A 144,179-nucleotide genomic window follows, 5' to 3' on the forward strand; every position below is an offset into this window, starting at 1 on the left:
ACAGCCCGCTTTGTGGCAGCGTTTGGGTGTAAATCGTGTACGATATACGTATATATACGCACACTTTCTTTTTCTATGTAGCCGCCGGGTTCATAATAATTGCAATAGGAATGTGCGCGGAAAATAGTTTGATTTGAAAATACGGGTACATGGAACTAAAGCGCTATCATCTCAGGCATTGTAATGGCGGACGGATGTGTACGTTTATTCTAAACGTTTAGTTATTCCATGGACGTATAATCTAGTTTATACGTCCATGGTTATTCCGTATAGTGTGTATGCATTTAATTTCAAGGGTCTAGAACAGTCTTAGTCCAAGGCTTTTCAGATAATACCAAGCATAGCAGTAGATTTAGACATGGATTTGATTTTGCAGGATGCGAACCCTCTTTTTGCTGAGAAAATTTGCTCTGGATGATTTCGTAGATGGTTTGTAGACGACTCTATATCATTTGGCATCTTGATCATGAAACATAGGGATTCTCAATCAGTAGCGCTGACTTGCGATTTCGTGTCAATCGTCAGTAATGGGTCCTTCAGGACCGCGTGTTTGTATCCATTACTGCATCAAAACCGCTATAATTGTCAGGTGAGGGAAACATTATCAGAATTGTCATTATCGAAAAAAGAATCCGGCTGTCATGTCAATAGTAGAATATATGCGTGGAACGTAACGCGGAGCGTAATTACTGAATAGTATTTGTATCAATTCTACGTCAATATGCTTCTACGTGGTACGGTTGGAACTTCTGCAGATAAAGTAGAAACCTCTGCAGGTATGCAGATACAGGAGAAACTTCTGCAGGTACAGCAAGAAATCTAGTATCATTCTTCGGAGGTAGACCAGGCGCGTTGGAAGCAATTTTTGATTGCTGCGGCCAAATACCGATTTTGGACAGGTTCTATTGCCGCGGCGAATTTACTTAATTTCTTCAAAAATGTGGTATTCAAAGAAAGAAAATGTCATTCAGTAAATTAATGCCGCGGCTTCCTCGATACGGACTGAACCGATACCATGATAAGTATCGATATGAAACGATACGAAATTGATATCTAAAAACCCAAAGATTTTCTGAACGAAAACAACTAATTGCTTTCAGCGATTTAGGGAAATTGCCCGAGGGAAAAGCACCTGCAAGAATCAAAGGTGTATTTGATATTTCAATCATAATTGACTTCATTCATGAAATCATCTGAAATTGATTTAGAACATTTTCTTGAAACTTTTGAAAGCCAAAATAGATATAAACATAAACTTCACTTTCGAATGATTTTTTTTTTGAAAAGCTTTATCCATCCTTATGCATCGTCATATCCATGATTTCCGTGAAAACTGAAGGCAGGGACGAGGTAGGGCTGTACACTTGCGTTTCTCAATGGTACAAGGGCTTACGATTCGTTATGAAATAAAGCATTAACCAATGCGCACAAATCGTGCAGGAGCGCCCCCAGAAACATGATCTCGGCGACGTATTGAGTGGTCAGTAAACAACGGAAAAGTCCCGCCAGACGAATAACGCACTTTAGGTGGATTGGTCGGGAAATCACAACTTTCACTAATGGTGCATTCAGTATATAATCTTAGCTTTACTCACGACCAACATTTTGCCATAAAATGAATTGAATGCAATAACAAAAGGAATGGTCTGCTTTATGAGGAATACACGTGAATACGCTATTAATAATAATAAATGAACTTAATAAGAAAATAAATAAATTGGAAAATCCCAAAATGAAACTCATTGGCCTAAAATCCCAAAATGAACTCATTGGCCTAAATTTGATATAGATTACAAAAGATGTCTATCCAGGGCCCCAGTTTCACAAAAGAGTTGAACTCAAATTTTTGGTGTAATTGCTATTGGTTACTTCATGTTTTCAATGAGGACAACAAACTTAACCGTTTTAAGCTTTAACTTTTTTGTGAAACTGGGCCCAGAATGCAGAATAAATGGGCTTCATGTATTTTACTCCAGAAATATCCCCATCCCCTTAATTGCATTCTGACATACGTGAAAGATATCGGAACTTTATCTTTTCTTCGTAGGTCAAATGTGTTCGTCCAAATCGACCCAAATGGACGTAGTAGTCCGACATCACTCATAGGCCTACAAGGATAACAGGATAACGGAGTGCTACATGAAGTGTCGCCATTTTTCCATAATGAATAGATATAGAACTCGATATCGGAATTTGCTACGAGAATCCATCTCGACACCAATCGACGAAGGTCTACTGAACGTGTCGTGTAAAAAAAGAATCAGCGACGAATCAAACGGACATCTCGATGCACTTACTGATGTCATCGTGTATAGAGTCTTTATAGAATGTACCTGAGTGAACTTGATGATGAAATTATTTTACTTTTCTCTAAAAAAAGATTGATAATAGAAATTACCCATTAGTTTACTGATCGTGTATAATATATAGGATTTAAATACAAAATAATTAAGTTCGTTTACAACCATTCGAAACCTAGACATTTTAAATCGTTCAAAAAGTATACATTATATACTAAGAGGCTCTAGCGGCCTATACCGAGAGGGGAGTTTTAAAATGGGGATTTTAGGATCTTCGGGAATGGATAAGAGAGCATTGGGGCATTTGGATTTTTTGGTTCTGTGTTCGTTAGTAACGATAAGGTGGGCAAGTAAAGCACTACACGAGGATAATATCATGTAAAAGGGGACAGATGATATTTACCCATAAGTCCCCATTACGCGGATTAGATTTGTCATTTGTTTATGAAATATTACATTTCATTGACCAGTCCAGCGTGTCTAACGTGGTCATTTTGTAAATAGTTTACAATTCTGTTTTCAATTTATCATTTTGTAAATAGTTTACAATTCTGTTTTCAATTTATCGTTCAACAAAATAATAAACGCTTATTCGATTCACTAGAAACATAAACTAAAACAATTTACTTGACAAAGCTCGCCTTTTTGCCGAAGTCAGATTTTACGCAACAATGGCATACTACCGGTTTAGCTAGGCTAATTAGCGCGTTTTAACGGATGGAGCGTTTTCAGAAAAACATGTAACATACACCGGCTTATCTACAGCTAAACCGACTAAATTCAAACCCCCGGTCTAACTGCGGAAATAGGCGTTAACAAAGTAGGACGAGAATTCCATTAGTCTGAGTTCCCAGTGGAACCCTTCATATCCGCCGTGTTCCCCTTCACACAGCCAGGTACAAATCACACGGGCAACGAATGACGCAAATGTATCATTTCATCTTCGTCATGCAATCATAATACGCATTATTCACCAGCAGTTGCGCTGCGATGCCACCGCCGTTGTAAGCGGTAAGTTTGTAAAATCGAACTAAAGATGCCGCGCATTCATTAAAACGCACGTTGACGACTAACGCTGAAGAGGGTATAGACCCTGCGGAGAGCGAACAGATTCAAATCAATTATGTACAGATGAGGAGAAAATATGGTGTATATGATGACAATTCCAATCGAAGGGAAAGGACAGGCTCCACCTCAGACTTATCAGATAGTCGATACAACTTATCGATAAAATGTGTAACTTATCAGGCGTATATACAGAACGCCGCTAACATTCAATTCTCTTTTCGACAATAAGCGTCGCGTAATCATTAGAAAATGGTTGAGGCTAAATCGCGGTGACTATCAGAATGAAAGAACTCGAAGAGAGGCACACACGGAGAAATTGATTTACAATTGCCTTTAATGACTGCGCCAGAAGTCGAGAATAAAGGACGTTTTAACTTTCAAATTGCGAGGGATTCGACACTGGAATCGGATACTGGCATTCGAATAACAGCGTCGAGTAGCGTGTATGAACATAACTCCGCATTTGTTATTCCAGTGCTTCTTGTTTTATGAAACGGTTCCAGTAAACCAAAAAATACCATCAATTATTCTTTTATCCTAGAATAGGAATTTTCTCTCCTATGCTTGATTTGGTCTGACTTTTACTTTCATTTGGTGTCCCTTACAAACCCACCATCCCTCGGAATTCCAAGTGGTGGTCGAATTTACAGGGGCCAGTTGCTCAAAAGTTGGTTAAAGATATACCGGTGGATAAATACCATAGCAACAATGATATTTCAATTGTCACTATGTCAACTATCCACTGGTAAACTGTAACTAACTTTTGAGCAACTGGCCCCAGAATGTTTGTTTAAATCGAAGTACGTAATGGAAATTTCAGTTCATTCGGTTCATTCAGACAATTTCCTAACCAGCCCGAACCGGCAAGACCACGCGGAAGTAGTAGAACATGGAGGATCTGAGTGCATGATAACCCTTGTTTAAAAACAAATTTTGAAAACAGAATGAGATAGGAATTTCGTTAAATATGATTATTTTAATAAAGTAAAAAATCAGAATGATTCGACGAACCGCATTCTCAGTAGAGACCATCGTTAATGTCGATACGTCGTGTCATTTCATTTCTTTGACTTTATTCATATTTGATAGAATTTTTTTTCATAATTCTGTTTTTAGAATTTGTTTGAATAGGGGGATTTATGCATTAAAATTCACGATGTTCTGCTATTGAACCGTGCTTTTACATTGATAAATTGAATGTTGTTTGTGCATTTTAATTCTTTGATTTTAATCATTGATAAATTCAAACTCTCAATTTCCTGTGTGTTTTGGTCCCAAAGGACTTGAACGACTTCCGCAAATTGAAAATATCATGTTATAAGCCAAGTGTTAATCTATCAATTAAGATTCATTATTTTTTCTATTCGATGTGTTAAATTAATGATTCTTCAAAAAATCAACTGGAATCAAAATGTGTGTAAAATTTGCTCACGTCAGTACGAGATATCATATATGTTTTACATATAAACACGTCTACTCATTGACATTTGAGATCATTTAATTGAAAGTTTGGTTCAAAAACAATTAGTCACAACTAAGCCCCAACGCACTCCCAAAACGTTCAGCCAGATAAAAAACCGCTTTTTTCACGAGTAAAAAATTTCTTGTGCATTGGGTGAATGATGCATATACTCTTTCAGTTTAATTCTTCGTAAGTTATTGAATTTAGTACGTATGACATCATTGTGGTATCTATAGTATACAATTGCAGATGCTCACACCAGGTCTTTGAGATTTATCGTTCAAATTCTACCTCTCTGCTATAATTCATATCGCCTTATGATTTCTGAGAATATCTTTATTCGAGAAAGTTGATAAGATTGTTAGAACGTTGTGCGTAACAGCTCTGTAGTTTCGTGGCTCTGTTCTGAGACTTATAGCTGAACTTACCTATCAGCGGTGATTCTGTTCTGATTTCCTTTTTCCACAATCTGTGCACTCAAAGTTGCTCATACGACGCACAAAAAAGAACTAATCCCATGAAATCCGGCGTGTAAATCCACATTAACTCAATTGGAAGAAACCCATTAACGAAAATCGGTTGTTTCCGAGATGAAATGAATAGGCTGACGAGCTACCGCAGAAACCTGGTATATAGATTTTGCTAATTCAAAGCGATTCACTTCAGTAAGCGAAATGCGTAATCAAAATCTTAACGATTGACTGTTCGTATCTTCCTGTAATCAAAGAAAAGGATTTCGATAGCATCATATTTCATATCGAAGTTCGCTTATACTTTATTTCCACACTAGGTTTACAAAAGCAATTATCTCTCACCGAGTCCAATCGATCACCGCAAAGCTTGCAGACGATATCAGCGACGCGGCGCGTTGTCATACGACCGCATGGTCGTTGGTCCTCTTCGGTTCGTTGTCGGCATGTTTTACATATTACAGTGTTTTGAAAGTTGTCATAGATATTTAGTTTATTCTGTCAACAGGAGGGAATCGAACTCGCAACCAAGCCGCACAATGTTCACCAAACTCTGAGCATTGTATTCATTGGTTTTACTTCGCGATATCAGGATCGACGATAGATTCTCTTGTGGCACAATATCCACATATAGAAATAATCCCTCGCGTGCGCGCCGTAAACCTCATCCACCCTTAAGACAAGATCAGTATAATAACATTAATTTAATTCCATCAGAATTTTCTGTCAATAAATTCCCAATCTCATATGGGGAACGTCGATCAACGGAGAAAAGAAGAAGCAATGTGGTGATCAATTGTACATCAGTTTTGTAAGCGACCCGTAAAAAGGATATCCTGTCGCAGTCTAGCTGTCATCTTAAATACTATGCGAAGAAGAACTAGCCAAAACAATGCCCGGGAAATATCGCCCGAAATGGGACGGATCCTGATTATTCACGCATAACGAAGTCGTCTCTCCCGAGCAATCCTGTTTGAATGAAAATCAACAACATCAATCGCATAAGTCATCTTTTCATTCATTTATCCGAACAGTAATAATTTCTTTGTATTGCAATGTTAAGAACGGGTTATTCCAAGTAGTCTATATCGAGTCTCGAGAAAATAAAGTTCGTGTGAGCTGAAAATCTAATGGTAAAACCTATATATACATTTTTATTAACTATAATGCCGTAATATTATTTACATTACACTATATATTAATATATACAATTACCCTTGTGACGTTACGACAACTTGAAAGCAAAACGATTCTCAAATTGCTTTATCCACCAGTTGTTTTCAGTCATGGTCGCATAGGAAGTTTAATTTCGCTATCGCATCTCCGCACAAGCTCTGCACAAACTATTCGCCCCAAGGACATTTCCGTAACAAGAGTTAGTTTCCTTTAAACAACAATTCACATTCGGAGGCTGTTGAAATGGGAATATATACGTTTCATCTTACTGATGTAATGAAAACCATGGAACCCAACGCCGAAATTGAAAGAGATATACGACGATATATAATTATCTGACTATAGAGGTGTTATGCGAGCACGCCAAACCCCTCGTTACATTGGCCGTCGTCAACTGTCAACTTTCACAGATAGCAGCTTGACGGCCAATATGACGTGTCGTGACCAGCGTGCATAACCTCTATGAACACATCAAGCTTGTTCAGACACAAGTCATCGAGGCCTGAGTATGAATTGATATGATTCAAGATTTCGTAATAAACACTGGATGGCTGGATGGGTGATAATTTGATTATCATCAAAATGTCTGATTTTAATACGCAAGCTTAAGTGCATTTTACGATTGCAAGCCGTTGTCAATGTCGTGTAAACGGTTAAGTGGCGGAGTTATATCTTGCGGGTATAATGCAGACACCGGGTGTGAGCTCGAATATATCCCTTCACTTATTGACTAAATTCGACTCTCGTACGATATCTCGAAAATAGATGATAATATAATATAATTGAAATCGTCAATGCCGGGTCGAAGCGAGAATGAAAGCTTTGCCCTGCAAAACAATTAGATTCTTTTGCACCGACTTACGCCTTTCGTCAAATTGATTTTTCCAGCCACGTCTAAACTGGAAATGCTTGCATTTATGGAGCGATGTTTCGGAGAAGGAAAGCCGTGTCATATTGGTTTTCTTCTTTCTTAAGGTGCAGTTTCTCAACCAATAATCAATTGAACAAATCGCCAACGAGCAATCATTGCGTAGTCAAAGTAGTTTTCCTTCAAAACTTATGATATCATAAACACGTAACGCGGGGTATTAATAAATCAAATACATAGGAAGGGCATAGTCGAATTACTCTAATCCGTATCAAAAAGTCCATTTCATACGTATTATGGAAAGCATTTACAGGTTTTTACAGGTTTATCCTCTTTTCTAACGTTTGGTTTGATCTCTTCTACATTCTATGGGTAAAATGTTCAGCATTTGAGATTCTAGTGCAGACTGACGCTTACAGACAAAGCTTATTGCGCAAGGTAACCCAACCGAATAGTGATTTAGTTTGGTCAAAAGCTCCGGGAGGGTGGTTTATCCATTACTTCAGAGCTCTTGTTTGCGGTCCATGTTTTGCTTAATCTCACCGACGTTTCAGGTGAAAATAAAGCTATCTTATCACCGAAAAACTAAACTTCATCCGCAAAAAGGAGCGGTACCGTTGAAAAGATATAATGAGAATTATCCCAGTTCCAGTTAAGTAACCAAGACAAAACTTAGAATTACAGAATTCATACATTTATTGCTCAAAATTAATCATTTAAACATAGTGTGTACCAAAGTGTTCAGCTATATGTAGAGCTATTAATAAATTCAAATACGTATGAAGGCAGTTAAAGCCCAAATGCAATAGGGATTCAAACGTGAAACATACAATGTATTGTGACAAGATTAAACAAAATACACGAAATACAGAAGAAAAATATAGCCGCAATGTAGCGGTAACGGGTTTTCTACCTCAACATCATTAACCTGCAAAACAGTAAATATAAATAAAACATTGTTTATTGTTGGGGTTTCGAATCTGATATGACTCGTGTATTTACACCAATGTATTATATCACAATAATCCTTATTTTAGGTTTGAAACGGCACTATTCAAAAAAGTTAAATTCAATTGGTGTGTATCGGGATTCAATCCCAGAACGGCGGTTTCTAATTTGTTGGAGTGGAAACAAAATTCTATTTCCAATGCAATTCGAACCAAGTGATGGCTGGTACTGTCGGACTGAGCTATTTGAAATATTTTCGTATTCAAAATAGAATCTGTGTTGTAAATGTAAATCTTTCATTTACAACTCACTGAGATGAACGAGTTCCTAGTTATCCCGCGCTACGAAACATGACATACACTAGTATGTATTATACAACATAGTATTATACAACACAATGCGTATAAAGCCCTTAAAAGCCTATGAAAATAACGTTAGACCCCTGGGGGACGAACCAAAGGGTCAATCAAAATCAAGATACTTGAGATCTGTGGGTATTGGGTTTAAGTAAAATCCTAGAAAATACAGTAGAGATCAGTCAAGTAGTTTAGGAGTTTAGGCTTTCGGTGACCTTTGAAGATGAAATGCTTGGAAAGGGGGAAATAGTAAAGATAGTGATAACGATAACGATAAGAATAAAGATGACAATATCGATAACGATAACGATAATGAAAATGATAGTTATAATGATTACGATGATAAATTTCGTAGGAAAGAAATAAGGGTTTTCTTCGAAAAAGCAGAAAACCCTAAAAATGCGAGAACTAAAGAAATATTTCTTCAATGTTTGCTCTCAGTACCTTCCATTGAACCAAGTCCCGACATATTGTCATTTCATTGCAATTGCTTTCCTCACATTGGGCAAACCTTCGTCGAGCTTGTGCCGACCGAAGAAATGTCATTAACCTTTCATCGAAGAAACGTCTACCAACCATCTGTTTATTATTTGATCTCCTGGTATCATCACCTGGTGGATTGTTGGCTACAGGTAGTTTACCTCTTCTCTGGGTCGACGTAGTCGGGGAAGCATCATTTTTATCCGGAAGAACATATTCGCGGCGCCGATGACCAGTTTCGTTCATGCCGCATCTCGAGTGCTTTTTCGCGCCGGCCTTCACGATTGAGTTTTCGTGAATATCATGAGATGCGCTGAGTTCGACTCCCGGATTATCAGCCGTTTTTTTATCAGCTCGGCGTGGCAGTTTGCAGCCTATGGGAGGCAGTGGACATCTCTCCCATGGCGAAGTAGGCTCAGAAGATAGTTTATTCTGACCGGTTTCATTCACGCTTATTCTCGTGCGCTCCGTCGCTGCCACTGCCTTTTTCTTTACGCTAAAATGTCGGCGAATATCATGAGATGCGCTGAGTTCGACTTCCGGATTATCAGCCGTTTTTTTATCAGTTCGGCGTGGCAGTTTGTAGCCTATGGGAGGCAGTGGACTTCTCTCCCATGGCAAAGTAGGCTCAGAAGATAGTTTATTCTGACCGGTTTCATTCACGCTTATTCTCGTGCGCTCCGTCGCTGCCACTGCCTTTTTCTTTACGCTAAAATGTCGGCGAATATCATGAGATGCGCTGAGTTCGACTTCCGGATTATCAGCCGTTTTTTTATCAGTTCGGCGTGGCAGTTTGTAGCCTATGGGAGGCAGTGGACTTCTCTCCCATGGCAAAGTAGGCTCAGAAGATAGTTTATTCTGACCGGTTTCATTCACGCTTATTCTCGTGCGCTCCGTCGCTGCCACTGCCTTTTTCTTTACGCTAAAATGTCGGCGAATATCATGAGATGCGCTGAGTTCGACTTCCGGATTATCAGCCGTTTTTTTATCAGTTCGGCGTGGCAGTTTGTAGCCTATGGGAGGCAGTGGACTTCTCTCCCATGGCGAAGTAGGCTCAGAAGATAGTTTATTCTGCAATTCGAATACACTATGCCAATAGTCACGATCAGCACCATCAAATCTGAACACGTTTCCATTCGGAGTATCATTTACGATCTCCTCGTGAACTCTATAATCTTTTATCGCACGTACTTGTTCATCCACTGCTACAAGTTGCTTGGGTAACTTAGGCAACTTTCGCGGAGGTGATAGACTTTCACATGTTTGCACCATAGCATTCGACGTCTTCGTAGTACTCCACATGGTCATCAGAGAGAACAGTTATTCGAATGACCGCCTCCAGTTAAATAACTGAAGTGTCAAGTTCGTTTCCATTTAAATAACCATCACTGCGAAAGTGTTAACACGCTTAGCTTTTGCTTAGAGAGGTCAACAACGTATGATCGTCATAAAGTAAGTGAATTCAGATCCCTATTAGCAGGTATTATTATATGGTCACAACAGGTGAGATTGAAGAAATACGTAATGAATAAAAGGCCTTGGTAGGGAAAGCATCAGGATCTAGTAAATTTGGTAGTCCAAAAGAACTAAAGGATTCGAAATTAAAAGAGAATGGACTTTTTTACTCCTTCAGTCTTGAGCTGGCTCAGTTGTAGTTGGAAACTTGTTTGACGATCATCCTGTGGTGTCGATATTTCTAAGAGCAAGGAATTGATAATTTTTGACTGACTGCTATAGTGCGTAGGCAGGATTACACTTAGATCCTTATACGGAAGATAAGTTATTGAAATAGACGTGAAGACAATAAACACACACATCGTACTAATGACATGTTCGAACATCGGAAAATGTCTTACCGCTTCCGCGTTGCCACTGTCAATTAAAATTGAAGGCTACCAGTCCATAATCTCATCCGACAATCGTCTTCAACTCTTCATCTCATATTGTACATACATGTATTGCATATTCCGTTGTCAAATAATTTGGTATATATAATCATGTTTTTCGATAGACAATTGTATAATATTTTCAATTAATCATCATTGATTCAATGGGGACCGATTTGAGGGTCTTTCACTTGGATAATCCGGTAACGTTCATCGGGCGCTTGAATATCATTTTAGTAGAAGAAGCCTTGCACGATGCTAAACTGCGGAAATTGAACGTAGAACTTCGCGGAGAAGCGGGCGTTTTCAAGTATCAAGTTCAGATGAAAAACCAAATAGGCTATGACTTGTAATGTATACGCATTCTTAATGTATACGCATGCAAGAGCAAAAGATTGGCAAACGTCGGCCATACAAAATCTTTAAAAATTGTTTAAATGAAGTATGTACTTACCATAAAAAACGCCATTATCATCCGCGAAAGCTTTCCTTATTCAGACGAATGATATCCTAATATGATAGAATTTCGTCGTTATACGCGATGGTTTCTACAGAAAGAACGACGAGAGGCTGAGCGGCGCAGACGTTTCGATGGTGCAGGTATAGAAGGTCGATAAATGATGAAGGAAATCCGCGGTGACTGCTGCCGATCAGGGGTTTGTTTTCAGTAAATGAAGACTAGTGCGCGAGAGCATGGGCCACCCGTATATGTATACATGACGTATAGTTGTTCCCAGTTATCTCATATCTTTAACCATATCTACATACGTAGAGCTGATCTTAAAGAAAAGATTAGATCAACACTGGAACAAGGTATAAGACCCATGACTTAAAAATACCCAGCCCTGCAGCATCGAAGCTTTACAGCATACGAAGTAGTGGATGATATGTAAATAGTACCTATCGTCATATCTTCCGATAGCTTCACCACAGTAGGGTGAGCCAAAAAAATAAGAGGAGTCAATAGTTATATCTATAAAAGTCGTTTTATCTCAATGTGTGTCTCTTTAATGACATTCTTAAGCCTCTGAGTTACGTGAATTATCGCCGAGTTAAACTTATTTCATGTTTGGTAAATCTATTTTAGAGAATCCAGTTCTATCTGGCAATTGTTAAATCAGGAACTGATTTTTGTTACGTTCGCAATAATCAAATTACTAGTAGCAAGTAATGTACTGCGAATGAGCTTCACCGACGTTTTTCACGAATACTGGAAAAATCTAACTGCTAAATCTGACCGCGAATGATTGAGACGTAAAAGTCTACGGAGATTGAACTCGGCAAAATGTGATAAAAAAGGTTTCACGGAAGTTATTAATCATCGGTAATCTCTCAATTTCCAGCAGTTCGGTCAGGTTTGAAAAACAATGTTAATTCCACGATGCTACACATCAACTCTATGTGTATCTAATTGCTATTTCCAAGATGTATATGTCTTAGCATTATCAAGCAGATTTGTAGACAGAAGTGCCATTCGAACGTCTGCGAGTATGTCCGAAATTCAAAGCGACTTTTCTTTTAACGTATCTATATTTTGCTGATTCGATGGGCATTTACGATGAATAGCTTTTGTTCCGTTTCAATGTTCTAAGAAAAATGTCACTTTCATTTTCTGCCAAAAGCAGAATACTGCAAATACTCATTGTTGATATTGTTCAGTGCCAAACGTATGATGTTTTTAAGCTTGTTGTTGAGGATGATTTCTAAGGGCGTCGAAATTTCTAGATATTTTTCGTTAATTTCCCTATCTCAGACAAAATGGTCTTCAACAATTATATTTGGCAATGTAGCAGCGGTCATCATAATGCGATTAGGACCATCAAGCCAATTCACACCTGTAGAACAATGACGAAATTGTGTGTTTCTTGGTATCTTAATTAGCGCTATCACAAGGACCCGTCCAGGGGGGATGACGCTTTTACGCAACAAAATAAATGTCCTCGTGTAAGCTCAGGTGCCCGAGTCACACTGACATTGATTTTCTTACAAAAAGATAGAAATCAAATACAAACTAAGTACAAAAATACGTAGACATCATGAGGGATCGCAAGCTATACTCGTTGCTATGTCACGGTTGCCGTGGTAACCGTACACAAATTAGATAGTTAAATGGTGAACCATTAGACCAAGCTCTGCTCAGACAAAATGTTGCACACGGCACCGAAAAAACGTTTTTTCACGAGGAAAAAACGTTTTTTCACGAGGAAAAAACGTTTTTTCGGTGCCGTGTGCGTTGGGCATTACAAAACGAAAATCACGAAAATGTGCTGCCCTGTACTGCTGGTGCTAGAGGGGTCGGTGCTTGGTCTTAGCAAACATATGAGAAAGAGGATTTGCCAATTGTGTAGCCAACTAGCGCCTCGTTACGATTCGGCGCTAGCACTTTGTCATCAGTTCCAGTTGCGCAAATGCCCTCCCATGGAAAATATCCTTTTTTCTCAGGATTTTTTCTTTGGCTAAGTGTCTCGCAGTAAGGTACAAACGTAATTTAACGACTCATTGACATCTTTAAGCCCAACACCGAAAAAACGTTTTCGATGTTTTTTGTTATGCCGTGTGCGGGGGAGGCAAAACACAAAACGCCGAACAGAAAAACGTTTTTCGCGAAACAAACACTGCTTGATTTGCAAAAACGTTTTATGTAATCGAAAACGTTTTTCGTCCAGTGTGCGGTGGATTTTTTGTGTTTTGCAAAACATCCACGGCTGAATGGCCAATCAGCGAGCAACAATGTATCACATGGCATTACAATGGATGTGAATAAGTGAGTTTATTGTTGCCTCCATGGTGCAAGAAATGTGTTATACGCGTTTTCGTTATGCTGTGTGCGTTGAACGTTTTATCGTTTGCGGGCAAAACGTTTTACGAAAAACAATTTGTGAAAAACGTGTTTTCTCTTTTAGCGAAACAAATGTTTTGCCGTGTGCGGAAGGCTTTACTGTTGATAGTTAGTACCTCACGGTAAAAGTCGAAAGTAAAATTTTTTTGCAAAGTCTTTTGAGGTGTCGTCTCGGGAACATATCGGTAAATGTATCATCATTCCGATCAACTTGAGAATATCTCGCAGAAAAATTTTTTTGATAAATAACTTTTTCTGTCAAATTAGTAACTTAACTCGCAGAAAATATCTTTCATTGCTAATTTCTTCTGGTGATTTGATAAAACATTGTTCTGTGTCTCCAGGACACTTCTGTACTAAGGCTTCCAACTTCCATCATGTATATCCTGAAAAGAATCGCTAGGATTTTCGAGGACAACGTCATACAGTCGTTTTATTCCATTTCTTCACGTTTTCGGATATGGTAGAAATCGCAAAAATCGCACTCATTTTTTTCAAACGATTTTATTTCTGAACATTTAATCGACAAAATAAAACATGTATGGAATATGAAATGAATTAAGAGAGAAATTTGTTCATGGATTTCTTGCATATAAATTGATCATCCTGATAGATCAAATTAGTACAGTGTTCTACCGTTTTAATCACGCGAGTTTTAAATGAATAACATAAACGACATTTGATTTATTTCCTGAATAATTTACATCAATAGACACCAGATTTACAAAGTGTTATATACTAAATTACATATACCGATGTTAAATAACAGCAGCGTAACAACCTAGAAGAAAATCAAGAGAATTGTGGCTTCACGCTAATTTCAGATTGAAGTCACTGACACCGATTTGATAATGAATATGATGGACATGTATGCATTGCGTCTCAGTGCGGTAAACAATGAAAGTTGCAAGAATACATTTAAATTGCTAATAGAATTTTTCTTCAAAAAGGAAAGTTTTAAGACGAGATTTCAAATCGCCAATGTCATTATACAGTTCCGAAGATTTCTAATGAGCGCAGATGCTTGACTGAACCCTGAAGCTTACCACGCTTATTTTGTTTTCTTTTTGAAAATCGATGCGATGCTTATCGTAGACAATGTGTACAATACCGGATTGAGGGCTGAATTGATAGGGAGAATACAAATTGCCATCCAAGCAGTGATTTGGGGCTCGATGAAAATACCGTTCATAGCGCATGCGATCAAAACGAGAATCGGCGCCCAACAAACGACGTCACTGAAAATCAACATGGCGGATCGTTCGGCCAATCGAATTTCCTTTTCGATATCGGATCTACCGGCTCGTTTTCTCGTCTGTCGACTGAATATATAAATCGCCAAATAGCCTAAACACGTCACCAACAAAGCTGCGCTGTTGGCTATAACGATGAACACTAGCTGGTACTCCCAGTGTGCGCTGTCTCGTTTGAAGCTAATCTGTAGACAAACCGAGCTCAGATCAGCCACTTCGAAATATGGGATGCCAAATGTTGGAACCGACGACATTACAATACACCAAAACCAGATGGAGGGAATCGCATACTTTTTCACCTGTTCGACAGAAAGCCGCCAGAATTTGAAGGCAAATACGGTGGCCAAGACTCGATCGACGGTAATAGACACAATAGTTATCAGCGACAGTTCGCTGGAAAGCATTGATAAAAAGCTAGCAAATTTACAAAGAAAGCTACCGGTCCAGTAATCTGATTCGATGAAATAACGACCTCTTGACGACAGATCTTTTCCTGCTATGATGAATAAGTAGATTCCCATAAGAAGGTCAGCTATGCCGAGATTTACGATCAAAAGAGAGGCGACATTCATTTTACGTTCACGCATACGCCAAGTAATTACGAAGCTATTTCCGAACACAGCCAAAGAGCCTATTACCCAAACAACTGTTTGAAGGAGCCCGTTATGTAGCAGATCCTCGCATGAGGAAAATTCGCCTTTGATTGGACTACAACTTTTAGCATTCTTTGCCAGGCAACAATATTTGAAATTCGAGGTGAGAACATCCGTCTGATTCAGGTTAACGAATACTTCGCTATGAAGGTCGTCCATTTGGTTATCTCGAAGGTCAAGGTAACGTAGACTGTCTAGACCAATAAAAGCCTGGTCTCTAACTGTCTTCACGTTATTACGTCTGAGTATTAAACTTTTCAGACCAGACAGACCCCTGAAGATACCAGGTTTTAAAATTCCGAGATCGTTGTCAGAAATATTCAAATACGGAAGTTTTGACACACCGTGAAATAAACCAGCACTGATAGATTTCAACGAATTTCCTCCTAGCTGAAGATCCATCAAATTGACGAGGCCCCGAAGATTTGGCAGAGTGTTAAATCTATTAAAAGATATATCAAGGCAATACAGGTTCTTCATTTGTTGGAAGAAGTTCGTCGGAATATATTCTAGTAAGTTGTTAGATAAATCTAGGAAACCGATGTGAGGAAGGGTTAGATTGGGCAGTATTTTCAATTTGCTATACGATAGGTCCAGTGCCCGCACCTCGCGGTTAACAACATCGTCAAAATCGGTGACATTGAAGCCGGCACGACACGAAACGGAATAAGCATCGACAATACACTGAAGTTGCGCGAAAGACTTGTAATCGCAAAGTTTTTCATCGTCGGCAAATTTTGGGCAATCGATTTTGCCGTCACAGACCTCCATCTGCGAGAGGCAAAACGATTCACCGCGGCACGAAAACTCCCCAGGACAACGATTGTTGCGTGGGCAGTCCTTCTCATCGAAACCGCCAAAACAATCCCAAACACCGTCGCAAACCTTTTGAGTAGGGATGCAATACGAGGCCGGACATTTGAACATGTGTGGACACTGAAAATCATGGCAATCAACCAAATGGTGACGGCGACGGCAATAGTCATAGCCATGTCGGTTTTGACCCATGATACAAGACAGCGATCTGTTGATACAAGTCAAGGACTCACGAAAAGAGCACAACACTTGTTGTGTTTCGTTGCAAAATGGCCTATTCGACGCCTCTACGATCAAATGCCCGTTCAATGAATTCAACCTATCTCTAGGGTAGAAATTCATTGCGTTCGATGTGCTTAGCATTTCATCGAGAACGTTCTCATCTTTGGCAATTGTGCCCGGACAGTCAGGATATCCATCATTGACTAGAAACAGGGGCAAGCATTCGCCAGTATTGCATCGAACTCCCGAACACTTCGGGTTTACATCGCATTTCTTCTCGTCGGACCCGTCTATACAGTCTATGTTCAAATCGCATCTAAACCGTGATGCAATACATTCGCCGGAATTGCATTGGAATTGGTCGTCAGCACAAGACGGATAGACGCATCCGTCTTCATCGGAACCGTCATCACAGTCGCTATAGCCATCACAATACAGCGACCAGGGTATGTAATTATAGTTATCTCTCTGGCATTGGTAAAAACGAGGTTTCGAATACGTACAATTCATTTCATCTTCCCCATCAGCGCATTGGCGATATCCATCACACACTCTAAACTTCGGTACACATGTGCCATCGGAGCAACGAAACTGGCGAACCTGGTCGCAAACGTAGAAATTTGGTTGCTCTATCGGATCGGTTTTGCAAAGAACGTTCAGCAAACGTGGGTATAGTGAAGAGTCACCGTTCGGCCTGTCGATCTTATAAAGAATAGTTTCGTTTTTATCTAACTTTCGAAATTCCCAATTGGCGTTAGATTCTGAGTTTTTATCGATGTAGTAATCGAAGTCGGTTTCATTCGATGCAATCCAAATTCCGCCGAAATCGTACTTATGCATCCACACGTTCAAATATTTGTTTAACGATTCGATGGACAGGGCATCTTTTTGTAAAATGTGGCTGTCACGGTTTCGACAAATCAGTTCGGCCGATGAAAACGCTAATGGCTCGAGTAAGCTCTCCATCGAAGTATATAGGGCTATACAATGACCGTCGATCATACTAAATTCTTGGGGACAAAATTTGAGACTGAATCGGTCGTTGTGGTAACCTTCCTGGAGGTATTGCTTGCTGACAGATTGGGTTTCATTTTGCTCGGTAACTTTTTCCGTTTTCGCTGCCTTCTTCTTACATATGGACATAGCGTTATCCATCGGCAAGTTGCATGGTACGAGCATCCATTGCATCGGCATCATTGAGGATATGAATAACATACCAACACATCTTTTGTTGCCATAATGTGACGGTTGTGGCATCAAACGGGATCCTATGATAAGGAGTTGCTGTCCATCTAACTCGGGTAAGTTGACTGCTGCCCACGGGTTTGAGGGAGAGAACCAATTTGTTACGGTTAAAGGATTACCATCAATCCAGCGGAAAGCATTCTAAAATATGAAACATGCATCAATGAGGCAAATAAACATTGACAGTTGCTAGATATCATTTTGTTTGGGTACTTTGAGAACGCAAGGGCGGACCCAGGGTGCCTCATATGCCTCGCTTAAGGCACTCAAAAATTTCAGTTGCGCGTTTAAGAAACGGGCAAAAAATTCTTTTTTATGATTTGGAATTTTTGTAGAATTATTTCATGTTTGATATTGATAATGAATGAATTTTCCCCGTTGGTCGATTAAGCCAAGCAGGGCGTCGACCGATTTGTTAACGTTTCGGCGTTCAATAAATGAGCCGTTACACATATGGCCTGTGCCCTTTTGAATGGCGAGATAGTCAAAATTAAACCGTAGATCTACTTCTACATATCTTTTTATTATTCGCCAATAACGATTTTCCAAATTTGGCGACAATTTCTCGTTTTCTAGGGCATGGAAGCCCCATTTCATAGTTTTGCAACAATATGGCACAAGAGCAATAGAAGTTTAACTTAAGTTAGTGCGCAAAAATCCAGGGCTTACAATTTGCCTATTTTCTTTTAAAAAAATCGAAAATTACAGAAAGGGCGCATGTAAACGCCTGCTTTCAAACAAAATTTAGAATAAATTGATAGCGTGCCAAGTTTTTAATTGTATGGCCATTTTACTGAACGGCATTTCAAAATTACGAATCCAAATTAAAACCAAAGCTATATTGAGGCATATACTTCCTTCTTAACAGTTTCGAATGTTAGACTTCACTTCATGATACATGGCAATCGTATCTTCAAGTATAATTTCAATTGATAAAAAAGTATGTAGTCATACTTTGTTACAAATAGCGAACTGATTCATGACATCACTAATTCGTTCATTCTATCTATTATATACACATACCTCGGTATTGGTTGCAATCTTACTTCTAGTGAGTCCAATGAATATAAGGGTTCTGTACAGTCTCTGAGGCGGTAATCGGTGATGCCAGTCGCTAAAAAAGAAGTAATGAATCATTTCGATCTCCTCGTGACTATTGTATGTCAGCAATGAAGCATTTTCTCGGCGACAGTTCTCGCTAGCTGTTTTCCACGAAAGTGGACGATTCGGCAAAAATGCTTTATAACAGGATCCGGCGTATTGTAACCATCCATCTACGCAGATTAATGACTGGTCGTTTTCAAAGTGCTTGGTGTTGTACATATTAAAATGAATTACCGCCACGCGATTTTTGATTGTGTAGTCAGCTTGTTTTTCTATATAGTTGTTTATCTCTATTGCTTTCGTCAAGGCGGCAAAACCAGGTACTGCAGAGTACGAGTTTGTCGCTCTCGTAATGGCACCACTATGCGCCTGTCCAAATTTCACGAAATTGCCGTGCATTTCGGTAAGACTTGTACTGAATCCGGGGATCACACGGCTGTACTTGAACCTGATGTACGCTTTTTGCAGCTCCAAATTTCCTCCATGAATTGCCACCATACAGTTGTCACTGCTCATGATGATTTCCCCACAACTATGTTTAGAAAGATCTGCCATCTGGCCGCAGGTGAATACGGTTCTGTTCATACTTTCACCACAAACGTTGTCGATAGGTATATTGAGCATCCACGAAAATGGCGGAGCTGCGTTCGTTTTGGCAATGTACCCAACGCTGAATAATGCGAAAAATGTTACGAAGCTTAACATTTTGATAATTGCACAAGGGAAATGTCCAGATGAAACGATGCTATGAAAATCACTACCGTGATACACTGCTGCACTCAAGGCCCAATTATTTATCTGCGGCAGAATGAAAATATGAGCTCCACTGATTGGTTTGAATCTAGACATCGCCTTTTCTTCGTAATGTGGTTGGTGGATAGATTCCTACACGATGGCATGTATATAAATGATATGATTTTTGATTCATCGTCATTATCGTGACAAAACCATCAGCGAATTTGATACTAGCGCGAATCATAATTCGGTTTGAAATTGATATTCAATAGCTGGAATCATCTCGAATTTCTAATTACTCGTATCGTATGGTCGGCGGCAACAAGTTTTTGACAGGTATCGGCGGATTACACTTTACTAACGAAGCTGCATAGTTTACGAATGTGTCGCATCCAGTTGGGAACTATAGCTAAAGACGATAGAAAAGCCAGTCCACCGCCTACGTAAAACGAGTACATATAATTTCCTGTTACGTCGAAAATCCAACCTGTAAGAAAACGTATTCCTGATAAAAAGGTCAAATTATCATAAATGGTTTGGCAAGAGTTTGCATCGTAAGGATATATCAAGCGAATTGATTCACCCTTAAATTTCTGACATAACTTGAAAAAAGTAATATGCTCGTTGTAAAATGTAAAAGGCTCATAAGGATTCGTGAGTTACCTGCTAATGGTGCGCCGGCGAAAGATCCAATTCCTGTGAAACAAAAACAATATCCTATTGACATGTTGACCAGGTCACTGTCTTCAAGTACTTCAATTAAAACAAGCGGCATCATAGCTATAATGCCGGAAACACTAAATCCCAGGAACACGCTGAGTATGATTCCTGCCGTGAATCCTTCGAATACCGGCACTAGAAACGAAGCCACTGCTAACATGACATCGATTGCTAAATACAAAGATAACGTATCTATCCGTTTGAAATGCGTCAAAAACGAGCCGACCACACGGCCGAACACCCCGCTTATACCGATTATCGATACCATATATCGGGCTTGTTCGATGGTTACTTTAAGCAAATTCTCGAATCCGGAAACTACGTGTACATAAATCACAGATGCCGACATGGAGTAGAATAGTAAATGCAAACTCATAGTCAGAAAGGCTGGCGTTTTGAACAATTTCAAATGCAATATATTTGCCAGATTTGTTTTTGAATGTGTCTCATGACTGTGCTTTTCCGAACTGGAAATGTTTCTGCGAAATCGATGCAACTTTTCGGCGGGAATTTCTTCTTCGCGAAGATGTTGTTCATATCCCTCTTTTTGATTGATCATTTCTGATGATAGCATTTTCATCTGTAAACTGCTTTCACAATCGGTCAATAGACGGTCATTTGCGTGATTTGAGTTACGGACATCTTTCGATTGATGGTTTTTAGTGCTCCAATTCTTCAGTAGGAGACACAAAGAGCAGTAATGAAGGCAAACGCCACCCAAAATCAACGTAGATCCTCTCCAGGAATAAACCTCTATTGTACTGTTCACAAGAAGTGAATAAATAAATGTCCCGATGGAGTTTCCAGTTATAGCGATACCGTTCACTATGGCTCTGTACGTTTTAAATCTCATCACAAGATAGGCAACAATCGGTGCAATGTGTAACGAATTCGCGGCACCTGTTGAATGATACAAAATATCGTATATATTACTAAACAAGGCAACAAAGGCGCTACAGATTTGTTGACACGAAGTCATGCGTTAAGATGAAAGAAAAAGAAATCGAAAAATGGTCGTTTCAACATGCGATTTTAGACAATGAATTTTTATAAAACCAGGGTAGGAAGTTGTAAACTCGAAGGTAAACATTTTTTACGAAAATTAACGCATTTGGTGACCGGATTGACCAATCAGAAATCGCTGTAGTTTGCACCTTCTAGCATATAGAAAAGTTTGCAAAATAACATGACATTTCGACAGAAGCCTCCATCTCCTCGTATATACTTGCCGGCTATTGACCAGAGAATGATAACCATGTTAATATTCGTAGCGAAGGATGACGCACATATAGCAAGACCATTGAAAATGCCCGCAATCACTAGACACAATCGTATTCCATATTTTCTAATTAATACAGTAGCGAGTGGAGCTGAAAAATAAAAAAAATCAAGCTAAAAGGTCCAATGTTCTTATTGGACCACCAAGTTCGAATGGGATATTACCTGACACAGCAGACAATAAAGAAGTTTCCAGTTTCTAGGGGCCATTTTGTGGCGGTCCCTCGAGGTCCCCATTGTTGCAATAATTTGCGCTCATTTTTAAAACATAAGTTCTGATTGAATATCATATAGGTTTACAGTAACTTGCTTGATTAACTTAATTAATACACCATTTTAAAGGAAATGAAATGCAGGTATTTGCCGGTGATCATTGTATTTTTTTAACGCAACAATTAAGAGCAGTGACGATATGAAAACCAAGGACCGCATATTTCAACCGCGCATAAAAAAAATTGCGAGTTTTATAGTTTTTGAAATATCTAAGTGGTTATTAAGGCTATATTTCCCATTTTTGCTGAGGTTAAAGAGCGTTATTTGCAGTTTTGGCCTGCGTTGAAATGTTTTAAACATCTTTCCTGATGACTGATCTGTAACCGAGTTTTGAATTATCGCGCAGGAAAACAAAAAATGGGCCATTGTAAAAAATATTTATCCAGCTTTTAGCCAGTCAGAAAAATCTTTCAAACCAAAAAGTTTAGTTTTCTCGCGCGAGAAAACCAAAAGTTTTGAATTCTCGCGCGAGAAAACCAAACTTTTTGAATTCTCGCACGAGAAAACCAAACTTTTTGAATTCTCGCGCAGAAAACCAAAAGTTTTGAATTATCGCGCGAGAAAACCAAAAAGGGCCACTGTGAAAATTTTTTTTTCGTTGCTCTAGCCGTACAGAATTTTTTGTTACTATGGCCCGAATCAGCCACCATAGTAACCGCTAGAGTTCGAGATTACGCGCCAAAGGGTCTCCCACTGCGCACCGCCATTTCACTTAGACTGGTTGCCTGTCCCATTCAATATTCTAATTGAAGATAGAGACCGGCAACCAGTCTACAATTTCACTGAACATTCACTGGCTGAGTGTAGCAATGCCATCAGGTTTGAACCCTGCCGAGTGAGGATGTGTTGGCGTGAGCGTACGTCAGCGGGAGCGAACCAAGTCGTGGCAAGCGAGGATGCGTGACGCGAGAAGGCCGCTCCACCCCATCCTCGCTTGCCAGGGGTCCAGTATCACTCCCGAACTCGCTTCCACCAGCCCCCTGGGGTCACGAAGCGTGATTTCATTACTGGCGCTGTTGCGCATGACGTCATATATCGATTTGCGAAATGCTTCCTTGTTCGGTTAAACGTTCGCTGATTGGTCCATTTAACGGGAAAACAAACGGAAGTCTGCTGTCGGTTTGTTACAAGCACTGTGATTGGTACGACCGGATTCTGGTCGGCTAGTAACAACTCCAACGACTCGTGAGGTCAAGGGGTTCGGGGAACAGCTTTAGCGTAGTGGGTTCGAATCCCTTGACGGGTGAAGATGCTCCACCCTGGATGGCAATGTCTCGAATGTTTTTTGGTCGAGAAGGCGGTCTCGAAATCACCGCTATTGATCTGACCCGACGCAGGACCCGGCTAGCTTCATCTAGTCCAACCTACGTATTCTGGTTCCATCCCCACCCTAGCGTTATCACCCACAGTCCGAAGCAAATCGTTTTTAATTAAATGTTTTGCATGTTGCGTAGTTTACAGTACTCGCCACTGTTTCAAACGTTTGATATGCTAAATAATGGATAAATATACACTCACTGAGGTTGCACCACCGGACGGACACGCGTAATGTATAAATCGTATAATAAAAAAAAATCGTATCTCGCATGTCATATGTTGTATCTCGTAAGTTGTGTCTCATATCTTGTATATTGTATCTTACATAGCGTGTGTCGTCTGTCATGACGGATCAAGGCATTATATAAGAGCTGTTTTGTACATATAAATCAAATTTATTGTATCGAGTGCGGTTCAAGGAAACCAGTATTCAAAGGCTATGAAGATATTATAAATTATGCTATGAAGATATTATAATATCAGTATATATGAAAATGAAAACCGAACCCAATGAACCAGGATTAACCAAGACAAAATCCTTACCAAAGATATGCGCAAAACCGGTGTAGCATGTCCCGGCAAAAGCGGCTACTCCGTATCCAGTCACAAAATACACCTCCCATTCTGCCACGTATATTCCCAGAACATAATGAATTCCGTTGATAGTTGATATAACGAACAAGACACTAGTAATAGCTATAGTTTCCAGTAAACTAGGCTCGCGAAATCCATCATCCGAAAACATCGCGCAGCAGGAAGAGTAGGTCCACCTATAGTATACCTAATCGTTGGTGGTTAGCTTTTATAATCAGATGGGCTTATTATACCATATGTGGTTTGTGAAATATCCGATGGTGAAACTAAACCGTAGACAGGTCGCTGACTAGCCTACCTACCGTATATAATAGATACCGTACATGCAAACGCGCTCATGGGATTTTCAACAGGCCGGTGTAACAGATTGCAAAGCATTAGGGTTTTTTCACAATTTAGGTCGAGGACCCGAGGACCGGCTACGTATAATAGGAAATTACATATAGTATAATATGTGAATTTCATACATTCTTATAGCAGTCTAACAGTCGTATTCCCCAAAAATAGGCCTGGCGGGCTAGCATGTTATCGATAAATCAATCGATATTCAAAGCTATTTTCCTTTTGACGCATGAATATTTTGCTGCTTCGATGTACATTTAATAAAGAAGTTTCCAGTTTCTAGGCGCCATTTTGTGGCGGTCCCCCGAGGTCCCCATTGTTGCGATAATTTGCGCTCATTTATAAAACTTAAGTTTTTATTGTATATCATCTCTGCAGTCCCTATGCTACGATATTTCATTTTCTGGCAAAAGCAAAATACTGCAGATATTCATTGTAGATATTCATCGTTCATTGCCGAACGAATAGGTGCGCATCCGGGATACGCCCATAATACCTCCGCCCAAAATACCTCCGTCCAAAATCCCACACCCAGAATCCCTCCACCCAGAATACCCTCATATGTGTCCAAAATACCTCCACCCAGAATTAAAAGAAATACTATAATTCTATTATTTAGATGTATAAAGTACCACCAATATTCACTATTATGTATATGATCATATATAATGTATTACGGTATATATAAGCCTATACTGAATAATAATTGAATAACAATTAATGACAATGTTCACTTCCAATTAGTTATGGCTGGGAAATTTACAAATCGACCCAATTTGAATAAACAACGAGATATGGATTATAGAATATTGATTAGTTTATCTCATGTCTTTATTCTAATACTAGATTTCTCTGGAAACAATTCAATATTTAGATTATAGAATATTGATTAGTCCTATAATCTGAGAAAACAATGTACTACATTTCGGTATATACATTGAATTCAGTTCATTTCCATTTAACTGCAACAATGATCTTCGACGAACAATATACTGAAATTAACATTATACTTTGTTAACTACTTTTAAACTACAGAACTTTGGTTTATTTGAATATGGCCTGTAAATTCAAACTTGGATGGGGACAAATTCTAAAACAATTATATTACTAATAGGTTCCTAATTTTTGTCCTTCACGCATAAACCCATTAGATCTAGGGCCTGGAGGTATTTTGGAAACATATGAGGGTATCCTGGGCGGAGGGATTCTGGGTGTGGAATATTTGGGTGGAGGTATTTTGGGCGGAGGTATTATGACCCGGATTCGCGCATCCAGGGTCAATGGAAAGGGGGTGTCCACTTAAGCAATTTAGGGCCTTTTCTGAGATTCGCTACATTTAGCATAGCACTTAAAAAACATTTTCCATAGTTTGTGGTCGAGGACTTACGGAAGCCCCTAGGTGACATAAGAGATAATTTTTTTCATAATTCGACTTATTAAGTCAAATTTCGACATAATAAGTCGAATTTCGACTTAATAAGTCGAATTTCGAGATAATAAGTCGAATTTCGTGTTAATTAAATCGAATTTCGACTTAATAAGTCGAATTTCGACATAATAAGTCGAATTTCGTGTTAATTAAGTCGAATTTCGACTTAATAAGTCGAAATTCGACATGAAAATAAAACTCGAAATTCGACTTAATTAACACGAAATTCGACTTATTATCTCGAAATTCGACTTAATAAGTCGAATTTCGACATAATAAGTCGAATTTCGACTTAATAAGTCGAATTTCGACTTAATAAGTCGAATTTCGACATAATAAGTCGAATTTCGTGTTAATTAAGTCGAAATTCGACATGAAAATAAAACTCGAAATTCGACTTAATTAACTCGAAATTCGACTTAATTAACACGAAATTCGACTTATTATGTCGAAATTCGACTTATTAAGTCGAAATTCGACTTAATAAGTCGAATTTATGAACAAAATTATCTCATATGTCACCTAGGGGCTTCCGTATAATTAACACGAAATTCGACTTATTATGTCGAAATTCGACTTATTAAGTCGAAATTCGACTTATTATGTCGAAATTCGACTTAATAAGTCGAAATTGTTGAAAATTTTCTCGTATGTCACCTAGAGGCTTCCGTACTTACGAATATATTTCGATAGAAATTTATTTTTTCAAAGAAAAAATAATTTTTTGTCAAGAAATATTCTTATGACCCTTATCAGACACCATAATATCCCGACATTAAATAAAACTTTATCTATTCCTGAATTACGTCCCTAGGTCGCTTGCGTATATCCATCATATTGAACGTAGTAAACTTTTTGATGAAGCAATGTCTTTAACTTGTCATGTTTTTTTCATCTTAGAATAGGGCTTGACCCTGTTATCTATCTAACTGGTAGATTTCGTTTGATTTTTTTTTTGTATTTGGTGTCCCTTACAAACCCACCACAACAATATCCGACGCACACAGCTAATTTTCATCTATATTCGCTCGGGAAAATTTGATACCTTCTCAGTCGACGATGATGCCTGTAAAGTTCCAGTTAACTCCCTTATAATTTTATACCTCGTTTAGATTATGCCCATTCTCAGATCTACTGTTACTATTCAACGCTACAGCGAAGCCTGCAGCTTATACAAAATACCCCTCGTCGTATTGCTATAGGACTAGAAAGTCTGAACATATCACCCCTACTCGTTCGATGAATCTTCACTTGCACGTTGATTGAGTTCCAAATCCAAACAAAAGCATGTCAAATGTAGATAAAGGAGAACCTTGAACCCACACCGCGCGCGCAAACCACACAAAGCTATAGTACAAAGCTATACACAGAGCGCGCTGGGATACGCGTGCATTTGAGAGGGGAGCACAAAGAATGAATACGCGTGAGACTTTTCGGGAGCCTGGTTTGCTAGAAACTATCGTTATAACTTGCGTCCTGTTCATTATTTCAACGATCAACGGAACTCACTATATTTTAGGAATATACGTGGCAGAATGGCAGCGATATTTCGCAGCCGGATACGGAGTAACCGCATTTATAGGCACATGTTACACCGGATTTACTTGTTGTTTTGGTAAGACGAGCTCATCATTCAATTTAATTCCAATATATTTATTCATCATAAGCAAGTGCAGTGTTTGTGACCGATATATACATGTTACAAAGCAGGCAAAAATCAAGCTTTTGAAAAAATTATGATGTATATAGATATAGTCTAGTACCTAGCCGTTGTTCCTGAAACAACGTCTAGGGCGTAAGTGCTCATATAAGGTTAATTTTCGTCCCTCATTTTGAGGGACGAGGCTTTGAGCGTCTATTTCACCCTCTTGTTTCAAATTATTAAGGTTAAAATTGACCAAAATTTATGCGTTTTATCAACAAAAAATAACATTTAGAGTAATTTTAGAGAGACATATTGAATTTTCACATTTTATTCATTTAGTCCGTATTGGAAATCCCGATAGTGGCAATCAATTCAAATCAAATAAATAAATTCTCCGGTTCGCGATTTAAATCATCAAAAGATATATTATAAAACACGTTTTCAAAGTCAACTAGGTAACTAATTTATTTATTTTAGTACAAAGGTTTGATTTGACACTAAAATCAGTTGATGCATTGCAATTAACAGGAGTAAACCTCTATATGATACTTTAGCGTCAGACGTTGTACGGAACCGTAACAACGACTGGTATTCAGACTAATATAGATAATGTACGGTCACAAAATACTCCTATTCAATTCACTTCGGAAGAAGTATGTTGAAAAAATCACCTGTGGTCTCCACGGGCTTTTCATACATTATGAAATGATCATACCGGTACTTAGCATATTTGTTTGCTATCTATAGTTCTATTACCTTGGCCCTCCACGAGAAGAAGAAATTTTCAGTATGTGATTAGGGACCCCGGTCTCGGGCACGGGTCAAGCGGTCCTGAGATCGCATATGGTCTCTTTTGGGTGATCACACCTCATAATAGGCCGCGTTAAAATGCCCCTACTCAATTCGTATGCAATGAACTATTAAGTAGGAAGTTCTTCGTTTAAAAATCATCCGTGGTTTCCACGGGCTTTCCGGGTACTTTACATAGGCCTATTTGTTTCTATCTATAGTTCTATTACCTTGGGCCTCCATGGGAAGAAGAAATTTTCAGTATGCGATTAGGGGCCCCAGTATCCTCGGACACAGGTCAAGTCGGTCCCAAGATTCCATATGGTCTCTATGGGCACGGGTGATCAAACCACATAATATGCCACTTTAAAATGTTCCTACTCAATTCGTATGCAATGAACTAATAAGTAGGAAGTTCTACGTTTAAAAATCACCGTTGGTTTCCTCGGGCTTTTTTAGTATGTATTATTAGCTATGTCTGCTCCCGGGTTTCTGCCGCATCGTAGGAAGTTCACAGCTGTATTCATCATGTTTACCATTCCAGGCATGCCATGCGCGTTCGTAGAGGGGGAGCCCGAATGCGTTTTTCGTTTACTTTTGTCAGCGATATGAGGTTGGCATTGAGCCATTTAATGTAAAATCGCGGGACGTTTTTTTATGTGAGCATATGTTTTATTGGTTCTGGGCCTTAAACGACGTATAATCGATTCGATTGAAGACATGGCGAACCTCCGTCGATGACATGGTCAACTTTGGTAGAATTCTACGAAAAACTGTTTTTGGCGGGAAAATTCTTAGCTCTTGCGTATAAAATTGCAATGACCTCGATTGGGGGGCGTCGTCTCTACGATCGAAATTTTTATATTCCATATTTTGTATTCAATCTTGCCTCCACGTACCATTCTTATGGTTGGAGTGAAATAAATATCTTATCTAATGTGATTGGCTGTTTTTATATATACGTTTTAATCCCGGTGATTGTTTTGATTGCCATTGAAGCGTAAGAGAACACACACACGCACGCACGCACGCACGCACGCACGCACACACACACACACACACACACACACTGGATGGATCAGTCTGAAATTTCGTACACTTGTTTAGCTATCTACCATCAATGTTGTGTCCAAATTTCATCGAAATCGGATAAAAATTAATGATTTTCAAACAATTTGAAATGTCTCTGAAATCTTTAATCTTGGCCCTATCTCTACAAAAAAAGATCGCTAGCATCAGATTTTCATTCCCACTATGACTAGATTATTTAAAATTAGTTTAGAACTTGATATGAAAACTTTTATGAATTTGTCAAATTTAACTGTGTGTGACCTGCTGTGTGGTAGGTAGAATTTATCAGCTTTCTTACATGGGAACAATATCACAAATCCGCGTTGTGCATGGGAAATTTGTTTATAGCCTAGATTTCAAGAATAATTCTAAAATTCTAAAAAACATTGTTCAAAATGAAATAGTACATTGAATATTTGTTCATTTTAAATGTAGTCACTAAGAATGAGTGGCAGCTTATTGGAACACTGCCACTTTCCTGAAAAACTATTAGGCCACACGTCAAGGCATGTTTTTACACTTCAAACATGTAGCTCATACATCGGCAGTTGGTCGACCGTTTTTGGCGAACCGTAGGTTTGCCTATGCAAACGGTCTGATAAAGCAGTTTTCATTGAAAATAAATAGAGTACCGGTGTGTCAACAAGGCACAAACATAGGCTGTTGAACTAATAGTGTTGAATATTGGTGTCATGGTTTGGCTTAATGAGTTCTCGAGCCCACAAAAATTTCATAGTGATCGAGTTATTTTTAGGGGACTTATTCTTGAAAAACACGCAAAAACCCTGCTTTTTAGCACTAAGTAATGGCATGTTTTTACATATGACAATTTGCATGCTTGGAATTGAAATATATAAAAGTTCAATCCTTCCTGGAAGTGTCGCCGTTTTTAGTTCGACTGATCTCAATGTACTTTTCGACCTACAGGCCCTCACTTTATAAACCCCCTAAATTTCCTCGCTTCTATTTATTTGAGTTGACCTTGTAACCCGAGCTACAATGAATGTGATTGGCTGTTTGTGGGATATACGGGACATTCCGGGAATTTCGCCGTTTCTGATGTCATTGGGAAAGCCCATTGGGAAAGCCTAATGTGAAACCCAAAACAAAATGGCGCGTATTTGTTTTGAGTTCTAGAAAAAAAGTCTGATGTTTGTATTTTTTACATTTTGTCGATTGATGGATTCTGACTTGTGAAATTGTGGTCAATCTAATACTGCGTCGCTAGTGTTGTATATACGCGCGTCAGCTGTCAGCCGCGTGTGTGCGAATATAGGTTACAGTTTGTGGTGTGTTAGTAATCACCTGAGCGAGTCTATATATAGCACAGTGACTCGGCAATGATAGTATCACACAGAACTAACCGCAGGCGCATATATTGTCGGCCTCATACATCTTCAATCCAAATTAATTTATATTTAGTATAATATTTTTGACAATATATGCACTAAATGATTTAATGGTGAGCCACAGGGCCATTGGACCTTTATTTATTGGTTTACCTTTGTCAGCGATATGATGTATGCATTGAGCCAATTCATCTAAAATCGCGGTACGTTTTTTTATGTGAGCATTTGTTTCATTGGTTTAACTTCTAGAACTTTGAAATCACGAATTAAAAAGATTTTTCAAGCAATGCCCTTACTCCAAACAACCTCTAGCTTTCAAGGTAAACCACACTTTGCCCTTGGGCAATTTATAAAAAATAAAATCTATTTCAATGAATCCCAGAAAAAAGTTTTCACTCGGCACCTTTGCAGTCGGGTCGGTCGGGTAACGGCAAACAGACCATTATTTTGGGATGGCCTTATGAATGATAATTTAAACTTTTATAGCAGAAGATGAGCGCTGTGTTTCCTGTTTGATAGAATTTGTAATAAATTGTAATTTCTTGTGACCTGAAAACACTTAAGGCCCATCTACACGTAGGCACTAAACCGGCTCCGTTGGAATCGGCTTTTTGGAGCCTGTATTTTGAAAGGCGCGCATCTACACGAAGTAACTGGGAAGCGAGGTTTTCGATTACGCACATGTTGCTTTCGGTTACACAGACGTTGTAGTGTGGTGATTGCACTCCAGTTTAATTTCTGGGTAAAAAATGTTAACGAATTTTCAATCGGTTAATCAAAAGAATTTCTAACCAAGTTATTATAAAAATGGAGCTTCTGTCGCTTTGTATGTGGATGCTGTTCCCTCAAGTTTCACGTAATCGATTTCGTGACCCGAAAATAAAGCAGTGGCTAAGAACGGTGCTGCCATCTGTTAAGGAACTAAACGGAGCCGCCTTTTCATGATCGCGCATCTACACGGATGAAAGCCGGCTTTTTTAAAAGCGGCTCCGTTGTGTAGGTATGCGGGCGGCCATGTATTCTCAAGATGTCCCAAAGCGCGCCGTGTGCATTTTTTGGCCACACTGGACATAAATCATGACATGTTGAATGTCTGTCTAACAATGACTAGACGTGAAAATTCGAGGGAACCGACAACAGTCGCCTCAATGAATTATTTTTAGCCCACTTGGGACTTTAGTCCCAGCGGGCTATTGCGTTCACTTTTCGTCCGTCGTCCGTCCGTCCGTCCGTAGACGGAATCCAGTTATTTTGGGAAGTTTTGAAGACGCTTCAAGGTAATGTCTTGATATTTGGGTTACACATGTATCTACCCTAGACACATCTTCAGCCCAAAAACTGGCCCTGTCAGATTCAAGATGGCCGACTGGCAGCCATTCTTGTTCGCCAAAATCAGCACTTTTTACACATTTTTGAACTTTTTGAGGGAAATTTTGAAGACGCTTTGATCAATTACCTTGATCTTTCGGATATATGTGAATTCCCCCAGGGCCCATCAGCATAACAAAAATTTGGTCGATCGGACTCAAGATGGCCGTCCTATGACCTTTTTAGTGGCCAAAAATGTTAATTTTGGCCCAAATTCTGAGTCCTGTAGCTTCCTACTGGTTTATCATTTCTCATTGCAATTTGTGATGGGTATTCTTTGGAAAGGGATGTTTTATACCCGAGACAGGTATTTTTCATCAGCCAATTATGACGCAATTGGCGGCCATCTTGGTGTCAGCAGTACTCGTTCGTAAGTGGGAAAAAGTTTTTCCACATTATATTGATACCTAAGCGTATTTTGTTACCACAATCATTTAGAAAGTTGTAGCTCATAACGTGTTCTATGATTGTGGTGAGTTTCAAGGTCATTGGTTTTTGTATATGGCCACCAGGGGGCGTTGAATAATGCAATATCTTAGTATTTCTATATTATATTCGTATCAATGCATATTTTGTAACCACAATCAATTGCAAAGTTGTAGCTCATGATATCATCTATGATTGTGGCAAGTTTTAAGGCCATGAGTTATTCTATATGGTCACCAGGGGGTGTTAAATAGTAGAATAACTTAGTATTTCCTTATTATATTGGTACCTAGGCATATTTTGTTACCATGATCAATTACAAAGTTATAGTTCGTGACATGTTCTATGATTGTGGTGAGTTTCGAGGTCATTGGGTTTTGAATATGGTCACCAGGGGGCATTGAATAGTAGAATAACTTAGTATTTCCATATTAAAGTGGTAACGAGGCATATTTTGTTATCACAATCAATTACAAAATCGTAGCTGCTGACATGTTCTATGATTGTGGTGAGTTTCAAGGTCATTGGATTCTGTATATGGTCACCAAGGGGCGTTGAATATTGAAATTGTTAGATTGTTGAGCATTTGGAACCACTTCCCTGGACCCATAGTTTAAGGTTGTTTCTCATTTTCGCTCGCAGTTATAATACGTTTTATCGTCGTACTTTCTATACCAGGGTATCTCGATCGGCCAAACCGAAATGCGGCTCACATAAAAGACTGTGCTTATATGTGTCACCCTGATATAATTTGCATATTTCGTAATCATATAGATCTACAATGTCATATCCAACAGTTCATAACATTTCATAGCTCTACTACATATCAATAATAATAATAATGATATAATATAACTGATGACTATAGTGTCAATATGTGCTTTAAGGTCGAAATCAACATGTGACATTACTCAATATGTTTTCACAATAATTAGCTATAGTCAGTGCTCATCGATAATTAATTAATGTCTCTCAAACATGTCACTAGGTGTTTGTTTGTGAGTCCTGATGTCTACAACTTGTCTGACACCTAGTTCTCACATTATACTCATGATTCTGTATATGAAGACTATGTAAAGCTATGATAATCATTCTCACTCCGGGATGCAATAAAGATTGTACATATAAGGTTTAACTGCCTTGTTGTTCCTGATGGATGGAACACTGTACCGCTGGTGTAAATGCTAGTTCCCCAGCCAGCCTGCCGATACAACAACCAGCCGGTTACAGATGGTGGAGAACCCAAATTTAAGTCCTCGTGACTTACACAAGTACAGATGAAGCTGTTAAACTATTGGTTGTGACTGGAACGTTGACCTCACGAGAAGATCGTATTCAACTACACCTGTGACGAGATGGCCGAGATGCATTACGGTAACTTTTTGTCAGCCGAAGGTAATACAGTTGCTTCTTTGTCTCGAATTAGTGGTCAGATGAACATGATAGAAAATTAAATCAGTTATCGCCGGTTTAAATAGTATGATTCACAATTCTTTTTTCCTAGGCATCTAGTTCCAATCAGCATAAATCAATTTTAGTTTCATTTCGTACTATAAGTATTAGAATACGGAACACTTCTCAGGGGATATGTCTAAGGTTAATTAGTCAAATTCATCTACTAACAGTACAGTGCGTATCTATACTTTTTTCGCAACAAACTATTTCGACTATACTAAAGGTTCAATCGGCAATTTTCATTTTCATAGGTTCATATTTTTTGTTTGTTAGTATAACTAAAATATTAAGATGAATTGGTTGAATTTTTATGTGGACAAATATATAATATCAGTTACACCTGGCCACTTATTTTGGATGGTGATAATTTTTTCCTTATGGTTGACAAGGGTAACTGTATTTGTGTTGTGTCATTGCCTGAACTCTGCTCTGATGTCAGATGTTGCATGTTACTATCATTGTGTCACGAAATTATTTCCAGTCAGTAATCGAAAGATCTTCAAAACAGAGAAATGCGTACTACTTGCAACTTGCATCACCAACTGATCTTCGGGACGCTATAACTACACAACACATCGCTCTACTTCTGTTCGTCGCAGAACCAACCAGAATTCGGGGATCCTCTGCAGATCATTCAAAATCACAGTTAACGTATTATCGCCTCGTCCGTAAATAACGACAACATGTGACTCTTTCGTGAATGACTGAATCCGGATGTTACTGTCCAACGTTTGCACATTTTCGCACGGTGGAGCTCAATTTTACACGTTCTCGCAGTGGAAGGAGTTTTAATGAAGTTATAGCATCTGCGTTTTCCGCAAATTTGGAGGACCAAATTTAATTGGACAAGGGGGCATCTGTCACCCTGATATAATTTGCATATTTCGTAATCATATAGATCTACAATGTCATATCCAACAGTTCATAACATTTCATAGCTCTACTACATATCAATAATAATAATAATAATAATAATGATATAATATAACTGATGACTATAGTGTCAATATGTGCTTTAAGGTCGAAATCAACATGTGACATTACTCAATATGTTTTCACAATAATTAGCTATAGTCGGTGCTCATCGATAATTAATTAATGTCTCTCAAACATGTCACTAGGTGTTTGTTTGTGAGTCCTGATGTCTACAACTTGTCTGACACCTAGTTCTCACATTATACTCATGATTCTGTATATAAAGACTATGTAAAGCTATGATAATCATTCTCATTCCGGGATGCAATAAAGATTGTACATATAAGGTTTAACTGCCTTGTTGTTCCTGATGGATGGTATCCTGTACCGCTGGTGTAAATGCTAGTTCCCCAGCCAGCCTGCCGATACAACAACCAGCCGGTTACATATGCCTTGCAAAAATCCAAGGACATTTTGAAAATTCGAACGTCTTAGTTGAATTCTGTAAGCCATAAGAGTTGAATGATTTCTGTGTAGGTAAATGGCCCCCAAAGTTTTGGTCTGGCCAATTCTGGACGGATGTGTTGATACCACTTACTGACGAAGAACGGAATTAATGATAATTAATTGTTGGTTCATTGTTTTTCATTCAGAGGAAATATTTCTCTCAATTGAAAAATGGCAGCGCGAACTTGTGATTGTAAGAACGCCGTGTGCGGAGTTAGAAGGCCCACGTGTATCTTCAGATACAATCAGTATTGTGTCAAAACTTCCTAGAAATCGAATAATAAATTGGCTGAATTGGGAATTTCAGATTTTCTGTTTAAATCGATTATTACTGAAGCAACTTTCATTAAAGATAAACCCCCAGAATCAGAGAGGTGTACATCCAGAAACCCTCCATGTATGAATAGTTATCAAGAAAATATTTGAAAAAGTTTTCTGAATTCCCTCGTCAACTGTGATGCAGTGAGAGATCAAGTGTGTCGTCCAGACCTGATGATCCTGCTGGAGTAGCTAGTTGGATGTAACGTGCTTCACCACCGCATTTGTGCCTCTGAACAAAATACTACGGTTGCAACTGTCGGCAAAGCAATATATTAGCCCCCCCCCCCAGCCGGATAACGTTGATTATGACGTTTTAGCATTATGGGGTTTTCAATTATTGGTGAGACACATTTTGTCGTTATTTACTTGTCGCACCAGTGGCTACACCTCTGTGCTCCTCATACTTACTTTCGGAGTAATAAACTACATGTATATTGAAATATTATATATTGTGTAATGCATTTTTTCAGCTCCACTCGCTACTGTATTGATAAAGAGATATGGTACACGACTCTGTCTTCTAATTGCGGGAATTTTCAATGGTCTGACCATAAGTTTATCAGCGTTCGCTCCAAATATTTACGTGATAATTATTCTTTGGTCGATAGCTGGTGAGTATGTCATTGAATCCCTTCTACCTGATAAGACAAACATCTGAGGCGTGCGTTATTTTCGGCTCATAAAAATAACCTCGAACTACCAGTGGCAAAGGAAATTGGTTTTGAAAATATCCTAGAATTGTCTATAGAATGCTGTGTCCAGGATAAACCACTGCCATCAAAAAAAATTCTTCGTAAATACCAGATACTCTTAAATCTATGATTAGATAGATTTTGGGATAAAATATTTGTAGAATTTAATGCCACATCTTGCGGGTCCAGTGATGTACGTAGCGAATTTAACAACGCGTCAACGCACACTGATTTGGTCCGTTCTGAATGTGTCCCGTTCAGGTCGCGGGGACCCATTTAGAACGGTCTAAACGCTGGCAGAGTGAACGCGGCTCTGTTATCGTATTGAATAATCTAATTATCATTTTGTAGGTATCGCAAACTCCTTCCATCTCGGACCTATAGCTGCGTATGTCGTGATTAGATTTAGGAAATACAGAGCTATAGTGAATGGTATCGCTATAACTGGTTGTTCCGCGGGCACTTTCTTGCTAGCACTGTTCGCGAACGATACGATAGAGTTGTATTCCTGGAGAGGATCAGTTTGGATTTTAGGCGGCGTGTGTTTCCATCACTGCTCATTGTGTCTCCTGCTGAAGGACTGGAACACTAACGACAAATCGGACGATCTCTGTTACGTTGAGAGTAACTCCACAGATTCATATCCCGCAAACGACCGTCTATTGCGCGATTATGTGAACGGGTTACCGACAGAAATACGAACAGGCGAAATAACCGATCAGAAGAGTAAATGCGAACGGCATTTGAACGTAGAAAAACCTACCGACGTGAAGATGTCAAAAATTATTAAAAGTATTACTAGTCTTAACAAGAACGATCTGAAGGCGAATCTGGTGGAAATATTGCATTTGAGATTGTTTAGAAAGCGAGCCTTCCTGACGATGAGTTTGCATATGTTATTCTATTACATGTCGGCATCGGTGGTTTATCTACACGTAGTTTCCGGATTCGAGAATTTGCTAAAAATAACCATCGAACAAGCGCGGTTTATGGTATCAGTCATCGGTATAAGCGGGGTGTTCGGCCGTGTGGTCGGCTCGTTTTTGACGCATTTCAAACGGATAGATACGTTATCTTTGTATTTAGCAATCGATGTCATGTTAGCGGTGGCTTCGTTTCTAGTGCCGGTATTCGAAGGATTCACGGCAGGAATCATACTCAGCGTGTTCCTGGGATTTAGCGTCTCCGGTATTATAGCGACGATGCCGCTTGTATTGATTGAACTACTTGAAGACAGTGACCTTGTCAACATGTCAATAGGATACTGCTATTTTTTCATAGGAATAGGATCGTTCATTGGCGCACCATTAGCAGGTAAGCAAATTACCAAAAGACTGCCTTGTACATAGTGAAAGAGTTGTTTAACCATGATGCTGTTTTTTTTTCAATTTTTAGGATGGATTTATGACATAACAGGAAATTACGCTTATTCGTTTTACGTTGGAGGTGCACTAGCTTCTTTGTCATCTTTAGCTATAGTTCCCTACTGGATACGACACGTTCGTAAACTACAACATTAACAACAGTTTTTAGTAGCGAATTAGGACAGACAATTAAGCTTAACAGTCGATTCTAAAAACATACTTGGCAAGCACAATTTCGCGGTAGAAATTTGATTTGACGGCACATGCCATAAAGGTTTTAACCAAAAGGTTCGAAAAATCGAGTTTCTGATTTTTTGGGAACGACTGTATTGGTTGTATGATTATTTATTACAATCTTATGGGGTCAGGATATTATTCCTCTCTGACAATGATAATGCAGCCTGAAATGCGAAGATATGTGTGTAAAATATTGTACATGAAGCCTTGAATTTTATACAAAAAATAGACGGCTATAAAAAAAAGGTACAGACGTTTAATTTATGTTAACGATATTAATAGTAAATAATTAACTTTATGGTCTAAGTGATATTTCGTCTATGACAAATAATCATGATACGTACACATTAGACAAATACACGGAAAACAAAGCATTTATAAATACTAGAAATGATAACCAATCGACAAGAGGGAAATTACTGAAACTATTGACTGAGACTTACGCAACTAGTTTCGACCTTTAAAAGAAATAAGTGGATCGATCATCCATATAACATTCGGGTCTTATGTCATTTAAAGTACAATCGTTTGAAATCGATGAATCAAACCTGTGTATCTAAAACTTCTACAGCAGACAGACTACTCTCATTCCGCTGAAACGAATAGACGTAAACTGTGTTTTCGTCCCATTCCACGATCAGCAGAAAGGTGTACTTTCGTGCTGGTCGACCAGTTGATACCGTGCGTATGTTGTAGAGAGACTATTAAAGAGGTGTGCTCTACTATCGGAAGCGATCCTTTGTCGAACGTCTCTTAAAATCCGAATCCAGACGAGGAGAATACTAACTAGTATATTTTCGATGATCTGACGTGAATATTATTTATTGATGTATGTCAAAGCTCGCGACTCGCAGGTCGGCCTTTTCGTTATAGTATCCGGAGCTCACGACTCGCAGGTCGGCCCTGTTCTGATCTGATCTATCTTGAACTCAACTGAACTGAACTGGACTGGACTTTCTGAACCAAATCAAAAATGTTAATTAGATATTTATAAGTGATGACTAGAGTTGACATAGGCTAAGCGTAAAACTGGAGAGAGTGCCAAACTTACAATATACTATTCAGAACTATGATGATAATGATATCCATGATATCTTTCTCCAAAGTTGGTAATTACTAAATCAATAGAGTATCTACTACAATTGTTATTTTACTGATAATCATAAGATCTACATCTGACATTGAAACTATAGTGTAAAATCCTCATTTCATAACACCGCGTTCCCACTTCATCCGCATCACTTTTCTGCGTGCTTGGATTCCCACGGGACAGAGCCTCCATTGGCTTTCCAAGCATCCAGCCGCGTATGTTCGTAACTTGTTTGAAATTATATATTATTTATACTGCATATATATATATATATACAGATATTAGATATTATATTAAATTACATTATTACATGGTTTTTTCAGAAACTGTACAGTTTTTGATAAACTTCGTATAACCGAGTTTCGAGTTAGTTTGGAGGTATAGAAAGCAGTTTACACTGATTATTTACGTAACTTTTACGACGAGACTCTGGATGTCGCACATGTGATGAAATCGTTCGTTTGATTGTTTTGGCCACATAACGATAGATGATAAAACCAGATTTAGAACCGATTGGGCAGCCTTTATCTCCTATCATCAATTAAATTCCCTATATCTATAATATCATATATTGATGTAGCCTGTAAACGTGATGAGAAAAAGAAGGCGACTGCGCGATTTATATACAGGAAACTCTTTACCCTATCACGTGGTTTCAATAGTCACCTTATGTTAACAATAAAACATTGATTTCAGTTGGCTTTTAAAGTACGGCAGCCTTATTATATAAACTGGAAAATTGACGATATAGTTGATAAGACTGACGAACGAGACTAACCAATATAGCGCCAGCAGATTGTTCATGTCGTTTCTACTGACTAAATGAGGGTTCCTAACTACGTAGTAGCCGTATATCCAACCACCGATCAGTGGCAAATTGAAAACGATGAATATCGTCGAAACCATGATAAGCGTGACGCTGATCGAGGTTTCCTGGCGTTTAACCGTCGATTGGACGTCATTTTTGAACCAACGCGAATTCGATAACAACGACACGCTGATCAAGACGTTAATGACGAGCAGGAGCATCGCCGGTAAAACGTGGTAGAATAATATGAACAGCGTGAATGTAAGATGGTACGTCAAATCGGGATCTAATTGCCTTGTTTCGGTGCACACGGTAGCCTCATTGGCCGTGTTGTACTCGGGCGCCAATTCGTATAGAAACACCTGCCTCACTTCAACTGCCGTGGTCGAAACTGTGGAAAACACCAATAGATAAACCCGTTTTCGTTGAGAATTAAGCCACTGTTTGGCGAACATCGGGAATCTTATAGCTAGGAATCGCTCGAACGTCATAGCTATAGTGATTATCTCCGACATAGCCAGCGCCCAGCGCCTGCAGTAATACCCCAATCTGCATGTATGCAGGCTCAACCCTTCGAAGTCGAGAGAGTACTTGCCGAAGGATATTGCCGACAGGCCGTAGTTGAGCCATAAAACAAACCCCCAGAACACGTAGAAAGCGTCGACGAAAGCCAAGTAACACAAGTAGATAACCCCTGGTTTTCCCCATCGATGGTATCTTACGAAAACGACTACCGTTAATGCGTTGAACACGAATCCCATTATAATCAACGGTAGAAACAGGTAACGCTCAAAAACAGCCGCCGCGGATTGGACGTAGATCAACGCAGGAAAGCGGTCTGTACGATTGGCAATATTCATATATTCGATCTTGCACGTGTCGCGAATCTTAGGAAAATTGGATTGACGACGAAACTGGCGCCTATCTACAGTCTAGATTTCTGTCTGCATCGATGAGATAAATGATTTGAGAATTGATGAGATTATATGTGGTAATAATAAACAGTATACGTGGAAACCAAATCGTATTGAAAATAAGTACAGATCTCGAGTCGTGCTTATCGCACAGGTATACGCTTTACTGATAGTGTCGAGGTATACTTACTAACTTGCTTATTAATGAAGCTCTAATAGTGCTCCAATAGGAATCTTGAAATGCGATATCCAATTAAATACTTCACGCTTCGTAATGACTTCTGATATTAATATTCTTCTATATTCCGGAACGTTACCAGTTACTTACCAGGTACCAGCCACCAATCATTCATTGAGGGAAAGATCATTTTTTTAAATATAAATGGTGTTAGATGCATTCTGCCAAAACATCATCATACATTTGAATAGGAAAATTAAAGTACATGTACATATTTCTGGTTTGCAAAACAACATATAATGACACTGTGAAAACATGCAAATAGAAGTTGTGCTGCGCTTCTACAAATTCTAGCTTTCGTCTATGTCAAAAAATGTCGGTACTCTGACCCAGGTACAAATCTTTCGGCCACGGCACGGAGGTCATTGGTTTCATTCAGTTCGCGATTGATACGATATAAATGATACATGCCATAGGTGAGAAAAATATCGCCATGTTTTTTATTTTGTTTTTCTTTTTTGATTTATAACTGAAGCTTCAGAGAGAAGTACTGCCCTGACCAATTCTTGTAAATTGGCGGCTGAGAATTTTTTTCAAAATTAGCGCTCCGAGATGCATTTTGAGCGTACGTATATTACTGGACTTGTTTCGCCTAACGTTCGCTCAGCACTAGTGCAGACCCAACCTACTGCAAATTATTCCCTAGAAAGGATTTCTTCTTGCCAAGGTTCGGGCCTTCAAGCGCATATAATCCTACGAGGGCTATATTTTATGTGATATCTAACGAGAAAATGGTACTATTACTCAGAAAAACACATTCCGAAGATCTTTTCATTGAAAAACCACTGGCGTCTGATTCATTCGACGACTCTTGGGTATTCCTTGAAACAACATCGCTTATTGCGATAATGAAGATTTGGCCGTCCGAATATTGAGCTGATTGTACAAAAACTAAGAAAGTTGTGAAAAAGTTCTCGAACATGGAAGAAGGAACTGCATGTTGTATCTCAATTGCACATCAGATTGCTACACATACACCTCATAGTTTCACAAGCCGGTCATCATGCGTGTTTAGAAGATTAAAAGCCAAGTATGTCGGGCATAATGTTGGTATCTTCGTTTTAAAGTTGAAAATTGTTGCCTTGGAACAATGAACAATAAGAGCTGTTTGTTACCTTCATACTAAAACCTCTTAAAGAAACCAAGATGAAAATGTGTCGGTTCTGTAAGTCATCGTTTATTGCAATTCGGCAATTACAAAACATGTTTTTCAGCAAAATGCACAACTTTCTCCTGTTTACCAACCTGTCAGGTGGATTTTTGTAAAAATAATATCCCAACAAAACAGATGTATATATATATATATATATATTTATATAGATATATATCTGTTAGGTTTATCTATAACAAACTTTGTACAAACTATAATCTATATAATTCATAAGTAAACTCCTCAAACCGTAGTTCAAAGTCTAACACAGTTGTTGTTCTTGCAGTCATTGTTTTTCGAAGGGTCATTCAACGACAAATGTGGAAAAACGTACAAATCCAAGCACAAAACATTAGATATTCTTAAAAGATGTAGAATTACGATAAATTACATATTACGTATATATATGTTTTAGCTGGTACATTTTGAATTCAGTACTGATTACAAACAGAACAGAAACAAAACGATACATGAAGTTTGTCCTGAAAAAGGTCGATTTGAGTTTTTCATTTTGAATTCACACTTTTCTAAATAAACGAAATTAATTTCGGAATTTGAAAATTATGACTGGGATATCCGAGGGTAATTTCCAGAATGCGCATAAACGCTGTTTCGGATTTTGAAAACAGATACACACAGTAAGCGATTATACAACGAACTCTGACATCGATGACTCTAGCTATTCTTTGTAGGCTTATTTTGGGGACAATTCACGCGGTTATTCCCTTCACAAACTATAACATAGATAGTTCGTAAAAAGACGACCGTGATAGATCTATAAATCACAAACAATTTTTCTATGTACGTAAGAACGTGTTAGATCAATAACAAATCTAATTGTTTTTTTTTTCATTGTATATATTGTCGACTTATATTTCAATTTTACAAACTAACGATATATATCTACGTGAACTACTTTTCAAGACGTTGTATTTGATAACTGTTTCTTCCATTAGAGTCGGTGCTGTCGTAATGATTGATTTCGCAACAACTAGTGTAAAAACCAGTGCCCGACTTAAGTTCTAAAATTGACGTTCTGGGGGAAGAAATTTCTAAGCCGATGGCGAACGCATTTGTGATCTTTAGAAAGCGTTAAATCAGAGTTAAAATAGGGCCCCGATCTTAGGCTTACTGCTGAACTTGCTACAAAAAACCGACACCATATTTCTCTTTCGCTGACGCTATTATGATATAAAAATCTACAAAAATTATCACTTATCTACAGGGAATGAATATTATCATAAATACGTACGGTTTCTGGTATTATTATCACATTTTACTTGGCGTCTTATATAAAACAACAACAACTTACCGCATCGGTCTATTACATATCTATAGCTATTAGTTATCATAATATAATGGGTATGGGTAATACTTATAGACTGATATTCTTCATACATGCGCGTAAACATAAGCCAATTTAGTTAGTTTTTTTCCACAGCTTCATTAAATCTATTGATTACTAAACGTATTCAATATTCAATAATCGTATATCGGTAATTTGAATATAAATGTAGGTAATTATAAAGGTAGGTTGACAATTGAATATACATTGAATCATATCTACACAGGTCAGGGACTTCAGATTGCACTGCGCCAATTTATTGTCAATGTGAAAGTTATTTGGTTTCGTATCAAAGCGTTTCCATATAATGCTCGATGACTGCCTTATGTATCATGAAGATATTTCATGCACCATAGACCGTACAGATAGCCCATATAGCCAATTTGCTGAATTTTAAGATAATTTCAATGAAACCAGTCCTTGCATCCCTGACCTGCGAATTCGGAAAGGATTTCATCTAATCCAGGGCTCGGTTCCATAGTTCAGATGAAAATTTGACCCAGAGATAACTCATTGAAAATGAAACTCTAACTGTGGAACTGGGTCCTCTAGCGCGATCACAGATCAAAGTCGACATAAAGGTCGTGCACGTTTCTTGACAGTGTCATTTGTGCAAATAGAAATCACAAAAACTTCGCACACAGCATTTCTGGATTTATTAGATTTCAAATCTAGTTTTTAATCCAGAGAGCTGTGTAGAGTTGGCCAGTTTGACCGTCAGAACTGCTGATCCAACAAACAATAAGTACACGATACAAGCAATATGATAATGGGCACGTAAAAAGAAATCTGTGACTGATGACAATCATTTCTGTGTTCGCCCATCAATGATGAAGATTAAAGATGGCCGCTGCACGACCTCTATTGACCTTCAAAACCGTGTAAATTTCATAGCATGTAGCTGTGGAAAATATGGTTCGGACTATACCCAGATTATTTTTCAAAGCAATATTACAGATGATTGTACGTGCTGCACACCACTCAATAAACCGGCTCGATTTTCTTCCCAACGAAACCGAATACGTTGCATATAATCAGTGAACCATATCGGTCGATTGGCTATCGAACGCGCCGAACTGGCTGTCGATTGGATATCGACGCGCCGAACTGGCTGTTGATTGGCTATCGACGCGCCGAACTGACTGTTGATAGGCTATCGAACGCGCCGAACTGGTTGTTTTTTTATAGTGAAGGTTGCAACATTGTTCTTGTTTTTTCAGATCTAGTCTATCATACATAATGAGGTTGGGAATCACTGTCGACAAGTAATTGCCGGTGCGGTAAAAATACCCGATAACAAACGAGGGTGTGATCAAACCCCGATATTGTCATATATTCAATCGCACGATGGAACATGATCGATCTCATCAACAATGTTTAATTGTCTGTGTATAATGTGTATATACATATACAGGATCATTTGATTATTTTGGTCTGGATGGCGCTAACATAGAATGGCATTTTAGTAACTAAATATATACGTATTAGCTTATATATTATTACACTATTGACTCTCGATCAGAAGAATGTTTATCTGCATCCTTATCCGCTTCTTTTTCCTTCTCCTTGTCATCCTTATCCTTTTTCTTATCTTTCTTACTGCCTACGATAGTTAGACCGCGAATGCTACTCAGCGATAAACTAGATCGAGACTTTTTCATGTCTTTATCCAATTCCAGCAAGTGATCCTTTTCCTGATCCTTATTTTCCTTTTCTTTCTTCGTACCGGATGTGGTACTCTCGGCAAGTGACTCGTCACTTCCGCTCGCCATCGGCGTCGATTGATAGATGATTTCGTTGACTGTGTGACAGTCTTCTTCGAGATCGGCCCGACTGCTTACCATGCTCGGGTTTTTACCGATTTTGTTCAGTCGTTCTGCGGCCACGGTTTCCATGGTCCGCCTCATCACAGGGTAGTTATCAAGTACGGCGTTAAAGTGTTCGACGGACAGCGAGAACAGATTACAGTACGTCTCCGCCCGTACGCTAGCAACTCGTTTCGCATTCGTGAGCAAACATATTTCTGTAAAATTGAAAAGAAATTCAGACTTAAAATTCCAATTGTGAGAACACGAAATGTATGGCGAGGAACTTTTTTTGAAATACCTCCGAAGTATGAACCGTCTGATAGACTGGTCGCCACCTCCCCGTCCTTAGTGATTATATCGACAATGCCTTCCTGTATGAAATACATCTTCGTTCCTAAGGTACCCTCTTTGATGATAATGTCTCCGGGTTGGAAGACCTCGTACTTTAACTTAGAGATGACGTCGGACACAAAAAGCGGATCGGCGTGGGTGAAAAACGGAACGGCGGCCACGAGCGCCCGGCAGTTGTAGTTGATAATTTGCTGTAAAATAGAATGTAAAAAATGTATGATTAAATCTAAACCTTATTTTGAACCGAAAACTTAGATCCACTCAAGTAGCCGATTGGTTTACAAATGCTAAGCTTGACTAACTGACCAATAAAACAAATAGATATTTACTCAAATAAATGTTAAATGTTATTCAAACTTATGTTTTAATCCTTTTATATTCAGTGTTTTGAATTACTTCAAATATTATTATTGTAAACCGCTTTGAAACACATGTGAAAGGCGGTATAAAAATAAAGATAATAATAATTATGAATATTATTGTTATTATTACTATCATTATTATTATAAATACACGTACCCACCTATGAATTATCTAAGTATTGTCATAATCTGTTTTGAAAAAGAAGAAAAGTAGATCTCCAGTTCGATGTACACATCGAGTAAAATACGCACCTCTCTTAAACATTCCGATAATTCCGACATGATGGCCTCCTCATCAAACATCTTTCCCTGATATCGGTGTTCATAGTAATCCGTTATTCGCTGTCTCAATTCACGAGGGAATTTCCTATAACCCATGTATTCTTCTACTTGTTTGAACTGAAATGAAAAAAAAAATCCGACAAATGGATTAATTGTATCATAAAGGATGGTGATACATTCGCAGTATTCCCAAGAATATCATCTACACGATTCGTGATATCAGCTCGCGTCATTTTACGTTACAGTCGTTTGCGTTGCATTTTAAAAACTCAAGACAGCTATGTGGAATACGAGTCATGTAATTTGATATCAAGCGCATATGCCTGATTATATTTCTATTTCCAAAATAGGAATCTCGCAGCTCCATCACTCTAAATTCACTGGCATGATGTAAATTCTGAATCAATTTCCGTTCACCGCTCTACAATTAGCGCGCATAAAAGATTCAGCCACGATTTTTTCCTCGCGCTTCAGTAATCGCTACATATTTCCTAATTTCCCATCTAGATAAGGTAATCTATACTATCATCAAATATGTTACCGCTACTACAGTCTTGTAATGATCAAGAATTTGATGATTATAATTGTTGATTTCAGTGATAAACGGATAGTGCTTCAGTGATTCCGTATCTAACAGAGTGACGAATGAATAGTGGATCGGATCACTTCTTTGGTGAACGGATCCAGCTATAATATATTTCGGCAAATATATCCATGTTTGTCTACATAATATGGATCTAACAAATTACACGATCGTAATCTATTTCAGTCCCATGCATGACATTTGACACTTCTAATGAGCTGATTCCTAAAAGTAGAGTAGACTGTCATTTAGATAAGTATAGGTGGCAAACTTCTTCGTTTTAGTTTTCCACAAGGATGACTGTGCAACTAAATGAAAAACATTCTTTCGTTTCTAATTGTCTAAATCGTCTTGATCGTCCCCGATATAGAGAACTATCCTAACAGCTTTACACTTGAAAGTAAATGTCAGAACTTACTTCAAAAGCTCCACCCTGCATATCGAATTGCAACAAAAGTATATAGATTCATTTCGTTTATAGTAAATGTGAAATGTATACGCCTCAGCGTTCAACACAGGAATATAATATATTTGAGACACTGAACAAGTTTCTCAAGTTATCATTGTCAATAAGATGCCCTCCTTTGTCCTTATCAATGATAATCGTATATTCTCCCTAGTCATTATCAATAAGGATCACATTATGCCCTTCTCTTATTTTCATTCTTTCGTTTCAACATTTCAAGTGCAAGATAAGATCGTTTGCTGTTAGATTTAGTTGTCAGAACGGGGTCTTCAATTGATAACACTAAAGGTTACAGGTGAACGCTAAAAAGTCTAACAATTTAGAAGAAGCCATGATAGTTGGAATACAAATTTCCCACTGAAAAGGTTAATCGCAAATAACGATGCATTTCAATTAATTATTCAGGGCTTTGTAAAAAAGCACCTCGCATTTTCTTAGGATATTACAAGATGCAGGTTTATACTTACGCAAAAGGGCAGATTTTGTAAAACATCTGACAGAACAGATTCGGTTTTCCTTGTTGAGATACTGTTTATAGTTCGAGCACAAAATGAAACAATCAAAGAAATGTTACTAACCTTTTCTCGATAGAGTCGTTTGGATGTGTCAAAGGACTGGATGAGAGTTGTTGCGTGACCAACAAACAGTGCATAGCACGTGGCTCCTGTGAGCATGCTGACCATCGTTAGCCAAACGTCAGTCAGATTCTGAGGCGGAAAGCGACCATAACCGATGCATAACATGTGAGACAACGCTTTGAAAAGCGCCCACGTGTACTGATCCCACCAGTATGCTTTCTGAAAAAGAATTCCAAAAAGCATTAACGAGCATCTCGGTTCTATGGAATGGTAAATCAAAAGCAGAGCACGCCTCCACCTCACAGGGCCAACTTCGGTTTTTGCAGTTAGTCGACTATAGTGGTCGGAGCTAATCATCGAACGCACTATAGTTTGGTCGTTACGTATTTCACAGTGTCGGTCATCTTGGAATTTGGTCCGAACTACAGCGACTGTGCTTAACCAGCGTGGTCGACCATTTCGAGATCCTAGTTTCGACTAATTGACATTCAGTTTCATTTAGTTCGATTATAATCGACTAACTCCGATAACGAAGTTCACCCAGGATGGCAAGAGTTTTGCGCTATGGAATTAGATGCCCTCAAAGTGACATGGAATGTTTTTCATACCTGTAATTCGTTAATCGCAATCCATGAACTGGATGGGAAATCCTGAAGCATTGGAACTAGAAATTGCAAGCATCCATTCCAATGGCCGAGTAGTATCATCAGACATATCAGATTGAAGATCCGGATGAACATACCAGCAAAATTGAGGAACTGAAATTCAAAAGATTTTTCAACCATGAATAGCGTAATCGGCGAGCGACATGATCTTATTAATATGGTGTTAAAACTCCAAATAACGAAACCCTTGATACACCACGAAAAAGAAAAATGTATAGCCATATTTCGCATTATTAGCAATTCATATCTTCACCAACTCATTTTTCTCGACACGAGCTAACTAAACACCGTAAAATTATGATAAAACAATGAAAGGGACGGAACCACACAACAGAGCGCTAGGAAAATATAGAAAAAAACTGGCGAGGCAGCGAACACAGTACTTATCAACGAGGGGAGCTAGATGAACAAAAAACATGCACAAAACAAAGATATTCTATAATTATGAAACATGAAAACATCAGAGATAAATATCATGCCAAGACGAATACCCTTCACAATACACACGCACACAAAGAAGAGGAAAATTTCTGAAATAAGTACGAAAACGTTTAATTACAAGAAAAAAATCACTCGTTGTTTTTACCATCGCCATCTACGAATTGTGATATTAGTTTTTTTCCCGATCCTACGGAAGCGTCCTGGGGCATTGGATAAAGATTTTTCGATTTAATCCAAACGTAATATCTCGAAATAACGTCTCGTTTTCTGAATAATCTCGTTTTCTGAATTTACTTTGGCATAATATCTCGGAATAAGATATTGGCACATTAAATACTTAATTCTACATTACAGCATATTATTCCGACATGTTTTCTCAAATTAAACTCGACGACATTCTGAAATAAGTGTACACATCTTATTCCGAGATATGACCGAGTAAATTTGCAAAACGTTTTATTTAATGGAAATTTCCCCGGGTAGTGTGAATTTCCACTGATTAAAAACAAATTTGAATCAATTCCGACGTGATATCTCAGAGAAAAATGATTTCGATTAAATCAAAACGTTTGACAATTTCATTCCGAGCTCAGAATTACGATTCCGAAAATATTCTTCATCTCATGCCCCCGGGACGCTTCCGTTATCATCCTAATCATCCTAATTCGGAATAAAAATGGCTGAACCTAAATTCGTGATATTAGCTTTTCGTGTGTATGAATATAAATCAAATCTCGATTTTGAAATAAAGCAATACATAATCGTCGGTTAAGAATTGAAACTTAAGAAGAATCGTTGAAGAAGACTCGCTGTGAAGTTTTTTCGATCGAATATCGAAAATGATTAAACGGTGAGAATATACGGTGATTCTGCAATACGTCCCCTAAAACAGCAGTGCTCGTTAGTATAATACGATTAACAGCCATGTTTTTCTTTTAATTATTCTGGCTTAATTAATCATAGCAAGTAACAAAGTGTCTAAACTATCTACCATTTATAGTCTAAAAAGCGTTCTCTAATACGGGAAACTAACTTTTGCCATCATATTTATAACGCTAATGGGAACGTTGTTGATGTGGGTTTCGTATATTCGTGTTTGGAAATGCTAGCTCTAGCTCAAATGTTAGCAGGCGAAATACGTTATTAGGATTTCGAAATCTGCGAATGGAGGTGACAATGTGTATGGAAAGATGGCGGCTTGGTGTTAACTGATTAGTTCTTATATATGTCTTGCTGTAGGACCGAACGTCTTGCGAAGAGAGTTAGGCTTATCAATCTAAATCTGAGGATCTGATATTGCCACCTTGTTTTGACGTGTTTGTTGTGTAACGCTGAAGACTTGTCTCTCTAGATATCTATTCGATCCGCTCGTCGAAGATTTCTATGCGTCGCCGTCCGTTCGAGCGAAAGCGTTAACGGCAAACGGCGTAAATTCTAATTAAAAATTGACGTCGCGGTTCAATCGATGTGCGCAAAATGCAGACAGCCAGAAATGAAAATTGCTCAGCATAAAATTACACTGTTGGCGATTATAGGCACGATAATAATATTCTGATACAGTTGTTGTACTCATCTTTATCAATCGAAACAAACGGAATTCTAAGCGAAACTGATCAACTGCATTGCTCCGGAGTTGGCCAAATGAGGTCAGACAACTCGGAGCACTGAGCAGTCGAAAAAAGCTAAAGGATTAGCAAGGGGGTCACTTCTATGTGGGTATAGATAGCAATGTAAACACGACTTGGGCAGTAGCTCAAATCACCAGAATAAGAAGGTTCGATAAGAAGGTTGTCTTATTTCCTTTGTGCAAACTGGCCCCATCATCAGATGGATGTTAGTATTGGTATCATGTATAAGTGTTTTATTTTTTGTTAATATACGTATCATCCGTAGTATGTTAATTGATATATATATAAATGGAAATTAATAAAATAATGGAAAATGAAGAGCTAGTTCTAGCATTTAAAATATACAGGCGAATGTGAAAGGCATACCGCTTTTGTTTCCCCATATCCGAGAGTTAGCTGTGAAGAAAGAATGAATAATTATAATAGAATAAAACAAGTTCATCATGGCGATTATAACGGTTTGGATATATTTCGTCCGATCATCAGTCGAAGTCTTGGCGCATTACGTGTCGTTGCGTCTAAAGAAAGATAGAGAAATACGTGGTGTATATTCGTGCCTTATTTGGAGAAAAAATTGTGCTCGCTAAATACCCTTACAGAGTGACCCCCTAACGCTTTGCCTTGCTCTGGCATTACTATCGTTATGTTTACTCCTCATAAACTCGAACCAATGTTTAGATTTTTTTTTATACAAAATACGCGGAGACGACCGTTCGCCGTGTATCCGGGTACTTTGAATGCAGTACGAGCCACGGATCTGCGGCATTCCCTACCAATCGGTGCAGATTGCGTGCATTTCGGCAAAATAAGGATAGTAAAGAGAAAAGTGTCCAAAATATGGGCGTTTCCGCAGTGCATTGAAACAAAGGAAATATACAAATATCAGTCAAACACGAAGGTATCCGGAGTTAGGGCACCAGGACGAGTGTCAATTGTAACCAGATTCGTAATCTTAGGTTACACTTGACTAAATCATAAATGAATTAAGACTCTCAAGTCAGATTAGATAGACTACGCAGAAACCAGTTCCACGTGGTTGTCGGTTAAAATGACTTGGAGTAGACATTGAACTAGTATTCTACTCTAAGGCCTAAATCGACACCCACATAGCTACGGTAGTGGGTCCAAATGTGCATATTATCACAAATGATAAATTCATTTATCTGTTCTCAACTTATTCGGGGTACAGGGACAAAACAAAATCAACAACATCGTTACAGAATTACTAACAATAATTTCCATATGATGATTATCCTAATGTGAAAACTATTCGACCTATCTACATCTATCTATATGACTTTGGACAAAAGGTTTGATAAATTGTTCACGTAACATGTATACTTTAAAAAAGGCCAAATGAGAACGCGTGTACCCCTAAACGGATGATCATAATTTCAAGGCCTGGTCGGTCTCATACAGGATTATTGGCATTTAGCACTCGTCACCATTAGGTTTCTATACATCTTTTACCACCACGATTTTGTTTTCGTCTTCGACTGTTTTCAACCACCACAAGACTTTACGACATAAACATAAATAGTACACACAATCACACGATGCATCGAAAGTAGTTATTGTATATCATTTTTGAAAAAATCAAGACCGAACATAGCTGAGGGTTTTGTAGATCAAAACGCTCATCGCCCGATCCGACCGCTAGGCACGCTACACGCTACAGGGTTTTAACGAGAATCGTAGCCGCGTCGTGTTCGTGTGGGGAGCGAATGGAACGTACCTCTTCCCACTGGCTAACGTATCTCACCAGCCTTGACAAACGTAAAAGTCGTAGTAAACTGAGCAGCTTTGCTAACCTGAGGATTCGCAGGGCTCTACCTGTAACATAGAAAATATGAATCATGATGAAAAAAGTGCGAAAGCTCGACATGACAAAAGTATATGAAGTTAATCACCATTGAAGAGACACTATATCCGTGTTGTGACGATGATATTACGAGAATCCCACAATAAAAACGAAAAGGTCCGAATATGTTTTTCTTGAGCTTGTGTAGTTTATTGAACGTTTCGACTATATACTATTAGTCATCTTCAGGAACACTCCCATATTTTAACCCAGTGTTCCTGAAGATAACTATTCGTATAAAGTCGAAACGTGGGGATTCTCGTATAGGCCTATTAAGTTAACCTTAAACCTAAAACTAGACTGCCACTATTCAGTCATCGGATGAACGCAGTTTTTTCGAACTAAATATTTTCAAACATGAAAATTCCATCTTTTAAGCTTTCTTTCATTTACTTATCCTTCGATGGGAAATCTATTTCTCGTTAGATTGGCTCGAATAGACGGGGGCTTGCTTTTACTACGGGGCATAATGGAACGCCTGTTGCGCCCGAGAAATAACCTCGTATACAGTATCATTACGGTATGTACGTGTATCATATACAATCATGCTTGAGACTAGAGCTACCCCCTCCCATTATTGTTCTCTTCTAGCGCGACCAATTTATACCGATCTGATAATTACTTTCCGCGGTTCGTCTGCCGATCATCAATCACATGTTTGAAAAACGCGCTTCGCTGCACCGCTAGATTATAGGAACGCCGCAGCGCCGAAGATTTTTGCCGCCGTGTCTTTCGAACAGTCTCTCGATTGCTGCATACCCAACTTTGAATTATAATCTATCCCTTGCGTAAATTTCGCGACATCGCTGACGCATGAAATCACGATTTCATTTCATCTAAAAATTGTTCAGCGAACATACGAACTCACGTAGATGAAATTTAGGCTTATACTAACGCGAATACGTCCCAGTCGCCCACAAAGGCTCTGATAGCAGATGCTGAAGTGATGATTACTGTCGAGATAATATCGAGTCCATGGCATCTTATCGGGTATCCTCCCAAAAAGAGTAAACCGCTTTTTGACAAGTATTTTTGCGTCGGGAACGTAGTTATTCAATGCACAGATGAGTCTCAGTGCGCGGTTACAGTTTTGAATTCATCGTTTAGATTTTAATTCTTCCCGCGAGACACAACCTGACGCGTGTACATAAACACGCTTATAACGGTTATCGTTATTCTAGCCGATCGGAAAGGAAGAAAAATATCGAATCTTGCCGTGGTCTAATCCATCAATATTCAGTTCAGATGCTTGCTGCTACTCGGAATTACATTTCACCGAATAAACAAATAGGCTAATGGGAGTGGTCCCCGGAGTTCCATCACAAACAATCGAAACTATGCGCAATTTTCTAACTAGTATATGCTTGTCAATAATCTAATGAAACCAGTCATAAAATACGGTCACATCGTTTTTTTTTCTTGTGTCCATCAATTCGGTCGGAGAGATCTTAACCGAAGTAATTCTTGCGTTTAACAATATTTTCTTATTTACGTAACGATTTTCAATATGTTCGTTTTGAGATGTGGATGGCCGCGGGGGTGTGTGTGTGTGTGAGTTGCGTTTACGTCGTTCTATCTCACGAAGATGACGACGACGTTGTTACGCGTGTGCTAGAGCTTAAGACGCCGAAATGCCGCCGGCCTTTACTTTGCTTAACATCGTTTTCGACAGCGAAATTGATTGAAATTATTAGCCATGTGACGCCCATTAGAGATTGGGGATTCGGGGCGACAATCATGAACCGATGTATTGGCGATGAAAAGTCACCGACAAAACTGTACATCATACTTTCACGGAATACTCGAACCGCAGTCTAAACGCACTGAAATGATGTTGCATCGGAGCATAATTCGAACATAATGAAGACGCCTTTCCGGAAATTCGCGGCTATGATTGACAATAGGTGGCAGCACATCATTTCCTCGGGTTTGGTTATCGGCCACGGAGCACGTCACGAGATCGATGGTAATCAATAAGAAGTGATTGATGAGGGTTTGACTGGTTTCGTATCAGTGTTAGCTCAACGCACACGTACAGTATCTAGCCTCAATAAAATGGCGACAGAATGGCTGTTGGCATTAGTCTGTGCAGAAATCATTCGTTCTATTCATCACTGCCAGCATGAGTCGAAATAAAACCAATTCGACGATAAATAGCTAACAGGAAATATAAAAGCTGTGCATAATATCAGAGATTCGTTGGAATACCCCCCCCCCCCCCCATTCAACTGAATTATTAGGCATTTTTGAATGATTTTTTATCTAAAAATGATCAAAATACTTAAGAAAACAGCTAGAGACCCGTGTCGAGATTGCATCATTGACGTTTTCTTTATCTGTATCCTACGACAGTAGCAACCGACGAAATGTATGCAAATTATCGAAAAGGCTGGTATATAACCAGCCCTGCAAAACGTTTTAGCTTGATTGCCATTCCGCAGGAGAATCGACATGGTAGAATCGTTCACATATAGGGAATCGATAGAAATTGATTCTGACGGTTTTTGCTGGGTGAAAGCTGCGTAACACCACGAGGATGGCAAACACACTTAGGAGATAGTTAGGACGTAATTCGAAAACTCTTCATGATCCAAGTACTGTTTTGGTTTACATTCGAGTTGAACTTAAACTCACTGAAAGCTAAAAAATCGATACCTTTGTTGTTCTTTTCTGCTGAGTTTAGAAGTTCGTCCGGACGACCGCCTATCTACGTTACACATTACTTTTTTTCAAAATCACGATCAAACTTACCATAATAGACCCGGCTGCTTTAATGAACTGATTAAAAACGTAATTGCGATTAACGAAATGACCCGGCCGATCAGGAGAAACAAGGTATCATTACTTAGGTATTACTTAGATATCGATCTACCAAACTGGCATTCATGGCAACCCCCATCCATGTTAAAACTGGTCTATAGAACCGGCCTCTGGTGTATTGTAACCATTTTTGGGGAAACGTTCTCTGTAGAACTGAAGAAAGTACGTCATGTGCTGGCTGAGAATGGGGATCATTTTGTCGGTTTGCTAACGATTAAACCTTCACTATATGCACTTTCGGCACATCGCGGTTAATGTTCGGTCTGCCTGATTTCACGTGGTTCACTTATTGGCCCCGAGTGAAGATTAGACACAAATGCCGCTTCGTTGAACGCGCCGATATGTCGGCAAATATTGACACACCTGTTCCGCTTACGTCTTTTTCCAAAAAGTCCCCACCGCGAGCGGTGCATTATCAAATTGAACAGCTAGCAGAAAGAAAAATGATGACAGAAAAAGAATTAACCGCATACCAGCAGTGAGAAAGTCATTGCCAATTGACCAAGAATGCATTATCCAATATTTATCACTGGTGGTTTAGTTGACGCGGAGCAATGTGCGAAAATAACTTTTTCTATTGCCGCGTTCTATTTCCTGGCATTAGCGGTCAGAGTGACGCTTGTCCGCGAGACACATTCGTATATAGCGCTGAACAGTCGTCGTATGGCAGTATCTTTGTCAGTAATTTTACCATCAATTCTACCTGGTGAGCTAATAAGCTGCCTGCATGAAACTGATGAAAAATAATTACGCTTTTACCTTCGCTTACGGCATTAAGAAACATGGCGAGGCAGGAGCACGATTACCCAAACGCTGCCGGCTAAAACGTGCACTATACTTCCTCTCGCCACGCGGATTCCAGAAAATAAGATACCACCGATGCGATGGCGACTATGTACTGAGATTGGTGCAGTATTTTCTTCTATCATGATTTCACGGCGTATTGGATAAGATGTAGAATCGTTACGGTGCATTTGATGCGACATTAAAACTCAAGCCGTTTCCACGTTAGGCCCTTCTTTCACGGAAATACATGTACGTGAATCGTCATATGTCCGAAGGGAATTCAATTATCAGTGCTCATTTCATCTTATGTGCGCGTGGAAGCAATGTTACTTATCTGTCGTAAATAATGTACAAATTGTTGTTCACGAAATTCGTCGAAGGAAACTCGTCCAAATTTCTTTTTGACATGTCGCTAACCTATGACTGGGTCCATTACCCTTTTCATTTTCGAAGAAGTGGACATTTTTAAGTCGAAAAAATCCAAGGGCAAGCGCCGCTCGCGCAGCTGTCAGAAATTACAGCACCATATTTTTTGCAGACTCAACTATTTTCAAGAATCCATATATACCGTTATCTTAAAAGCAAGAATTTCGCCACCGATAGAGAGTCATAGAGTCATCAGTCTGTTTTAACGATTGTCAATAATTACGCGGAGTCGGCGAAATTTCTGATTTTTCTCTATCGAATCGACGTCAGTACGGTCTGTATTTGTTTTATGACAAGACGAAATCAATTAACGCGGGATTTTTTTTCTCAAAAAGAACCTCGCGTGATGTCTTCTTGTCTACCAACAATACTGGATACCGCGTGATGCACTGTAAATTGAGGCCGATGAATTATCCACGAACGGTTCTTTTTTTCTATCGAGAAAGTCATGTTGTTTTCGACGAGCTGCCGCCAGTGGCATGTGAAGGAATTAGCAAAAATAACATGTGAGTGCCTAGTTAAATCTTTGTCTGGAATTTTACGGACGATTCGATTAGAGTCAGGGTTCAGTTGTGCAGTCGACGCTTAAGTCGAGATAAGTCGTAAATTTCAAGACTCATATTTTACGTTGTTTTAATGGCGATAGAACTAAGATGGTCTTGGATTGGTTTCAAAGCTTAAGTCATGACTGTGTAACTGGCCACAGCACAATAAGAAGAGGGCATGTAGTTTCAAGTCGATACTATTTTCCCATATTACCTTTCTTCTATTCTTTCTACAAAATGTAAGAGCTTTGATCTATTCGGAATGAAATAATGAATAACGATTGTTTTTTTTCCAAGACGACAGCGCTATTGCACTTACCCGCGTGAATGAGTTGGCTGAAATTTGTCTCGGCGTCGAACATAAGAAATATATAATCTAGAGGTATTGAGCTAATGAGATCAAGAAAGAACCAAGTTTTGATGTAATGCCGGGCGATTTCCTTCGGATCAAGGATGATCTCGTCTCCATAGTTGTTCACGATCACACCTGCAAATACAATACACAACACATTGTTTAACAAACCGAACGATCAAACGAAGACAGTTATAGAAACAAAATCGATTGTAGTACCAACAAATTATGCTGGACGTTGTCCAGCCATAAGTTACTCAGTTGGCTTACAAAAATCTATCAAAGTGTTTCTCATTCACCAACAGAATTCGTATTAAGACTGGGGGTAATGCAAAATTCCTGATATACAAATTAGTTATTTCTTGGGGTTTTCATTGAACATTGAAAAATGCTAGCTACCATCAGGACATTCTAGCCATATTCCCAGTCGTATTGCCAAATTTGACTTTAAGTGGCTTACGTGTCAAACATTTCATCGCCACCGTCAATTATAGTACGATTATCGTGAAAGCGCAAGTCATTGTTTTGAATACTTATTAACTTCTCGTGAGACAAAGGTGAACAGTTTTAACGTGTGCAAAGAACACGGAACAATTTCTTCTTTACGAGTCAATGATTTGACAAACCGTTGTCAACAGTCGAAGTATCTCAGCCGCGACATGCGACGGTTACTCGGGCAGGAAGCAATATGCTTTCAATATTTTTCTCTCGTTTGGCAATGATTTCTAGCGGAAGGACAACTCGGCTACTTGTCGTGATGCATTTCCTGCATGAGATTGGCAATCTTCGAGGTTCTACACTTTGTGTTCCTGCTTACTGAGTGACAATGTATGCTTTTGCTGAGGTTTGAATTGTGGACGGGCCATCTGACCGATATTGACAGTCATTCACAATTTAGTTCATAGCACCGCAATGGCTGGTTGTTAAAGAATACATATTGTTTGTTAAACTATATAATCAACTGCAAGAGAAAAACACCAATCAAAAAAAGGTATAGTTTTTTTCTTACTCGCTATGTACATGTATATAGACTTCATTGATTTTAACGATTCAGCCAACTCAAATATAGGAATTACTAAATCGCAAGTTCTTCGATATTTCTATCACGAGGAGACTAAGATTCGTTGTTTTTCACGTGTCACCTCGGCGCCTAAGTATCGAGTATAGTTAAACTAGTTGATTTTTTGACGCCGTAAAAACCATAAGAATAATGGCCTAAAAGTATTACCTAAGTACGCGTTATTTAAGTACGCGTGAATTTTATAATTACAGTATATATATTCAATTACTCTATTTTTTTAGTTGATAGATTTTGGTTATCAATTAACTTTTTTGGCATCAAGTAACTTTTAAGTTAGATTTCTTTTTCTATTTAGATTGCACGGTTGCTGAACGATTTTTAGAGACTTTCTGATTAATTACGATCGACGCCGTTCACGCGACTCCGCATCATAAATCAACATCTGAGTACAAAAACAGTTAGTAAAATTACCCCCTGATAAGATTCTGCGGTTGGTTGACATTCATCAAGTCAGTCTTTTTACTCTCTCTCTTTCCCTACTATTAAACGTGCGATTTAATGTGAAATTAAATTACTTTTCAATTTGGCATTCAATCATTCGTAAAATCGATGGGGTAATTTTCCTACATCTCGAAATAAGATTTAATGTGACTCATAGCACAGACTTGTTGCTTTATTAACTGTGGAATTCGGCTCATATGTAGGCCATACCAACATTCATATCAGATTTCATCGGCTTTTATTCAAATGTGACTCTCGATTTTGTTCGAGTGTATTCTATCTCGGCCATCGATCTATATCGCGCGTGTAGCGAAACGGATTTGGCTGAAGATACGCACGCGTCGGTTGTTTGCGCGTAAACCGCGGTTGAAACATTCGAATCCGTGGTTTCAAGCGATTGAAATATGTCGTAAACAATGATGGATCGGTTTGCGACAACTTGTCAAGGTGAAAACGGCTGAATACGGGGACTGAATAACGATCGATCAAGACGGGAGGACGGGGATGGGAACTCATTTTGAAAGTACCGGAAATTTGACATCCCAGGAAACGTGCCCCTCATCTAGGAATACCTCGAACAAAGCAACCAAGGAAAGCTCGAAAGGCACCAGTTCACTGGTAGGCTCCATAAAAAATGTAGATATCAAAGGAATACTGTGTCGAAATAGTTTTGCCGAAATGTATGGGCGACCATTCCCGCCAAAGTCCTGCGTTTCGTCTATTTTTCTATACTTCGATAAAAATGTCATAGTCTAAAACCGTATAATGTCGGCTGTTTGACCCAAGGGGGCGTTACTGTACGGATGATATCTTGTCGTATTTTTCTGCTTCGCAATATTAAGTCGTTACATTGAAAACGAAATACAGTATAGTCTTACATTGTTTCCTTATTTTTCTTGCAAAATTAATGTCCTTCCAGCATGAATTTCAAATGAACCATATTGTTGAGGTTATAGGAATACCGCAATTTTCTTACGAACTCTTTCTTAGAACTTGTCATAAAAACAGATAGACGAAACGCTGATTTTTGGTGGGAACGGCCGCCCATAGGAATGGTCCAATTCTCATTTCTCATAGTATTAGTGGAAGTCGATAGGCCACGCGCTGTCGTAGACCTCATTCACGTGACGTCACAGTAACTGTGGCTGTCAAGCAGCTATCTGAATTAAAAAGTTACTGTTGAATGCAATTTGATGGCCAAAATGACGCATGCGAATAATACGCATGACGTAGGTCTAATGAACAAGGTCTATTCGGTGGTTTCATCCGAGACGCCGCGTGTATGGAAAAAATCGACGATGAAAATCCACTTCTGACAAGTTTGACAACATCAGAAGACGCCTTTATCTTATCACTGGTAGAATATAATCCTATCAGCGCTGAATTACTGGAATCGCCGCTTCCCGACGCGTGATTTTCATAATCTGTATAATAACATTATGACTGGAATTCTGCACGAATTAGGCTCGTTTAGATTCTATCGCCTGCAGAAAAACGCTTCGACGTCGTTCAGCGAATTATGAAAGCAATGCGCGAATTTATAATGATGAAATTCGACGAGTTGACGAAGCTAGGGATTTAATTACGACTGGACATTTTGCCGAGCTGTAAGATATTTACAATAATCTTATGATTTTCATACGGGGAAAAACGTCGTCACGATATTCATACGGCAGAAATTGAGAAACGTAGGGGGAACATGGAATAAATGCAGCTACGATTCTGATGTAGCGCATAATCGGCGAAATTGTTGATTTCGATATGGCGGAAACCTATTGAAACACGAAGATTTTGATATCGCAGTCCGTATACAGTCGTGTTCCAGACGAACTACGTATACGTTCGATTCGACTGAAGCAAGCAGGTTTTTGAAGTGAGAGTTTTTAATAAAAACCGATCTCTCTAAGATCATGTCGGCGACAATGCGGCGGCGTGCTGGTATTGTTATACTTTGATGGAGCAAGTAATCAGAGGATGAATTTACACTTCGTTGACGAACACGGTTCCCGCGCATCGTCTGCGCTCATATGGATGAGACGAGCCAGGCGATCAAATCGATTGTGAATTAGCTGCCAGGTGTAAATTATGAAATGAATAAAGTGCGTTTAGTCGCGTGTCGGATACGAAGCCGATCTCGACATCGAAAACGAATTTCCATCAACTCGGTAAATACGATGCAAAAATAGAAAATCCGAGTAGAATTTCCGGAAATGAAATCAACGAGTGATTGCACAACGCCAGTACGTGTCGTTTGGAAAGCAGCCAATTTTAAGGTGTGCAAATGTGGAGCCGTGTCTTCGTTTTAGTCTTAATCATTTCTAACTTAACCATTGATCATTGCGATAAAAAGAAGAGTTTTAATGAGGCCAGTTTTAGGAAAATTTCTTTTCGCTTAATCTGAGTTGATGACTTTTAAAACGGTTTTGGATAGCCCGGGGGCTGACTTTACGATGTTGTATCAACTTTAAACCGGGCCTAACTGTGTTCACTTTCAATTGAGTTAGCACCCGAGTAAAAGATAATACCAGTCTATAAACCAGTCTTTGTTCATTATCGTGAGTCTGGTCAATCTCTTCCCGCTTTCCTGAATGTCCCCAAGAAATTCTACACGAAACGACAATCTAGACCGAATCAAAGGATATTTCGAATTTCTCCCGCGCCATTATCTTTCATTCCCGAAAACCAGATAACTTGTCCCGTAGGCTTATCCGCGTAACGCTGCCATCGATAGATTTTGTGAGATAATCAAATTCTGCATTGAATCTTGTTACAGGAAATGGAAATACGTCAGTTTCGAATAATAATTGATCGAGACCTTGACCTCGTTTCGGTAAATCGCGCAATCGGCGTTTTTCACCTTTTAACCCGGCGCGATCATCTTAAGCAGCAGCAGCGCCGATGAAATTAAACGAAGAGCATACAAATATTAAGGGGAGCCAATGTTTTCATGTCGTCGTCAATGGATATGCGTGAATTCAATGAATAAATAATCAAATTGCGATCCATCCTTTTACATCACTCCAATGTCACGACACTAGAGACACAGACATACTGTAGCTGATGATAATAACGATAATGGATGAACATGATTTATCTTTTTCTGATAAGTTTAAAGCACGCTATATTCAGAATTAAAAAGAACTTTAAAAAAGAATTTTATTCATTAAGAACTAAAATAGAAAATAAACGACGTTTCAAATTCTCAACTCAAATGATAGACATCATCGTCAGGTAGTGTGACACACACCTGACGATGACGTCAGGTCGTGTGACACACGCCTGACGATGACGATCTCTTCGAAATCGTTCGAAACGTCGTGTATTTGGATTTTAATTCTTGATGAATGAAATTCGTTTCTAATCCTTTAAATTCTGTTTATAGAGGGTCTCAAACTTAATCATCTGTTCTCCACGTTAGACTGTACGGATTATTCTATCATTATTTTCTTTTATAGCGTAGTCGGGGGATACTCGGCTGTGCTTACACTAATCACAATAAAGACATCACTTACACGATCTTCACGGTATCTAACATACGAAGAAAGACTGCAAAAACATACGCGATCAAAAACTACTCAGCAAGTTTTCCTGTAAAGGATGTCATTGCTTATATCGATGAGAAAACGCAATAAGATTGATAAAACTTTGGTGGCACCTTTACAAATAATTAACTGGATGTCCGTTATTAAGTGGAAACAAGATGACAGCCATTAAGAATTTAGGGTATGAACAAATAAAAGACGATCGAGGGCGAAAGTGCTCGTGCGACAATTTTTCGCACTGAACTCGCGGAAAACTGTTTCGGACCCTGAAGGTTAAGTGGGTCATTAGGTGGAGATTTTTCAGAGGTACTCGAGTATCACTCTACGGGTCGGAGTATTACGAGAATCACCGTGTGTAGCAACGCGGTGATGGTGTCTGCAACGCGACGGACGCCGGACGAGACGATCCGGCGTCCAGCACCACTAGCAACTCGATTCTCACCGAGACTGACAGGAGAAATAATATATCGTTGATTAAACTCGCCATAAAACTAGACTAGTGAGAGAGAGAGAGAAGGAGAACTACTAATGACACGACTCATATCAACGTGTTACAGTATTGCGCTACATCTATCCGCTTCCTACGCGCAATCTAAACCGTCGTCGTGGCTTATTGCAGTGACCGCCAAACCTACCCCCAATCAATCTTGTACGTGGAGCTGAATATCAAGCGCGTATTTGATCTTCAAAAATAGCAACAAATCTTCGGCATAAACCTGTGAACCAATAAACGATTTATACAAGCACCGTATAGTGATGTTGTATAACTGGAGACAATCCAATCAAGTATCAATATATAACGGAAGAATTTGGCGTATGTTGTTCGTGATTGAACGATGAAAATACCGACACTCTCTGGGCAGAAAACAGCACAGCTATCCCACCAGATGGCGTGACCCGCACTTCATGATGTCCATCTGAATACCTCTCGTTGAGGTGATAAGTGTGAAAACATTTTTGAACTCTTTTTGCGATCTTGATATTTAAAAGAACCCACAATCCACTTTGAAAATTTCATTAGAAAAAAGGCTTAGATGTATAAAGATCCCTCTAATTAGTATGTTGTAAATAGCGTATACGTCATGTATTGTTAATAACTTTGCTGTGTTTTATTTTAAGACAGGTTTATATATTATATGGTGATTGTAAATATTGTATATTCTATAGTCTCCCTCCATGTACCAGTCAGTTAAGCCCGCGACTGTGTAGAAGATTTTACTATAGGCCTATTGAAATATTTATGTGTAGGTTTAATTAAGTCTAATATATGTAGCAAATTGAGCTCTTATCTAATTAAGCCTGAGCTGGCTTTTACAGTGGTAAAAACTGCTATTTTCGCTTTAAGCAATGACAAATGAGAACGAAATAATCTCTGACTGTTACTATATGCAATATACGAGATGCGAGTCGGCATTTATCTAAATCTTAGTTAAAGACGCTGCTTAAGCCTATCGAGCCGTATTAGCCGACACTATTTTGTAATTCCCTCTAACTAGCTACGCCTGGTACGACGGATTAGGCGGCGTTAAGTTCACTGGGAATACTCAGAGCCACAAATCAAACAATTTAACTCATCCAGTCCGGCAGTCGTATTGCATTACTCTAACTAAACGGCTCCGGGTTGTATCATCAATTTAATCATCGAATTCCATCGTAGCAAATATTAGTAGCAAACAAAATTAGTGAATTTAGTTCGAGAAAGAATATCCAGAACGAAAATAGATATTCTTAGAAAGCAAAAAATGTCGAGCTCCAAGCTCCGCAAATGATATGAATCGATTTATTTGATGATATTTTAAGTGTGGTGTGATCGCTCATTATTGAATTATAGATCTAGTATATGTAAACCGATATTTTACATCGGTTTTATCTGTGTGTTGATTTAGCAACCCGAACGGAATTAACGGTTGCTAGTTAGGTATTCGAGGAGGTGTTTATACGAGATTCTATACGTAAGCGTCAGTAAAATTGCGGCGCCCCGATCGTAAATATATAGTTTATTTCGATTGTAAATAAGTAGTTTGGTCAGGATGTTCGCAGAATCAATGTAACGGTCACTCCGATTGGCTCATTATGCGCGATATTTCAGCAAAATGACCAACAAGAGATGAGGATATTTCAAAATTGACTGATTACCGGATGTCCCAATTTTTCCGATTTTAGTTATACACAGTTGTGACTTAAATCAAAAGAATGGTTTCGAATGAAAAGGCAGGCTGGTCTTTAGTTGTTTCATTGGCTATAGAATAAGATGGCCTTAGACTGGTTTTAACTCAAAAGCTTGACTGTGTCACTCTGGTTTTGCAAGGTTTCTTTTTATCTTACATCAGCGTATTGGTGTAAATCTTTATTCAAACCTTTCTAACGTTTAGCCTGTTAAAACATCACTGTTTTTACAGAATATGTCAATAATCTAACCTTTTGAAGTGTACGCGAACGTCGTTTCAACCAAACGACATCTGAGATTCGAGTCGGTATAGTTGCATTCTCAGTTCGTCTGAATATGGCTTTTTTCCTTTATGTACATATGGAAACTTTTAAGGTATCGTCTGCAAGTCAATAATGTTCGGCTCTACTTGAAAACCCCCGAGACATTCAAGTTGACTTTGAAGCGATTAACGAACCGCAGCGCTAAAATTCAAATTCAAACGCGTGTTGCACAGAGCAAAATGATTACCGACATTCTAGAGGACTATTACGGTACAGATTCCTTCAGTTGCAGCCGACAGCTTCCGCAGACGGCTTTATCGCGCATACAGCACGAAACACTACTCGGCTTTGTGATTGCCTGGCGTTGACAATTGCCTATTCAATTTATCCCATTCAAGTCTATCATTATTATTTCATGTTTTTCTTATCGAGTATCATTGCAGCGCGACTTGCGTGGCCATTCAAATGCTATTAACGGCGAATGAGACGGCTTCATAAAAATTTCAGCTGAATAGAGAGCAACGCGGCTTTTGTTTCTTTTTTCTTTCGCCGCAACAAAGATGCGTATACCACAAATTGATCTAACTATGTGGAATTAGGGTCTTAAGAAAATGAAAGGTTGCAGAATAAAAAGTATGCGTATAGGATATTACCGGTTGACTAATGACCACAGTCACACGGGCATACGACATGTCACAAAGTCATTATTGCTCATTCGATGATTTCTTGATCGGATTCCAGAAGAAACGATTTTTAGACATCTTGCAGCGAGGGTTACAGATTCGATATCCGCTAATTTGATTTTCGTACAACGGAAATGCTCTAAACTCTTCGCTCGTCGCAGTAGGTATAATTAGGTTAAGTGTCCTGGTTGTTCCATCATTTTAGCAGAACGCAGACCGCGGACGTCTTCGCGTGTCCCATCAGGTTTATCTTTGGTGTCGCAGTAATGGAAAATGTCTTCAAACGAACCCCGGACAAACCGCTACGATTTATGACATAACGCAGTAAAAAGTGGCTATCCATATCACGCTGATCCACAAAGCCGTCTATTGTGACGTACGACAGGAGCTCGTTTCATGCAAACGATCGTCTGGAGAGCAAGAAAACATAGGTCGACCGATCTACAAACTGTCGTCGTTACGGCACGAAAACCAAATAACAAGAAAACCAACTTGAACGTTTTGACGGCTTGAAAAATAACAAATGAATATGTATACTGCGTATTATTGTTGGCAATGAGTAATATCATATAGATTGCATACCGGTAATAGTAAGGATCAAAGAAGTTATTAGGATTTGAATACATCGATAATTGAATTGAATTGGCCGGCAACCAGTCTAGCCCCGATATATTGATGACGTTGTGCACGCCCGCTCAGAAATAATCATCAAAATTTATTGATAATAAAATGAGAGTTATGAAATACATTTAGGTCCAATTACAAAATAAACGCCAAAATTCCCATAGTAATTGTTATGTTGAAACGCTAATATTGATGACGTAGTGCACATCGACTCACATAGAACCCCTTAAATAACGCATACTATGTATCAATGTATACAAACATTTTTGTGGCGTCAAAAAAGCAATATCTTCAAACAGTAAAAACAGACGATAGCTATGAAAAGTTGCGTACCGCGAGACAAATGATATTCTGAAGTTTAAATCGAAGATTTAAATTCACAAGAGATTAACGAAGCGCACCGATCAAAGTGAATGCAATTTAGTTTGTTAAGACTGATATCTGATTATACTGTGTCTAGTTGGCTTTCGTTAAAGTATCAATGTCACCACCAGTTGTAGTCGTAGGCGTAGTCCACAGATTCGAGAGGAAGCATCAGTGCAGTAGAAAAGTTACGGTATCAAATTTTTTGCTTGTTGTTCTGCTTTAAAAACCAAATTCAGATGGGTCAATCTAAGACGTAGTCTCAGTTCTTGAACTTGTTAGTGTATTTTACACGCAGGTTCAAAGTGTGAAAGATTTAGTAAATTTCCAAGATTCCTCAGATTTCTAAGTACTTTAATGAGAAGCCCAAGTCACAAAATGTGGAACTGGTTCTCCAATTCCCGTAACATAAATCTAAAAACGAAACATAATCGAATACATGTAAAGGCTATAGCTTATGTCGGTCTGCGAGTCGAACTGAGAGGAAATGCGATCGAAGCCCGACAGCTTATGTCGTATAACGGGGTCTGAGATCGCACCAGTTGCTTCCCTGCTAATAGTCGACTACGATCACTGGCAACTAAAGCGACTGCAGATGGTCTGTGACCAATTAAAGTAGCATAGCGATATCGAACAAAAGAGGAGTGTCAATCAGCGTTTATTTTGTATTTGAAAATAAAGTTTTGATGACATTCTTTATAAAACAAACAAATCAATTGAAATATTTGAAGTGTCTATAATTTCATAAATAAATCTTATTTTTATTTTCTATATTCTTATTTGAATTTTTACCGGTTTATGAATGGCGGAAATGACAACCTGATGGCGTACCGTAGGAGGCCGCTAGTTGCGGATAACCCCAGTTGCGCCGGCGTCGTAGCCTGACATAAGCTAGTCTAAATTCATTCAGAAGTATTATTGTAAATTGTCGGCATATAGTCGAAAAATGGCACGTATTTTTCAAGATGCGTATAATTCCTTGTGATTAAAATCTGGCCGAGAATGGTAGCGTTAGAAAATCTCGTGTAAGATTATCTGAATCGTCAGTTTGAATGTACGCGACGGCGTGTCTGTGAAATCAAACACCGTGGGAATTTTCGATAGACGTTACAAAAAACACTGGTTAAGAGAAGCTATTGAAAATCATTGATCGAATGGGGAGCGTAAAAGTAGCTGACGACAAAACGAGCAAGAAAGACACTTTGATTCTGTGACGGAGAACGGAAAGCTTATCAGCGACCAGCTGTGAATACGTCATTTTTGATCTATTCGTGCAAAATAGATCAGAAATTCATCTGACGATCGAATCATCACACACACGGCGTGCCCCGTCGCCTTCGCCGCCATGCCGCCGATTTCTTGACTTGAATAAAATACTTTCACAGTCACTTGAGGCTTATTACTTCGCAATCTTAGCGCGTATGCGGCGTCGTTATGAATCCATTCTCGACTAATCATAGTCAGGTATGTGCGCAACCGGTTTAAGCCGGCACTTTCGCCGACGAAAGATTCGAACGACTCACTGGCGCTTAATGGATGGAACCGGTTCGACCCGCCGCCATAATGTACACTATACATTCGGCAAATTGAGCACAAAATTCAATCTTTTCTGGCTGTATTGGCGTTAATACCGATTGAATGGAGCCATTCTAATGGAATGAATTCATATTCAGATATACATGATGCAATTACTCCGGCAATCGGGTCGTAATTTATTTTTCATATTGGACACGGGGCTATCTGAGAGCCACACGGTTGCCTGATACATCCCCTGTATCAATAATTGTTCTACTATTAACAGACATGCGTTCGGCTATTCGTGTAGAGGTCTCCGTATTGCGGTTTATTGGATTATAAACGGAATGGCGAAACGCTGCAATTATGTCTTTAAAAAGGCAGCCGAGTAGAAACGACCCCATAATCCATCTCCATGACGCGGCAAAACAACGAGAACTATTAAGATTGATCCGAGTTGCATTTTTTTCGTTCATAACATCAAGAGTAACGAAACTAAACACAAGATTAGCATTACAAACGGCCCTATGGTTACAAACGACGTTTGAATATTCTGAATGTTGCAAAAACTCTAACCTGGGGCTTACCTCAACTTATTTCCAATGCAGTTAACCGATTGGTTTAAGCTGATACCAGTCTATAAAACCAGCCCCAGCAGTATAAAGCCTTGCGCTATCTAGTGTCTTAGCATTTCGCCTTTTCAGTCCCTCTTTCAATCTTTTAATGGAACATGCGAAAAAAAACTATGGCAGCGACTGTTGTTGACTGAGAATTGCCCAATACTACATTAGCGCCGTCTCTCGGCCAACAGATAACTGGCTTTGCCCCGTTGACCTGGTCTTCTTAGCTGTTGGATCCTTTCCTAAGACCTGTTTGTAGAATGGTTTGAATCATCAATTGCTTTGATTTCTAGATTCGATCCCCCGCAAGTCCCTAGAAGTTTATTCGTGTCTGAGAAAGGTTCTGGACTTGTTGCTTATCATGATCCAGTTCAGACTACTTATAATCAGATCTTATCGTATAGAAAAAAAGTCTCTGCGAAAAGACAGAAATAAAAATCGCAACGCGTAGAGACCTGGGTGAGAGGAAGAATGGTTAGATGTCATTTACGCTAGGAATCCGTAGCAAAGGCGCTTTAGGAGATAACAAGAGAGAGCGAGAGATAGAGTAGAGAGAAGGAGTAGAGAGAGAGGGAGAGAGAGATTGCCGGCCACGGCAGTGAGATATGAATCATTGATCAATGAGAAAAATACGACTGAAGGAATGTTTATCACGTCCCCGGAATTAAACATTTCTGATCCAACAGTTACACGACGTTCCATTTCCGCTCGGACGGATGCGACGCGAAAAAAAAACACCAACTCCGCACCGCCATTTGCACGGACTCAGGTGAACGCGATATACAATCGCGGAATTCGTCGCGGTGTTCACACAGACTAATGAAGCAGGCGCCATTTCTATGTATCATACCTCACCGCCACCGAGCCGTGATTGTGTATACTAGATACACGTGCGCAACGAACATTCGAGCCCGTCGAGGTTTACAGACTTACATGCCATACCTTCTTGTCTAATTAAACAATTACGCCGCTGACCATGTGCTTACTCTCGAATCTTCATCTTCCGGCAACCCTATCCCCGCTGTTAGGGTGCAAAACGAATAGTTCAATAGGATTCTTGTGTAATACGGCCTATTACGGGGCATTCCGGCCTGTTGCACGCGCAAATATATCCCCTTAGCTCACTAGTATAGGTTTTCGCATTCTTTTTCTTATTTAATCAGTCGCCGCTGATAAGAAACTCGTATTTTCGTTATTCAAAGCGTCGTATATGCAAATATTATGGGGCCTATTTGCTGGAAACTGATATTCATTCGTCTCGGCTTATACCTCGGCGGCGCGCGAGTTGCTGTTTCAGATTAAGCACTGTCGTTGCGCAAACATCTTCGCTACCGCAAACACTGAGATTGGCTGGAATAATTTTTGTTGTTAGGCTGGATACTTTTCATGACGGTGAAGACATGATCGGCGAAGTAACCGCGTTCATATTTCCTATATTGCGCGCATCGAAGCCGTCGAAAGAGATAGAGAGACATCAAACAGTCGCATTAGAATTAGAATTAAGCGATAGCCGGCTGGCAAATATTTAACTTAAAAGAAAATTCATATTTGAATTGGAAATTAAATTTACAATTTATAATTAAACGTCGATAAGTAAACCTATTGAAAAATATAAAACACCGCGTTCGGGCGTGTTTGAATCGAGGCGATGTCAAATACATCAGGGAGTTCTTGAAAATCCGTCTGCTTATAGCTTCGCTTCTAATTATCTTTGTCTGCAGGAATCAGCGCGTCCGCGTAGATTGAAACGATAAAGTTTCATTCATCGTAATTGCCGAGAAAGGACTCTTCCCACGAAATGAGAAGTTCAAGAAATATGCGCTCTCACGAATATTCCTTGATTAGAATCCGTAACGTCGCGTATACTAACCTTTTAAGGAGTCGAAACACTTTCTATTGGAAGGCGCAAAACGTGATTCGATGCACAAGACAAATGATCGAATTACCACGATGGTTCATCTTGAAAGTCGAAACGTGATTCGACACACAAGACAAATGAGCGAATTGCCTGGTTTGAAAATTAGTGATTATCATAGCATCTCAGTACACTCGACCACAGCCAAAATAAACTCGAGCAGCCAACCACTAGAGCTGTTTTAATGTGTCGCCGTAAAACCGTTAGAATCATGTTTATACACATTGATACCTACTCGGCGTTATATAAGGGGTCCTGTGTGAGTCGATGTGCACTACGTCATCAATATTGGCGTTTCATAATAACTATTTTACGATATTGCCAATTTTGGCGTTTATTTTGTAATGAAATGTATTTCATAACTCTTATTTTGGGTTTGAAAGATTCTAATAATCATTTCTGAGAGGATGTGCACTGCCTCACCAATATACCGGGGCTAGACTGGTTGCCGGTCAATTCAATTCAAATCCAATATAACTTAATTGATCCTTAATGTTATGTAATTTATATTATATTACATTATATATTGTCGACGATATTTTGCAATATGTGTTATTTTTCAAGGCGTCAGTAAACTGTTAAGTATAGTTTTTTTGTTATCATAAGTATATGTATTATGCCCAATCAGTTTTCGCACATCAACATTGCATATCAGTACTATATTGTCATACAGCATGTACAGGTCTGATAAGCCATTCTGGGCTGGAAGTAACTAACAAATCCAGGTAGCGCTTTGAGCTAGCTCTAATTCTACTCAATGCAATTATTTTAACAGGGAGAAAAGGCACGAGTGCGGAAGAAAACATTATAGACTGAGTATTGGATTGTTTGACTGTCGAAGCCACAGGGACTTGACACAAAAGGATTTTGACCCAAGTATCCTAGGTACTAGGCCTATATAAAAAGACTTTTTTTAAAGTCGTTTTATATATAGTACCTAGGGTACTGTGGTCAAAATCCTTTTGTGTCAAGTCCCTGTGGTCGAAGCCAATATCTCGGAAAACAAGTCAATTGAAAATATCACGGGGATAAAGAAACTTCTAATATCTTAGTATGTAAATCATTAATCGAGTTTGACCGCCAATAAGCCGGCACCGCACATGGAAAAAGCACACGGGTCAATAGGAACACAAGTGGTTTATATTTCATCAGGTCTAAGAAGACCGGCTTATGGGTGTGATTGTGCACCAAATTGCCAGTAAATCATTTTAGCAGTGAATCGGCGATAACCGGCTCGCTATCATAGTCTCCGTAACGAATTAATCAGTCTATATATTCGACTATCAGGAAATAACTGATTAATCCATGTGATTACCAGTAACAACTTCGTATATACAAGTGTTAAGTTTATATAGGTGCAGCCAGCCCACAGCACACAGCGGTCTTACATGGGGAAACTCATCAATAGCCGGCAATGCGAGGCACCTACCTGCGCCTAAACACACATGAACCGATACGGCGTGTAATTACGATTGAAAGGTAGTATTGAGATTCCATATGATAAACCACCGACATTAAAACTATTCGATAACAAGCTCATTAGGTAGTTGTTATTATCAGAAATCATTGGCAAATTGCAACGACGTTGTCGAAACGTCTCGGTTTCGTAAAGCTCACTCAATCATGTAGATCGCATGAACTCGGACATGACTGCTGAGATGGATATTCTACTCATCTGTGGAATCGAAGAATTTGATTAGATAGTACGTATCTAAATCACAAGTTCACGTAGAAGAGCATCATTAGCTTAGTCGTCTAATGATTGCAGAAAAAATCTGAATGCGTTAGGCCCTATAGGTTCGACTAATTTTCAGATCGTAGGGAATCAGATCCGGGAACAAGTTCCACCAGTTAAATAAAATGACACCTTGTTTCTCCTAGTCGGCCGGGTCACTTTTCACTCAGTTAATTTCTATCGTTGCCGAGTTATGGTTTGGCGGCCGGCCAGGTCAACCTTTAAGCAGAAATGAGGAACAAGGTATTAATGTTTTTAGCCTTAGTGTGAAATTTAACCATGGACTCTAAAACTAGATTTCGTTTTAGAGTCCATGATTTACCCATAGAACTGTGCAACCGACTCACTGTGTAAATTGCCAATCAATCCAGACGTGGAAATTCAGGGTAATTCGTTTTGTGAAAGATAAATGTTATGAACTTCCGTCGTGCACTGATGAATCGCGGCTGACTCGCGGTGATTTTCAAGCTATTCTCGAATTCTGGTTGCCCGTCGAGGTCTTTTTGTCAACAACTCATTAATCAACCCCGATTATCAGCAACACATTATCATATGTTGATCACGATTGTCAGTGGCCAAATGAAAACCGACAAACACGATGAATGAATGAGCTTCTCTATTTCAGAAATTGTCACCCGTAATATATTCTTCGGTTGCTAGGCTGCCGCCTGGTATCCGCTCGTTGTCTGCGAGACTCCCGACATTATTCGGACGCTTCGGAAGAGGATTATTTTTCGAGCACTTGTTCTACTTCTTCGACCAGAGAAGCACCTGAACGCATCTTATATCTGACCTTTGTTCTTTAACAGCGACCGCTCTGAGTTGCAGACGATCGCTCGTTATATATTCCGGGCGCATTCTTGAAGGACCATCGATCAAAGGCGCGACTAATGGCCGCGATGTGGGTGAACTAATCTTAGCGACAAATTTACAAATTGGATTGTCTAATACGGTATAAGGCACCAAAATGCCCCGTCGCTTCATTTATTTATAATTGACCTTAGACTAGTTGAATACGTGTACTTGCATTTAAATGCCTATCGACCAACTATATTTCGTGTACTTGTTACTATATGACCGGTACAGTAGGCCTCGCCTAACTCTGTGACAAACCGGGACTGGAATGATATTGTTCTGAGAAAAGGATAAGGAAATTACGTTAGGAAGTCAGAAGAATGATTACGTTTTAGTCCGAGTAAGTTAAAGAGTAGGCCATGTTCGAGTGATGCGAGGTTAACTGTAAATAGAACCATGTTCTTGATTTTTCATTCTCGATCTATTATATCACATAAAGCAGGCTCTGCAACCAGTATATTAGAATTCGTGCCGCGGAACCCCGGTTAAATCAAATCTAACGAGCGTGAAATTTAAAGGATTCACGGAATCGTTGATCAATGAAAACCTCGGAGAATAGTTTTACTGCTGCAACTCTAACGAAGAAAAGCCCCGGGTGATGTCGACAAATTAAGCTACGTGTCAACGATGACGCTATAGCTCAACGCGACGTCACTGCTCAAGTCGATGCAAACATCACCTCATAAATTAGCCCCGGTAGATTTCAGTGTCGGAGACAAAGTATAACAGATACCGTGGACCCTTTCGGAAAAGACGATTGACACATACAGAAATCCCACGTGGCATCATTAAATTGCTTCAAGCGATTTGATTCACTGACAATTAGCACAGGTAGAAAACAGAAAACTAAGCTGTATTCAATTTGATGTCACCGTGGTAATTCAAATGTCAATGTTGGAGCAACCGTCTTTGGTGGAGAGGGTGTAAATGTATTACAAGTTCACTAGCGACGAATGTTGCAGGTAACTTATGTGTTTCGTCTGTAGACAAATTCGTAGAGGCATTTGTCGCGGTCAACAAAGTACAGAAGAAGTTCTCAAATAAACACACAAAATATTGAGTTGAGCAAGTTTTGTCTGTTTTCACCTACCTGTTCTAAAGTTAATGACTAGATCTAGTAGAAATACTGTATCCGAAACGCAGTTGAATACTATCCAATGGAGGCTGAGGTCATCGTTGAAGAATGAGATGGCGACTGGCAGAATGATAAGATTCGCTATGAGTAAAATCAACATGAATAAATCCCAATAAAACCTGAAATGAGCAAAAACGAGAACTAAATAGTATTATAATCGTTAAAACACGAAGTTCGTCATGAATCTTAGAAATGGACCCTATTGAATATAGTTGCGCGTTGGTTCGTGAGTCGAAATAAGTCTTAAATTCAAAATCTTCAACTCTACAGTTGAATTTGAACCCAAAACTGTGGAAGCTGCTCCGAGATTCGGAAACCGTTTTCACCAAAACTCAACAAAATGTAGCTGCAGAGCAGCGATAAAGAGTTTCTGCTAATTGGCTGAAGTTAGTATGTACGCTCTAATTAATTTCTAAATAATTGTAGACTTTTAGAAAATATGAATCTAGACACTAACTTTGGAAATGATAAGTTCAAGTATAACTCACATAAAGTCATTTTACTGTAGTGCCCCCTAGTAGAAGGGATAACTAATCGTATTGGGCATTGAGTGTTATTCGATAAAAGCACCAGTTTACCAAGTTCCATCGTAATACTGTCTTGTTTTATATTTCCTCGGCAACTGTTCCATATGATAATTCGAGACTGATTTGGGGCGGTAATAAGCAAGTGCTTTCAATAAACCTTTTAGTTCAATGAAGGTTGTGGGATTTTACGTTTTATTATCGGCCTACTACATCGTCGGATATTGCGATTTCGAGTGATTCGAGTATGAGAACTATTGGCACGATGCCCGCGCGTTTAAACCGCATATTAATGTGAACTTTTTGCGATGCAGCCGATGATAAGAAAGAAGAAACTTTCAATTCAAACCTCGTTTCCCGCGGTAGAGTTAAATATACACTACCCTAGATACTATCCCGTAAGTGTGGAATGTACTACAGTCTACTGTCGAACAAGTGAACAACTTCAAAAAATGCCAAGAATTACATCTCTTCAATGATAGTTTTATGCGAGATCCCCGCCGAGATTAAGTGCGCTTTAACCTATAACGCTTTACTGCACTTAACTGAATAAAAACAGTATCGACGCAAGATTCCTCGATTTCGAATTCACCAATTGCCTCAATACCCGTCGCTTTCGATTTAGATAATAAGGTAACGAATAGTCCGGACACGTGAATGCCGATCAGAACCGTGATTAAAAAAGTCGATGGTTCTTGAAAATTTTAATCAAATCAGCTTCTAACGAATGTGTATGATGGAAATTTAATAATAACGACTGCGCTTATATTACGTGCAAACACTTGCCGGGCTCGGTTTCGCTTTGAAGTCTTTCATATCGATATTTCCTCGATAAACTAATGAAGATAAAACGAGGCAAAACTCACAGACAAGCCTCGGCGAATCGTGAAAATACTATAACCAGTTTAAACATGCCGATATACCGGCTTCGTCAGAAGTTTTTGAAACTGAAAATTATTAGAATATCCTCGTCTCTTTCTATACCCCTCTTCAAAGTAGATTCTCTCGCAAGAAATAGATGATAGATAGCTATTTTATATTAATACGCACACAGCGCATTCCATCGTATTCGATATTACCGGTATTTTGTTATTTTGCGTGAACTAAGCAAGGAATAGTCTGCCAGTGGCAATTCAACGTCAAGAACTAAACCTCATACGGCTGATTAGACAAGGCCAGGGGTGGCACGGCGATTCGGAGTGTATTTCTAGTTCATATCACTGGCATCAATGTACACTGGGTAAATTACCGCGTGCGACTGGCAATTTTCGGAAGAGCTTGTCTCGCTGTTTAAGTGTTATCACAACGTGACTGTGTATTAGTTCGTGTGACGAAGCCCTCCAGGCGGCACACCGACGACAACCATATCTCACCCTCATAAACCTTTTAACTCTCCGCTTTAGATGTCAGTCCCCTTGGGGATGTGGTCAGTCGATACGCGGGCCAAATCGTTTGATATTACGACCCGTCGCCCGTAAATGCTTCAATAACACCAACTTTCGCTCGTGGCGAGGACATGCCTTTATTAATTCGCGTCTATTTATCCCCTAGATCCACAACACCGGCTAAGTCAAGATACTTAATTAATCAAATCAACGCAAATCACTGTACTACGGCAATGCCAACAACTGCAATTTGAGATTAGAAAATTGTAGCTGACGTTACATATTGTGTGATCTAGAATTCTGTCGGGATAATAACCACGGACGTATCAACTAGAGAATAAGCCTATATACGTCCATGGGATTGGCCTTACTAACAAGAAAACTAATATGAAAGTTTATTGTCGCCTTGAAAAATAACACGAATTGCTTAATATTGTCAACAATAGATAATCTGATATAAACATTTTAGAAGGATCAATAAAGTTAATTTGAAATCGACGATTGCATTTTGAATTCAATTGGCCGATAACCAGTCTAGCCCAAATATTGATGACGTAGTGCATATTGACTCACACAATATGATCCTAATTCATTATTGATAACGCATGAACATTCCTTAAATGGAAAATAATCGTCATGAAATTTGATAGATATTTCCAAAAAATGTCAATTATTAGGGTTTTCTGACTTTCGTCGAAAACCCTCTTGAAATTCTGTTGATTATTATTATTATATATTTTCCGCCGATTTCGTCAAATAAAATTCATCTTCATTCAGATTCGGCAACTGACAGCTTCGAAACGAAATGTATAAATTGATACTGTAATAACGGTCTCTCTGAACCAACAGATTGTCTGAATGTACTTTCCATCCTATTTGAAACTTAAAATTACTTATTAGGTTACTGTAAATAAAGAATTGAATTGAATTGTTAGACAACAAGCACTGGCGAAATAACAGTTTGTGACGTCATTTAGTAAGTAAATAAAGGAGGGCTCCGAGAATTTCCAAATCACGGGGACTATACTGGGTTAGACCATTCAAACAAAAAAGAGGATTGCTCCAATAATATCCAAATCATCTCATTTTATTTTTTCCATCGAATACCTGGTAATTGATTTTTCCTTTTGATCACATGCATCCAGAAAACCCGTTATCGCTGCTTTGCAGCTATATTTGTAAGTGTTATTTTGAAACACAAATATTGATGATGTAGTTCACATCGATACAGTACCCCTATAACACATAGCTACGTATCAATATTTTTGTTACGGTCTTAACGGCGTCAAAAAGTTGCGATATGGCAAGATGCTGACAACAATTAGTAACATCAGGATCTGAGATTGGACGTTACTACATCGTGTGTTCAGTATAGCCTGTTGGAGACTGCAAAATGTAATGCATTTTAAGTTAAGGAACGCTACATTTGTGTTCTGTGGAATAATAAGTTTAGTGGTAATGATACACCCATGACCAACAATTCACAGATTAATACGACGCATGACACGAACACCGTTGCACGGCCTTGTTTGACAAACATCGCATTAACTTTGTTAATAACAACTTGTCAAGCACCGCGCCGCGTCCATTCCAACGGCATTACCAACTCGGTCGGGATGTAATTCAGTTAATTCCGACTTAAAGAGAGGCGGCACACGCCGCGTTACGCCAAAACTGTGGTGCGCATAATCGAATCGAATAGAAACGACCTTGACATTCGACGACGGGATGCCGTCCCGTTCACGACTCGTCTGCGGCTAAATACATTTGGCTAGTCGACCGAATAATAGATTGATAGAATTCTCTCACAGAGTCGGCGTTGGATGGCGACTAGCTCGCCAGAAAAGATCAGTCGTTTGGTGAAAGCCAAATGACTTGCGAGATGACGAACAACTAACGGTGAGATAATATCGAATTCTCATCGGATTTATCTCTCAATTTTGTCCCGACGCATATAAGACCACAGTTTTGCCGCCGATGGTTTGCGGCGCAGGGACGAAAAGGCCGTCTGTGCATCGATTCGGATTCCAATTTCATTCATACACAGACACCCTCTTACCAGTTTACGTCTGAGAGTGCGCTTACGTTACAAACATTACTGCCATGAATAGATATTCGTTGGTCGAAACGTTATCGGTTTCGAGATTCCCGTTTTCCCGGGGAAGATAAGAATAACAGTAGATTAATGCCGGTTAAAAGATATTCACCAACGTGAAATGTAATGAAAGCAATTATGAAGGGAGGTCTTCGCCGAACGATTTATATATGTCAAATTAAACGTTACGTCTGCGTCATCGGGGTGATGCATCACATCGATCAGATGCACTAGACCGCCGGCTCTTTCTTCGCATCGTGTTTCCTTCCCCGCTTCCCGTTCTAGCTCCCTCTCTCCGCCCGAATACCCATCAAACACAATGTAATTCCCCAGCTAGTCGCGGGCAAAGATTGCCGCTGAAATAGATTTCCAGTTTCAATTATTCAACTGGAAACCGAATTGATGTCGGGCGAAATCGTGAAACTTAGTGCCAAGTATGATTGTTATTCCGTATTGACAGGTAATTGATGCCTGCAGGTACTTCTGATGGCATTATTTGGAATCATTACACTGAATATTGATCACCCGTCACCAGATGGCGTTAAGCTGCGAGGGGATAGCGGAAGTAGATGAAGCAAAGCTTTTCAATGGTCACTCTGTTCATTATTGACAACACTCCAGCCCTTTCTAGAAACAAGTAGCCACAATCATATATGGCTTGCGGCAAATTTGAAAATAATCAGAATATATCCTGAACATGATTGCTTGAGGAGAGGTTGCTAATTTGAACCTGAGTTCTACTCAAATTGGCCAATCGCCTAAATATTTTGGCAAACTGACAAAATGTAAAATGCAAATGAGTCTTAATTTGTGAGCACGAAACTAAATCAATGGATTTAATAAAAGTTGATAAGTGCAATAAAATGAACTGAAATCTTATAGAAATACACGTCGGCTTTTAGCTGCTGTAGCAATCATCAATGTTCAGTAACGTTACATGCAGGAACATAATAACACCGTAATTGATTAGACAGGTTATAGCCACTTCACCCACAGTCATCAGCACCCTGCACCAACGCTCTTTAGCTATTGTGCTAGTGGTCGATTATTGCGTTCAAAAAGAGCTCGCATCTGATCTTGGCAGGGATACGCAATCGTAATGATCAGTTCTAACGACTGAACGTGGACTAATGGCGGTGTGTTCACCGAGACGCGGTTACCAGTTTCTCCCGTCACTCGCACGCAGTTCCGACCTTTCTAGTGTGACCACCACTTAACACAACCCCGATCGCCAAGGAGGATGGGAAAAAACGTACGCGTAATTCAAGCGCGGTATCCGCGGGCATCGTTAGACGTATCCCTTCTTCCCTTCCAGTAGAAAGACCGCGTTCGCGATAAATCCGATGGGATACAAGCAGGGCTGTCACGGAAACACTTGCGCGATTGCAGACAACGGATAGTTCGCAATATGATCGACACAACAATCCCTTCTACGCCAATCGAAAGACAAAATACATCATCAAACGAAGTAGGCCTTTTCGACCCATTGCGCTCATGGCAAATTGGTGCATCGCGTAGATAGACTAGCTAGACAGTTTCAGCTGGTTAAAAATATAGATTCACCGACAGATCATGTGACCTGTGTCTCCATTATAGATAATCCACAGTAAGCCCTGTCACAGTGATTTTGCGGGTGAAATGGAATGAGTTTTTTATCCCCAGCAATATTCGCATGACATAGCCTGATCGATTGTATGTGTAAGCGGCACTTATACGAAGTGGTCTGCTCCAAAAGATACCAGCATAGACAGAGCAAAGACTAGGCATTCTTCCTCTACTCGGGGTACAGTTATTTACGTATCGATACTCAATTGCTCAATACCTGAAATGACCTGACTTCGCGCAGGAGAACATCCATACGAATGACACGATTTATTCGCAATTACATAAAAAATCTCATCGACGAGTTGTCAGATTGTAGCTATGGAGAGGCAAATATTGACTACTCATCAGGCTGTGTCTAGGCTGGTGCATTCGGGAGTCGGTAGTGTTGTCGGATCGTAGTTTCTCTTCAGCGTTATCCATTGGCTTGGTGTAAAAAACGGAGAGAAATAAATAAAAGATAAGCCACACTGCTTACATGCGTTGAATGGAATAACTTGCCGTACTTAGAGTCTGGTCTTAGATTAGATTTCAGCTAACATTTTCAGCCTGATCTTTGTGAGCTAAGACTGGTCTTTGTTTTTTTGAAATTGTGAGTCGGGAATATCCGTATAATGTAAAAGGTATCCACAAAAGTTGTGAACAGTCGTGACCAGAACAGTTTTAAGGACATAAATGAAATATATATCTGTCATATTATTGGCCATCGAGTTGCATTCAACGGTGTCTTTTAATTCAGATAGCGGCTGACGGCATCAGTACGACGCGCTAAGTTGATTCTAAAACGCTTTAGAGTCCATGGTTAAGTTAAGTTTTTTTATTCATCAAATCAAATGACATGATTGCCAATGAAACAAAGAATCAGCCTTGGGCCGAACCCCCATGAAAAGACAGGCTGGTGACAATGGTTCATTAGTAGGTACAGACAGTGTTGTTGAATACAGTTTATAAATGATGCGTGCGATTAGTACTCGATGTAAATCCTACGAGAGTAACATCTTTAGTGCTTATGACGTCACACTAATCCAGGCGGAGCGTGTTCAATTTACGGCGTATGATATTGGTATTCGTCGAACGGCCGTATAGTCTGATCATGCGTGTGGACGTACGTCGTCCATGGTCTGGTCGTCAGTCGTGTAATTACGGGTTTAGGAAAGAAAGATGGACAAATATATTTCATCTCTAAGTCGAGGGCAACTTTGTCAACACGACTAGTCACCTGCGTCTTAGCGCGATTAAATAGGCCTATACACTTAAGGCGTAAGCCACTCTCGATGCGCTGTTCTGACAATATTTCGATCCCACAGATGATATCACATTTTTATGTTGGCTTATAAAGCTGCAAATATTGTTAATCCTGATAATTGAACTGATGGTAATTCGTGTGTAAGGTAGTCGGCAATTTCCTGCTCGTAAATGCAAATGGTTTCTATTTGCAGCTCAGTCTGACCATAAACCCGGGCTTTATACGTTCGATCGAGGCGATTAAAAACGACGAAAAAAAATCGAGGAAGTGGATGAACACCGGGTTGGAAACGTAAGATACGTGCATCGACTGCGAACTGGCTGTTTGTCAGTTGGGATTTATGGCCCAGCACACAGACGTCAGCCGTATCATTGTCACACGCAGTCCGGAATGCCACACGCTTCGATAAAGTGCACATCGTTCATAAAACAGACTCGCTCGCCCCCGAATGCCACATATAGAAAAAGAATTAATAAGAGCGCAGCAACTAAAAAATAAACGAACACAATATGTAGTCGTGTCGCATTTTGTAGAAGTTTGCATTGTATGTAGATCGTCGTAATTGTTCACTTCTGTCCATAACCAAGAGACAAGTGGTACTTAATAAGTGGGAGAAGAAAACTGCTACCTACATACACCGTGTCCCAAAAATGGTTCCTCAAATTTGAATTGCCAAATCATCATAGTAGATGTAAACTTTCATTTTATATCATCCTTCTTGGTTGATATTCGACTCAAATATTGGAAACGAATTTATTTCAAACACCGAGTCAAATTCAATTTATGGAACTTGACTAGAAATTTGGCATATCGACGACACAGATTATTCTTTTTTCTTTTGTAACTGCTTAATTGATAGATACTGGTTCAATAAGGAGGAAAAAATTTTCGAAACCAACTATCATATCATATCATATAATAAAGGACTATGGGTCCAGTAGGATCACCTGAGTACATTTTAGTTTTGAGCACAAAAATCGATTTGTTCGAAAGATGAAATCATGGTGCACTGTGTAGTAAGTTTGATGATATACAAGGTAATGTGTTTTCCCTATGAGTCACAACTACATGGTAGAACAGTTCTTGATAGTGATGTCACTGGGAAAGCCTTTCTAGAGGGATTTCTGAAAGGCTTTCCCTGTGATGTCATGAAACAAGGTCAAGCATCGATTAGTAGAATGGGGAAAAGTTCATTGAAATCTTTCACATTTTCTCCCAGCACTTCCAAACGGCTTAGAGCTGATAGACGAACACAGTTGATCCTAAAAATGTGAGAAATCCAGTATAACTCCTGAGTAAGAGAGACCCATAAAATGATACGAAGCGCGGCACCGGCTACGCTAATCGAAACCTCCAACCTTTTGCTATCAGCGAATCACTTGCATCGGGTTTATGAATTTGCATACGACCCCGATACTGACTAAGATACAAACGGCGGTAATGCACGGGCAGATAAAATTGATCGCAACGCAATGACCCAACGATGGACATAGAAGGTGAATTACGCTCGCATTTAGTAACCTTTAAGTTCCGCGGAACGTCTGTGTACCATTGCTTATCTAGTACTCTAGAATTAGTGGTAATGATTGATTTACTTCCAGTTTATAATGCAGAATGATTAATTAATCGTTGGAACAAACGTTTATTAATCCGCCGTTTGTGCTGCACATCGTTGTCGGTTATGACTCGACCATTAGCTTTGATTATGTCTATGAATCTATCGTGTATGAACGTACCGAATAAAGCTTTGTTTCAAGTAGTTTATAACTATCCAAGCGATGCTACAACGCTCCCGATTCTTATATACCCCTTGTCTCAGTTATTCCTACACCTGAAGACGGTGGTGCCACTCCATCAGAAAATCGCACCACTGCCATTCAGCACTGTCAACTGGTATATAGCCTATAATGGGTAACCCGCAACACCAGCTATCTCACCAGATGGCGTGAAGAACACTCGGTCAGTTAAAATCTTTTTATTTTTCTCTCGATATGTAAACATTTATGTAAACGAAATCATATTTTTCCCTCCGTACCATGGAAATCGTTGGAGAGTAATAAAATAATCTTATCTTATTATCTTATCTCATCTGACGTTATCAATATAAGTTAATTTTTAATGAACCTCGAACTCTATTTTAGGCGCCCGTATCTATATTATCACAGGACCAACCAAATATGCAATAAACTCATTTTCTACTCAGATATCAGTAAAGTTTTTATAAATGATTCATTCATTTAAGAGGAAGTTCATTCAGTTTTAATTGAAATGTAGAAAAAATCGGGAAGACAGGTGGATGACCTTGTGCATACTCGCCTGCCATATGTGGAATCCTCGATTGCCACAGTAGCGGTGCGCTGCCACATTGTATTCTAGCACGGGCGTCAAATACTTTTTTTAATTGTCACTGTGAAGGTTACATCAACGGGAGAGGAAGCGGTCTCCTACTGCGGCGGTTGGATCTCCGACTCCTTTGTTATTTCTTACAAGATATTATCTTCCGATATACGTCATGTAGACTCGAAAAAATAAGTCCTACTTCCTTGTTAATGAATACTTATCATCATAACGGTACATCTATTGATTAATTAAATAGAAAGCCGAGGTTTGGCCTTTTTTAATTACTTTGAGAACGGATTTTTTCATGAAAAATTGGAAGGGGAAATATTTATCATTGGCGTTTTAAAATGGAATGGAACAGGAAAAAATTGAAATAAATTTTCTTTAAATATTTGAGCATTTTCCACATTGCTAAAACCTCGGAAGGACTGCAGAAAAAATCTTTGAAAGGAGTAAAAATATGATGAATGGTGGGAGAATTGAAAAAAACTTTTTGCAAATCACAATATTGAAAATTGAGATGAACATCACCTTAGCAAATTACTAGATTGAAAATCAAGAATGACGTAACAAAACAGAATTTACTGAAAAATTGCGATGAAAACATGGTGGACTAAAAAGAATTTGGTGTTTTTTTTGCAGAATTCTGGGAGGTGGATTTGTACACCAAGTAATTCGTATATTCATTTCGGGATGACCCCTGAAACCACATAAAACGGTTTCAATTCAAGTCTCCTTCAAATCACAGTGGCCTTGCTACTGTTTGGTAAGTAAAATGAAACGTGGTGTTTCGACAATCTTGAAATTACTGCTAAAGCCACTTGTTGCGCGGAATTCCCCAAATTCCCCAAATTGACTTGTTTAATTATTCAACGTTAACAACCGAGTACCGACTGCATTGAATGTGCATCCGTAGTAAATGGCGTAAGTATAAATTATGCAAATGTTTGGAAATAATTCGAAGAATGTCTGCATTGGCGTGCCTATCGATCATTTACTTCTTCTTGCTAGAGACCGAGAGAGCAGCGAGATTTTTTGTTGCCGACATTGTATAATCTATAATTTACTCCGAAGAACGGATGATCCGATGCTTACACAGATACGTATGATATTACCGATTGGATCCGCAGAAATACATCGTACACACTTGATGTTCAAGAGAAAGGGAAGAAGTTAACAAACACGTAGCGATAAGAGAGGTTATTATCGGTGGCGATCGATCAGAAAACGCGTGGACACCTGGACAGCAATCAAGTCCACCAAAAACAGTAACAAAATATGTGCGCAATGTGACTGTTCGAAGTCTAAATAAACTGGTCGAAGTTACTAACCTATCAATATACCCTTTAGTTCAATGGTTTCTAGCCTCCATCACGGATGTCTCCTGGGAATTCATCAAGAACCTTAGGGTCCGATTTACTACACTACACTAGGATGGCAGAGCGACGGAGATCTCTGTTGAGACAACCACTCTGCCGGGACTGGGTGAACCTGGGAAAATCCTTTAGGAAAAAATCAGACTTTGATCTCATGTCGGGCAATATTTAGAATTACGGGAGTGTCTTCTTGGGGATATCATTTTCGAAAAATGAAAGTTCGATTTTTGTAGATATATCTTTATAACACAAAATCATTTAGGGCGTTATACGTATCCGTTGAAGACTCGAAAAAGAGTTCACGACAAACTGATCAAAGACGTAAGATTTGTTGTAGTATAAACGATCACTGGCAAGGTTTCCCACACTAAGCCGATGGAAAAATTCACAGTAGTTGTATTAACCCTAAGCGGAGACGACGAGAAAAAGCAATTTTTCGGTTTATGGTGCCAGTTCAAAGAGATTTAGCCTGCTCATAATTTCGGCCGATAGTAGGCCTAGTTGATATCAATACTGATGTTACCAATAAAGTGATCAAAAGCTTTATTAAAGACTGTCTTCTAAGATCATCCTCGCTTGCCAGGGTTTGATTGCCTCCCGCCGACGCCCACGCCAACACAAATCCTGGCCGCACACCCTTCATCGGTCTATTTATTACACTGCCCAAGATTTCTTGGGCGGACAGTTTGCTACTAAGCGACCACGGGGTCTATGTATTAAGCCAATCGGATGCGTTGTTTTCTACGGACAGTTTCGCTACGCATCTGATTGGCTAGATAAATTGACTGGTGGCCGCTTAGCGGTAACCTGTCTGCCCAAGAAATTTCGGGCTAATATGCCAATGCGGCCAGGGTTTGTGTTGACGCGAGCTTCGTCGGAAGGCAATCAAACCCTGGTCTAAGATAAGATTTCTAAACTGTGCACGTTCATTTCTGATAACTCAATCCGTTTTAGCTCGGCATTTTCTGTATTAGTACTCGTATTGAAAACATGACAATGCATGATAATATCGGCTGACGGAGCGCTGCCTCGAACGATCCAACACTTAAGCACGAATCGGTCTTCTTTCTTAATCAAAGCATAGAAAAATGAGAAAACGAATGAAACAACAAAAACCGCCCATCAGATTCGCATCGCGTTAGATAAGAACCTCGTGCGCAAACTCGGGAGTACAAATTTCATCCGGAATGTGATTGAGACTGCGACACGACAAAAGATACGCCGTGATTCCGAGAAACTGAGAAAGGCTTCTAATCCCAACATAAAACAGACTTCATTCTGTTCCTTTGAAACGAGCTTTCTTCATCCCTCGAGGGGGTCGACTACTGATACAACCAATACAATCTCTGATCGAGTGATAGTTTTTATGATATGACGGCGACACGCGTTGCTAGTTCGGCGGAGGGAGCCGTAAATAAAACCAATTTCGAAAACTGCAGCAAAAAAGATTGTGTAAAGCTGATTACAGGCAACTCGTCTTGTACGGCTGCAATTTAGGATATACACAAGCGCAGAAATATAATCGCCAAACACAAAATTGTCGCGATTTTTTTTCCGGCGGCTCATATGATGCAGCTACACCAAAAATAATTCAAGGAATATATATAAATAAATATATATATATATATATATATATATATATATATATATATATATATATATATATATATATATATATATATATATATATATATATATATATATATTATTGAAATTATTATATATAGCTGCATTTTGATCTAGATCAAAACTTTATCAGCGATATTGAAAGCACCTCAGTTGATAAGTGATGTTACACTAGGCCTACCATGGATTCGAATCTTTAACTCAGTTAATTCGCGATAAAGAACCGGCGTTACCGATTTTCGATAGACTATACATGTACAAATAGTTTGAACTTTAGACAACCCTTGACAAAAAGTTTAGTGAACTAGCCTACTAATAGTCAATAGGAGTTTACTTCTTTGGGTTTAGGTTTGTATTGGCCTATTAGGAAACCAGCCGTCAATGAACGACTAAACCAGCTAACAAAATATACCGTGACAAGTACGTACGAGTACCCTATCGATGATACATTTTTACCAAAATTCATTTTGAAAAAGACTACTGATCCGATTAGAGTCCTATTAGGTCGAGGAAAATCTAGATTGCATGCAAGATCATTAATTTTTCGACGTAGAAATTTATATTGGCGTTTGCATTCAAAATCGCTGCAATACAACGAATTTGCGATTCATTTCAATCAATATTCGATTTTCTGACACCGGTTTCGAATGAATTCATCGATCGGTTTATCTATCGACGCATTTATCTACAGAAAACTTCAAACCAAAAATAGCACGGCTGTTGCACGGGTTAACACGCCTATAAATTAGCATGTGGTGGACGGTGAAAAAAATGGCACACTTATTAAGTCTTTTTTAGTTTTTTTTTAGTCCTCCTTCGTGTTTTCATCACATCACAATTTTTCAATTGCAAATGAAATTTATTGATATATAAGAATATTAATCTTTTTACATGTCCGCCTAGGTTTACAATCTTGTCAAAGTTATGTTCATCTAAATTTTCGATCTTATGATTTGTTAAAAAATTATTTACATCATATCTCCTATCATTTGAATCAAATTCATCTCGATTTTATCTGCAGTCCTTCCGAGGTTTTATGTGGAAAGTAGGCTTTTCAAATAATAACAAACTTTAGTTTTTATATTTCTCCCTGTCCTTTCCATTCTAAAACGCCTGTTATAAAGTTTTCTTTTTTCAGTACCACTTAAAAACATACAAATACAATGTTGCTTTTGAAGAACTTGTTCGCTAGTCAAGCTGTATAAAATGTGTGGATCGGGTATTTCATATTCCAGCCTACTTTGCGCGTAATGATTTCGATCAGAACAGACACCATAATCTATTTATTCCCCCGGATCGAATCACATGGGACGTTTACCCCCGTCCCTAAATTTCAGTTTCTCCTCGCGATGCTATTTCGGGTCCTGATCGATTATTACGACGTGTGGTGCGTGTAGCGTCTTGTACTACTCACTGTGCATGCATCGTTCGCCCCCGCTGATCACGATTTCTTATATAAGCGGTCGATATTGTCTCTCCATTTTATCAATGTTTCAACAGAATAACATAATTTTGCAATTAATCTTGTCAAGCATATGAATCGAGAGGAGCTCAGCAGACAAATCAGCACAATGGCCTATACTCATCTTTGAAAAATAACTAGCCTATTCAAAATCAAAATCTCGTGACAATCGATTGGGTCAGGGATTCGAACCTGATAGCATCGAGACTCGCCACGGGACGAAACCCTACCACGTGCGACGCTACATTCGCAGCTTAGCTGTCAGTGTAGCCAATCGGATATCCCGTTTCATTTTGGTCCGGGTTTTTCCATTTATAGTTTATCCGTTTACTTTGCCTCAGCGTTTATACAACGGGCAATCTGTTTTGCCGCAAGTTTTCTTGCGGTAAACATGCGCATGTACCTGCGCACCCGGTCTAGTGTGGCAGGGTTTCGCGCATTGGCTGAGTTTAGCGATGCCATCAGGTTCGAATCCCTGCCGGGGTATGATGTCGTTCGATATGCTCAAAAGAATAGGTCAACTCGCGTATAGGGTCAGAGAACGATGTACCGAGACGAGTGTGGCTGATTATGACCGCTTTTCGTGTCGGGACTAGCTAACTCATTTAATTGAGAGGAGAGCCAGCCAAGACAATAATTATATATTTACTGTTGCGCATAAGACGGGTCGGGGTCACCTGGCTCAAATCAGTGACATCGAAGAGGTGTGATATTTCGTCGAAGCCGGCAACCAAAGCAAGGATAGGCCTTGGATTGCTGTCAATTGTGATTCGCGAGACTGCAGGAATTGTAAATTTATTCAAATTTATTGAATTTCGATCGTGTCACTGCGTAATTCAGTAGCATTAAAAACGAGGCATTTTCTATGTCGAAGATCGATAATGAACTGTTCCGCTAAAAGTAAAATACATTCACCCTTCGTGCATCTATTTCGATTGACATAAGCTATATACATATCGTTATGAATGGCATCGACGGTGATTTCGAGGCATTAGAAGTTGATCACAAATTGCATTGACATCCTGTTTGGTATGATATTTTACATGGTAGGTAGGCCTATGTCATGGTACGCGTGGATGGTACAATATGGAAGCCTATCATGTTCTACCCTTATTTGATTATACGCAATGAACTTGCATTAAAAATATCTTTAACGTCGACGAACAAAAAAATTGCCTCAGACGGATTCGAAAGGTTTTGAAATCTTAAGAAGAAAATCCATGGGGCACGGATGGATGTACATGTGTATAATAACATGGGTCGACTATTCTCCGTGAAAATATTCATATATATTACGTGGTTTATGCATACGTCCGGTAATGTATATGTATATAGAGTACAGAACATACAGCGAGGATGGAAATGGATTGGCGGTGATATCGAAGTAACTGGAGCAGAATATATGCATGAATGAGTTGGTGAACTAATAAATGCTGCTTGGTTTAATTCTCGGTAAACGGGGGACTAAGCGCCGGTATTCGATTCTGTTCGTAATCTGTAGTAGGCCTACATCATCGGCGTGGCGAGATGATCAGTGTGGTATCATCCAACTCCGTGGAGAATTATCAATTTCTGCCATTGCCAATATATACATGTTATGTTGTACAAACTATATACCGATCGACAGTTTCCGATCAGTTCGATTCGAATCGAATTCAAGAATTCAAATCTCGTCCTTCCACACAGTCAATTTTGCTATGAGACTCTACACAGCCTAGTTTATTTTCCTATCATAACCCAGACTACAGGTCAACCAAACGCAATGTCCAATATCTAGTAATATTTCACCGGAAGAGAGGGTGGGCAGAAAGACTCATCGGGAGATGTAAAACTCCATAAAAGGCCAAATGTATCACCTTCATACACAATATTTGTTGAAGTCTAGAGCAAAGCCAGGAAATGCGAGTCGGGTTAAATTGTGTGGTTTAGTAAATTATCGTATGGTGAACCTATACGACGAGATAATTGCGCAATTTCCACATCAGATACAAATCAGGAAGCGAATATCGCTCCGTCTTATCAACAACAACAGGAATGCAGACGTTTTGTCAGTAACGAAATGACAGCGAGGCCGGGCGACAAATGAAACCGGAAACGAAGAATCCGACGTTTTAATTACACCCGTATCGACATCGACGAGAAATTTGCGGCAATTTCCAGTCTTGCTTTCCCTTGCTTCGTGATCTATTCCGTCGAGGAACCCGCTCGACCCCGCGAGGAACTCCGTGAACTATATCGGCGATGGCCTTACAAAAGACATTCAAACGGGCACTGGAAAATTCTCGAAATTCTCCCGATTCAAGCTCCGTAATTCAGCTATTTGATCAGAGTACACGAACATAACAGAATGATTCCCTTCTCTTTACGTATTCGGATCAGGAGGGTTCAACAGCCGGCGGCCGAGCTTAGCAATGTTTTAGGCAGCGTGTCTACGTCACCGAATCGCCGTGCGCATGAATAGGTTATGCACCCTCTTATTCGATGTCGGTGCCCTTCTCCTACACGAGCTGTTTGGAAAGAAATGTCAATAGAATTTTCGCGGTGTCATGTTTGCACGAACGTATCATAAACGGATTCTTCAATCACGAAGACAGAAGTTGCAAACACACATGTAAGCGCGTTGGTCGACATTATTAAAAGTTAATAAGCAACGCAAAACTCAGATACAACAATATATCAGTAGCCAAAGCCTATTGCGTGTTACTAATTACTTTTCAGACACCAAACGTATTGAGGAAGAATGTGCAACCATTTCGGAAATTAACGTGTGCTCAGAGAAGCTTTAGTTGTCCTAGCTACGTGTATTTAACGTATCGACCACAGTTTGATTTCCTTGCCACACGATGGAGATACACAGTTCGATTTCTCTAACCAGGCAACACACACAACGTAAATATATCATACATAGTTGAAGCTTGGTATTTATCGCCAGACAAGAGCTGCCCGGATTATAAAGTAAACCGTAATTAAGTTATTCGGCTAACTGAAGTTTGAGACTGATTACGAAACGTGTATAGGTTTATAACCGCCGAATAAGGTGAAACATATAAGAAAATATTCGATGAACTCCCATTGCCTTCAGAAATTTCAACAATTTTGGCTGATTGGCATACGATATTTGACAGGCCCGGTTGACGTCAACAGACATTACACTGATCAAGACCATTCCCATAAATCTCAACAAGTTTGAACTGAAATTGCTCCCAATCAAAATGCAGTAGGACCGGAAGTTTGTGACGAAGTGATTAGTCTCGGCAATTCGTTGTTTGGATAATCATCAAAAATAGATTTAATAAGAATATTCCACGCAGATTTTGATATGAGGTTTATTTCGATTCAAATAGTGGCTGATAGATATAGGCGGTGTAATGCGTATTCGAAGAGTTATCGGCATGGAATTTGTTCCGTTGGAAAAAGTCGCAATAGTTCTTTCTCCCACACGATCGATGCGATAAAGGGCTTTTTAAAAGCCGAGCAGAACGAGCGAAAGAAGACACGAACACTCCAGCGCATGTTTAAGATTCCGCCCTTCGAGCTAAAATTGAATATTCATAGAACTTCTCGCGACGACTACGATTCCGACGACGCTGTGACAGAAATCTTTTCCTTGAGTTTATGTAGCTATTGGGGAATTGCGAATACAGTTTTGAGGATTTTGGTATTTGTTTGACATCTGTGCATTATATATAGGCTTATCTAGAAGTTGAAAACGATTTATCTCAATAGCTGAACATCCACCCCCGGGTTGGGATTAGGCTATTAGCAACGAAAACCGGTTAAATTCTTCAAGTAGCTGCTGAATAGAATGATGGTAACAGTCATAACCTGTTAATAAACCTGGCATCGAGATTGCGCAAAATTACTCCAAATTTAGAAAACTCATCCAAAATCAGCTTTTCGCCAAAGAATCGAAAAGCGAAACGATGATAAATGAAGTAAAAGATGTCAGCTCGGGTATTTCAGGTGAATAAGTAGCTTTCGCGAGCCGCTGCGAAACAAAATGATGATTAATGATCTACACCTAAGAAACGATATTAATTACAGTAATTAATATCCTCGCGAACGAATATGCTGGGAAGAATTGAACACGAATTAACTTGACGAAGATTATAAACCCGTGCTGTTCGCGAACGCGCATGTCAAACCCATGAAACTAATCACGCGACTTTCATAATACAAATGGCGCTTATCCTATTAGGCCTATATTGTAGTGAAAGGATTACCGTGTGTGGTACTCGCAGTTGGACTGGTTGTCGTGCGTGCTTCGTGACGGCAACTCTACAAGAATGTACAGTAGGCCTAGTCTACAGCCGAGAGAACTACCGGTACGAACAGGTGATCTGAACGACGAAAGAACGCCAGTCACGAAATATAAAATCGTTGTATCTTTCATGATTATTACCCCGTCCTCCCTCGGCAAGCATTCGAACATGATACAGAGTATATCGATGTCATTGCAGGATTTGAATCCCTACTGAGAGACAACGGGTTATGCCTTGAACAACCCACTACATCAAATTATGTTTTCGGTATGCTTTCTTCTATGTGTGTTTTGCGGGATTAAATGTATCATATTGATTGAAATGTTATTTATCAAAAACGATGGCCTCTGGCAATCGAACTTCGTAGATAAAGCCGTTCCGCGAGGTGATAGGTATGGCATATATCCCCGCATTTGCCACATAAAATAAGAAATTCGCACACCACGAGTCAGTGAGTAGGAATGAGCGACGTGTTTTGATGAGTATGCGTAGCCTAACGAGCGGAGAGAGAAAGTCGTCTAGGGCACGATCCTGGCGCTTTACAATGACTAAGATTTATTAATGTTAACGATTCGGTCGTTAAGACGGTGTCAGACAGAATCGGAGAACCGAGGAATTGCTGGCGACGTGCTGGCCGATTAACGGTCCTTATTCTCGCAGGCACGACAAAACTTCGAAATGAAATTTAAAAATGTCGCTGATGCAGATTCCAAAATCCATTTCATCGTTATCGTCCACCGCTAAATAGGCCTCAGAGTGTAACATGAACAGAAATATTTCTCGCCTTTTTCCACTATATGGCTATAATGATGCCCTTAACGGTCACACCCTTGTTATTTATTTTGAGCAATGCGCGTGTTTGATGAGTTTGATCAGGGGTGCTGTTTGTGGCATTGATTGGCGAGGAAGGAACGCGATAGAACTATAGCGACGATTGTGTAGGCTTACGTACGCAGAGAGAGATAAGAGAAAATGTCAACTGCGTACAATCTGGTACTGATTGCACAGAGTGTGTCCCATGTTTTATGGTGATGATAAAGTCACGCCATGAATATGCAGACACAGGGCATATGTTACAACATGACTGACGAGCATAGTTAGAATAGTGATCTATTGTCAGTCAACATGGCAGTCACGGTGATGATAGTCACGGTTACAGCGATAGCCTTCGCCGTAGCCGTTATAATACCGTTATTTATACCTAAAGGGCCGAACAAAGAGGTGATCCAAGTTATGATAAGCATGTCGGCTGTGTCGGTGTATCTGTACTGGATATGCACGGTTCTACACCAATTAAACCCGTTGATAGGCCCGCAGTTAGATGCCAAAAATATGTACATTTTGCAGAAGCTCTGGACGTCCAACTGAATGCTGAATGTGTACATTAGCCTATACCACAGACATGCGGATTATTCGGTTAAAATGATGAACATACATTTTATTTGCAAAAAAGGACTAGGTTTATGTAGCTTTTGTTGAGTATGTGCACATATATCAAAGGAATAGTATTACAGAAGCGGTCGATGATGTCTATAGCGCGTTTGAACCTGCGGGGAAGAAATTAACAACGGCTTCAGTCAAAACGACACTGCAACGAAAAATGTATGTTAAACGGTCTGAAAAGCTTGTCTCCGTCGTTTACATGGCTGACATCAACGAGTTTTACCAACGAGACTACCTAACGTCACCGAGTCGTTATTCTTTGTATCGACATCTATCGATGAAACCTATTAGAGGAATTTATGTGCATGTATGCGAGAAGATCGTTACGCAAATTAGACATTGTACATCACAAGATACAGTCGGTCTACACGTAGACCGATGGTGTTAGTATGTGTATACCTGGAAATTTATCATACCACCGGAACTCCAAGCTCTGGGAGTAAACTTATACTTAGTTTTATTGTTTATCAGATTTATATAAAATAGGGAGGCCTATTAGGCTTAAGTTACTAAATAGACATATTCATCGAAATTATTTTGATTAACCCTAACTGATCACCCAACCGAATAAAATGACGTAAGCGTTTTCTAAAAATGGCGGACCTTCGTTGACGTAATGATATTTTGTATGACGTTATCATTCGGTTTCTAAGGCGTTAACATCACGTATCGTCTATTATCACGTGTACGTATTCTATATATTCTACTTCTGGATATAGTTCGTGTCATTATATCGTCGAAATAATTCATAGATTTTTATTGTATATATATATTTACATACGTATACCATATGAATATGCCAAGATCGATGTTATAGACGCGTTGTATAGTCATAGAAAATCTGCTCGTATCACAATATACATTAATCAGCATCGTCTGCAAGCACCATTATTTGACAAGTTCTCTATTGCAACATTTGATCGAAGAGCCACAACAAAATCAACATGAACTGTAATAAGCTGAGGATCATACTGCGAAAGCAGACGCACATACATAGGCTACATATCGATTCCCAATCGTATGATTTTGTTTTCATTTGTGTAATGAGGGCATGAGATTTCAAATTCTCAAAATGTCATCAGCGATTAGGGTTAACCGCGTGTATATGGTGAAAATACGCAATTCGTTGGTTTTATCTCTCTGCAAGTCTGTCGCGTCGATACCGCAGTGGCGCGTCGTATGATATTTTCACGGCGACTGCCTCGATATCAGACGGGGACAGTCCGTGTCCCGATTCCGAATTGACGACTATTTTCGGCTCAATGATGGATCAGTAGAAACCACGGGAGAGCGTGGTCTCTTTTAGGTAATATTTACACGATCGCCTAGGGAGTTGATAAGTGTAAGACACATTAATCATTGCGCTTGTTTGGCGATTAGATATTACCTGAACATATGACCTACGGGACAAAACTGGACTTACAAAGTGCGCTATTTATGGCCACATTCGGTCAAGTTTTGGTGGTCACTTCCGGTCACATATGAAAGCTTGATATCAAAATATATCAGCTGCTTGCTGTGCCTATCCTGCAATTTTACATCTTCATTGCCTAGTATTCAAACACATGGTTATTGAGTTCATTTATCATAGACTTTTGCATATTTAAATCGGAATGAAATAGGCCTACACATTCCACTACAAATTAACGCATTCCTTTAGGATTTAATCTTATAATTGGAAATCGGAGCAGCAATAGGATAGCCAAACCAACAACACAGTACCTCGGCACGGAAACTACACGATAAGATACAAAACACGCAGGCCTGAGCCATTTTCCTTATTACTTGGAGCTATTACCCCCCCCCCCCCCCCCCCCAATTCTGCAAAAGTCAGCAAATTATAAAACAAATTTTTTTTTGGTCCTACGCGTTTTCATCACAATTTTTCAACAATGTTTCTTGTTATACTCGTCTTGATTTTTAATCAGGCGTAAAAGTTATGTTCATCGTCATTTTCAATCTCGTGATTTGCAAAAAAGTTAGTTTTTTTTTTCATTTCACCCATCAATTCAATAAAGTTCATCACTCCTTTTTTACTTTTTAAACTTCCGAGGTTTTATGTGGAAAATACGCAATTAAGACAAGAAAAAAATTATTTTCATCTTTTTTCCTTCCATTTAGAAACGCCTATTATGAAATTTTCCCCTTCGCCCTTTTCATATTTTCTTGAAAAAGATTCATATTCCCAAGTAATTGATTATTCAATTCTGAGGTTGTGTGATAAACAGCAATATAAAAAGAACTTCATTACTCAAAAAAGACTTTGATTCTAGCTTTTCAAGTCAGTCGCCACTGCCGCGTCGCTGCCGCTACATCGGCATTGCTGACGTCATTTCTGGGTTGCGTTAATCTCGGTGTCAACTTTACGATCCCCTTTAATGACCAGCAGGCAGAACAACGGTCTACGATGGCTCATGTCGGTAATAGTGATTTATGGATGACACGCACACATCTACGCAACCACACACACACACACACACACACACACACACACACACACACACACACACACACACACACACATAGATACGCCCGGCATCGGCGGTGGCTTCTCGACGCACACGTAAAATAACATGTTTCCTAGGAACTAAAAGAAACCTAAACGATGATTCATGACGGGAAATAACATCGTGTTCGCGACTTCTTCCATTAGGTCCTATCTTATTAGTAGCAACCGCAATCACAAGGTCAATCCCTTTCCCGTAAGGAAACTAATAAGCAATTCCTATACACCCCACACGAAGTGTTCAGCACGTATTCGGCAAGCATTTCTTTCAAAGTAACCGTATCGAAACCTTATCCACGAAAGCTGACCATGTAGACCTGTTAAGTTGTCCAACATTTTTACGTTACGTTTTTATAGTAAATTCATAGATATAGACGTAAGGTCTGAGCAAAAAAGAAAAAGAACAAAAAAAAAAGATTTAAAAAGCCATTAAATTCTTCAGACCAAATCGAATCAAATGTTCGGTCATTTGGAAATCAATAGCTAAGGCTATAAGCGACCAACTCATCAAATCTCAATTCAAATTATATTGCAATTTAGACTACTATTAGGCCTAATGCGAATGACAAAACAAATGCACGGTCACAAAAAAAATCCAATAGGTATACCAGAGACTTCAAATTCAATGTCGTTTAACTATAAACCAGATGCACCAGTTCCAAACCAAAAACTAGAGGTCAGTAACACTGTCTTTTAAGTGAAGATCAGATGACTAGAAATTCAAAAATGTTTAAAAAAGTCAACTGCCATATTCTAGTTAATCCGAAGTTTCGGTGATGAATCGAAATGAAAAATTCCATCACACGGCAAGAGACCTAAAAATAAAGACAATTTACGCGAATTAGGCTTTTGATTAGCGATTCTTACATGGGTAAGAAATTCAAAACTTTCTCGGTAAATGCCTACAAAGCTAAAAAGCCAAAAATCCTAAACCAGATTCATCAGACCATCAGCAAATGTATCTCTCTACACTTGTATCATATTTTCCGATGGATTAATAACTCGCTGTAGCTGAAAGCTTCTTAAATAAACCGAACCCTGAAGCAAATGGAGACAGTTTTTTCCCCAAGCTTGATGCCGACAAGCTGAAATAACAGACCGTTCTCCCATTTCTTTCTTATTGTGGGGCAATTTTCCAGATATAATTCATTATACGATCATAAAAACTGTATCATCGTCGAGTTTACCTTCATTCCTGGCATTTTCCTACTCATTTCTCAATAAAGACCGATAGCTCTGCATATTACCGTTTGATTGCAAAGGAACACATTATCATTGTTTTATAGCTATACGATCTATTGCGCACAGGAAACCAAACGCACGTTTTTTTTTTTGCTTTATGAAAGTACAGTTGTCCACAAAATCGAGTGTAAATTCCTAATAAAATAAGTTTGTTTCTTCACAGAGCGTGTAAGCCTACATCGCTAAGCATATGCCTAAATGATCTTAACATATAGGCCTATGGCACCTTAGGTAAGGTTTATTTTCCATATGGAAAGACGTAATCTCAAAGGAAAAAACCTGACTTTAATACCCAGGAAAAAGATTGTTTCAAATGTCGATTTCTTCTCATCGCAAATAAGCTTTTCTTTCGCTTATTTTGAAAGCACCAATTTCATACACATGATTAGAAAACGACAGCCATTTATTTCACTCTACCAACGAATTCGGGGAGTGACTCCGGGAATACGGGAATCCAAATACAGATACAAGGACGTCGACAGTTTTTAATCAATCGACCTTTCCCGAGTCCAATATAGATGACCATGTTGGATTTTCTACTCGATAAGTCAGAAAATCTGTTTTTCTTAAAATCACATTTCGAAATGAAACTAAGCACTTCTCTGGGTTGAATTAAAATCTCTCTGTTTCGGCGTAGTCGTAAACCTTTTTTCTAATTCGGAAACAGACGCTAGTCTAATAGAACGAATGACAGTGATAGATGGTTCCAATGCTCCCAACTAGAAATTGGCAAGTTTATCTCTTATTACGGCTACTGAAATTATGTGTCGCCGTGTTCGAGGGATAAAAGTATACACGGCGGTCAGCGGCCGCAACGTGAATACAAAAGATAATACAAAATGTATTACTGGTTGCCGTCTTTATGATGGTAATCATGATTAATTGAAAAGCGTGCATCTCGTCAAGAAATCAAATGAAGCTAAATTATTAACGGTAGACCGTTGGCAAAGCGTGCGACAGTCAGCATTCAATAGATGGCAAATTGATATAAAGTCCTAGATGTGCCACACCTGATTTGATGATAAAACCGAGTTATTATTCGAAAATGTCCTCGTCTAATTAGATAGAACGTCTCGGTACTAAATGCCCAAGCTCTCTCTCGTGACATACAGTCAGTTAACGATCAATTTCCCGAGGAGCTGTAGGCCTACTTAACTTCGCCGATTCAGAAACGATCTTAAAAAATGCCAACTGATATAGGAATTTTTACACGCCCAACATTTCTGCGTACAGAAAATGCATCATATTATAAGCGTTAGAAGATATGCAAGTATTACTGAAGTGATATACTTACCTAAAATTACTGCACGGATGTATCACCCAGTTTCCCGCAGCTTGTTGCCTTCTTTTCTCTTTCATTAATGCATTTTTGTTCCCGAATAATTTCATTGCTAATTTATTATCCGAAGGTTGAAATAAGGCAGTTATTTGTTCTCTGAGAAAATTCGTCGTTGAGATGCCACCGGATTTTTGGTCGCCACCGGGTAGATCCTCCTTCGGAGTCCCGTACAGACTGCCCGTGTCGTCGCCAGAAAATTGAACTTTTGAGTCCACTTTCTTGTAATTTTTTTCTGGACTAATGTAATCACTAACGATTGATTCGTTTTCACTGCAAGTATCGTCCATCGTTATGGTTATTGCTGGTGCCAAACGCCGTCGGCGTTCGGCAAGAGTAGGCGTCGAACCGCAGGTCGGTCTTGCCCGAAGAGAACCGAACCTGTGATTGAAGTTTTTACTTAACTTTAGGCTCGGAAATCTTCTCGTTAATTTTGGAAGCGGTGACCATTGTGTCGAACTGTCCTGTCTGTGAAAACGTGCTTGATTTGGAAGAGGAGCAATTGGGTTTGAGTTTTCTTTAGTGTTTAAGCTATCTAGTGAATTGGTTTTGACACGTCCATCTTGCATATCTTGACTGACAACCGCGTCATAATCCGGAAGGCCGTCCGTTTCTTTAATGGTTTTTTCAGGAGATATTCGGGCTGCTTTTTCCGGTGAACTCCTATGAGAATCGCCATTGACATTAGGTGGTGATTGGTTTGTGTTTGGAGTTGATTCTGCTGTACTATACGTCCCGATTGATGCATTGTTCGGTAATGTATTTGACTTCAAACTTCCCTCGGATTGCTCACGAATCTGAGACGGTAAGTCAACATTATCAACTGAAGCTTCGTCGTCGGCCATGTCCAAAATAAATTCTTCGCTGTCAGTATCAGAAGCTGGAAGGAAAACGATCAAATATTATATGAAAATCAGAATGGTCGAAAGCATACCTGCATATATGATTTTAAAAACATCAATGCGACGATTGCAACGTAAATCAATGAGTAGCCAAACGGACGAACATGCAAAGCACAATTCACAAAAATATTCAAAATATTGCATCAACATCCGGATATTGTTGAATATTGTCATGGGGACACTTCAGTCCCTCCAGTAAACCCACCATTGGTTTGAGAGATGTCCCGCTGGTCGAGAAGTTCAAAATCATTCCACACGAATGTGGCTGATGGACGTCCATCTCACCAGCCGACGAGATCAATTTTGACTACATTATCGCAAACCAATCAATGAGCAATCGTCTCAAAGGAAAAACTATGCGGCGATGATTTGAATAAAGTATATTTATGTCGGTGGGCAGTGACGGCGATGCCAATAACAGCTGTTCGCCATTTTTATGCGCATACATTTCATAAGATGAGCCTCACTAGACGGGATCAATCTGTCAGACCAGCAGGCAAAAACTGGTGCCATTATCTTACCTCGCAGTCCAACATCCACAGTGAACGAATACTGACGTTTCGGTCCATGCATGATCGGCTCTTCGAGAATGCTACCAACGTTGTTTTCAATTCTTCTGGCCATTTTTATTTTTGATTTCTACGCCTCTAAAGTAATGGCAACTAGCTCTAGTGAAAACAAAGTCTAATCATGCTGTTAGGGTAAGCCCAAAGCAGTTCCATTTGCGTCTACAGTCTCATTATGCTAAAATAAATGATTTCTTTTCATTATGCATTTTATACTAAATTTCTAACTTATTTTGAGCAAGCTGAGCGAAGCTGAGCTTCATTTATAAATGAAATACAATGACACTATCTTTCGTTAACGCAATTCGATTCTAATACATCGACAGACGTGTTTCATTCATGTTTTAATCAACCTTGAAAGCGGATCCGTTTCGTATATTCTAACATTCACACATCAAACACCAAAACAAACATACCTGCATCAAAGAAATATCCCTCACTGAATTTTTGATTCGGATAACCATTTTGGCGTTCGGTCTTCGGAATATCCATGTACATAGCGGTATTTGCTTCAGAATGTGCGTGGAGCGACTACGCACTGGCAGCTCTCATCCTGTTAGCCATGATTATCTATCTATTGAACACCGGCGTATCGATACAGCCGTAAGTGCCGCGCTCGAACGGAAGTCGTCTTGTGCAACCAGTCTAAAACCGAACGAACAATATCGTACACGTACGCGATTCTATATAGTTGCGTTGGCCGCCTAGAATGATGATGGTCCCCTCACGGCTCCGAGAAGCTGGTCCGATTTCCGACGTCCCGAATAGATGCATGACCGTCGCATGTCGGATGATGTATTAGCTGGTATAATCTGATTTCTGCGCACGATGTTGTTACTAGCTGACTGGAAGAGACGATGAGTCCTTCGCAGATTCCCTGCTCCGTCGGTGTAAATCAAATTCCTCTCAGATGCCGAGTGAAGACGTCCACAGCAGTAACATTAAGAGATGCGTCTACCTGTCAGTGGTATGCGAATAATCTACACGACAGCTTCGACTGACAGATTCCTCTGACTCAACAACCAGCAACATGTTTCATTTTGACGCCCTTTTCCAATGGAAATTCGATCATTCAGTTTGACTTTAGGCTCGTCGCGCAAATGAATAGCTTCAATGACATCGCATCTTTTGAATAATTCAACCTCCGCAGTGACGGAAAAGTGTGTAATTTATTGACGTCCCTTGTTAATAGCGTTTATCTTTGATATCATCGATGATATCAAAGACGCACCCGTCGTAACAGATTAAGGATAGGCCTATGTTCTTCAAAAACGCGATCGCACAAATCTGGATAACAGCAACTGATTTTTAGCGTTTCCCAACAATTGAATGCCTGGGATTTATGAGATTGATGGGTATATGTTATGGTGTCTGATAAGGGCCAGAGCGTAAAATCTCTGGTATACAATGAGGGCGCCAGAACGCCAGAACGCCAAAACGAAAAAAAACATCCAATTATCTCTGAAAGTCTGTTTTGGCGCGCCAAAACAAAAGAATATTCCGTTTTGGTGCCCCCGCCGAAACGAACTTTCATTTTGGCGCCCCCGCCAAAATAAGCATTCACCCACTGTGAAATAATTTTTCAATTTGGCGCGTTGATCCTGTGTTTAATTTGCATAAATTTGCATATATAGAATTATTTTACGTGGTTGAAGGTTCGTTTTGGCGGGTGTGCCAAAACGGAATATTCTTTTTTTGGCCCACCAAATCGGACTTTCTGAGAAAATTTGACGTTTTTTTTTCGTTTTGCTGTTCTGGCGTTCTGGCGCCCTCATTTGCATACCAGGAAATTTACGCTATGGCCCTTATCAGCCACCATGTAGATAATGTGTTGTTAATTTTTGACCAGAACAATTATACATACCAGGTACAAATGATTAACTTGTTGATTGTTATAATTGCGGTACAGATCCCAATAATGCCTGGGATTTGTGTGTGCTGAATAGGTAATGGGAGATTTGATGATGTTAATTTTCTAACAGACAATTATATACATATTACCATACACATGACTCTGATAATTGCGGCAAGCAGTTTCCAACAATGCCTGGGAGTTGATGCCCAATAATAGGTAATGGGCGATTTGTTGTTAATTTTCGAACGGAAAATAATCATACAATCAAAAACATGATTACATCGATGATAAATTGCGGTAAAAATAGCTCCCAAAAAAGCCAGAGATTTGTTTGCTAAGGTGATTCATCTACACACGGGTGCAATTTAAAATTATCACAAATTGAATAGTTTTGTTTAAAATAGGAATATAGATAATCATATAAAAAGGAAGGGGTTATATATTAAGGAATGCTTAAAGTTTCTGGTGGTTTTGTCCATAACTAGATTGCTAATGTCGTTTTTCTATGAGTGTTTTCGTCGCCAAGGCAGCCTGTCTTGTTACACTCTTTCGTCTTTTGGAACTATGTTTCTTCTACCAGATTTATTTACTATATTCTCATTGGGTGTATAAACTAGGGTCATATTATATGTCCATGCAACACCTAAATCTGCTACGACCCGGCTCTGGTTCTGGCTTGCATTCCCTCCATCGGCTCAACTTGAGTTAATGCCAATATCATAATCACTACGTGTCCATGTCATATCGGGTGACTCGCGATATGTCACTGCCTTCCTAGTTTAGCTACGTTAGTTTTTTCTGTCCGTAATACATACATCTCCATCGCAACATGGAGGGTTACGTTGAATTGACGCATTATTATTGCAAAACGAATTATCAGGTTTTACCAGTTGGCCGATATTTGTGATTCATATAGTGTCAATAAAATGCCAATCGTATCATTTTTATGATTCTCTTCGGTAACGGAGTTTACCGGTATTTAAAATCAAGCTATACCGCTTGTGAGCTTATTCGCACGATAAAACAAACATTTACAAATGCATCCGCGCTTGTAGTACACACCGACGTAGGGGTACCATCGTGTTTGTGCTGGAGTAATCAATTCAATAGATTAATATCTGATTCATGAAAAAAATGTTTCTATAATTGAACTTTCTAATCACCAATGAGATGAAATTGTGATGATCGACAGTGATTTTTTTTCGCGCGTGTCTTCAACCCGAAGTCAATTTGAAATTTTTTACGTAAGTGTCCAGGGAAAAGGCTATTTCATATCAACGCTGAGCTTAGGTTAACTAGGGCCAATTATGCTGATGTGAGGTGAATTTGACTTATATCTGTTCATATTCAATTAAATGTATTCAGTTTTCTAATCTATTATCATATATTTATTATTCTTTATTCACGAATAAAATTTCATTGGAAAATTACAAAAATGATAACAAGATGATGTAATTCAAGTCGGTGGACACCAGGACCCAGTTCAACAGTTATGAGTTAGAGTGAACTCAGAGTTAAGATTAGTTAATTTTCAGTGAGTTAACTCTGAGTCAAATCTTAACACAGAACTGTGGAACTGGGTCCAGGAGAATTTACAACAATAAATGTATATCCATAAATTCTTAAAATCTAGCAATAAATCATGAATCATAAATCTACCGATTTCGATCAGAAAATCGGACTAATGACACGAACGTTTAGATATCGTGATAATAAATGGCATCCAAATAATGGTTAACATTATTCAACATTTGAGTAAAATGTAATAGAAATATTAACATCTGCATCTGTGAAGGCCTGTAGTCAACGGTGACCCCGGTGCTGATGACGTTTGTTTTATGCGACGATTCGGAATATAATAAGCGAGCCTCTGTATCTGATCTCTATACTTACTAATGATACATGTCAGTGGCGCATTAGTCGTCATTTCCCCTAAATCGACCCCAAGGCGTTTCCCCAGGATAGTGCAGAATTAGAGTCTGTCTCCTAATAATCTCTATACGTTATTTGCCTGACTGGCTAAAAACCTGAAATCGATGGCTACCATAAGTGAAGGTATACACACGCACAAAACACTCTTGACGGTTATGGGAAATCGTACTTAAAAAAAGAATTACCGCCTTCATCGCATTATGGCCTTTGGGAAGAAATTATGTATTTGTAAGCCTCCAGTGGGGAATTAAATCTGGCAAATTACCAATATCCAACGTTTATACGTTGTAAAAAAAGACTCGAACACACAGCTCAAAGGTGCTGATTTTCATAAAAGTGAATTACCGTACCGGTAGATGGACTGGAAAAATGTGATGGAATGGAAGTATAATATACATAATTCGAAAGTAAATGAACATCATGATCGTGTTACAATAAATACCAGCAGATTAAAGATAATTAACGAAGGCCATATGAGATAATCTTGTTTAGATGAACCACATAACCGATCTCAAACATGATAACAGTTTGATTCATTTTCAGGGGCTACATCTTTTGAGGCATCCGCTACTGTGTCCTTTACTGCATTTCTTCAGGCTCTGCAGTCGAGGGTACTTTTTGTTTAAACGATATCATCTTATTAGATGGCAGTAGCCGATGGTTACGCTTTCGTGGATCTTCTTTCCTCCAATTATCGGTGATTGAGCGCGGATCGTCTTTGCTTTATGGCTGACACACGGCCAAACAAATCGACAGCCAAGACGAAGAAGATGCCTTTATCATCGCAAATCAATATTCATCGATTACCAGTAATAATCGCATATGTATACACGGTGCCTGATGCTTGCTGTAAATCGGCGGAATATGAAAAACACTCAACGACCTTTCTCTCATATTTAATAGCATTTAGAACAAGTTCTGCTTCACGACGTACACGCAATAAATAATCAATCTTCGTTGAATCATGTTTCGGTTATATGCCTCCCATGATATTTTCCATGAGTAATTCCAGTAGGCTTTAAAGCCCAAGAACGACATCTATGAAACATCATATTGGACTCGAAGTATCTGGGGGACAATAGAAAAATTATTTTCAATACAGGAATTAAGGAGAAAATTCATGTAGGCCTATATATAGTCCTTTATGGTCTACACACGTAACCTAATGAAATGTTCGGATTTTCTGTTAATCGTCAGAAAATGTAAAAATGTATTCATAAATCGAATTTCTGGCAAGCCAAAATATACGTCTCAAAATACACGAACTAGGCATAGTTGTTTCTATCATTGATGTAGTATTCAGGTATTGTCCCAGGATGCTTTCGCATTCGACAACGGTGCCAATCTATTCGCATTTAAAGCAGTAAGATGCTGCAAAAATGGCATATGAAAGATAAGAAATTTAATTTAGGATGAAGCTTCTCTTCTATCGGCGTTTTGTTACGTTCATTCCCTGTTGATAATTGAAAACCAATAATCGTCTGACTCCACAGTCCGTACACAAACCGGAAGTGTTATTGCTGAGAACGTAAACGTCGTTACGTTCGTATCAAAATAACATAATCGCCGTTCATCAAACCAAAACTAATGTCCGTAATTTCTGTAGACGGTAGAAATTGATGGGCATTTTTCATCCGCGCTTGAGATCTTATCACGGCAATATCTCGTAAATGCCCTCGTAGCAATACGGATAAATTCCATTACTCTGTAGCTACCTTCTTTGATACACAAAAAAAGGAATCAGAAATTATAACTGATTCTACACAAAATCGCACAATTTCAGGCAATACTCCGTTAAGATCTTTTGTAGATAGATGTATAGGCCAATTTAAATCAGTCATACCCGATTTATTCAGTAAATGGAAGTTTGATCAATAGTCAAAATGAATTTACATCATCTTGCGAAGGCCTCTCGGGGACAACCATTAATAAGCAATGTCAAAATATCTGATTAGCTCATAAATATTTTCATGAGAATTGGTATGTCTCAGTGATGACAAATGGACACGAGTATTACATGTTATTTCATATTTTTAAACTTTAGTTTATCTCGCGAAACTTTTTCTGGGTTTTTTTCTGGGATCACTTTCTGGGAATCATTAATTGATTTTTTCAGTATCAGTTCGAAGAATGTTTCCTGTTTCTCTTTGTGAGTCATCTCACATTATATCATATATCTCACAGAAATATCTGTGAGATTTAATCGTATTGGTTGTATATTTGTCAAAGCCTACGTCGTTCGGATCTCGAATCCCAAAAGTAACCCTATTATTGTAGAAGATTGTTCGAAGCTTCCACAGAACTCGAACCCACGTCACCGCGCCGAGAGCGATGGAAATTTAGAATTCAGACGCCGCATAAAGACTATTGAATTCGGTATAGCGAACGTAGATATATAATTTGTTGAACCTTGCGTAAACCCATCGGTTGCAGCGTTTGGGGATAAATTTGTAGATAAGTTGGCCACTAATTCAACTATACGTACACAGTATTTAACCCTGACAACAATCCGCATCAAATATGACCATCTTATTACGAGGCGTATCCAATCATAAATCGTATTACGTCGTCGATATATGTATGATACATATTGGCTCGCGAAATCAGATCTGACTCTTTTCAAATCGCCACGCGAAAGTTTAATACGATTACGGGTCTGGCTTCGGCGGAACGTGGTTTTGTCATATACACGAAGTGACCGCTGTAAATTGAACCGGTTTCGCTGTTGAGGTATCTATAACCCAGTCCTCGACAAAAGACGATTATAATATAACTAATTGCAATTTTTGATTAAAGGGAATTTCTTTCGACGCGATAATAACCTCTTGTCAGACATCGGATGGTTCCTTATATCATATTCTAGATTAGTGAACGAAACAGATCGGCTGGAAATCTTAATTACGTGCAGCATTTTACTACGAGAACCTTCTGCCATCTTTCCGAGCACTTTCTTGTCTAATCGGCTTAATATAAGCAATTCAAGAAGAAATAAAATCGGATCAACGGTTGAAAATTGAATCCTAGTTGGTGGTTAATGGCATGCATTACGTAGGCTAGGATAACTTCTATCAAAATTCCTACTCCCCGGATACTATACGTCTTATAGACTGATCCCAGTTGTCTGTTTGTTAAGTTTGTTTTTTTAGACGAGATTTTAAGATCATTGTTTTCCAAATCCTTGGAGATAAATACAAATGTATAACCATTAGTCTTACCTCATAGCTGTAACGACAAACATGATATGAAAATAGCAAAGACAATTTAAGATATTTCCCTGAGGTTAAGTTGATACTGTTTCATGAAATAAGATCTTGTGGGGATATGGGCTATGGAAAATGTCTGCTTTACAAGTTTGAATAATTCGCAACAAATTACCGGTGAAGTAAAGTATATATATCCACGTTTACGAGTAATGCCGACGGGTGGTCACCGAGCAAATTAGTTACATATATACCCGGTAAGTCTATGATTTGTGGGATCACGGGAGATATTCGAGACCCGGGGTTATATCCCATTAGGTTCAACCGCTGTTGAGTGAAAGCTTGATATCTCCAATAATGCCACGGCTTTTCCTTTTATAATGGCAAATGAGATTGCTACCGTACCACCTGCGACTGGGTATCAACGCCAAGTATCAAACGAATTCATGTCGAACTCGCGAAAACTAAGACGATCTCTCCAATAGATTATGAATATTGTCCTCAGATTCGTTCATTTTCTGGTCTCCATTTTGATTTTTCCATCAATAATTTGAAAAAAATGTATATGTGTACGTATATAATGCGCTGTTTACGGACGTTTGCCGAAAGCAAGTCTCCTTTTTTTAAGTTCGTTACGGTTTGACCCTTAAGCCTTGGCACCAAAGTCACCGTTTTCCAAGTCTCGTCGAAGCACAGTGACTCATCAGTCGGCGTAGAATCATCAAACATGTCAATCAGATGCGGACTGAATCTGCCGGTAAAAAAAAAACGCACCTGATTGGCTTAATACATAGACCGTTTAAACGTTAACCGCTTAGCTATGGTGGCTGATTCGGGCCATACTAAAAGATTTTTCTGTACGGATAGAGCAACGATAAAAAAACTTCTCATTGGCCCATTTTTTGGTTTTCTCGTGCGAGAATTCAAAAAGTTTGGTTTTCTCGCACGAGAATTCAAAACTTTTGGTTTGAACAATTTTTCTGTCTGGCTAGTGGCTGAATAAAAACTTTTTACATTGGCCATTTTCTCGCGCGAGAAAACAAGAAGTTTTGAATTCTCGCGCGAGAAAACCAAAAAATGGGCCAATGTGAAAATTTCTTATGGTTGCTCTAGCCGTACAGAAAAATTTTCTGGTATGGCCTGAATCAGCCACATTACTTAGCGGCAACCTGTCCGTCCGAGAAATTTTGGGCAATGTAGTAGACCAAGTTCAAGTTCACCAATAAGGGTTTGCGGCCTGGGTTGGTGTTGGCGCGAGCTTCGACGGGATACAATACAACCCTGGCAAGCGAAATGACTTATGGTACTAATAAGCGTACCGTATGTCGGGGCTGTGGGATTAATCGTAATGATGCGTCTCGATAAAGACGATTTGGGATTTTGTTGGATAGATCACAAAATGGCCATATCTCTTCAAACCGTTATGCATGTCGCTCACAAATCAATCACGAATTCATGACAAACTGATTAAAATTCTACATTCAACCGCTATATTTATTAAAGTATACATTCACCAGCATGTCCAGCATGATTTCTTGCTAAATATCAGATTTATTTACAAACTACATTCATCACTAATTTAATCAATCTATAATAATAATAATAATAATAATAATAATAATAATAATAATTGATTATTTACTATTTAGTAATTTGTACTAAACTTGGCCGGGACTACCGGGTAATACGATAGTCATCGTTATACCGCGAATTTCGTAATAGGCCGCTTTGTATTAACGAGGTTTTTGTTTGTAACACTACAATTAAAATAATTAGTTAATTAAAGTGAATACTACTACAGTTAACTATAACATCACTTCAGAAAACAGACGACATATTTTCAATATACAGTCAAACCCGCTTAATCCTGATCGGCTTATGGTCTAACCCGGACCGTATTTGCAGTCCATTCGTTCATTAATATACACGAAAACGACTTTTAATCCGGATTTCCAATAAATCGGATGAATTTTGTTGGTCCAAAATGATCCGTAATTAAGTGGATTCTACTGTACTTGTACATATATCCCTCCTTTGTATACACATAATTTGCATATATTTGCTTGTGATAATTAAAGATACCATGAACATAGATTCTTTACACTTCTACATTTATAATAAAGAGGAATGTGTCGAAATGGAAGGAATGATTAATCTCGAGGAATTGAGTAGGCTCCGCTCGAGTCAAATCTAATTGTACCGTGAAAATTTGTCAGACTTGAGCGATATCCGACTTAGATGGCGGTACATAAATCATAGAGGGTCAGAAAAATATTTTAAGAACATCCAAGTTAGGATTATCATACTGTATGTTAACACTACTACAGTGGAACCAGCAGTGGATCCACTATTTGGATTTGTGCACCCCCTCCATGGAATCCTGGATCTGCCACTGGGAACCTCGATATAACGAATTTCACAGGACCAGAAAATATGTTCGTAATGATCGATAGTTCTTTATGTCCAGAGTACGAAATTAGTGAAATTGTGTTATTTGGCATGAAATTCTATATTTGTTATATCCGATGAATCGTTTTATCGGAGTTCGTTATAACGAGGTTTCACTGTAGTAAGATTCACACAACAAATTTAGTTTTAGACTTGCGGTTGCCCTAGTACATTATATACATGTACACATATTTAGTATCTGTGCAATTATTTCGAACCGCAATGACAAATTTTTGTTAGTATCCCGCATCTATACCATACCCATCCGACTTGGTCAACAAAACGTTTTTTGATGGATAAGCTGGAAACATTTACTACCCGGACAAAATGTAACATTCCATGTAAGGACGTATCGACCTACCAACACAGAATCGGTGCAAACACAAGGGAAAACCATTTTTCTACAATGTTCATTTCGAAGTATTCGAAAAACGTGACGAGAATATTTTAGCAATGCGTTTCGTCTCCTCAGCCGATGGCAGAGGGCGTTGTTTGGCGTTAAATCTCGGCGGAGAAGATTTAGCTTGAGGTGGGCTGGTTATCTTTTCGAGCAGTTCACGAGCAGCAAGGGCTCTTTCGCGTTGCTGATCTTCATTGATCTGAAAAACAAGTCATGTCCAGTACATGTAATAAAGCGTGAAGAAGAGCTCTGTAATTGTTTTCTAACTATCCTTTCATGAACCAATGTTAGTTTTTCGACAGCCACATGTTTTTCAAGAATACTGATTTTGTGTGTCAAATCGAATTATCAACATCAATATAATACCTGTTTAGTTTCGAGGAGAGGCTTCGGTTGAGGTCTAGTGGTAGTAGCAGTACCGGCAAATCTCAAAGCTCTCATTGATTCCGCCAATTCTTGTGGAGCAAGGAAAAACTGAGGTACCGATGATGCCTGGTCACTGATCCTGTATAAAAATGTGAATTGATGGTACAAAACAGAATAGTAAAGCTGTTTAATCAGGATATGTCTTAATCATGAACATTATAGCATGCAATTAAGATGATCTTCATTCTAATTCACCTGGAAATCGAAGAAACCGGGGGATCATTTTCCTGACCAATATCGCCATGCTCAGTTGCCAATCCGGGCCTAGTTAGCTCTTTAGCGCTGTCAATAAATACTTTTTTGGCAATCTTCTTCTTTTGATATTTCTTCATTTTCTTCTTCGCTTTCGATGAACCATGACTCTTTTCCGATTTATCCCCTTCGCTGTCACTTTCACTTGAAGATGATGATGATGATGATGACGACGACGAACTTGATGACGACTTAGAGGACGATCTTGATGATGAAGACATTTTTGGCTGCTTTTTCTGCTTCTTCTTTTTAGCTTTTTTCTTCACCTTTTCATCACTATCTTCCTCTGATACATCACTACCAACACGAATATCATCTTTCTTCAGTTTGGTTTCTTCATGCTCCCCATTTTCAACATCATCTGCTACATCAATATTCTCCTTTTCACTGTATTGATCCCCTTGCTCAGCTTCATCATCAGACACCAGTAAATCTTGTACTGCATCTTCACTGTCATCCAAACTTTGCAGTCTGTGTATGCCAGAAATTTCATCTGCGTTCGTTTGACCAATGATGATTCGAGACTCCTCTTCCCTGATAAGTAATTGAGAAAGTTTAAAGTTATCAACCCTTAAGAGAAAATCAACAAATCTGCTCAATATGGGGTCTGGTGGACAACGTGCCCTCTTGGGAATAACCTGCTGAGACTTACATCCCAAGTGGGTTAAAAGCGTACAAGATTATCATGATTTAGTCAGCTCTGATGCCAAGAAAGTTTTAGGTTTTTAGACGTAACACACACGCCACCAGACCCTTCATCTAAATAATGCAACCATTCCGAATACTCTTGAGAGTATAAAGAACGCCTAAAGAAATCTTTGGACATATTCCACAGAATTTTCCAAAAGGGAAAGTTTAAGAGCTAAGAATCTTGGGCTTTCATTTAATTTTAACAAGAACGACCATCACATTATGTAATGATTCAATTTTTGGTACCTGTTTTGAATTTGTTCTTCTTCAACATTAGTTTCACCTGCCATTTCAAGATCACACACCTGACCAGAAGCCTCTGGATACCTGTGTATCCAAAGAAATACGTACATTATGATCGTAAGTTAATCATCTTTATACCGTTAGATTAATAAGATAACTGGCAAGACCCCAATGAAAGTCAATAGACTTTAGGGGCTTGTTACACACTGTATCTATAAATTGAGCTAATAACAAAAGATGACCAAAGAATTGGAGAAGGTTATGATTTTGTACGACAATTGAATTGAACAGTTAAATCCAAAACATTAAATAAACAATAGAACTGGTTCCAAACTGGTTACAAATTATCATCACCCATACCTGTGGAATTCTTGAGGCTCTGAAAGAATAGAATCATCGGCTGAATTGTTAAAGTTGAAACATGACACATTATTCAACGGTCTAATGGCCACGATACTATCATCATTTACACCATCATCTTCCTCCTTATCGAGTTTAACCTCTTCATTTTCTGTACCAATTTGTTCATACTCATTAAATTTGTTCGTTATATAGTCATCATCATCATCATCTTCTTCACTATCTCTCTCATCATCATAAGCAGCGAACTCTTCACCGGGTTTATACTTGAACATATCCTCGAGTTGATTTCTCGCCAGATCGGTCATGTGCGTAACATCGATCGGTTCCGCGCCACTCAGGTCGAGATCCAGATCGGATATTTCCGACGTCGGTTCCGCAGCAGTCCTCGGCGTTGCTTGTGGCGAACTCGTCTCCGAAAGAGTTTCGTTCGCGCGTCGCAGTAAATCTCTCGCGCGTGAAATCGCGTCGCTACCGATCGACATCGCATCTTCCTGATCGGCAAGAACGTCCGATATCTTAATAGCAGATGCAAATTCAGCTTCGGCGCTGGATCGTCCGGAACGTTGTTCTTCGGGTGGAGACAATGGAGGTTGCTGCCGTTTAGATGAGGAGACGGCGAATAATCTTGAGACGGGAGACTGGTTGGGATCTGGTAGCGCTTGAGACACGCTCGGCTCTGGATACATGGATGATACAGGATGATCGAGCCTGGTCCGAGTTAAAGCCGGCGGGGGCAAGACTTTTTCGTTGAATATATTCCCGCCGAGCTTCTGAGTAAATCTCTTATTTATCACATCCAGTTCATCCAAATTAGCTCTGTAAATGACATCAAAACGTGTTGATTAATCAAAGAATTAACAACATTCAGAGACTGAGCCACTTTTTATCTCATTTCCCAGGTACAGGTCACATTATCATTATGTCAAATTTATAGCATTGCAAGAGTAAATGTTTACCGGGTTGACCGGTTACTACTGCGTTGAGGATACAGGAAGGTTTTGCAAATAATCTTACCTTAAATTGCGGAATAACATTGATCGTGAGGTGTCCTCGACTTCGTCTTGATTCTGTAATGTAGGTGGCGCCCAGTGAGATGTCTGCTGATTTTGTTGTTGATGTAACGACTCGTGATACATGCGTACATTAGCGAGGTGTTGACTGAAGTGCGGTAATTTAACCATTTGATCTGAATGTTGGGCTATGTGACTAGGAAACCCTGCATACAAGCCACTCGTCTGATACGGGCCGACCATCGATGTCTTTCAAAATAAAAATAATCTTAGAAAGAATTTGAGTCAAGACACTAAGCTACCACTCTAGAAAACCATTGACACTAGTTACGCAGAAATATTGAACCAAAACACCCAAATAACCTTCCAAATGACACCAGAAAAGGTATTGTAAACGTCTAAGTTACCTTTTTCATCTACCATACAAGTCAATTAATTACCTTTGATGGCGAGGGAGGGGCTTGGATAGTCTTGATACCTCGTAGGTGCTCACACGGGGTCACACTTAACTGAAATATAGTTTATACAAACACATTTCAAATTTAAAAACAATTACAAGTTTCGAATCAGTTTCAAATAACTTCTTGGCTTTTGCAAGCTGTGTAGCATGTGGGCTCTCTTGCAAATACTTTAAATAGTTTTACACTTTGTAGTCATGAAATGTCAACGATCGGTGCAAATGCCTTCATTATCAACTAACCTTAATTTGGCCCTGACATTGCCCGTTGAAGTCCATGATATTGTACCAGCCACATATTTGAGTTAGACCAATAGTTAATGGACCAACATCAACTGAGATGAAACCAATCACTTTGTCGCAATTCTTGTCTGAAAACAAACCAAAGGTAATTATGATAGTCCTTACAAGATCCTCACGAGCTCAACTTTTCTATTCAGACTTATCACCAATGTTTTGATCACCGAAATAAGAATTTTGTTGCATTTAGACCCAGTAAGTAAACTGAGTACTGTCGACAACACAAGGGAAGCAGATGTTTTATAAAACCAGCAACTACGCAAAAGAATATGTAGTCCATGTACATACCTGGTTCAGGTTTTGTGGGGTCTACTTTATGCCAAGCTTTGAAAACCAAATTCTTGGGAAAGAAGCAAAAGGTTTGATTAGATAAAAATCCCAACAGTTCCATGATAACCAATGGATGATTAACCAACCGAATAGCTCAGCTGATATAGCCTGAATGTGCAAACTTTTCAGTTAAACTTGAGTTTTATGACATTTACCTTATCTTGTTCAACAAGCAGTTCTTTACTGAGTCTAGTTTCATGTTCGTGATTCCAGACCGGGTTATTTGAGGCAGTGATGACTTCGGTATGCGCTGGTGTTGAACTCTGTCCGGTTTGATATGTTACGTAACAACTTGGGGAATACGACTCACTCCTGAAAGAGAGACATTGATATCAACACCATGCCATCACCATCTACCGGTATATGGTAAAGGTAACGGATAGCAGGTGATCCATTTGTTCAGCTACACAGTTATTCAAGTATCGACCCCACATGTGCAATGCTTGGATAAAAGAACCAAAATATGCATAAGTACTTGTTTTGTTTGTGAAGGTTGTGAAAAACTACCCCAATCTATATATCATAAGTACTAGAATCACAGAAAACTTTCCACTATTTTTTTGTAAGAATATGCCTAAATGTTTACTAAATGAAGGTGCTTACGATTGTTTATCAAAATTATCTGTTAAATGCATGGCTCTTTCAATGGTAATATGGACAGCGAATGTCTCTTCTTCGGATAGAAGAGGCTTCTCGGGTTTTCTAGCAGTGATGCGTTTTCTCATCGGACTCAGTTCATCATCCGAAGCCAGGTCGCTGTATCGAATCAATGTTTCATCATGGAAATCCTAGAAAAATGGAAATAGGATCAACTGAATATTTAGTCGACGAAAATTCATCTGAGAGTATTGAAAGTATATGACCCTAACTAATAAACCTTAACAATGAAATTGAACAAGAATATGGTAAATGCAACATGTCTCCCCAGATATGCAGACAGTATACATCTTGAATATCTTATTACCAGAATTGTGCTAAGAATAGCACAATTGTGCTAAGAAATTTAAGATGGCTGCTGTATTGGACAATGATCAACAAAAGGTTTAGACCTCACAGTCATTCAACCGATAAACTGACCCAATACAATCATCTTCACCCATCAAGGGATTCGAACCCACTACGCTAAAGCTGTTCCCCGAACCCCTTGACCTCACGAGTCGTTGGAGTCGTTACTAGCCGACCAGAATCCGGTCGTACCAATCACAGCACTTGTAACAAACCGTCAGTAGACTTCTGTTGGTTTTCCCCTTAAATTGACCATTCAGCGAACGTTTTACCGAACAAGGAAGTATTTCGCAAAGCGATATATGTCGTCACGCGCAACAGCGCCAGTAATGAAATCACGCTTCATGAGGCCAGGGGGCTGGTGGAAGCGAGTTCGGGAGTGATACCGGACCCCTGGCAAGCGAGGATGAATTGGATTCACATACCCCTCACATGCCCCGATACATTAACAAGAAATTCAAAATGGCCACCATGGTGGTGGCCATGGATAGAGGACAATCACCATTTTTAATAGGTGTGAACAAATCGACCATCCAAAGAAAATACTTCAGGTATGTAGGTTGAATCATGCTTAGAAGCCGCACGCTGACTAAAATGAGATGTCTGCACCACAGAGGTGACATAATACTACCAAATGAGTTCCAAGAAGCCTTACCTCTTCGGAATGACCATGCTCAGGCTTCATAGTTAAATGCATCATGATATAAGCGCCTCCTAAACTTGATGATCCGGGCTTAAACAACGGAAACACACCACTGCAAAACAATCAGTTTAAATGTTAGAACAATTATTTCATCGTCAAATAAGTATCTGAATTCAATAACTGTTAATAATCATTCATCCGATGACTTGAAAACCATTGACCAGACAAAAATTCTAGGCAATACCATAAGACACACACTAAAAAATACAGAAAACTCTGCTCTTTGATCTCGTGGCACTAATAGATATTCTCGAAGGTAAAAAAATTTGAGAAGTGTCGAATGAGCAAGTTTTAAAGATCTCTCTGCCTTGATGAAGAACAAACCTCAATGGGAAAGCAGGGGTCCAGATTCCATATATACCACCACCCAGATCAACCCCTGTACAGTGGAACCTCGTTACAAAGAACTCAAATACAACAATTCATCGCATATAAAAAATATAGAATTTCACCCCAAGTAAGAAAATTTGATTAATTTCATACCGGATATAACGAACTATCGGTTATTACGAACAGATTTTCTGGTCCCGTGAAGTTCGCTGTAACGAGGTTCCACTGTATTAAGGCATTTTCATAATACCTGATACGATGTTGTTTTCTCCTGCGATCATCCAATGATGACAGATCAACGTAAGCGCTACCGATCAGTTTATCTCTGTGTCGAGGACGTTTCTGATCTGCATCGTCGCTGTAGGTCACCCACACCTGTACTTCCAGCAATTCTTCCCTTAAATACCTGGAAAATTGAATCGAAAATGGGACTTTATGCACAATATGCGCCTTAAGTATACTCTTGTCTAGACTATCTCTTTATGAGAAAGCAACGGGTAACAACTTAATGAAATAAGGGACATTTTTCCGAGGAATGATTTTCAGGCAGAAAGCTATTTACCATAGCTTCTTGGATATCAAGCTAACGCATAGGTTTTTCGCTTGTTTGGAAAATTCTCATTGCCTCCATCACAAAACACCCCAATGTATTGAGTTAAAAAACAACACCGTTGATGTGGCTAATTATGATGAATATGAACAGTTTATAGAAGAAATCATTCATATCTGAGATACATCTTAACATCATTTGATTCGTCGATAGCTCTTACCAAGAGAATGGTGCCGAAGCGCGAACACGAGTAGACTTGTCATGTTTCAGATCGGCAGATACAAAATGTCCGTCAGTTATGACATTTCGTACCCGTGAACAAACAGCAACTGCAATAAATAATTACGAGATAGTCACTAAAGTCATCGCTGGCCCGCTGAACATCACTTTTATGAATTGATGTGTGTGTTAATAAGTATTTAGGTAAGGTTAAATAGAATTCTAAATCATAATTGTCGCAGTTTTTGTTAATATATTGGGACTATTTCCACAACAGTGGGGACAGGTTTCCTTGGCATAGACATATTTTATATAGAGCTCCGGTTGATCGAAAGATCATGTCACATACCTTTGTCATAGAACTTGTATCGTACATAACACAGGGTATTGGGATCGAATTTCGTGTGCCCGGTTAAAAGCGTATTCTCGACGGGGAAACACGCTTTATCGATTGCGGCCGTTATCTTGTAGTGACTCGACGACATCTCATCTGAAACAAATTGATACAAATTCATCATTCAACGGGCGGAGAATCCTGTAGCTGAGAATCTCCAAGAGATAGATAACGGTGTTGGTAAAAAACAACAAGGCTGATTATCAATCATTCTGTAAATATTAAGACCCCAATATGTTCAAAAGCTTTGAAGGGAGAACAAAGGGAGATTTGAGGTTTAGATTCAACATCATAGAAGTTAGCTTTTCAGGGAAGACGTAATAATTTTTCAGTGAGTTCCTGACAATCTAAGTGATGCTGGCGAATTTTTTAGCACAAAAAAAAATAATCTTTCAAGTCTGAGAGACAGGAAAATCACATTTATTCTAGCTAAATAAGCCTACCGGTAAATGTATAACAATTAAATAGGTCAACACACAACTGGGAATGAACTACATATCAGACTGACCTATATCCTGCCAATTGTCCTCTTCAATCGGAACTTCAGGAGCCCAGCCGACAGTGCGACCCGCATTTAGGACACGCTCTCTATCATCATGATGGGCAAACTTTACGGACAGTTCAACTCCGCCTACTACTCGCTCTAAGCCATGCCCACTCAATTCACCGGGATCCTCTTCGCTTTCAGCACCTTTCAAGTGTTCCCAGCCAATTTTCGACAGTTTTATGGGATACCAGCCCTTTATACCTAAAAATGGATGATCCATGCGAGAATGAATGTTCACAAATTGTTTAAAAAGAATTGAAATTTACATTTTTTGCTTGACTTATACCGGTTCGCTTAGTCAGCAGGGATTTCATCGGAATAACAACTGTTCCCAGTAACACATCAGTCATTCCCGGTATCAATTTTCTGCCTTTCACAGCATCAGATCCTGTATTCACGTAATCTCCCTCAACATCTACGTATAAAAGACACACAATTTTGTTCGTCAAGTCTTAAACTTAGACCGAATAAGAGACATTTCCGAAAACACAATACGTTTACCTATATTGAGACCGGGAACTTGGTGCCATATTTCCATCAGAACTTCGGCCGTTTCTAAGATCTCGGCTAAACACAACGCGTCAGTGCCGGCCTCGGTCCACAGTAACGGACACGGAAAATCCATCTGCGTCGAAAACTCGGGAGCAAAACTGCGAGCGATTGTACGTGTCGTTCGTTCATCCTGCAAACAATAATAACCAAGGTTGGCTTTAAAAAAGATTTATTTTTCTTCAGAAAAGATTGAACGACAATAGCCCCAAGCTAATACCATCATACATGATATCTCTTACAATTTGTTTCTACGCGCTCGTATTCAGAAGGTATTTCAAAAATTTCACGATTATTATAATTGCAACCTCTTTTAAGTAAAGCGCTGTGATTATTTAACATTACAGCTTTTATAATCAAATAAATCGTTATCATTTTACGAAAGCACGAGGGTGAAATTATCTAGACTTAAGTAGTACGTACCTCTTCGGAGAGGAATGACAGTTTTAGTTTGACGTAGGAATTCACGCCCACTTCAGAAGCGAACTGCATTCCTCGGTTCAGTCGGGCATGTTTGTCGGCCGCCGTTTTCAGACCCGATGATCGTATAATGCCAACGCTTATACAAACAGTCGATCCAGATAGATTCTTCGATGCAGCAATTTGACTTGATTCACTTCTAGGCTGTTGTATAACAAAATATATATGTGCCACGTAATGCTACATTCGAAGGTTTCATGGGATACTGTTTCAGGGTGGCCACTTTCCGCTCATTTACAAATTTCTTCAGTTTCCCCTTATTTTTCCATGTTAATTCCCTGAGCGAATCAGATATATTTTGTGGTTCAAAATGTTATAATTCATTCATTTTTTATGAATCACATATTGATAACAAACATGTGGTCAGTAGCATTATCCAAATTCCTCAAGTTTTCCAGGTTTTTGGTAACAATTTTCTGATTCCCTGAGTTTTCCAGGTCAGTGGCGCCACCCTGTAGTTCTCAAACAAAGTACAGTTGATTTTCATTAAAATACCTGAATAGTTGAAGTTTTGTAATTCAACGTGATATCCAAAACTCCGGGTGCCTACAACGTAACAGATTCAAAATATCATTATTCCGTTGAAATAATCATCTGAGAAGTATTTCAAACCAGTGATGGTAAATCCATTTTCGTACCTTGTCGTCGTGATCTTCAGGGTTAACAAGAGCAAGAGGTAACGAAAAAGTCTGCACGCTTGTTTCACCCGGTTTTTGCATGGTTACCATAGCGCATAACTTAGCCAGCGGTAAAACAGCCTGAAACGCCAAAAATGCCATTCAATCTATATGTTTAACCATAATACAGCTACTCAATGTTGAAGTTTCGAGTAAATTTTGCCATGACTCCTAAGCAATGATCTAATAGTATCAATATTTCTATTTCTAGGTATTCTAAGTACTTCAAGCATATGCGACATTAGACGACATACCTTGGCTATCACTTGATCCCTGACGTTAGGTGAATAATACCGACACCATAACTCAAATGGAACCCCACCAGCCCCACCTCCAACACCTGCGCAAGCTGGAAACGAGACACAAATATTTCGTTTATTGATATTCAATTCATTATATATCTTATGAAACTCCGGTACAAGATATATTTCCAGTTCGGGCCATGAAATATATCTCACAGTAACGGGAGTTCTAGATTTTTAGCACTTTCTGTAAGAAATGCACCGAACGTACCTGTTAGGATCTCCCGCTGAACAGGAGTTCCCGACGGAAGAGTTATCCGATGTTTGGTAATATCGTGAAACACTGGATCCGGTATACACAACGTCGTCGCTGTACGATACTGTTTTAATGTCGGTGTAGCTGAAATCAGACAATCCACCGATGAAAGGCCATTTATAATATAAGAAATCCTGCAAACCACTTCAATTAACCCATAGCTAGCAACTTGAGGTGTTTCATGCACATTACGAAAGAATCAAAAAGTTTTTCGAACTGACTACGTGCCATAAATTGAGTAGACATGTACGCAGTATAGCATTACCCTGGTACATGCATAATAACAGTATACTATGCCTTACTAAGTAGGGTTGGAACTGTAAATATTTCACCGTATTCACCCGATACGGAGTTGAGAATCAGGGAAATAACAGGTTTATCGAATAATATTATATTATTTACGTATAGAAGTAAATTTTAGTTAAATTCACCTATTTGAGCAGTTTATAAAATAGGGAGGAGTCTTGTAGCATATTTCTAGTCACAGTGGAACTGCATAGAATTTGCGTCCATACTCACTATGTTTAATCACGTGTCCGTCCAGCGATTGTTGTTGCATTTGTGATGGGAAGTGATATTGTATAAAACAATCAGCTTCTCCCCAAATCATATCCGTTAACAAACCCAAATCTCTTACACCTTCGACAACTACTTCAAACTGATGCTCAATGGATGTACTAGGTATAGGCGCAACACATTCGCTATTCAGAAGATTGTGTCTGCAAAATTGAAAGAAAAAGCAATTAATATCTAAAATCGAGGTACTTGATTTATCCAAGGTACAGTTACAGATTCATGAGTTAGAAGATCATTATTGCTACGCAAATTTTCTCATTTCAATTTTTCTTCAGGTAGTCATCCAATATTTCAAAATAAGCCATGTTTGCATCTCTGGAGAGAACTTCTCCAAATAGAGAGTAAGGTAATACCTTTCAATGAATTTTTCTGGCTTTTCAGGATCATTGACAGATGATTCTGGATTTAATTTGATCTTTTGTAAAGCATTAACCTACAAAACGAACAAGAATCCAATTTCAATAAACACAAGATATCAACTTTCAACTTTCGACAGATTTCGTAATGAATGATAGCGTTACCTGCTCCATAGATCCCATTCCTAGCAGTACTTTCAGTTGTCCGAACTGCGTCCCACTGAACGGATCTACAACCGGCATGTAGTTATCCACAGACATTATCGGATACTGAAACACACAATAATGAATCATACAAATTTAAAACAACGCAACTTCAATTGTTGAAGTTACTGCACTAATGCCCTCACAGCTGTGGAAAAACTGTAATTTTTTTCCAACGACTGCATTCTTAAGATTAGAGACGTTGAGTTTGCGCTTACCTGTGCCTTAAGCAAAGCGTTTGTGATACGTTTATCCCTCAGTGACATGTAGAACTGATGTAAGGACAACTTAACGATTCCAATCAACTGAAATTAAATACATGTACATTCAAATATCATGAAAAAGGTTTAAAGAAAGTGGTCATGGTTAGACAATAGATTATGGGCATGAAAACACAATCCACCCCAGTAGAAAAATTAATTATACCGTATCAGTCATTCTAAAACCCAGATTTTACCAATTTGACTATTATCTCGATCAATGGCTAATCGTGAAGATAGACAATATTTGATAACCGACATGCTTAGATAGAAACTATAGTACATACTGCAATATTTGAAATCCTACATGCTGTGATGAATATAAAAGAACAGAGATTTTCATAAGGCAAAGCAATGAATTTTAGCCTTGGTTGATCATAGGTTTCAAGCAAAGACAATTTATTATCCATTATTCAACAACACCTCACTGTTGACACCTAAAGTTGAGAAGTGGATCTGGTTCAATTTACATTTACGTTCAGGGATAAGTGATGAATCCCATACCGTACCTTGTCATTTTCCGACGAAGTTTTCTTGTCCCAAACTTCGATCACCATGAAATTGTTTTTCATTCGCTCCAACAACGATTGAGTGACCAACACGGGCGCCACCTGGCAGAAATTAAACTCCGGATCAAACGTTCCCCAGCAGACATCCGACCGTACGAGATCGCTGCACCAGAACATACGACAAACCAGATAGATATTCCGCGTTGAAAAGTCTCGCAGTTTCACGGCTGCCGCCGATGGCGGAAATTTAGATGGCACCGATGAACCGTGTTGTACCGATGGTGAACCGTGCAAGTTGATGTTTCGACCATCGGAAACCATGAGAATCATGTGCAATGTCATTGCCTTAAAAATCAGAAAAAGAGAACCGTCTTCATCAGTCAGAATAGTGGAAATCTGGTTTAGTTATAGATTATGTATTATCCCAATAGGGAAGAAGTGGCTCGAAACATATGAAATATTTGTTTAAGTATCGGTATTTACTTTAGGTATCATTTCTGAAGCTAAAAATTTTAGAACCAGCCAATAGTCGTCCACAATTGCGGAATCGTATCTAAGAATAGAATAATTGTAACAGTTTCTAGAATAGATATGATCTTCAACAAAATAAACTGGGCTTATTTCAGATCCTCACACTTTGCAGAGTTTGAAAAGGTATAGCTTTTACGCAATTAACCAAACATATTCTTACCTCTACTTCTTCCATACCAGCTGCTACAGCCATCTGAGGACTAGTGTTTTGTTTCAATTTGGTCGATTCAGTAACAACGCTGCGTTTTGACATTTCATTTACACTTTTCGAAACCGGCTCAGCTTTCGCGGGTCGAACGGATGAACTGGTTCCTTTCATAGATTCTGCCCAAAAAAGACGTACTAAATTCAATATTTTCACTATGAGGGGTTGCTTGAAAGTCTAATCCTATGGATAACCTACCGGGCGTCGGTGGAAGCTTGGCAGTTGGCTTTGGTTGAGGAATCGGTACAACTTTGGGATTCTTCATTTCGGCTAATCTGGTTTTGGCCAAAGCATTCGCAAAATCCTTACTTTCAGAAGCAAGTTCAACAGAAACCTGCGGGTAACGAGAAGAATTCTACTAGTCTCATGCAGTAGCAGATTGGCGTTTGGAAAGTTTAAAACTAAACGACTAAAGAATATTTGAAATTGGTTCATCACGGTGTGTTGGAAGACAGAAATTATATTTTCATTTCTTAAGCACTTTGTGATTTCAGATGGAAACCTAAACGAACCTTTAATCGACCAGCGATAGGCCTCTCTTGCGCAGTGCTATCCATTGTTGATGAACCAGTAACTTTCTCTTTTACCAGTAGATTGTTGTCAACGTGAAGATTTCCAGACTTCAAAATGGCCTTCAATGGTATACTACAACTTCCGACGTGAGTGGGCTTGAAATATAAAACGCATACGTAAACTCATTGACAATTCAGAGTAAATGCTGAAAGAATCATCATTTAGATAAACTTCGAATTGCGTAGCGAAATTGACAAATAAATAGAAACCACAGGTTATAATTTAATTCATCAACCCGCAGCATTGCTCAGAACATATCATATAACCAGTACCAGTTTCTAGTTTTCTTTTACAAATAGAAACCAGCTTGAGAAAAACTTCAACTATCTCAAATCATCCGATACGAATTGTCCAATCAATCGCTGTCCACATTCCGTGGAAATCTCAAGTCTGATCCTACACTGTATTTCCCACTATTGAAATTAGACAGTATTTCCTTCCAAATGACTTTTCTACACATTATATGAATGATCTGTTCACAAAAACATCATCACTAGGTAAATCAAGTCAGACAGGTGATGATATAACGTACCATTTTCTGTCCCGGATAACGACTGAATATCTTAAACGCGAGTGCGTACTTCCACCATCTTTCGATCGTGCTGCCGTCGAACAGCACCGGAAAAACCGAACGGTGCCCGAAGACAACTTCGGAGCCTTGAACTTTTTTCGACACGACTCGCATCACCTCGGTAGCCATCGTATTGGGCGTGTATTTGTCGCGGGACGACGCGACCACCGGGAACTGATACTCGACGAAGTATGTGTTGGTTTTCTGCGGTTTCGGCGGCCGGCCGCGACTCGCCTGCGCCGGTCTCTGGTCGGTATTCGCGGCGAGTAACTGCAACACGTCTATGCTGACGCGCGCTACTTGAATACGCCCCAATAATGTCAATCGTTCAACGCTTAAACCATCAATTTTATCCGATGAGCCCTTGGTTTTCCTTTGAGTTTCTGAAAAAATCCAAAATTATTTACAATTCATTCGTTTTTAATTGAATCACATACTGATAAAGAAATACGCAGTCAATAGCATTATCCGAATTGCTTTAGGTTTGCCAGAGTAAGTTTTTTTAAGTTTTTGGTAAAATTTCTCAAATTCCCTGATTTTTTCTCAATTTTTCTGATTCCCCGACTTTTCTAGGTTATCCAGGTCAGTGCCTACGTCCCAGTAACACACGACCTCGAACACGAGTCGTGGCTTTCAACCGAAGACGGTACATTTACCGCTCCTGAAAGCGGTCCCAGGAGTAAATTTATCGAATTTAACCCAGTTTCTCAACACAGCTAAACTCATCAAAGTTAAATACAAGATATGCGTATCAATCAATACCTGAATCATCATCGAACTCATTGTCAGATGGAGTCATATCGAACGAAACTTTCGACGCTTCTGATCTTTGAGATATGCTAACGTTATCATCCTCCTCTTCCTCCGCTTCCTCTTCTCTTTTCTCTCTCTGTACATCTCGGTTTTCTCTCTTCTTTCTTCCTCCCGTGACGGACGATTCCCTTGAAGGCGGTCGCTGAAAACAAAGATCGAAGTTCTTTTATCTGATCGATCTGAAATTTGTAAAACGGCACAGAACCCAATTTTGCCAGATAGAGAAGACAGTCTTACTATGTTGCCCGCATCTTCTAATGAGGTGTTATGCTGCCTTTTACTTTTCCTCTGTTTCTTAGAACTGGAGTTACTATTATTACCAATGTAAGCATCATCATCCTCACTACTTTCATCATACGTTTCCTTTAACAAAAGACAGATAATTATAGATTGGATCATCCACTTTAAAGGAAAATAGCACTCGATATCCAGAAATTTAATGCGACTAACCTGTCCTTTTCGCTTATAAAACAGTTCCTCTAGAATACTTTCGTCGTGAATCGGGTCTCCGGGATCGCTCAACCACTCGTCATCATCAGACACGCTGGAAACTTCATCTCCTTTTGCCATCGCTTTTAACATCTACATAAACAGACAATAAATGATTCTAGTTAAGAGTCGGAATTAAATAGATAACTGATGTACCTTAGTCTTGTGCTACAGGGGTGCATCTGCGAATTGATTTAGGGAGTGGTGCACCTTGACAATTAAGGAGGGGGTGAGCACCCCGCACCCTCCCCTTGGATCTGCCCCTGTGACATAACTATCAAACTGAAAATTCTTAATCATTCGATTATTCATTTGGGCAACTTCACTTCGTTTAATGAGAAACAGAAACTAAACCATGAACCTTTTTACAAAACAGCTTAAGAAAAGATAATAGCTTTGGCGATTTGAGTTTCAAGTCATGTAGATGAAGCCGATGACTAAACTCACATTCATTACTGGATCATATAAATAAATCTTCATTCAATTGTATTCTCACCTTGTATTCTTTGTTTGCCAGTCCGGGACCGAGAACTAAATCGACAGCGCGCTCATGCATGCTATCAAACGCCGATACGTCCGAAGTCTGATATTGCGAAATCATTGGTTCTTTAGAATCGTCTTTTTCTTCGTTTAAAATTTCACGGAATAATTCACCGGTCGAATTACGCCTGAACAGATAGATATATATATGTGAGCTATGAGAACATATTGCTTATGTCTTAACTGTTTACTGGTTACTGGTTGACTCTTCACCATAGACAAACTCTCGACATACAACCATTTATCATACAGGGGCCAGTTGACCAAAGGTTGTTCGAACATAGCCCCTGGATAACTGGTATAGTGAGAACACATCTCGCCAGATTGTGTGCATAAGAAAAGGCAAACTTGATCAAAATTGTGTTCATTTTCAATTAACTTCAAACATTAACATCAAAACTGTTAGCCTCCAACATCAAAATATAGATTGATAATAACTCTTTTATTTTTTGAATGCTTGACCTACACCTAAATCATATACTGTGAGAACAAACCTTTTATGCAAATGAGATGAACTGAGGTCGATCTGACTGAGATCAGGATTACTCAAGCTCGGTTTCATTTCGGTGTCCATCGCTGACACGACCATAGCTTCGCGAAGCTTCTTGCCTTTATTCAAAAGTGCCGTGACCAAATCGAGACTGGCTTCGCTGCTTGGATCCAACGGAATTCTAGTCTTATCAATTGTACCTGAAAGAGGATAATAATAAGGTAATCAAACAAGAGATCAGATTCTACAATTCATGCAACACCAAAGGTTTTATAAACAAAGGACCCAGTAGGCAGTCACTGGTCTTAGCTCAATCCAACACAAATCAAAGCAGCCTTTAAGATTTCAGAACTGAACTTCCGACTGCACAACCAGAAAGGAACTAAAGGGACAAAATCAATGACAGTAAAATCCAAAAAAGTTGCGTGTACAAGTGCTGCACAAATCAAACCAATGAAATTCCTGTGTCACAAAGGTGCGTGTGTTAAAAGCCCTCTGTGTCCATTTTCGACCGAAATAACTGAACTGTTCAAACGATCACCGATTTCCAGTTAAAATGTAAGGAGTGCTAGAAGTTAAACAAGAATAACAGCATTAGAAGTGGTTTGGGGAGGTATCTGGCCGACATACCGAAATCTTCCCGTATTTGAGCAGTTGGTTTCAGACCTATATCTCGAACGGGTGCCTCATGCGTATCTCTGTGATAAGATAGCGCGAGAGTAGGCGACGTGTCCGTCTTCGCAATTCTATCATCTTTTGCGCTGTCTGCCGGTACCTGAAAATGAACGCAATAGGTTTAGGCCTATTCATTAGCACTCGTTTCTCAGCGGGTAAAATAATCAAGACGATGAGACCGCAGAGTAAGGCAAAGTCTACCGAGGAACAAGATCTATTTCTTCGCACTTTCTCACAACAAAATACCAGGATTTTTTATACTTTGGAAAATGTTTTTCCAAGATATTCACATTTTTTTCAGGGTGTCATCTCAACAGCCTTTTTTCTTGAATTTTGCATACATTTTTTCCAATTTTCCACAATCTTTAAGCAGACATCCATTTTTCACAATTTTCACATCAATATGACGCCTGGTCTTATGAAAGTTTCGAAGATACGTGTATATATTTCAAATTACCTGAGAGACAGGAGATATAAAAGGATCGCTCATACTAGACGAACGTAACGACGGTTTCGGCGCCGGTAAAACTTCCGGCGGATGAGACGGGTTCATATCGAAGGCGTAAGACAAAGCTTCGTTCATGTCGGTCGTCGGGATTGACGTTTGACTGTCGTACGAAGCTAACAGGAAAAAGAAAATGAAATGAGTCGCCAAGCTCTGAAAAATGCTTCGAAACAGTATTCTGTAGTATGGTTAAGCCTGTTCAAGTTAAAATCCAACTCAGGGACAAAATCAACATTGCAAGTATATATAAAATGGTCCAAAACATTTGACTCATACAGAAAATTTTGTCAACAAATCAATGATGAATCAGTTATCAATGATAAGAGTTTGGGAACTTCCTGACATCTCTGTATCTATCAAATAAACCAGTATTTTTAAAGGTAGCTAAAATACTAACGAAGCGAAATAGGGCTATAGTACAGTGTATACTCACACATCAAAGATTCAAGCAATACAGACACTTGAAGTTCGGCAATTTTCTCTTTCTCGGGCGAAAAAACGGGGTAAAATCTGAAGATTGATAACATACAATTGATAAACACATTTAGCATCTCAGACTAAGTTTGAACACGACAATGAAACGCCTATTCATTTTACAAATACCTACCCATTTAGTGGCCGCCCAGGAGCCAGGTTCACCAGATTATTAACAGAACACTGACCGAGAATCGACATCAAAGGACCTTTCACAACATCTAACATCAAACTACTAGCATCTTTACCAATTTATTAAGGAAGCATTTTCAAGAATCGACAACGAACTTACCGTAGAGTCGTTCAATGGTACCATTTACTAACATATTCGAGATTTTTACAAGGTTCTATCGGGTGGCAGTGCGAACAAGATTCGAGTTCCCTAAGATTTTTAACATGCCTAATTCATCCAAAATAGCGCAAAAATCTCTGTAGGCATATGGTCAATGATTAAAAAGACCACGTACTATTTGCTACAGGTGTGCTTCACTAAAAAGGATACCACCGAGATAAGCAGCGAATTGTTTCGGCCCGGAACGTATGCTGTACCGCGCTGTCGTTTTTCGAGTATGGGTTCCAGCTTTTTTCACATCATGAGGCCTGAAGTTAAATCCAAGTCAAATTCTCTTCACAGAATAATCAGATACTGCAAGCACTCAGTCTTATGTTGTCAAAATTGGTTCGTTTTTGCTAAAAGTTCTTTTCAGACTCTCAAATCCATATACAGTGGAACCTACTAATACTAATCTTGCGGGCAAAAAAGTGACATTGTCATATTTAACAGGTCTCATGCTATCCAAAGCTTGATTGATATAAATATGTTAGCTCGGACATGCTGGAAATCATCATAATGGGTTTCATCTTAAACAGAATCGTTGTATCAACCAAGTTCAACTTTACAAGGGATCAGGATTAATTCAATGAATCCTGTTTCCCTTGCATATGCATTTGCTCATTTTAGTTATTCCTTTGGTCATTATGGTCTCTATAGGGAGAGTCTAAAATGTTGTGTCCTCTGAAATTTTTTTGAAAAAATTGAAACCTTTTAAATTAAATGTAGTGGGCTTTATTCTTAATATTACCCGTTTCTAATTTCTTTTACCTGAAAAGAACTCCATTTCCAGCTTCTCCCCACCATTTCACACGAACGTAAGTGACATCTGGTAGGTTTGGTGTCAACCACAATATCTGATTTATACACAATCGCAGATAACATCTCAACTGTCCGGATACCTGAGGTGGCAGACTTGTTTCAACGCGTATTTCTTCGGCCGGTAAACTTTCAACACTCTCTGAAATTAAATATCAAAAAGTGAGAATTGAATTTTAAGGCGTCAGAATTAACCTGTGCATGGATCGTTGTCATATCCGTCAATCAGGCAATCTGTCGCCAATACATATGGTAAAATTTAGAAATTCAGATAGGGCCTAGGTAAAACCTACGCCCGTGAAAATGGTAAATTGGGCAATCATATAGGCCTCAAGAGATAAAATCAATAAAAATGCGCCATCACCTATAAGCATATTTCAAAATCAATAAATTAAACATATCATCTTTCTCATAAATATCTATAATTTTAATAAGCTGCCAATTTAAATCTGCTGAAATACACAGAGAAGAATGTGAGTCCTAACACCACCGTCCACTACTGACTATTACAAATTATTCAATTTTTTGTAAATCAAAATACTTTTGTTGTTAATTCAAATTTTGAAAACTGCTGTTGATTTCTGTTCGTTTTTGTGTTAAAATGTTCTTGTTTTTTCCATCACCATTATTTGCGTCATCGGGCTCGAGCGTTGCGTGTATTCATTTACATAGTTAAACTGACTGAGAGTGAATAAATTTAAGGAAGTGGATATTTTGCCAATGCGGCATTATTTTAGTAAATTAGCTATTTTGCCAATGGCTATATATAATAAGATATAGTAATAAAATATAGGCAGTGGATATTTTGCCAATGCGGCATTATTCCTGTTAACGCTTTTTTGCCAATGGTGCGTTTTGATTGGCTTATTGACGCCACGCATGCGCACAGAGGTGCGCGACTTAGAAAATTCAAGGTCAAGGAAAGTGTGGAGAACTGAGTCAGAGAAAATAGCAGCATAGAGCGGGATTCGAACCCAGACCAGCAGATTGCTAGTCTAACGTCTTTCCACTAGACCACCGGGCTCACTCAAAACCACCCGTAATTTTTCACTACATATAGCCTCACCTTACCCTAACCCTATCCCTTGGGGTAAAAACGGACCCTAATCCTCACCCTAACCCTAAACCTAACCCTCTAGACCCTAACCCTATCGGAACCGTCCCTAACCCTACACCCAATATAATGATGTTATTGTTATATTTTATTACTATGTCTTATTATATATAGCCATTGGCAAAATATCTACTAAATATCTTACTAAAATAATGCCGCATTGGCGAAATATCCACTTCCAAATTTAAAATTGAATTTTTGAGTTTACCTGCTCCGCTTAAACTGCCTTTTTTCTTTCCTTTCTTGGTGGATTTTGATTTCTTTTTTACTGGGTTTGGATTTTTCATCGTTGATTCTTTCAATTAGACACGAAAACGTCGATTATTTTCGTTAAAATTGTCATAAATATCACATTAGACACACATTCAGTCGATAAGTATTCATAAAGCCGCCATTTCCTAATCGTCCTAATTATTGCAATGCACCGATCAATGTGGTATTGACTATTTCTTGGATCAGGCCTATTCCGACTTGCGGTGATTGGCTTCGGATCATGAATCGGCGAACGAACAGCCGGCTAGACGATTTGCCGGGTTTTCGGGTAACCCTTGAACAATTTCGAAGACAACCCCATGCTCTATGATATGATGATAGCATATATGATAGCATAATCATCAGTTTGTATGCATTTATATTTTTTTGATCACCGTCAAATGTCACTGTTATTTCTATATTGTATAGCTACGGCCCTTCGGACCGGCTTAGCATATATTCACTATCGACTTTGTTTGATAAAATCTATTTGTACTCTAAAAAAGTAAGATTAATTAAGTTTCTATGGTAGAAGATGATACCATCATCGACTCTCAGGACGATTTCAGCGAGGAAAATCCCCTGTCTGGTCCCCTCCTAAGTTTCGGAATTTAGTAAAATAGATTCACTTAACAAAAGGTTGGAAAAATTAATACCTTGTTTCTCCTTTCTGCTGAGCTGCCGCCTATCTTCTATCCTGTGCTACTAAATGCATGATCAATTTTACTATAACGTACACCAGGCAGCTGATTCAATGGTATTGTATTTTTAAAAATGACCCGCCGGCCGATTATGAGAACGAAGATTTTTGTTGAAGCTGCTAGATTGGTTGTAAGATGTGTTTTGCAAATATGACTGGATCAATGACACGGTTTATGTTCAATTCTAATGATCGATCAATCCGACATCAAAAATCAATTTCTACATTTTCCAGTTAAATCTGATAAACTTTCCATGCGTGGCTTTCATCTAACAATCTCATGATAACTAGACTATTGATTCCATTAGGAGTTTCATTAGTGAATTGATAAGAATTTTAACGGCAAAACATCTGGGATTTCTCCTGTTTATAAGGCGGCGATGACCGCGTACACCTACCAGTCTGGGATACTACGAGCAGGTACGTAAGCATTTATCTTGTCTATTACAACAAAATTTCATGACGAATTCTGGCGAAAGTTGCGGATTCGCTACAATCCGGAAACGTGGAAATGCAGACGGTTAACTGTATTTTCAGTTAGATTTGAAACATGAAGTCTGAGAGTATTCTCACTCTATTTTGAAACCATAATTCACGTGACCAATCTAATCTATTTATTCATTTATATCATTAAAGTACATCAGAATGATAAAATCAATACTATTTCTTCGGCCGGTAAACTTTCAACACTCTCTGAAAATAAATATCAAAAAGTGAGAATTGAATTTTAAGGCGTCAGAATTAACCTGTGCATGGATCGTTATCATTTCCATCAAAGGCAATCTGTCGCCAATACATATGGTAAAATTAAGAAATTCACATGACCTTCGCCCGTGAAAATGGTAAATGAAGAATTCTGCCGAAAGTTGCGGATTCGCTACAATCCGGAAAACGTGGAAATGCAGACGGTTAACTGTATTTTCAGTTAGATTTGAAACATGAAGTCTGAGAGTATTCTCACTCTATTTTGAAACCATAATTCACGTGACCAATCTAATTTATTTATTCATTTATATCATTAAAGTACATCAGAATGATGAAATCAATACTATTTACTGTCGCAGTGAGTGCGGCAATCGCGTGCTGTTATGCCAATGATCAACCGAAGTTCTGTAATGGGCTTGACTGTCCTAAATACGAGGTCGTCGAAAAAAATAAAGCAAGTACTGTCAAAAAAAAATCCAAAATACTAGAATATTTGAAAATGCATTTCATAGATTTTTTTCTGATGGCAGGATTACGAGCTACGTAAATATGCCCCGAGTAAATGGGTATCGACGAGAATAATTGGCATCGAATACAACACGAGCACCATGAGAACAATGTTCATGAAACTATTTAAGTATATCTCGGGAGAAAATGCAGCAAGTAAGTGTCTCGATAATCCGCGATTCAAAAAGGGAAGCAAAGTTTATTTTTCATTTGAGTTTTAAGCTCTCGCAGTGATGTGTTTTATTGTACTCGCTTAAAACTATTTTCCCGTCCTACCAGTCGAATCTTTACTTAGGTTTTTTAAAGGAATATGGTCAATCGATATGAAACATACTCTATTTCTATGATTAATCATTATATCCTGGCGCAATCTAAAGAATTCTGCTCCCATTCCAATCCGTAGAACAAAAGATACCGATGACGTGTCCAGTTACCACGCGATTCATTGCTGGTGCCGGCCCGGCTTGCGAGAGTAACTTCACCATGTCGTTCTATGTACCGAATACTGATGCTCCTAAACCTACGAATAAGGATGTATTCTTCACAGAGATGCCAGAAACTTTGATATACGTCAGGTAAATCGTCAGCAAATAATTAGTAGGCTCGTTCATGCGAGGCTTTGAATAGCAAATAGGCATCCATCTACGCAAATTAATGATCTACAGACCTTGAATTATAGCGTCCAGCAGAAATTGGCTTTTAATCTGCTTGGTGGTGGCAATTGATTATCGCAGCAACTTCTGTTGATTCAACAAAAATCGTCAAAGATTTTCACCATTACAATCACATATTCAAAATTTTAGGCAGTTTAGCGGTTATTACGTCAGATTCGATGCTTGGGCTCAGGAAGCGATGAAACTTGCAGAAGCGATCGGAAATGAGAAAGCTTATGACAACAGTTTCTTCTTCACTGCTGGTTACGATGCCCCATTCAAGCTATTTAACCGACATAACGAAATTTGGTTCCAGTCGAACTAAAGAAATGATTTTTGTTTGCATGTCCATCGAGGAGGTATCAAAAGGTTTTTTTGAAGAAAATTATCTTTAATTCAAAATGTTTAACCGACTTATTTGGATCTGACATGGAATAAGAATGCACATGCAAGGAGGATAGCTGTAAACAGCGTGAAAACTGGCATATGGAATTAGCATGATCATTCATAGTACCAATATTTCATGGGTATATATTTATTCAGTATTAATTTCCAAACCTCTACTTGGTATCGAGGATTTTCTAGACAAACAAATAAATAAACACTTAAAACAATATTCGACTGGATACGTCGTTTTTATTAAAGGCATTTTGGTTTCGAAGGCTTTAAGTTACTACACTTTCACCAAACTGTAGGGAATTCCAATATAAAGATTGTTTATAAAATCTATTCACTAATAAAACCCAACACTACGATTTAAAATCCATGTATCCCATATAAATCAAGACATTTTACAATTTTCGATACAATTTATTCAACAATAAGCCCATCACAACGTTTTGGTATCTGGAACTGAAAATGGAATTGTACACAACGTGTGTTCTAGCAAATTTACACGAGCAGGCGACCTATTAACAGAACTCTCAATCGTCTGTCTCTTTAGCAGCGCTTTCCTCGAAGCAACGAAAAACTTTTGCTAAGTTTATGGACGTTGCAACGGTCGGATTTCTAAAGCAACAAGCACAAAAACCCCTGAACGAAACAAAAGTGTTGCCGTATATTTTGTCACCCCTGATAATAAAAAGTGCGTTTTTTATATTATGCATTAGCATTCATGATTTTAATCGGATAAGAGGCCTGAATTGTTAAGTCCAATTTAACATTTTGCATATCCGTGGTTATTCTACGCAACCTGTTACACAGACGGTATATAGCCGGTATCTATATATCGGGCAAATATCTAACATGAGTCTTATGTCATGGGTAATTCTCTTCAATTAGAGAACATTTTGGTTGTATCGAAACACAGATAGAACACAGATAGAATTCATCTTGTTATTCCGTCGTCGAGATAAGAATATATTTTTTTGCAATGAATCAAAAATTTCGAACTGCTACATATTCAACTATTTCCGAGCGATCAGCAAAGTTTCATTTGTATACGGAATTAAAGGAAATCCAACAGTCTGTACTGTATATCTGCGAATGATATTTTGTACTATAGCGCGTTCGTCATCCGTTAATTTACTGACATCTCTGTCCGCCAAGAACGTTAGGGTATCATCTGCCAATTTACGAATTTCTTTATCCCATTCACTTATACATGGTCGACTAGGCATCAGAGCGATATGAACTAGCGTTCCAACTTCACCAATTGTATGCGAAAGGGTTTGAGTGTCCGTTTGGAATAAAACATCATGGGCATTGATGTTCTCTAAACGAGCACGGGGTTCCTCAACAGTACTTTTTGATAAAGCGCTATCGATTTCCTCACGTAAAGTGACAACTGATTTGCTTGCATCGAGCGCTATAAATGTTTTACCATTGCTGTGAGTGAGGTGAAATAGCGACCACTCCAGAACAGCAGCAGGATCATCAAAGTAGAAGCAAACATGCGAAAACACCAATAAATCGTAGAAATTATTCGGCAGAAATGATCCACTATCTTTCGAAAATGGTTGGTTGTGTATATTGTAAGTGAAGTTGAACTTACTGGCAAGTAAACTCATCCGCTTTTTGAGCTCAACCACCAGATGAGTATTCGGTTCCACGCAATCTATCTGATCAATTTTAACATCACTTCCAACCGTATACAGCGTGTCCTCCAACATATACCCATGAGCTGAACCTATTGACAGAACTCTCAATCCTCGATCTTCATTAGCAGCACTTTCTGCAAAACAGCAACGAAGTGCTTTTGATAAATTTGTGTTCGTCGAAAAAACCGAACCGTCAAAACAACTGCAAAAATTTCTAAAAGAAACGAAAGCATCGCTGAGTATTTTGTCGTCCATGTTATAACACAGGTGATATCCAGCAGTTATGAATGAATTACGTATTCGACCCGATACAAATTTTTTAGAGTCATATCTCGTTCGCGCTTTATATACGACTGGTAACCTCGCGCAATCAGTTATTCAAAACATGCAGTAAGCAATACATTGAAGTAATGTGAGCAAAATGCAATTTACAGTGATCTCATTTCCGTGGAATATCTATTGTGTGAACAAACAACGTATATGAACTTAACCTTTCTCTGGAAACCATATCTTTCCACTTGTTTTATTGGCGACCGACCCAATAACAGTCGGTCACACGAAGGTCACAACAAACAACGTATATGAACTTAACCTTTCTCTGGAAACCATATCTTACCACTTGTTTTATTGGCGACCGACCCAATAACAGTCGGTCACAACAAAGTCACATTCAGACCCACATTCTGGACAAATTCTTTGCTAAAGCATTTATTTTTGAAGGTTTTAAAGAGATTTACGAACTTCCAAAACTAGTTAAAGAACATTCCAAGTGCCATCAAGATTACTGTGTGGACGTTTGTCACTAGAATCACCAGGTTCGGGTGAACCTTTATTAGTAACGAGGAACAAGAAATCAATTTCTTAAGAAGCGTGCGTGTGTTGGTGGAAAATATGAGGGGTATCCTGAATCCCTTGGGATCCCCCTTAAACCCAGCCTTGCACGAATAATCTATTGTAATCTTCAATTTTGTGTCGAAGATTTTTGAAGACCGGCAAAAGAATTGACACTAAGACGTAACTCGATTGTATATGGCATTTATTTTGAAGGCTTTAATTAAGTTTCCACGCCTTAAAGTCTGAGAAATCAATACATGTTGCAAATCTGATTTCTAATGTTGCACTATCATTGCGGAAATACCGAGTATTTTTTCAATTACTTTCTAGCAATGACAAAGATTTCATTCGTGTGTGGAACTATTGGAAATCCGTAACTTTCAAACGCATATTTACGAATTATATTTTGTATCGTAACGCGTTCGGCATCCGTTACTTTACTGACATCTGTTTCCGCATAGAAACTCAGGGTGTCATCAGCCGATTTACGAATTTCTTTATCCCGTTCACTGATACATGGTCGACTGGGCATCAGAGCGATATGAACTAGCGTCCCAACTTCACCAATTGTATGCGAAAGCGTTTGAGTTTTCGTTTCGGTCAAAACAGCGTGAATGTCGACGTCTTCGCTACGAGTATGCGGTTTCGTGTCGGTGTTTTTCGATAAGGCGCTTTCTATTTCATCACGTATAGCGACAACTAAACCACTTGTTTCGATTACAATAAAAGCTCGACCATTTCTTTGAGTGAGTTGAAACAACGACCACTCCAGAATAGCAGCAAAATCATCAAAGTGATAGCAAACATGTGAAAACACCAATACATCGAAGAAGTTATTCGGTAGAAATGATCCGCTATCTTTCGAAAATGGTTGGTTGTGTATATTGGAAGTGAAGTTGAACTTACTGGCCAAAAAACTCATCCGCTCTTTAAGCCCAACCACCATGTGAGTATTCGGTTCCACGCAATCTATCTGATCAATTTTAACATCACTCCCAACTGTATACAATGTATCTTCTAGCAAATGCCCATGAGCAGGACCTATTGACAGAACTCTCAATCCTCGATCTTCTTTAGCAGCACTTTCTGCAAAACAGGAACGAAGCACTTTTCCTAGGTTTATGTGTTTTGAGATGGTCGAATTTTCGAAGCAACATGCACAACAGTTCCGGAAAGAATCATAAGCATCGCTGAATATTTTGTCATCCATAATAAACCGACAGTTGATCGTTTTCATACAACACGACGAGGTAGTCGAAATACAAATTTGTGAATACGCAACCTGTTACACAGAATATAACCTACATCCATATATCCATATTTTTATTAGTCTCATAGTGCCTGTTCATATCGAAAATAAATTGTAGGGTCTTATTGTCCCTAAATATATTGACCTAAATGAACCAGTCATATCAGGTTCGAATTCAGGTTTTCACTTTCTATTTATGAATTTCCAAAGGTTTGCATATTAATGATGCCGCTATAAGCAGAAAACCCGTTATGGCTGTTTTTAGACGAATTGTATTCTTTACCATAACGCATTCGGTTCATGCCACTATATTGACTCCAGTTTCCACGTAGAGAGTCAGGGCATAATCAGCCATGGTTTTCGCCCTCCACTGATATATATACATGGCCGACTAAGGCACCCAATTTCACTAGCAACTGGATGAAAGTGATTCAGTTTTCGTTATTGCTAAAACAGCTCGAATGCTGACTTCACCATAACGAGTTTCTTCTGTTTCGTGTCAGTAGTTTTCGATGCATTGCTTCTTACGTTTTTCGAATTTATTTCATCTTTAAAATTTCAGAAACGAATATGTGATCTAATAATCGAAGCAGCTATTTGATTAATCTGTTTTTCCCACTTGTTTGTGATCAAAAATTGGAAATAAAGTGTATTGATAGACCTTCCACTTGTTTTGAATGCAATAACAGCTCGGCCCATTCTGTGAGTTGATATAAAACCACCCGAAATAGCAGCATACGGAAACTAATTTAAAAATATGGGTCGCGTCGAAATAAAGAAAGAATTAATCTTGCTATCTCCGTTGTTCAGATATGAATAGATTTTCTTGCAACAAATCAAAATTTCGAACGAGCCTTTTGTGGTACAGGAAAATTATAAATCAAAAGTTCACAATAACGCCAATAAACCCCATTTATGAAATTATAGGACAGTCATTCATAACGTCACATTTGGCGTTTTTGTTGAGCTTTTTCAAATTTCACATACGAGTAAGAGATTTTTTTAACATATGTAAATGAAGTAACATTTAAAAACCACATTCGACTGGATTAGAAGATATCGTTAAAGGCTTTTATTTTCACACATAAAAAAGATAGTTAGCAACAGTAAGCTTATGTATTTGACACATTACGTAGATATTGATAAATATAACAAATACAACAATCACTCTATATACTTTTGATATAACCATCAATTACAATAATAATTTAGAGATAAAAAGGCATTATGAAATGTTGTTGAATTCGTATGCACGAAAAGTGCACCTAGACATACAGTATAATAGAACGGGAATACAAATTTGATTTTAAATGTCTGCAGTACCATGCACTACTATTACTAGTTATTTTCTAGCGATGACAAAGGTTTCTACAGTATATGGAATGACAGAAAATCCATAACTTTCAACCGTATGATCACGAATGATATTTTGTATCGTAACGCGTTCGTCTTCTGTTAGCGTACTGACATCTGTTTCCGAAAAGAACGACATGGTCTCATCGGCCAATTTACGCATTTCTGTATCCCGTTTGCTGATACACGGTCGACTAGGCGTGAGAGCCACGTGGACCATCGCGGCAACTTGACCAACTGTATGCGAAAGCGTTTGGGTTTTTGTTTGGGCTATAACAGCGTGAATAGTGACTTTTTCACAACGAGTATGCGGTTTCGTGTCGGTGTTCTTCGATAAAGCGCTTTGTATTTCATCCCGGATAGTGACATGAAAATCATCTGTTTCAAGCGCGATGAACGAGCGACCATTTTTGTTAGTGAGTTGAAATAGCGACCGCTCCAGGATGTTAACAAGATCATCAAAATAGTAGGAAACATGTGAAAACACCAGTAGATCATAGAAATCATTCGGTAGAAATGATCCACTGTCTACCGTAAATGGTTGGTTGTGTATATTGTAAGTGAAGTTGAACTTACTGGCAAGTAAACTCATCCTCTCTTTTAGCTCAATCACCATTTGAGTATTAGGTTCCACGCAATCTATCTGATCAATCTTAACATCTCCAAGTTTATACAACGCTTCTTCTATTATATGCCCATGAGCAGGACCTATTGACAGTACTCTTAATCCTCTATTTTCACCAACAGCATTTTCCGAGTAACAGCATTGAAACGCTTTTGCTAAGTTAATGGGTATCGCGAAAGTCGAATTTCCAACGATACAACCACAGAATCTTCGGAAGGAAGCATAAGCATCGCTGTATGTTTTGTCATTCATGATAAACCGTCAGAATTGACTTTTCGATAGTGCAATGAACTAACGCCCAAATGAGAAGACTGTTGTTTGACTTCCTAAACTGGCTTGCTTTTTCAGAGTTTGTTTTTCAGCCAGTGCTGGAGACCTGACTTACATAACAACAAAAATAGTCATAAGATTTACAACCTCCCAGGGTCTGTGATTTAGATCACGTGTTGCATGCGTTCGCACGGTCGAAAAAGCACGTGACTACGAGACCTCTTTATGTGACAAAATAAAAATGTGTACAGTACATCGATTGAGCTTGTATACCAGTATTTATGGTGGCTGATTCGGGACATGTAAAAATTTTTTTCGTCCTCCACGAAAACGCGCAAAAACAAATCTGACCGCGCAAAATCAAACTTTTTTCTTATACATTTTTTACATTTTTATACACGAATGAAACCTAATGACAAAATATCTTAAAGTTTCATTTGTAGACGGAAAACTGTGCATGGGAAATCCAGGAATTTCTACTGCAAAGACTATAGTGCGTTCGTCGTCGAGTTTACTGACATCTCTATCCGCCAAAAACGTTGGGGTATCATCTGCTAATTTACGAATTTCTTTTTCCAGTTCACTGATACACGGCAGAGCCAAATGGGCCATTGCTCCAACTTGGCCAACTATATACGACAGCGTTTGAGTTTCGGCTAAAACAATGCTGGCCTTTTCACGCTATAACGCTTACACTTACGTCGATTGCAATAAAATCTCGACCATTTCTGGGAGTGAGTTAAAATAACGACCATTCCAAAATAGCAGCGAAATCATGGCAAACATGTGAAAAAACAAATAAATCGTACAATTAAGTTATTCGGTAGAAATGATCCACTGTCTTTCGTAAATGGGTGGGAGGTGTATATTGTAAGTGAAGTACTGGACAGCAAACTCATCTGTCTTTTTTACTCAACCACCAAATTTGAGTATTCGGTTCCACGCAATCTATCTGATCAAGGAGGTGGAAGTTAAAAACAATTCCCTGATCTGATCAACTTTGACATCTTCTCCAATTGTACACAACGTGTCTGATAAATCATACCCGTGGACTGGGCCTATTGACATTACTCTGAAAAAAATCATCAATCTATTACACAGGATTATAACTACATATTGGGTTTAAACCTGTTTCTCAAATTGTTCACGCAACGGCAGTTTCCAAGACAGTAGTGTCCAATTTCCAAGAAAAATCTAAATAAACGGGTAAATAATGCAGTTGTGAATGAATATTTTAAACAAGGAATGAGTGTGAAATATGTTTTTATTTGTGCGCACTATCGGACACTATTATACTCAATATATTATTCACTTAAGATGATGAAGGCTCCAACTCTCCTTATCTCTGCATATCCTAGCAACGTGATAACAAAATATACAAACTATTCGCATGCAAAAGGCTTCTAATTGGAATGTATCAAAGAATCGGTAGTTCCCCATTTAGAAAACAGTTAAGAATTCATATGATATAAATTTTGCAGTTTTTGATGATTTTCAGTCACAAGGAGAGTCGATTCTGAATGCACTACTACGTAGTCAACTATCTCCGAGCGATCAGCAAAGTTTCATTTGTATACGGAATTATAGGAAATCCATAACTATCCACAGTATATTTACGAATGATATTTTGGACTATAGCGCGTTCGTCATCCGTTAGTTTACTGACATCTCTATCCACCAAGAACGTTAGGGTATCATCTGCCAATTTACGAATTTCCTCATCCCGTTCACTACTAATACATGCTCCACTTGGCACAAGAGCGATGTGAACTAATGTTCCAACTTCACCAATTGTATGAAAAAGCGTTTGAGTTTTCGTTTTTGACAAAAGATATTGGATATTGGTGTTCTCCAGATGAGCATGCAGTTCTTCTGTATTTTCTGATAAAGCGCTATCGATTTCCTCACGTAATGTGACAACTGATTTACTAGTATCGAGCGCTATAAATGTTTTACCATTGCTGTGAGTGAGGTGAAATAGCGACCACTCCAGAACAGCAGCAGGATCATCAAAGTAGAAGCAAACATGCGAAAACACCAATAAATCGTAGAAGTTATTCGGTAGAAATGATCCGCTATCTTTCGAAAATGGTTGGTTGTGTATATTGTAAGTGAAGTTGAACTTACTGGCAAGTAAACTCATCCTCTCTTTAAGCTCAACAACCATATGAGTATTCGGTTCCACGTAATCGATCTGATCAATTTTAACATCACTTCCAACCGTAAACAAAGTGTTTTCGAGAAGATGTCCCTGAGCAGAACCTACTGACAGAACTCTCAATCCTCGATCATCTTTGGCAGCACTTTCTACAAAACAGCAGCGAAATGCTTTTGATAAATTTCTGTTCGTAGAATAAACAGAACCGGCAAAACAACTGCAAAAATGTTTGTAAGAAACTAAGGCAGCGCTGAGTGTTTTGTCATCCATGATAAATCAACAGTAAGCCATCCAGTGCGATCTATTCGACCCGATGAAAAATCTCATTTATTTTGACCCAGTAACCTCGCACAATTTCGTCACAGAAAAAATATATAAGCAATGTTGTATTAATAGTATATATGCATACAATATTCTTTCATGCTGTAAATTACATATTTTGTTTAATCTCGATTAATGTTGTTATTTTGAGAATTGACATGTCTGGTTATGTAATAATTTATGTTGAGTTGTTTGGGTTGTTTGAGTTGTTTGTGGACAATTAGTGTCCGTGGTTACTCCTTGTCATAACATGTCATCACTAAAATTGTATATAAGGTTTTGATTCTGACAATTAAGAAGAATGTTGAGATGTAATAGATTTATGGTAGAGAATAGAAACGAAGAAATATGAACATTATCAACGTTTAGTTTTGTCTTCTTGGTGGTCGCTGGTTTACTCTGCAGTCCGAGAAAAATGCTGCATGAAAATTCCTCATTTTCTTGGGAGATCCAAATTGTGTGAATATAACACGAGAATATCTGAACCTTGGGCAGGTTATTCTGAAAATCATATTCTAATGTAAGCGCAGCGGGAAGTTCTCGACACGGTTTCCAAAATACAAATTAGATATATATACTTGAAGTCATTCTCAGTGCAAAAATACACATTCAGGAATTTGTCAGAACACCGAATTACTTCTGAAATACCTCTCATTAATTGTCAACATTGGAGGCACCAATACTTTCTCGTAGAATTCCAGTAAATCAGCATCATCAATAATCAGACTGATTGAACTGAGATGCGGATTTTTCTTAATCTTAGCATATTCAGCATATTTCTGGGCACCCAGCAATCATTTCCGTAAACTGCTGCTCTAACTAATGTGAGATGATTTCCACCGTGTAATAAACCTAGCCGAACATCGGTTTTGCGAATGACAGTTAGTCGGAACTTGAGTGTGGAAATAGTCGACAACGGAATTGGGCGCGGTCGCTGTAGTTCGGATATATCACCAAGATCTACTGTGAAATGCGTTAAGACCGAACTAAAGTGCGTTCGGTTATTGGTTCCGACCACTAGTCGACTAGCTACGAAAAAAATCGATGTTTGCCCTATCTGTTTATTGGCGATCCAATAACCTCAGTCAGTTAGACGAAGTTGTGCAAAAAAACACACAAAGACTAAGAACCACATTCAACCAGAAAACATCCCGTTTCGTTAAAGCATTTATTTCTACGGTTTTATAGAGATTTACCGACTTCCAAATCTGATTAATTAACATTTCAGCCATAAAGTTACATTTGTACATGTGATGAAAACCTTTGTGCACCAATTATTTTATGTAATATACGATTAAGCGTAAAACTACATCGCTTTATAGCGTACATAATTGAATAATACATAACTACATAATTTTATGATAGGAAAATACATGAAACGATGTGTAAAACACATTATATTCAACTAATAATTGAGCGACGCGAAAATCGCAAAGGTTCATATTCTTAAATCATGGAGAAGACAGCAGTTCGTTGAATTCTTCCATCATGAAAAAAAGAGACGGAACATCGATTATTTACATTCCGTATAACGGTGGAAATCATATCATATCACGTATACAATGGTAATATTACGTTAAACAGTTATTTCCTAGCGATGACGAAGGTTTCATTAATATAAGGAACTATAGGAAATCCATGACGTTCAACGGTATATCTACGGACAGTATCTTGTATGCTAGCGCGTTGGTCGTCCGTTAGTTTACTGACATCCGTTTCTGCATAGAACGCCAGGGTATCATCAGCCAATTTACGAATTTCTTTATCCCGTTCACTGATACATGGACGACTGGGCATCAGAGCGATATGAACTAGCGTCCCAACTTCACCAACTGTGTGCGAAAGCATTTGAGTTTTCGTTTTGGCTAAAATATCGCGAATACTGATGTTTTCGATGCAAGTATGCGGTTTTCTTACGGTAGTTTTCGATAAAGTGCGCTTTACTTCATTAGAAATTTTGGGTACGGAATTACTCGAGTCGACTGCAATAAACGATCGACCATTGCTGTTAGTGAGTTGAAAAAGCGACCTCTCCAGAACAGCAGCGGGATCATCCAAATAGTAGCAAACATGCGAAAACACTAATACATCGTAGAAGTGATTCGGTAGAAATGAGCCACTGTCTTTCGTAAACGATCGGTTATGTATCGAATGAGTGAAGTTGAACCTTTTGGCCAGTAAACTCATCCGCTTTTTGAGCTCAACCACCATATGAGTATTCGGTTCCACGCAATCA

At 38.9% G+C, this 144,179-nt stretch overlaps 5 protein-coding genes and 1 long non-coding RNA gene across 6 annotated transcripts; 2 read left to right on the top strand and 4 right to left on the bottom strand.

The window, feature by feature from the left end:
* Positions 1–18,151: 18,151 nt before the first annotated feature.
* On the bottom strand, positions 18,152–20,572 carry LOC141906192 (uncharacterized). The gene is made up of 3 exons (XR_012619320.1): positions 20,545–20,572; positions 19,066–19,156; positions 18,152–18,183 (listed from the first exon to the last, which is right to left on the bottom strand). It is a non-coding gene; the product is annotated as an uncharacterized LOC141906192 (long non-coding RNA).
* A 6,623-nt stretch (positions 20,573–27,195) lies between these two features.
* Positions 27,196–39,002, top strand: LOC141905784 (monocarboxylate transporter 14-like). The gene is made up of 4 exons (XM_074794811.1): positions 27,196–27,449; positions 36,151–36,291; positions 36,724–37,686; positions 37,768–39,002. Exons 1-4 carry the CDS (start codon positions 27,248–27,250, stop codon positions 37,890–37,892), a joined length of 1,431 nt encoding a protein of 476 aa, XP_074650912.1. The 5' UTR covers positions 27,196–27,247; the 3' UTR covers positions 37,893–39,002.
* A 733-nt stretch (positions 39,003–39,735) lies between these two features.
* LOC141905560 (uncharacterized) lies at positions 39,736–40,632 on the bottom strand. Its single transcript, XM_074794468.1, has one exon. The coding sequence runs from the start codon at positions 40,630–40,632 to the stop codon at positions 39,736–39,738; it is 897 nt and encodes a 298-aa protein (XP_074650569.1).
* A 4,385-nt stretch (positions 40,633–45,017) lies between these two features.
* On the bottom strand, positions 45,018–99,498 carry LOC141905561 (potassium/sodium hyperpolarization-activated cyclic nucleotide-gated channel 3-like). Its single transcript, XM_074794469.1, has 12 exons — positions 98,815–99,498; positions 74,367–74,530; positions 57,440–57,607; positions 56,170–56,204; positions 54,192–54,195; positions 52,418–52,515; positions 51,049–51,078; positions 48,557–48,706; positions 47,949–48,167; positions 46,292–46,438; positions 45,625–45,868; positions 45,018–45,541 (listed from the first exon to the last, which is right to left on the bottom strand). Exons 1-12 carry the CDS (start codon positions 99,423–99,425, stop codon positions 45,018–45,020), a joined length of 2,394 nt encoding a protein of 797 aa, XP_074650570.1. The 5' UTR covers positions 99,426–99,498.
* Positions 99,499–108,982: 9,484 nt separating this feature from the next.
* LOC141905563 (C2 domain-containing protein 3-like) lies at positions 108,983–130,564 on the bottom strand. Its single transcript, XM_074794472.1, has 44 exons — positions 130,501–130,564; positions 129,116–129,305; positions 128,516–128,613; positions 128,147–128,255; positions 127,973–128,049; positions 127,492–127,655; positions 126,990–127,134; positions 126,364–126,559; positions 125,826–125,997; positions 125,291–125,422; positions 125,078–125,203; positions 124,790–124,982; positions 123,989–124,410; positions 123,396–123,551; positions 123,082–123,217; positions 122,839–123,002; positions 122,148–122,492; positions 121,597–121,683; positions 121,340–121,444; positions 121,172–121,251; positions 120,762–120,961; positions 120,198–120,326; positions 119,939–120,033; positions 119,646–119,765; positions 119,503–119,553; positions 118,951–119,151; positions 118,480–118,660; positions 118,265–118,393; positions 117,940–118,179; positions 117,387–117,527; positions 117,039–117,147; positions 116,519–116,674; positions 115,891–115,990; positions 114,834–115,018; positions 114,386–114,542; positions 114,189–114,240; positions 113,844–113,971; positions 113,584–113,652; positions 113,148–113,392; positions 112,131–112,949; positions 111,774–111,854; positions 110,781–111,371; positions 110,526–110,664; positions 108,983–110,361 (listed from the first exon to the last, which is right to left on the bottom strand). The coding sequence occupies exons 1-44, from the start codon at positions 130,562–130,564 to the stop codon at positions 110,170–110,172; spliced, it is 7,671 nt and encodes a 2,556-aa protein (XP_074650573.1). The 3' UTR covers positions 108,983–110,169.
* Positions 130,565–132,542: 1,978 nt separating this feature from the next.
* Positions 132,543–133,673, top strand: LOC141905564 (heme-binding protein 2-like). The gene is made up of 3 exons (XM_074794473.1): positions 132,543–132,597; positions 132,845–133,016; positions 133,245–133,673. The coding sequence occupies exons 1-3, from the start codon at positions 132,543–132,545 to the stop codon at positions 133,417–133,419; spliced, it is 402 nt and encodes a 133-aa protein (XP_074650574.1). The 3' UTR covers positions 133,420–133,673.
* The last annotated feature ends 10,506 nt before the right edge of the window (positions 133,674–144,179 follow it).

Source organism: Tubulanus polymorphus, chromosome 5 (assembly GCF_964204645.1).
Source record: "Tubulanus polymorphus chromosome 5, tnTubPoly1.2, whole genome shotgun sequence".
NCBI lineage: Eukaryota > Metazoa > Nemertea > Palaeonemertea > Tubulaniformes > Tubulanidae > Tubulanus > Tubulanus polymorphus.

What these genes read in the sequence shown, in the direction of transcription:
- LOC141905784 (XM_074794811.1), top strand. Translation starts at nt 27,248, where the DNA reads ATGAATACGCGTGAGACTTTTCGGGAGCCTGGTTTGCTAGAAACTATC. An exon ending in TATTCTTTGGTCGATAGCTG is followed by an intron (nt 36,292 to 36,723) that starts GTGAGTATGTCA and finishes ATCATTTTGTAG; the next exon opens with GTATCGCAAACTCCTTCCAT. An exon ending in CATTGGCGCACCATTAGCAG is followed by an intron (nt 37,687 to 37,767) that starts GTAAGCAAATTA and finishes TTCAATTTTTAG; the next exon opens with GATGGATTTATGACATAACA.
- LOC141905561 (XM_074794469.1), bottom strand. Translation starts at nt 99,425, where the DNA reads ATGCAAGATGGACGTGTCAAAACCAATTCACTAGATAGCTTAAACACT. An exon ending in CATCCGTGCAGTAATTTTAG is followed by an intron (nt 74,531 to 98,814) that starts GTAAGTATATCA and finishes TGCTCATTTCAG; the next exon opens with GTTTTATTGGGATTTATTCA. An exon ending in GATATGGGGAAACAAAAGCG is followed by an intron (nt 48,707 to 51,048) that starts GTATGCCTTTCA and finishes TTTGAATTTCAG; the next exon opens with TTCCTCAATTTTGCTGGTAT.
- LOC141905564 (XM_074794473.1), top strand. Translation starts at nt 132,543, where the DNA reads ATGAGAACAATGTTCATGAAACTATTTAAGTATATCTCGGGAGAAAAT. An exon ending in CTCGGGAGAAAATGCAGCAA is followed by an intron (nt 132,598 to 132,844) that starts GTAAGTGTCTCG and finishes TCCAATCCGTAG; the next exon opens with AACAAAAGATACCGATGACG. An exon ending in GAAACTTTGATATACGTCAG is followed by an intron (nt 133,017 to 133,244) that starts GTAAATCGTCAG and finishes TCAAAATTTTAG; the next exon opens with GCAGTTTAGCGGTTATTACG.
- LOC141905560 (XM_074794468.1), bottom strand. Translation starts at nt 40,632, where the DNA reads ATGGGATTCGTGTTCAACGCATTAACGGTAGTCGTTTTCGTAAGATAC.
- LOC141905563 (XM_074794472.1), bottom strand. Translation starts at nt 130,564, where the DNA reads ATGAAAAATCCAAACCCAGTAAAAAAGAAATCAAAATCCACCAAGAAA. An exon ending in TAGAAGATGCGGGCAACATA is followed by an intron (nt 124,983 to 125,077) that starts GTAAGACTGTCT and finishes CTTTGTTTTCAG; the next exon opens with CGACCGCCTTCAAGGGAATC. An exon ending in GGACAATTGGCAGGATATAG is followed by an intron (nt 117,528 to 117,939) that starts GTCAGTCTGATA and finishes AATTTGTTTCAG; the next exon opens with ATGAGATGTCGTCGAGTCAC.